At 39.1% G+C, this 144179-nt stretch overlaps 4 protein-coding genes across 5 annotated transcripts in view; 1 reads left to right on the top strand and 3 right to left on the bottom strand.

Annotated features, from left to right (window-relative positions):
• Nucleotides 1-7114: 7114 nt before the first annotated feature.
• Nucleotides 7115-8341, top strand: lrrc10b (leucine rich repeat containing 10B; the record flags this gene model as incomplete). The annotated part of the gene is made up of 1 exon (XM_079249699.1): nt 7115-8341. The coding sequence occupies one exon, from the start codon at nt 7115-7117 to the stop codon at nt 8339-8341; it is 1227 nt and encodes a 408-aa protein (XP_079105825.1).
• A 32384-nt stretch (nt 8342-40725) lies between these two features.
• Nucleotides 40726-124304, bottom strand: syt7a (synaptotagmin VIIa; the record flags this gene model as incomplete). Of its 2 annotated transcripts, none has more annotated exons than XM_079254342.1 (12): nt 40726-40965; nt 43034-43233; nt 43879-43993; nt 44323-44492; nt 46071-46338; nt 49732-49834; nt 59597-59740; nt 66933-67100; nt 70295-70429; nt 71801-71880; nt 85035-85138; nt 124271-124304. In XM_079254342.1, 12 exons carry the CDS (start codon nt 124302-124304, stop codon nt 40861-40863), a joined length of 1626 nt encoding a protein of 541 aa, XP_079110468.1. In that variant the 3' UTR covers nt 40726-40860. The 2 variants fall into 2 exon arrangements, with proteins under 2 accessions (XP_079110468.1, XP_079110467.1); XM_079254341.1 differs by lacking the exon at nt 66933-67100 and adding an exon at nt 64299-64709.
• Nucleotides 124305-130913: 6609 nt separating this feature from the next.
• Nucleotides 130914-140746, bottom strand: slc25a22a (solute carrier family 25 member 22a). The gene is made up of 11 exons (XM_079260784.1): nt 140650-140746; nt 134139-134333; nt 133909-134034; nt 133745-133800; nt 133460-133550; nt 132845-132899; nt 132107-132167; nt 131723-131867; nt 131478-131632; nt 131313-131388; nt 130914-131146 (listed from the first exon to the last, which is right to left on the bottom strand). Exons 2-11 carry the CDS (start codon nt 134156-134158, stop codon nt 130993-130995), a joined length of 939 nt encoding a protein of 312 aa, XP_079116910.1. The 5' UTR covers nt 134159-134333; nt 140650-140746; the 3' UTR covers nt 130914-130992.
• A 1590-nt stretch (nt 140747-142336) lies between these two features.
• The window catches only part of pidd1 (p53-induced death domain protein 1), a gene marked incomplete at both ends in the record, with an annotated part of 9776 nt that continues 7933 nt past the window's right edge, over nt 142337-144179 (bottom strand). Inside the window, 4 exon segments of the mRNA XM_079257375.1 lie at nt 142337-142377; nt 142380-142600; nt 143672-143868; nt 144123-144179. The exon segment at nt 144123-144179 is cut by the window's right edge and continues 51 nt beyond it. Of these exon segments, the coding sequence (XP_079113501.1) occupies nt 142337-142377; nt 142380-142600; nt 143672-143868; nt 144123-144179 (516 nt within the window).

Here is a 144179-nt window from a genome sequence, read left to right as displayed (position 1 = left end):
ATAAGATAAAATGTAGACTGGTGTTTTGTATATTACCATCATGTTTACTGTTTAAAAGGGTAAATTGACCTTGCTGAAGTGATGGTTGACATCTGACATAAGCAGCTGACTAGCATCCACATTGTCTTATCAAGCAGAGGACTGATAAAAGCTTTTCTACAAATACAGTATGTTACATAAGGGTACTTCTGGGACGTGACCTTATTTTTGAGATATCTTTGAGATTTCTACTTTTCAGACAATCAGGAATGAGATTAATAAAACCTGCATTAGTGGAAAAAATAAATAAATACTATTTAGATTACCTTCAGATCTAGTTTATTGTCAGACTTCACATGGGTTTCACATTTATTCAGGATGTGAACAATAAGGAGATAAAAATTTTAGCACTGAAGTATAGGGGTGCAGGAAGTAGGAAATACAGTATACAGGTAAAGAAGCAACATGATACAAGTTTGTTTAAGGAAGTTCTTTTGTTGTTGTATGTATTAAGATGCACCATAAACAGTTTATAATGATCCAGTTTTATTTGCAGAACAGGCTAAACCCCCTGTATTGTCCACAGGAGAATATGGGGTTACACTTTGGTGTGAGATGATGGATCAGCTTGCGTCTGCAAGATGAAATCCAGAGTAAATTTTTCAAACAAGTATTTAGAGAGAGTTTGTGCATGATAGGTCAAGATGACTGCTTATCTCAACAATGGCCTCTGATTGTCACTGTGTCAGGAGTTGCAGCTGATTGTCTTTCTTATGTACTGTCTTGTGCCATGGTAACCAAGGCTATCTCTATCTACTTGTCATCATGTCAGCAGATGCTCTCAATTAAAGTCTATCCTTGATATACACACAAAAAATATAATTTCTACTGTAGCCATTTTTATGATGAGCAACATGACAAAAACATGTCATACTCCTCAATTAACTCTTACTGCTTACAGGACATTTATAGACGCCCGTCCTGATGGTATGGGATGAGTTCTGTATTATGGGTCACACTTGTGGTAGTCAATCTATGTGAAAAATCTGGTCAAAAGTCACATTTTCCTTAATTACTTCACTTATAATTTTAGACATTTATAGTAAGATTATCAATTATTACATGACAAAATAACTGCAGTTAGTGTTGCCCCTCTGACCTGGCAGTGGTCAAGAGAGGTGTAGCAGTAACTTCTGTTAAAAATAACAGACAGAAGACCGGAGCTTGTGGTCAACCAATGACAGGATTTATCCTGCTCTTAACAAAATCCATGAGAGTTTCTGTTAAACATAAGGAAATATTCTCATTGATCCTCTCTTTGAGACTTTATACAATAGAAAAGTGCATAACCAGAATTAGGTTATGCAATAAAATACTTTAGACATTTACAGAGTAAATGTCTAAAGTATTTAAAGTAAAGTAAAGTATTTAAAGTATTTATCCAAAGCAAATTATACATTTAGTGTATATGTTAACATAACTTATCAATTGTGTCCCTGTTGGGTTACCATCGTTGTTAGTTTAACACCGCTAATTTAATATAGCACCGCATGGCAGATAAACGCGTGTTCTCAATAGTTCTGACTGCTTTCTTACTACATTACACACTTCCATTCCATCAGAGCTTATATATCTGCTTTCTCAGCACTTCTTTAAGGTTTTTTTTTTTTTTTTTACTTGTGATCAACAAACTCGCAATTGACAAGTATAACCAACCTGTTAAAAAATAACAGACAGAAGACAGGAGTTTGCGGTCAGCCAGCGACAGCCAGGATTTATTCTGCTAGGGCTGTCTCTTGTGGGTTTTGACTACCTCCCATTAACTGTGTAAAAAAGATTAAATACAGCGAATTTCGAGATTAAATTACTTTTAAACGGGCGAGTTAGAAAAAAAAAATTCACTCCCTCCACAGTTGTCATGAAGGTAAACCTGACCTATTAAACCGAAAATGGATTTTTGAACCAGGCTGTAAACATGCTTATTTCTGCTGAGACGTTGGCCTTTTGGGGATTTGCTCTGTTTTGCAGCAAGTCCCTAGCAGATGAGAGGGGGGGGGACACAACTTTAGTTTTACAACAAAACAACTTGAGTTTTCTCAACTTGTCAACACAATATGGGAATTATAAAATAAGAAACATATTATGAGGGTCTATTTTTTCTAATGTCTCCTGACATTTTCCACTCAAACCCAGGGATCATCAGGTTAACATGCCTGATCGTAACTGGTCACATGATACAGGTGTGGATAACAGTAGAATGGAAAGGGAACCATACCCAGTGAGCCCTGAACTGGGTGGCTTTGCAATGAGTTTACACTAGGATTCCAATGACGATATGATGGTTGTCCCAATGTGTCATAGGTGAACATCTCTCTGGGTCTGACAATTCGCTGGGATTTTCTGCCAGCATCTATATCCTCTGCATTTGTGCTTTCTTTTGTTCCAACAATTTCCTGTCCCACATCCTCGCTCTCATCCACCATTTATTGATCAACATCCATTGTTTCATCTTCATATACTATGTCCTTAGCCCGTGGTCCGTTCTCCTTATCCAGTGGGCCTGTTTCTCCTCTGACTGGAAGGCGGAATTCATGGGCAGCAGGAATAAGCCTGTGTTGGAGTTGAGAGTCATGGACTGTTTGGTGTGTATGTTGCGGCCTGACCAGTCTATAGATGGGAATCTGTTGAAAAGTGTACTCTTCATCAGAGCTGTCTGTATTTGAGTCACCAGTGTCACTGGTGGGTTGTTTCTGTCCATCTGACCTTTTGATCCTTGTCCTTTTTTGCACATGGAGTGTATCTTCCAGTGGCAGCTCATTCACTGGAAAGAGCAGGTTCTTGTGAAGAACCTGCAGAGTTTTTAGGCCTTTTTCAGGCTGTGCTTTGTAAACTGGGCCATTGTCCACTCTTTCGACTACTCTGTGCACTAGCTGCTCCCAATAAGACCATAATTTACCAGGCCCCCTACACTAGCAGTAAAGTTAGTTGTTATATTCTTTGACATTTAGCAAATAAAAGATGGCAAGAATAAATATAAATAACATAAACATTTTTATCTATCATGGCAAATAAGAAGATGCAAAAAATAATATATATTTATGATAATTAATTAATAATTAATCACATGCTGTTCAGTCTGTTCTTTGGCTATATGATGTTCTGTTGCAGTTTTCCTGTCCACCAGCAGATGCTGCAGTTGACTTTTTCCAGTCAAGTACCTAACTTGTCCTCATTAACCCAAGGACACGCAACAGATAGGTTAATAGTTAGTTGTGTTTTTGCATCCTGTTAATAAACAGTGCCAGTGGTACTGTGTGGCCTGAAATTCTTAAACATATTCAAAATATGATGTTTCAATTCAGCTATTACGAAAGAAAAATTAAGATCACTGGAAACATTGTTGTGTGTTTTTACCTTCTTCTGCCATATGTGTCCCATAGACTTCCATCTGCTTCATCTGGAGTCAACACATTAACCTCAACAGTCACATTCATTCACTCCCCACAGTTTTTCTCTGTTCTTTTCCTGCTTACAGCTCATTGTGTCATTTCAGGGTCATTTGAATGAGTTGCCGAATTTGCAAATCAGCGCTTTGGTCCTAAGCATATCACACACGATTAGCCTCAAGCAGCTCGTCTCCCTGTTTGTTTGTTTCTTCTGCCATGGCACATCAGGATGACAGAAGTGCTGCACATCTGACCCCGGAGCTTCGGTAATCTTTTTGTTAGAATCACATCCAACAAAACCTGTCTTACAGTAAAATATTTGATTAATTAAGGAAACAACTTACATACAGATGCACTTAATTAACTTTGGTGCAAATCATCCAAAGTTTCGCAATGCAGAAGCAAAAGATTTTGCTGATGCCTGACAGTTTCAAGATTGTACACTCAAAACATAGAAATATGTCCTTGGTCATAATCAGCTGATGGATATTAATAATCTTTCCTTATTTTATCTGACAGTTATCATATAATATAAATACACAGCGTAAGAGCCGTCTATCCAATTAGCAGAAAAAAATACTATTAATACAATCTTTGACTTGTTTTATGATTATTGTTTTGACTTTTGCATTATGTATATACTATTTGTCTTCTGCCCATTTAAATACTTATTAATTTATTATTAATCTGAGTGATACTGTCACTTTGGTGCCGTCAATATCCTGTCAATATCCCCATGTGGGACTGAAAAAAGAATTTGATTGGATTGTCTTTTCTTGTCTTGTCCTATCTTGATGTTTTTTATCGATGTTCTTGTAGTTTCTTATTGTCTCTGGTTAATCTTAACAGCTCGAGACTTTCCATTAGCCAAGAGTACAGATAGACCTATCAAAGAATTATGGTGAGGTTGATGTTTTTGAATAACCACTTGAGGTCTGGCATTGGTTAAAACTTTATTTTGGTTATTCTTGTGTCTGAGTAGGAAGTGACCTTGAAGCTTGCTGCTGGTGCAGCTTTTTAATTGCTCTATAAAATTCTGCTCAAACTAACTTCTGTTATGCGTGACGCAGAGCAGCTCTGAACTACCAGCTTCACACATTACACCAATAATAAAAGAAAGAAATCTAGATTTTGACTTGAGTAAGAAGGATTTTTAATATTTCTAGATATACCATCTGATTTTCACGCAAGACCAAAGGCATGCAGGCATGCTATTAATGATAGAATGTTTTTACTTCTTTATTTATCAAGGAAACTACCTATTTTTACCTAAATATGAGGAACATTTACTTCCATCACAACAGCAACTTTAGCTATATATTTCTAATAGTTGATCAAATGTCAGGAGGTTAAAGGTGGAGTGTGTAAGATTTTCAATATTTAAAAAAAAATCAACTAAAAAAATAACTACAATAATAATTAGTTTTTTAAAACATGTACTTTCCAGCCTGTCTATATTTGATGTTTTGTTAAATTACAAGTTTAATTAATGACAAAGACCCTTCTTAGATGTTTGCCTACCAGTAAAAAAAAAAAGAAGCTTTTTGTCATTTGTCATTAATTAAACTTGTAATTTAATAACGCATCAAATATGGACACACTTGATGTGCTTCCTTTGGGTCATCCAATAATATTTTAATTGGATTATAATCAGGACTTTAATGTGACAATTTCAAAATAACAATGTTTGTTAATTCTCTGGAAGAATAATTTGTGTTGAGAGCTCACAGAAAACCCATTTTTCCTTTATGATACTCATGTAATTTGGAATTCACTTTTCGATCAATGGCTGCAAGTTATCCAGGCCCAGATGGAGCAATACTCAAACCATGATGTTATAACAATCCAAAGATTACATAAACTTGCATCCCAGCATAAATTGTTTATGTTGGAATGCAGCTTTTCCCATCTCCTAACAAACTCCTAATATCACATCTGCCAGGAAAATGTTCTACTTCCAGATAAACTGGAAGGTAGTGCCCTTCTCAATGCAGTTCTGTTGTTCTGTGTTTGCCTAGTGGTGGAAAGATGAAACCATGAGCCAAGCTAAGGCGAAAGTAAAGTCACTTACAAGCCATCCTGGCTGTTTACATAATTGTTTGCTTACATAAGCTGATGCTTGTTTTTTTTTTAACCATTTCCAGACTGATGTTCATGAACAACTCAACTTTAATGGCTGTTAAAACTTGATAAATATCTTTTGCTGTAGTGTTTTACTTTGCAATTCCAGACAATTCCACAACATTATGAGCAGGTGCTCCCAATTCTTTATATAGTAATCTGGCTTCAGATGTTGAAAAGAATAAGAAAAAGAAAAGAAATTTACATGGATTGGATATCAGTTCATTTCTACTCGTTCACCACAAATAAAGAGATGGTAACCAGAGATATACAAACATATGGATGTTTTTGTGACCACAAAAAAAATAAATAAACAAAGAAAATTTGTCAAACATGACAACAAGTTTTTAAAATATTTTAAAGTCTGTATTATATAGATATTTGAAATAGTCTCTTTATTATTTTACAAATTGCAATCAAAATGCATGTTTATAATGTATGTTTATAATTGTAATAGAAAATTTAAAAAAAGGCGCACCGCAAAACAAATAAAATAATCTCAAGTCACCGTACGCGATAAAATAAATAGACTATAACCTACTTTTTTATTTGTTGACGTTATTGTGGAACAACAAACACACTCTCTCTCTCTCTCTCTCTCTCTCTCTCTCTCTCTCACACACACACACACACACACACACACACACACACACACACAGACACAGACACACACACACACACACACACACACACACACACACACACACACACACACTGATCATGCGAAGTGGATGCCCCCTGTTCCAGTTTTAGAGAGAGGGAGGTATCAGTTGACTGCAAACCTTCAAGCTGATGGAGAGGAGGACAACATCAGGAGGGGAGTCATTCAGTCAGCGCTGCAGTCTTCCAGCATGCAATTTCTTTCTCGTGTGGAATATAACTCCGGGAGGCCTCTAATGGGGAGCAGCTGCATTAACTGGAGGATGGACTTCTATTGACTGCTCCCTCCATCTCTCTCTCTCTCTCTTTTTTTTTACTTGCTGCTGGCCAGGCCATTGAGTACACAGTTTATCTAAGTTACCGAGTTTATCCACCGACAGCCGCAAGGGAGTAAGAGGGACAGAAATAAAATGACTGTTTAGTGTCCTAGAGTGTTTTTATTCCCTTTTTCTGACAGACAGGCTTGAGGACGTCAGCAGGTGACTCCGAAGCTGACAGTCTCTGAAAAGCCTTGAGGAAGTCAGAGAGGAGAGGGTAAGAGTTCAGTAACAGCTCAAAATTAATCTCTACTTTATTGACTTCAACCACCGGCAGCACTATTACAATTACTATTACTATTACTACTACTACTACTATTATTATTACTACTACTATTATTACTACTACTCCACAGCTTGTTATTCTCATGAAAGGGTGAATGAAGGGAGGAAGAGAGACACTTGACAAACTAATGTGAAATGGCTACTGGATTGTAAACTGGCGTGGGAATATGATCCCGTTTGCTGCCTGTTGGTTCAACCACAAAGCAACAGTAGCTTGCAGGCTGAGGGTTAACTTGTCGCAGACACTGCCTCATCAAATGACTCTGTTCTGAATCACATTGGAGTCAGGGGGCTTTTTGTCATAACATGGGCAACTCCTCCAGGAAGGGAGAGGGGGAAGAGGAGGAAGATGGTGCAAAGGATGGCGAAGAAGAGGAAATCCCAACAAAGGAAGAAGAAATGGAAGAGGAAGTAGAGGAGGAACTTCCACTGGGGGTGGAGGAGTTGTTGGAGAGTGGAGATCCTGTGTTGGACTTGAGCTACCGTAAATTTAAGAAGTTACCTTTGCGTGTTTGTGGCCTGATGCATCTGGAGAAGCTTTATGTTTGTGGGAACAGCTTGCGTACTCTGCCAGACAGGATCACCCAGCTGCAGGGTTTGCGGTTACTCGCCCTCGACTTCAACAAGATAGAAGATGTTCCCTTGACGGTTTGCCAGCTCACTAACCTCACCCGCCTCTACGTAGGCAGCAATCGGTTGATGTGCTTCCCACCCGAACTGAGGAATCTGCAGAATTTGAGATGTCTGTGGATGGAGAGCAACTTCTTCCAAAGCTTTCCACGGGAGCTCTACGATTTACCCCACCTCAAGTCCCTGCAGATGGGGGACAACCGACTAAAAACGTTACCTCATGACCTCTGGCGCATGGAGGCTCTGAGGGGATTATGGTTGTACAGCAACCGCTTTGAAACTTTCCCTAAAGTTCTGCTGCGAATGGAAGCCTTAGAGATCTTAGACATGGACCGTAATAAAATAACAGCGTTCCCCAGCCTGAAGCGTCTTAAAGCCCTGCGCCTTTTCTCCTATGACCACAACCCAGTCAAGGAACCTCCAAAAGTGGGTGAGGATGTCCTTGTGGTCGGGGAAGGGGCTGCAGAGTTCTTGGAGGTGCGTGAAGCTCGCAAAGAGAGACGACGAAAGGCCGCTGAGGAAGAAGCGGAGGAGCAAGCCATGGCGGAAATGCAGGCAGAGGAGCCGGTGATTCACGGCATCCTGAAGAACAGCAACTCTAACTCAAAGCAGGCAACAAATGAATCTATGGTAACAATTGAGGACACAGATGTTAAAGAGGAAGAGGTTCAAATGAAGGAGGAAGAGGGAGGGTGCGCAGAGCTCCAAGTCACAGAGTATGATGAAGCTGAACTTGAATATGATGAGGAGATGATTGAATATGAAAAGGAGGAGTTGATCTGTGAGGGAGAGGGCTTTGAGTATGAAGGAGAGGAGCTGGAATATGACAGGGCTCACATGGACTATGAGTATGATGATGGGGAGCAGCTGGGAGACACAGGGGGACAAGATGATGGGGCATGAAAAACTCCCCTCAAACATCAAGATGGTCCCAAATCCAGGAGATAAAGTTTTGACTGAAGCTGACACGGAGGGAATATGGCACTTTCCTAGCTCTGCTGCTAGTTTATAATCTGCTGTAAACTAAGAAAATAAATGATCTGGGCATTATATCTGAATAACTTAACTGTGACATCTCGCTAAGCTGCACATGATTTAGAGGTTTAGAGGTGTGTGTTTGTATATAGTGTGTATGACTGTGTTACAGCTGGTTCCTATTGCAAGATTTTTCCATTATTAAACATTCAGCTGAGTGAATCTAGTGTGAGTCTGTTTTTGAGAGAACATTAAGTGAGCATGAAGCCACTGTTCATTTCACAGACACAGTTGTATTTTCATGCATTATGATCGGCTTCTGCTTGTCAGCACGACTCACCTTGGCTTATTGCTTTTCTTATAAAGCAAGACTGCTTGTGAATGTGAATGGGTGTATCGCACTTAGAAGTACAAAATATTTATGAAATGCTAAACACAAACCCCTGAAACCCATGCCAGAGTTGCGTAAGCACTCTACTGAGTGCCAGTGCCAAGAAAGCGTGTGACATGCAGAATTATTGGAGGGATAAGTAGCAGAGATCTCTCACCATAAAAGGTAAGTACAAAGTGAGAGGGAGTTTTTTAGTTGCAGCTAGACAGACAACAGAAAAAAATCAAACTTTTTAAAAAAAATTTTTTTATATCTACACCTTTCTTTTCTACATGAACATGAAGCAGACCCAGTCTTTGTCTCCTCTCATCTCTGCAGTCATTATTTATGTGGGGGTCATGTGTAATCCAATCCCCATCTCTTCATGTATCTTCTTTCCACATCTTATTGAAGAGTGAAATATTTATCTCAGTGCTAGAATATTAATGCCTGTACTATTGTGTCAGTGTCTCAACTCCTGTCTGCACTGATGAAATGCACCACAGGCACACAAATCAAATTTCACTTAAAAGAACAAAACAAGACAAAAAAAAAAAGCCAAAACATTTATTTATAAACCTGCAAAGCTTCTGTTAAGTATCTGAAAGGTGTTGTCTTTGCAGTTTATAGTCAAAATGACAAAATATTCTGTCCATGTTTAAGTTTAATAAATTCATTATTATGTTAAAGTTGATGTGTTGGTATTCTGGATCACATTAAACTAAATGGTCATACTAAAAACATTACATACTTCAGTTGTAATCTTAACCAAGCTTTGCTCTGGTTTTCCTTCTTTTTTATTTTTATTTTTTTATTATTTTTTTTTACTGGTATGCGCTTACTCAGTTGAAAAAATAAACAAGATTTGTTTTTAAAAAATTAAATAAAAAAACTAAAATGAAATTGAAATTGAAATTAAAATTAAAAAAACAAATTGAAATTAATAGGATCTGCCAGAAAAAATATTTATTTAATGTTATTTAGCATTAATCCGATTCTAAATCTGATCTGATCTGTTTTTTCAATCAGCTGTCAATAAAATTCTTGTTTTTTTAATCAATTTTTTCCAAGCAAATAAAACATCAGAAGAGCAGAGAATTAAGGACGTATTCAAAACACTTGACATGCTTAATTAAAAAATGAAAATGGTTGAAAATCATTTATTATAAATACAGTCAATTTGTGGGGAAAAAAGCTGGAGAGATGATATTTTTCCAGAAAAATGCAAAGTTGAATACCATCAAAATAATTTCAAGCCTTTTTAAAGACAACCAGAAAAATCTTTCAGCTTTTTTTATTTTTAGGAAATCTTTACATCATTGTCGAATATACATCTTAAAATCTTATAAACTCCTCATACTGTGTTGCAAAAAAGTACTAGTCCCTTTCTTGATTTCTTGCTATTTTGAAAATTTGTCAGACTGTCAGATCTTTACAAAATTTTAAAATTAGACAAACATAACCTGAGCAAGAACAAAATACAATTTTTAAATGGTGAATTTATTTATTAAAGGCAAAAAGCTCTCAAAGCCAAATTGCAGGCCCCCTGAACCTAACTGGTTGTGCCACAAACAGCAGCAACCTCAACCATTCGTTTGTGAATGACAAACGTTTGGTTTGATATAACGTATGACAAAATGTAAATGTTTAATATTACATAGCACTTTTCTAATTGCATTTGCAATGCAGTATTTGTGCGACTGTTAGTCTGTTTATTGTAAGGGTAGGCTTCTGCTATTTAATCCTACTGCTTAAAGTAATGTATGAAATTTGTGTTTGTCCAGATGTACTAAGAAAAGATTGCAGTCACAAGAGACACCTGTAGAAGCTATTCGAGGCCTCCACCTCACTGTCTTTACAAGAGGCTTGAAGTGAAGACTGGATGTTAGTTTAACCAAATATTACAGCAGCAATATTACTTCTTATAATGCATTCATGTTACAATAAATAAATACTATTTGGATCTGTCGCAAGTAGATCTAAATGAACACCCCTGAATGCACAGCATGAATGTTATAAGGGTGATTGCTTACAGACAGACTGTATTATTACACTTTTGCCCGATTTTTTTTTTACCCAGGACTTTTGTACTAAACTTGAAAGTGTTATTTTGTTTTATAATTATTGTAGCCGTTTAGAGTGCTGATTACGCTGTTTTGCATTGTTTCAGGATTTGCACCTGTGCCATTTCTTGCCCGGGACTTTTGTTCTAAATTTTGTGTAATTTAGAGTGTTTCAGTGTGACTTTGATTTGTTTGTTAATTAAGAGACAAGACTTTGTACATTAGTTATAAAATTTGTGTGACTGAGGTATGAAGCTTTAGGTTTGGTAAGCATTTTGACGTGTGGGGTGGGGGGCAAAACTCTTTTGCCTAGGACACCTGCTGGGCCAGAGCCAGCCCTGTTTGTGATGGCTGGCAATGAGTCCTTCACATTGCTGTGAAGGAATTTTGGCCCACTTTTCTCCACAAAATTCTTATAAGTGTTTTAACTCTTTTCTAGCACAAACTGCCCATTTAAAGTCACACTACAGCATTTTAATTGAAATCAAATTTTGACTTTTATTTGGCCACACCAAACTTTGTTTTTTGAAGCCATTCAGAGGAGGATTTGCTGGTGTACTTCAGGTAGTTTGCTTGTTGCATAACCTAAGTTCGCTTGAGCTTGAAGTCATGAACTGATAGCATCAATCACAGCAAGTCTCCCAGGTCCTGAAGCAACAAAACAGCTCCAGACCATCACACTACCACCACCACCGTGTTTTACTGTTGGTATGAAGATCTTGGTTTTTTTTGTTTTTTTTCATCAAATGCTGTTTTATTTTTTACCCCAGATGTAAAAGCAAACACCCTTTTCAAAGAGTTTAACTTCTGTCTTGGCAGTTAAAAAGAATATTTTTTCAAAGGTTTTGGGAATCACCAGGATGTTTCTTGGCAAATGTGAGACAAATCGTTTTGTTCTTTTTGGTCAGTAGTGTTTTCGCCTTGGATATTGGAAGCTATTTTTGCCTAATTCTGTTTCATATTGTTGATTCATGAACACTGATCTCACCTGAAGCAAGTGAGGCCAGCAGTTTTTAAAGATGTTGTTCTGGGGTTTTTTGTGACCTCCTGGATAAGTTGTGCTCTTTATTTTCGAGGCTAAGCACTCCTTGGGAGGTTTGGCACTGTTCTCAGTTTTCTCCATTTGTGGGTGATGTCTCTGATTGTGTTTGCTTGAGTTCTGGAGCCTCAGGAATGGCTTTGAAACCAAATTACTCACTATTTAAAATCTATACTTTGTATTTACTCGGGACCTGTTTGTGTAAAATGAAAATTTGTGTGGTGATTTTAAACATTTAAATGTGACTTCTTTCACTACCCCCCCCCCCCCCCCCCCCCCCCCCCCCACACACACACACACACACACACACACACACACATAGATATCTATACAGCTATGTCCATATATATATATATATATATATATATATATATATATGTATATATTCATTCATTCATTTTCCAAACCGCTTATTCCAATTCAGGGTCGCGGGGAAGCTGGAGCCTATCCCAGCTGGCTTTGGGCGACAGGCAGGGTACACCCTGGACAGCTTGCCAGTCCATCGTAGTATATATATATATATATATATATATATATATATATATATATATATATATATATATATATTTATATATACATACACATACATCAACAATTAATTAACTTGAGAAGGTCTTGTTTTGGAGGCTGACACTGCTTTGTTTATTCTTGTTTATCCTGAAGTCAACAATCATCTCTTTTGTTTTGCTGCTATTTAATATGAGATGATTGTCACCGCACCATTTAACAAAATGACTGACCAGTTCTCTGTACTCTGCTTCTTGTCCATCCCTGATACACCCTACAACTGCAGAGTCATCAGAGTATTTCTGCAGATGACAGGACTCAGAGTTGTACTGGAGGTCTGAGGTGTACAGTGTGAAGAGGAGTGGTGAGAGAACAGTTCCTTGTGGTGCACCAGTGCTGCTGACCTCCATCTCAGACACACAACCTTTCAGTCTCACAAACTGGGGTCTGTTTGTGAGGTAATCATAGATCCATGTGGTTGTGGAGGTATCCACCTGGAATTTATGGAGCTTCTCACATAACAAAGCAGGCTGAATGGTATTAAAAGCACTTGAGAAATCAAAGAACATGACCCTCAGAGTGCTGCCTGAATGGTCCAGATGAGAGTGTTCTCTCTGGAGCAGGTATATGATGGCATCTTCAACCCCAAGTCCATTATCATATGCAAATTATAATGGGTCCTGAAAGGTGTTTACTTGCTTGTTGAGGTGAGCCAGTAAGAGTCTCTCCAGGACTTTCATGATGTGAGATGTCAGGGCAACTGGTCTGTAGTCACTTGGTTCAGTTGGTTGTGTTTTTTTAGGCACTGGAACAAGGCAGGAGGTTTTCCACAGCACTGGGACTCTATTTTGTCTCAGACTGGTGTTGAAAAGGTGCTGGAGAATCGAACATAGTTGTTTTGAGAAGGTCTTGAGAACTCTGGGACTGACACCATCTGGACTTGCAGCCTTGTTCTGGTTCAGTTTCTCAAGTTGCTCTTAACCTGATTGCAGGAGACAAAAATTGTGTATGTATATATATACACATTCGTATGTGTGTGTGTGTGTGTGTGTGTGTGTGTGTGTGTGTGTGTGTGTGTGTGTGTGTGTGACAAAATAAAGCTTCACTGTGTGAGTAGAAAAAACTGGTGGAATTTAAGTCCTCCTAGTGGATCCAGACTCTGCTGCTCATCTCACTGTGGGTGGCAGAACATTTTAACACTCCACAGATGTCCATGCACATCAGTGCCATGTTCAGTCTGAGTGTCCCATTTTGGACATTTGTTTACAGTCCTCTCATTCTCTTTAGGTCAGTGACAATGAGGTGATCAAAGACAAAGCATCATCTTCTTCAGTTCCTCCACACAGGATTGACTAACAGGCAGCTTTTCAGTTCACACAAGGACCTCATGAAGAAAATGAAGCTTTTGATAATAAACAATGAAACAACAAAGCTATAATAATCCTCAGACGTTTTTGCCAGAACAGTGTTTTGATTCTTCTACAAACTGGCATTTTAAACAGTGTTGCAATAACTTTTGTTTGGAGAGTCATGCAAGAGACATTAAAGGACTACAAAAAAAGACAATGTGGAATCAAATTGTTTCTTAGTCAGGCACAAGTCTGTGTCTTGTGCCTGATGGTTCTCATGTATGCACAAGCATGAGTGTACCATACTCATCCATGTTGCAACAACTGCAGTTGTTGCTCATTTTAGCACTGACAATTCCTGCAGGTTCAGCAGAACTCAGCTTTTTCAAATAAAAGCAATGGAAGTGACAAAATAACTAAATTCTCATCAAAGGATACACGTCTGTTTTTGTCCACTACACTTTTTAAATAAATAAATTTAAATAAGTGCATTTACTGAAGATAATACATTAAAATAAAAGTCATGAAAATGATCCAAACTCATTAGAACATCTTCATCTGCCCCCTTTTCCGTCATGAATGACATTGTCAGCTCCCACTGCAATAGAAGGATGAATAAAATAATTGCTGACCCTTTTCCGCCCAGATTAGGGTCTGTTCAACCTTCTGCGCTCAAATGTAGAACAAACAAATGCCTTGTCAAATGTTTGTATGTCCCATGTGTTGTAGTTGTGCTGATGCAGCTCTATTAGCCAGCATCCTCTAGCAAACAAGAACTTTTGATCTCAGTAAGAAACAAGTATAAGAATAATAACCTTTGTAAATAAAAAAAAAACAAAAAACAAAAAAAAACAAAAAAACATGATCCTCTCTTTTGTTTGCTGTCTGTGAAAAGTGAAACATACAAATAGAAAATTTATAATCAAATTAAATGTATAAATAAATATTGATTTAGGTTAGAAAATACATTTAATCAAATATTAGATTGTTCTGTTGAATTCAGTCATGTCATTTTGATCGATCTGTCTCTCTCTCTAGCTCTCTCTCTGTCTCTGTCTAACACAGGTTTGAAAAACTAGCACAATAAAAGCCATGTGAGGACAGTCCATGCATATTTAGTTTTACTTGTAGCAAAAATGGGATTTTTAATGTTTGTTGTAAGTCTTTTCAATAAATATGATGTAAAATATATTATGTAAGAATGATGTTCCAGTTTTTTATTGTGGCATTGTGAACTTCTGCACTGTGACTTATAACATGCAGGCTGAACATTTGTGAATGGTGCGACCTTCTGCACTCTTGCACTCTTCTGCATAACCTTGTGAGCAATAAACTGAAAAAAACAAAACAAAAAAAAAAAACAAAAAAAAAAACTTAACCTGGAAACACAGTTGATTCACTGAATTAACTAAAAAAAAAAACAAATTAATATTGTGATTGTTGTTTCAAAATAGCCTAACTAAATCTCACTGGGGATTAAAGCTAAAGAATAACAATGAGTTGGGAAACTACTTTTTAAAAAATATACAGCGAAGTGGCCTCAAAATACCTCACCTATCAAGCCGTTTTACTTTATAACTGCATTTCTCCATAGTGCACTGTTCTCTTTTTATATTAGCTAACTAATTTTAGCTATTAGTTAGCTAAAATTTTTCATGCAATTTGATACAACAATTTTAGGAAATCTATGTAGCTGTGATCATTTGTGTTTTTTTTTTTTTTTTCTATTCTGTGATTACTTCTACTTTTCCTTTTTGGTTTTGCTAAAAGGGCATGTTAATCATCTACTTTGATATAAATGATTAATTCAATATACCTATTTAAAAATTAGTTTAATATCAAGTAAAAAAGAATTAGTTATACTTCAGTCACATTAGTGCCTATAAGTGTTTATTTTAATAAAACATGAACTGTTAAGTAATTCTGGTCCAACTATAGACTGCAATTGGGTTTTGAGATATTCTGGCGCCCCCATGTGGCAGCAGGACAGAACTGATCGCTTTTGCTCACATTGACAGCTTATTGAGAACACAGATATTTAACTTTTCCAGCTAATTTAATGTACAAAAAAGTTAGTCTTAGAGCTGTTGTACTTGACAGATTATTCTAATAGTGGCATTTATTTTTAGACAGAAAACTGTAAGAAACTGACCTTTATACACAGTGATGCAATAACAAGGAGTTTTATTTCTGTGAAAAGGAGCCTTGCAGGTGACACCAAAGTTTGGGGAAGCCCAATCTAAATCTCAAACCTGTGGAATCAAAATTCATTTTGTGAGTCAGATACCTGATGGTTGTCATGTATGCAAAATAATTTTGTACCTACCTGTCCTTGTGGTGACGATGGTAGCTGCTGCTGTTCTTAACATCAATGATTCTTCCAGGGTGAGCACAGGTCAGGTTTCTCATATTACCACATTGACGGAACCTGGAAATATAAAGTCCTTGTCAGTGGACACTTTTCTGTTTAATGTATGCTGTACCCAGTTGTTGAAATATGTACATAAATATAAAAATTATGTGGTAAAAAAAGAAAATAAAAAATTGTGTTTAGTTTTTATATATATATATATATATATATATATATATATATATATATATATATATATATATATATATATATATATATATATATATATATATATATATATATATATTCATATAAGCTATAGACTGCAATGTGGTCCAAATTTAGTGTTAAATGATAATTTAATTTTTATATTTATGTACATATTTCAACAACTGGGTAACATCTTACTTACTTAGATGTAAGTAAGCTCTTATAATTTAGCTTAGTTTTATTTTATTTATTCTATTTATGTGTGTCTCTTTCACTACAGAAAGGATCTGAATACTTTTTCCACAAGCACTGAAAGTACCAGCCATACTTACGTGGTTTGATAATGTGTTATGAAATGTGAAGACTCGAAAGGTGTTTTAGGGAAAATTTGGTTGCTTGGAACATTTCGAAGAAACCCTGTGGGCTCCTAAAAGCACAGTGAGGCAACAGTAAAGAGTGTAAATTACAGCCACCCACAGAGGTGGGTGTATATCTAAAGGAGAAAAAAATGTGAAAAGTAATAGTGTGACCTTTCTTCCAATGGTCTTCACAACTGGTGTGTCGCTTTTAGGCTGGGGTGATGGCAGGAGGGAGCTCTGCGAAATTATTGAGAATGATGTCTCTTTTTGTATTTTACTCACAAGAAATGAATAAATAAATATAAATAAAAACAAAGGATTGATGAGGTGAGTAATTACTAACTGGCCAATTTAATGCAGCCTTGGCACCTCGTGTGTATCCTGATTCTTGACTTGGTCGGCTGCGCTGACTAGGTATTGCCTCAGTACCCTTAAACACAGAAGAATAAACAACATTCTTATACCTATTGGTACATCAATTCTATAATATGAATGGATGTAAAACCAGTGTGGCTCAACCTGCTGAAGAGGTGGAGGAACAAAATCAATCCTCATCACAGAGCGATGAATCTGACGAGGTTCTACCTAAATGTCAGACACAAGTTTAAAAGGTCACAACATATTTAATAAAAACACATAAGAACAAAAAATATACTGTGTGGTTATAGCTTTTAAAACAACAGATAAACAACAGAAAAATATCTGGCATTTACTTACAATTTTTTATTTTATTTTCTCTTTTTCTTTTTGGAGTAATTTTAGTAAAAGTGAAAGTTTTTGGGGTTTGTAGACTCATTTAATTGGAGATCCAGTTATATCTGCTTTTAATTAACATTGTTACTAAACGGCCAAAAATTCACCACAAACTGGGGTTTTGGAGGTCTAAACTTTAAATTGGACATTGACACTTGCACAACAAAAATGCTCCCTTTGACATGGATGACACATGTAGCCTCTTTTACAGGATTTGTACCAACCAGATGCCGAAGAAAAACTTTTGCTTTAAGGAGACAGCAGCTAAAACAGAGCATTTCAGACAGAAGCTGAATTTAACAATGAGCAAACATGAGCTTTTGCACCTTCTATTATGTCAACCTCTTGTGAAAGACACTTAGAATTAAATGATGTGTCTGCATGTTAATAACAACTTAAATGATTTAGTTTCAAATGGGAAATATCAAACATAGAAATACAAACAAACAACTTCCTAAGATGCAACTTGAGTAAACAATACTCACTGTGCTGCTGTTTTTCTCCGTGAAGGTATATAACTGCAGATCTGTTCCCTCAGTAAAACCTGTGTTTGACTTTGGACCCACCACCTGGTTCGGAAGAACTGCAGCCCAAACAATTGTGTGAGATCATTTTAATGCAATGGCCATCTTGCATTATTTTACTGATGTAGTTTTTTTTAATTATAGAGCTTGTCATTTTTTGCAATGTTAGTAATAAATGCTTCAACTAAACTTTACCTGTTGCTGTGAGAGGATGGGACACAAACACCCTCTGGTATTCAGTCTACAGAAACATTAATAAAGACAGTTTCTAGAGGTCACGCAACATTGACAAGGGTTTCCTCATCCACCGTCAAACCTTGAAGTACCTTTTTCTCCACAGGCGGTGCTTTTGAAAGACTCCTGAGCTGATGGAAGCCATTGTCTGTGGGGTTGTTGGTCAGGTTTGGTAAAGATTCCGAATGGCTGTGAAGCTGGAAGCTGAAGTTTAGATTGAGACAAGAAATAGTCAGAATATTAAGAAGTATAGAAGTTTGAGGTAACTCTTCAGAAGAACATTCACATATACGTGTATAGACAGATAGATAGATAGATAGATAGATAGATAGATCAAAATCATTTGGTCCCTTCCAAGTCCTAACTTATTATTATTAGACTTATTTATTCATAAAACACATCACATTTTGATCTGGTAAAATCCAAATTGTATCCATTTCCTGATACATAAACTTTAAAATCCAAACAAGGTTATTGACAGGAGTAAAGGAAATGTATGAGAAATTCTTAGTAGATGCTGCCCCCATGACCCTGCATTGGAACAAGATGGATAGATGATAATAAATTAACAAAATTAAAGATACACATATTACAACGGTTACCACAGATACATAAATTTGAATGTTACCTATAAAGAAGATATCCAGACTTTTTTTTGTAACAAGCACAGCTTACCTGTAACTCTTTTGCACCATTTGATTAATTTTGATTTGATTCATACAGTGGATTTGCATTTATGCATTTAAATATGACAAGAGATAGCATTCAGCAGGTTACTAAAACAGCCTTCTTTCATTTACATAATATAGCCAAAATTAGGGACATTCTGTCTCAGAGTGATACAGAAAAACTGGTTCATGCTTTTGTTACTTCAAGACTAGATTACTGTAACTCTCTATTACTGGGCTGTCCTAAATATGCCCTGAAAAGCCTTCAGCTGATCCAGAATTCTGCTGCCAGAGTCCTGACCAGAACCCGCATGAGAGATCATATTTCTCCAGTTTTAGCCTCTCTTCATTGGCTGCCTGTTGAATCTAGAATAGCATTTAAAATCCTTCTCCTTACATATAAAGCCCTCCACAACCAGGCACCACTATATATCAAAGACCTCATTGTTCCTTATATACCAAGCAGAGTACTTCGTTCGCAGACTGCAGGCTTACTTGTGGTTCCTAGAGTCTCAAAGAGCCGAGCAGGAGGCAGAGCCTTTGGTTATCAGGCCCCTCTCTTATGGAATAAGCTCCCAGTTAGTGTTAGGGAAGCAGACACCCCCCCACCTTTAAGACTAGGCTGAAGACTTATCTTTTTGATAAGTCCTATAACTAGGGATGGTTAGCATCTCTTAGTTATGCTTCTATAGGTTTAGACTGCTGAGGGACATTTCCTGATACACTGAGCTTCTTTCTCTCTCTCTCTTTCTCTCTCTCTTTTATCCCCCCCAATAACAGTGTTGCATCATTAACATGTATGTCTCCTGTCTCAGCAGGTCTCCCTGGCTGGGAGTAGCAGTTCCTGTTATCTGTTGTCTTTCTGTCCTCTTCCCCCCACACAGCAGAGGCAGATGGCTGCCTGTCCTTGAGCCGGGTTCTGCCGGAGGTTTCCTTCCTGTTAAAAGGGAGTTTTTTCCTTCCCACTGTTGCCAGTGTGCTTGCTCAGGATGGGAGATTGAGTTGGACCCTCCAACTCAATCTGTTGGTTTCCTTATATAGGCTGTTATGAATTGGCTTTCATTATGTTTTCTTCGCTGTAAAGCATCTTGAGATGGCATTGCCGTGATTTGAAGCGATATAAATAAAGATGAATTGAATTGACTACAAACAACATTGGACCTACGTGATGCTTCCTGTCTGTACCCGATATGAATCATTACCATGTGAGTATTTATGTGGTTATTCTTAGCAGTTAAGATGAGGGAGAGGATTAGTTAATTGTCACACAACTGATACACACCTATCTTAGCTGGAAAACATGCACTAGACGTCAGCCTGACACTTACCCAAACTGAGGGTTGTCAATGAGGTCTGAACTGGGCTCAGCTGGTCTTTGGTTTGATGTAAAGCCTGCCCCATTGGGCTGTCCAGTCATCCTGTCTGGGACTATAGGGTCAGAAACCAAATATAAAAATCTAAATCTGACTTCAAACAATGTTATAAAAACTGTTTCCTCTGAAGCTCCTGAAAGTCTGTCACCTTGAGAATAATAATTTAATTTTTTCTTCATTAATCCCAACTGGGTAATTAGACTGCATTTTACCCATCTCTTGTAGGTTTACTAGAAAGCAGTTTGCTGTCATATTTTTGTGGCCAGGGAGCAGTAGGGGGTTTAAGTGTCTGGTTCCCACAGGGGTTCACCTGCTAACTTGTTGACCTACCTGTATTTCCACCATTAGACTCCCTGTAAGACTCATTGTAGCTTTTGTTGCTGCTCAGCTGCTCCTTTCTGCCTGTCGCTCCAACAGCCAGCATGACAATCTTCCCCTGCTCAGCCATCTGGGACTGCTGTAATGGAAACCTTCTTTGACAACAGTGATGGATAGGAAAGATCCTGCAGGCATGTGGGTACTGCCCTAATCACAAATAAAACACGAAAACATGGTGTTACTTGTTTGTTTTCAGGTGTGGCGGTGAAACAAACTGAAAACTTGCTTAACAACTGATAGCAGTCAGTAGGAAAGCATTCAATAAATCCTCTCCATCAGATGCAGTGGGAGTGAGGAGAATAACATCCTTATTTGAAATATTTGCTCTGAATATAAATGACCTCATTCCACAAAGGAGAAAAGCTTAACTTTCTCCCAGGCCATACCTGCAGGTTGTTTGTTCACTTCTGTGTTGTGCTGGTTGTGTAAGTAAACAGATCTCTGTTGCTAGGATATTCAACAGAAGGGCAGAGCATTTCTGCTGAAGAGTGAAGTGCTGCTACTCACGAGTTTAATGTTATCTAACAAGGGAATATTGTTAGCGTTCTGCTTTTGTTTCCTGCATTTTGATCAACATCAAGCTGCTTTTCTGGTGTATTGTAATAAAACAAAACACTGTTGACTGCAGCCTTTTATTGAACAAGCCCTTCAAGCTTATGACAGAAATTCAAATGTAAACTACAAAATGGATTTTAAACTAGATGATATTAGAATTGGTTTCCATGGGTAAAAATCAAACACAGACACAAACAAATACTGGAAATAATTAGAGCATAGATGGAGTTATTAATTACCTATACCTACATAGATAAAATATGACCTGCGGGACTTTGGGAGGGAGGCAGTCTTAACCAAATTATAAGACTTCATGGGGGATTAAAGGATTAAAGATTAAAGAATCATCCTGATGAGTAATTGCGATGGTTTAAATAAGCAGTTTTAGAGTGCAAGTTTGAGTTGCAGAAAATCTACCATGAAAAGACTTCACTTCAAGATTAAACCATTTCAGTACTTAATACAGATTCATAATAATTTCCTGCTCAAGTTCGGACAGTATTTCCACAAGTGCAGCATGCTTTTGCTCAGAGGGGTTTTGTTGGGAGCATTCAGCATATTGCCTGATCATATTAGATCAGCTGAAAGCTGAGTGATTCAGTCATTCATCAGCACCTTCACCTTTATATTTAAACTCCTCTGCAAACATGTTAAATAGATTGACACACTCAGGTCACAGTGACTCTGGTGGAAAATGTATTTTGTAATACTCTTTGTGTGTGACTTTTAGTCCTCAACAAATTACTGTACATTAGAATGCATTAACCATTCTCTATGTATGTTTTCTGTTCTACATTATGTTTATAAGCTCACTGTTTGACCAAACGTTTGCACACTTGGACATGCATTTCAAACTTGTACATTTTCCCCAGTTTTGAAATATATATGAAAATATCAGTTTCTTACATTGTTTTGGGGACATTGAGGCTCACTTATTTACAGTGTTACTTAAGTTCATTTCTCTTTGCAGGGTCTGTTTATTCAGCTCTCTTCGGTCTTGCCTCAGCATTTCAATCCGCTTAAACTCTTCTTTATAACTGTCATTGAGACACATTGTTTCTTTTTTTTTTCTTTTTAGTCATGTAGTTTCAGCAAAGATTCAGAGATCAGGGAGAAGTTCTCAGATTTCACTCTGTATTACTTTAGTATACAGAAAACGTCATGTTCACACTGCAAGGTGCACAAGTCCATCCACTTTGCTTTGCTATTTTATTATTTTCACATTATGTGACCAGACATTTCAAGTTTTGTCTCATCTGTCCAAATTCATATCATTCACTGTTCGGCTCTTCAGTGTGTTTAATTTCATTTCATTTTTTCAAATGGTATTTGATTTTTTAATTAATCTTAGATTGATCTAAGAATGTAAATTGTTTAGTCTAATTGTTCAGTTTGTAATATTAAGAAAATGTGATTTTATTTAAAAAAAAACAAACAAAAACAAAAACAAGAAAAAACTTGATTGTTCTTTTAAATGTTAATTTCTGCCCTTTTACTCACAGATTGTAAGATTACCAATAATACCAGCTTTGACAGCTCTTCCATGTGACCACTGGATGGCATTGTGATGCCACCATAGTTTTGACTTCAGTTGAAGGTTATATAATAATGATGGATGGCTTGAAATTTGCATGACATCTTGATAAAAAATGTCCATCCAAAACAAGAGTCATCATCCTCTGCTGTTTGCAGCTGAAAAATTCCAAACGCGTACACATGCACATATATATCAACAAGAGTGCCTCAATTTAATGCATAAGAAATAAAGCACATCCAGTGTGTTTGGGACTGGTGAAAATACACCAGAGTTGCTTTTCCATAAAAATCCATACAGGAATGTTTTACTAATTATTATTTAACGGGACTGTTGAATTAAAAAGTGCGAATGTCACATACTTTGTACTTCTGATCCTGATGCTCTTGCAACACCTCTGCTACCATTTATTCACTGTTTTATAGTTTGTGGTATGCAGAGTGAGCCATTGTACAATCTATAACTGGATTTTTTTTTTCTATGACAAGCTTCTCACGGTCACACTACTTCCACACCTCTCTTTCAATTCTCACCTCCCATTTCTTCTCATGTCATCTAATTTCCTTAGACTCACGCTGCTTCTTCACCTCTGCTACATCACTTCCTGTTTCTTTCCTTTCTTCCATCTGCCCAACACTGGCAGGCGGTAGAGTCTTTAACGTGCTCCTGCAGCTTGTCTTGCCATCATACAGCCTTTCTTCTTTGACATGTTGTCATTTCAAGCTCTGAACTGTTCATCTTCTCTTTAAAATAACTACACGGAAACGCCTGCATCATTGAAACTGACAGTCTCATTTCCTGTTTCTTTTCTCTTAAACACAATGTGCACATTATTGACAAATCTAATTATAAATTCACAGGGATCCACACAGCAGGACTAGACTAGATGCCTATTTTCATTCCAGTCAAAGATTACTCAAGATGACGTAACTTATTAAAACAACTTCAGTGTGACGATCAGAATGGGAAACTGATGGGAGCACCTGCCATCCTCTGTATTAAATGAAAACCTGGAAGATTCTCAGCTCACCTCTGACTGTTCATCCTGTTCTCCATCTGCAAAATGCACACATAATATAACTACTTGGTAGCAAGAATTAGTTATGATGAAGGTTTGCAAGGAAATAATGTCAGCAGAGAACAAAAAAATCCCGCACTTTCCGAAGCCGTTAGCTGGGGCAACAAAAGACAAAAACAAGAAAAAAGGCGGATGCAGTGGTTCTAAAAATAGATGGAGGTGATGCAAGCAAGGGTCTCCCGTCGAGATGATGCACTTGGCTTGCCTGCAGCCGTCTGTTGTAGTTTAGGGAGGGACAAAACCTGGGCCCTGTCTGCAGGGGCTCGACTGTGTCTGCTCCCCAGCTTTACTGCTGATAGTCTGTTGCTCTGGGAGGCAACTCTTGAGGGTTTCTCTGTCAGATCAATAACCTGTTTCTTTGTCTGCCATAAAATAGCATGGAATTAATGTTTAAGGACATAAAGAGAGAGCTCAGTCACCCAGACCCTCCTTTGTGTGTTGGGCCTCAGAGGCGCTCTCCCTGCATCACTAACTCAATGCTCACTGCTCTTATCTCCTTCCTGCCTCCTTTTTGACTTCTGTACTTAATAGGCAAATCTGGCATACACGGTTTTGAGTAAATTGCGCTGTCATCTTTTTCCATTTTGAGCTCCACTTTGCTTTGGTGCATGTATGGAGGGTGAACGGGAGGGTTTACACAGAAAATGAGATATTTTGAGTCAAAGCTACGGTATTTCTTGACATTTATGTGACAGCCTCTTCGCTGTAACATAATGAGAAACAGATTAAATTAAAGAAACTGTTTTTTTTTTTACTATTCTGTTGATGCTGATGAAAACCTGTGAATGGAAATGGATTAACATTTGGTAAGTGGAACTTGACAAACACAACTGTTGCTCTGAAGGGCAAAATATCCAAAGTGAAGCAAACTGCACAGCTAAGGCCTGTAGTTAGTTAATGAGATAGTATGCAATCATCCTTAGATTAAGAAGAAATGTTCCTCCAGACCATCATATGTAGTTCTGGGATTCATCTTTTTTTAGGCTGACTAATTTATTACTCAGAGCTGAAATTTTACACTTTACATTTTTAATTGCTCCCAAAGGCCAAATCTATGCAAATTATTGTTTCTCTGAGAATATGATGTTAAACAAGGATATACTTTATTAGTATTATGGTTGCAGTAATTATGGTTTAATTGCACAATAAATTTGGAAAGTGTGAAAGGATGGGCTCAGTAGTTTTGTGAAAACTTGTCATTTTAATGTAAGACTGCTTCCTTTTTTTTGGCACTAAGGGTTACATTTATTTGATTTCAAGAATTTGAAAATTTCCCTGCTGTACCTGATGTGATTCATAACCAATTATCTTTCTGCAACGGAGGCATTGCAGTGAGAGAATGGTTGTTTAGCACAGTGACTCTTAGTCACCCACCACAGGGGGACATGGCAGTATGACAGAGGTGGTGAAAGGCATTGTGAAATTAAAGGACCTTTTGACAATTTGGGCTCTTGGAAACGTTCTGATCTAAACTCCAGAACACTTGGTGGCAGTAATGCACTAATTAGTTTTTGCCAACAGTCAAAAAACCTCAAGAAGAAGAAATGTGGCCTTTCAGGGTTTCCTGAGCCGCACCAAACTGTCCTGTACAAGAACGGGCTGGTGGAAATGGGACGTAAGGTACTGCTCAGAATCTTAGTGGGGTAGAAAAAACAAACCAGGCTTTCATTGTGCGTCACAAAGAGGAAAGACACAAAGAGACAGAGAGAGAAATAGAAAAAAAGGTTGATATTTTGTCCTTGGTTTTACAGAAAACATGGTTTCTCATTACATCCTCTCACATCATTTAGCTACTTTAGTTTGACCATGCTGTTGTTTTTAATTTGAAACTTTTAAGATGAAAGATGAAAACATGCATGGTTACCACCAGTAGAAAATGCAGCTCTGTGAACTAGCAGAGATTATGAATGACATTAAACTGGGCCATTTCAGCCATGTAGTTGAGAAGCTGAATGAGTTAAATGCTTCGAGTCTTGTATGGGTTCCAGTTTTTTTCAACCCAAGACCATGAGCACACACACCTGGTATAATTACCATCCGACCTGCAGTTATCACCCAGCCAAATCTGAACTCGACCCATTGATATCTTACCCACAACCTGAACTGTCACCAGTTCAGGTTGTGGGTTATATTTAATATAACCAGTTCAGGTTATATTAAATATGCACTCAGCATATTTAATCTGTATTTTATACAGAGCAATTTATCTCTCTGAAAAGTTGCTACTCAATGACATTATTTTGACCTGATATTGCTTTGCAAGAACAGAACATCCACAAATTATTGTTAAAGCAGCGTTCTTCATTCCTGAATCGCAAACCCTGCTGCAAAAAAAGGAAACCACTGCACCTGATTAAAAAACAGTTATTTGATACCTACACTTAATGAAAAAATATCATTCTAATACGTTATCTGCCCATACCCGTAAAATTTTGATGATATTTTTTTCCTTTTTTCTGAAAAAAAGAAGCAACTTTTCTATAGACCACCTGATGTAATTGCAGGTTTATGGTTATCTTTTTAATTAATCTTGTGTAATTCATCATCTTGTCTTACTGACATTTTGTCTCCAGATGGTTCACAAGCTAGCATTTGTGTAGTGAATAAATCAGATTGTTCCGACTCAGGTTGCATATGGTTGTTTTAACAGTTACAATACACACACACACACACACACACACACACACACACACACACACACACACACACACACACACGCCCACACACACGCACATATAGATTAAAGTTACAACTAGCACGTCAACAATGATGTGTGGAGGCAAATCTGAAGAATTTTGCTAGTAAAAGGGATAGCTTTCATCGATTTTCAAGTTAATTTCCTAACATGAAACAAATATTACATCACAGCAACATGTGATAAACACCATAAGTGTTTATGAAAGGAAAAGATGCTGTCACTTGCTTCATTGGAACCACTGAAAAATCTCTAAAATGAAGAAAAAATGTGTAAAAATATTTACTGATTTTGTAGACGTCCATATACTTTGTGTAAGGGAGAGAGAACACTCAATGTGGGCTTGACATAGATTACCACAGCACATTTTATTCAAAGCCAAAATAGGTCTCCCCCATAGTGGCTCTTTAAGTAGAGCTATTGAACATTTGAATGAGTCAAAATCCTCTTCTGATGACCCTTAATATGTGCACAACAATGGTAAGCAGTTTATGTCTGTATGGTTACTTCAGCCTGCATCAAACTGGTGGCATTTTTAAAGTTAAACTGACATTTAACTAGTACAGATTTCAGCTTTAGGCATCTGCCATGATTAATTATACAAAAAGAAAAGAAGTAAGTATAATATGGCTGATCAAATAACCGCACAATAAAAAAGAAACGAAAGACCTGCCTTTTTAGCTTGGCTTACAACTGAACTTTACTTAATTTTATTTATTTATAAATTTTATTTGTTTTATTTGTCTGTTTTATTTGTCTGTTTTCAGCTTTTTATTTACCATGTTATGTATCTTTCTTTTACTTATGTACTTTTTCTTATATGTTTATTTTGATTGTTCTTATTTGTTATTGTTTTTAGATTTATTTTGAACTTGTTTTTTACTTTTTACCTCCATTGTTTACCTCATGACATTCCTTCCCATCAGAAGCTATGCCCAGTCAGTTTGCAGGCTTGTTGTTATGGAGATATCGAACCAAGATGGTTACTATCTTGCACTACAGCCTGACTGTGGTGTGGACCCTGATCTGATAATAATAAAAAGAAGAAGAAAAAGAAAAAGATCAACGAGTCTTTGGACACAGGCCTTGTAAAAAAGATTCTTTAATATGGAACAAAATCAGAGCTCAGCTCCAAGACTCCATCCACCCAACACACTTTGTAACACTGATGAGTGGAGGAGAACAAGAAAATCAACCAGTAAGATCACAGTCTGCTCGGCCAAAAAACAGGAGAGGCTTAAAAAAAACATGGAACGCAAAACCAAAGTGCTACTGGGCAAAACCCTGAGATGCCCTCGATCCCTTCCATCCTGATAGTGCAGCCACAGAAACATGCCAATGTGCTCCATTCCAGGGCTCTCCCACCTTTTCCTCTACCTCACTCTTCTCCCCCTCCAGCAGCACCTTAAACCAGGCACTGATCTCTCAGAGATAGGTGAGGTCAGAGTGGAGGTGGGTTTGAAGGAGCAGAAAGTCATGCATGGGGGTCTTTGGGGTGAGTATGCTGCCAGTTGGTTTTTGGGTCACAGAAGGACTTGACGAAGATGTCTTGGTTATTTTCATGGCTCCAGTAGAAACATCTATGGTACAGTCCTTCTTTAGTTTCAGTGAGGTCTAATTATTTTAATTAAGTGTTGTTTGCAAGTTCGGATGGAATGTTTGAAGTTTCTGAGGAAATGAGACAAGGACAGGAGGGAGAGGACTTCTGCTGGGGCTGCCCAGTAAGAACCCTTTACTATACTACTACAGTGACATTACCAGAAGCACTACACAGATATGTACAGAGCAACCAAGCAACACGTTGGAATACTAAGTAATAAATGTGGTGCAGGAGAGGGAGGGCACTCTTAGTCCACTACAAATGCACATATCACTACTTTTTTTGTATTGTTGGTCCAATATTTAAGGCTCTTGTTTCTCTTGCTTTTGCTACACACGGGCTGCAGAGAAGCTGCCACATCATTGGTTTGAGTCTCATGTCTGTGCTTGACTTTTGAATATAGTTGCTTTGTGATCATGTGTGCTGAGGCTGACAGTTCTCTTTCAAACCCTGCTCAGTATCTCACAATGGAAAACGCCATCTGGTATGGCCAATCAAGTAGGCTCCATTACCACCAAGTCTGCCAAAATAGACCAATCACATGCCTGAAATGGGGGCACCAACCCCCTCTTTGTAAGTGCCTGTAACCCTGTGCCTGACATTCTTGACTAATTCTTCATGAAGATCACTTGAGCTCCTCAGGTTTTCTGATTCTCGATTATCCACTTAACTGTTTGCCAACATAGTTGTCAAGGTAGTCTCTCAGAAAGCAGACATTCTTATTTTAGGATATACTCTCATTTTGTCAAGAATAATAGTGATACATGAGTGATTATTTTGATTTTATGGTGATACTACTTTTATATTCTATCCGGGAACAAGGTTAGCTTGTGTGTGGTTTTCAGACTGTTAGTATTAAATCTTGGAGCTGTGCTAACTTAATGGTTACCACAAGTTCTTCTCAGGTAAAACCAAGGTAAAGGATTTTGTGTCCAGACTTCGCATGTCTGCTTGTGAGTTGACTATCTCAGACCCCGCCCTCTTTGCATCAAATGCAAGGGTGTGAAGCACGTTTAGGCATTGTTGGTGTAACCAAGCTTGTTCTAACTCTGCTGTGCTATGTCGCTCTATTTCTTGCAACATCACCTGTGGGTGTTGGTGGCTTCAAAAGCTGACCCCTAACCTTCTCTTCTGTTCGGCCAGTTCCTCAATTCTTTGGAGCATGCTAGCTACAAATTGGAGGATGTCAATATAGACATCCTTAGTTATGATAATGGTTATGAGAATGGATAAGCCATCTTTCGTCCTGCCCTTGCATAACAGCCAAGTAGCTGCACCAGTGATCCTGCTCACCCTTTTACTGCCATCTGTTAGGTGAACATACACAAAGTGTATAAGTAGATGGCAGCCCAGCTGGCAACTGAATGGCCCACGTCACAGAATGACAGTGGAGAAGAGGGAGATTTGTATGTAGAAAAAGAAATAGCCTTTGTGCCATGCTACAGCTCCAACAGCTTCCCTTTTGTACCAGTATGAAGGAGATGAAGGGCCTTCATTAAGGGCTACTCTGGCCTGGAAATTGCTAACAGCAAAACACTGGGTCTTCATAACCCACTAGGGATGGATCAGTAAGTGGCTTATCACCTCCAACCCAACCATTGTTCCACTCCAGCTCCAGTGGTACTAACTCTCCCAGGTAATGTGGAATGCTTTACTGCCTCCATGCACCAGAAGGTTTACAAGTCAACTCCTCAGTCCATTAACAGTCTAGATGTGGTCTCTCTTTTGCCAGCTTATCAGGCAGAGCCATTTCAAGACATTGGCCACCTTTTAAATAAAGGTACCCCAATTCCAGCTTTTGGGGAGGAGACCTGTGTTGTCACAGACCTGTGTTGTCACAGGTGCAATGCCACTGCCAAGATAGGTATTCTGTGAGGGCTTTACACATTCACATGGAAAGGTTAAGGGATTTAGGTAGGGTAACCACTACTTCTTGTCCTTGAGTCCCTGTCATCGGCAATTTGGGATTCATATGAAACCCCGGGGTTGCAACTTCCTGAGCACTTGTGTGTGCTTTCCATAAGGGGTACTTTTGTCTCATGGGACCGGTTTAAAGGGGTTTCTGTAAAAGACATCTGCAACAATCTGCAACAACATCTGCCAGCTGGGTGTCTCCACACACTTTTATCAGGTCATGACTGCATCATCTCTGGTGGACCAGAGATGATGAGTATGGGCCCTTGCTTGATACCAGCCTTTGGGGTGGGCATGTGATATCAACTCACTTATGAGTTTAGTGTGTCAGGTACGGGGCTGCAGGCACTTATGAGGGGAGGGTGGTTGCCCCTGTGCCAGTCATGTGATTGTTCTGCTTTTGACAAACATGGTAGTAATGGAGATTCTGTGACTGGTCATGACAGATGGCGCTTCCCATAGCAAGAAAGCTCACTCAATTGTAAGAGACCTAGGCTGACAATGGCAACCTAACAATATCCTTCTCCTTTGAGTTTGTATGAAGAGGTGGTCTGACCTGGGATGACTTGCATGGATCCTCTTTTTTTGTGCTAAATCATTCTCTGGTCCACAGAGCTCTGTAGGAAAACAAGGTGCTCTTTAGTTATGTGAAGGGTGATGGATGGGAGATGTTAATGGACAAAGAATCCTAGATAGATGAGGGGAATGGATTACTGAGAAATTAGACTCTGGCGTGTGCATTACCATCTGAATGGAAGAGTAAATGAACAATCGAGCAGAGGAAGTGGAAATCTATACTTAGTGGGGGATTAAAACTAAGTGTTGTAATGAAGAAACTGAGTGGACACAAGGAGACATGCATACGGAGAGAAGGACAGCATCTGCCAGCTTCAGCAAACAAAGTCATCCAGCAACTTAACATACATGCACACTGCGTCACATAACAATCTACATCAGAGAGTGGAGGGAGGAGGGAGGCACTGCACAGAGAGCACTATTACTACCATGGACAGACACACACCTAACATACACACAAACTACTGAACAGGGTCCCAGTCTGCGTTCCACTGCACTCTCCTGGCTGCCAGAACCTTGCTGTGTCTTGTTGAGAAAAAAACAAACAAAAAAACCAGCAAATAAATTAAACGAACAGACGAAAAGAACACACACTTTGGATCCCACTGGCTATAATAAAAAAATAAACCAGAAACAAAACTTAGAATATAAAAAGAGCCAGTGGCACCAGGTTTTACAGAAAGCATTTTCTCAGTAACTGGCTTTTGAACAGCTCTACGCTTTTTCTTTTAGTCTACCAAGTATATACTATTAACCTTACCAGGCAGCTAAAATCTATACAGTACTGTCATTTTTCATATATTTATAGATATTTATACACTATACAAAGTTGGCAAAAATACATAAATAAATACAATAAATTAGATTGTACACATCACAATTGTGTGTTTTAAGATAGAGCACTCTTTGTTGAAGAGGTGGGCCATGGCAAGTTGAGACAGGAGGTGAAGAAACAGGAGTGTTACCCTTGACATCCCTCAATGCAAAAAATCACTCAGTTTTGTAACATTTCATATTATGGCATTAGATCATTTAAATGTATTGCTTATTACCTCCCTGATTAAAAATGTCCACATCACGTCAGGAGTTAGAGGCTGCTCTGTCTGTATCTGTCACATTTACAACCAGAGAATAGTCTGGATTTGTGGAAAGTTGTCACGCTTCATTTTTGATGTACCAGTGGACATTTTGACTCCTCACTGGACTCCCTGTGAGGATTGGCATTACAGACAAAGGGAGAAATGTATGCATTGTCCCTTCTGCAGTTGGCTGCTGGCATTATGTGCTAAACCATGTCAATGTAAGAAATGGGTGTAAAAGTCCTAAAAGATGCAGAAAGACATTAAAAATAGAAACTAAGGACACAGGCATTATGACACCTGTGGTGAAAGTAACTGGACTTCAGCCTTGTGAGATTTATTTCTCATTTTTGGATGAAACTATTGATTGAATATATGTCTGTCAAGATGGTATGTTTTGGACATCTTGAAAAATTATTATATTTTCTAATTTCTTTGAATGACGACGAAATGAATTTCTATTAGGTTTGTCATGGGGCAGTTTATAGTTCAGCTCTCGCACTAATCCCAGACTTCCCAAACTGGAGTTTGAGGGCTCTTACAAATATCTAAAAAAAGACACAATAATTATGTGGTAGGTTAGAGTCAGTCAGTTTTGCATGATAAGAGGGTGAATCACAAGGATGCAAATAGTCTTTTTGAGGTCAGATTGATGGGTTGTTTCTTTCTAATTGAAACAAACTCCCTCCTCCATACTTCCACACGTATGGCCCCCAGCACAGCAATAATGACTCCAAATTCAATGAGGAAGGCATCATCAGTGTCAGTACAGGGCCAATCCCGTCTAATACAATGGCATTACAGTAAATCCCCAAGCCTATAAGCAGACAGGGTGAGATGTGATGCCAAGTGACTGGGGCAGAGTGACTGCACAGCCCTCTCTCACACTGTAACCAGTAGCACTCTGTTTATGGGGCTTCTAATAACAATGCATTTATGTTAAAAAAAAAAAAAAAGATACAGCTTTTCAATTTCCTGGAGGTGTGGAAAGGGTGTGGCAGTGTTGCTACAGTGAACCTGGGATGTGTTGGGTATCACTCCTTCCCTTTTTCTTGCCCTGACCACACAACACCTCCAACAAAAATACAGCAGACATCAAAAGCCCTTATTCAAGAAGGGCAGGTATAATCAGCTTCAGCATCATCAACATCACCACTGTTATTCATGAATATCATTGTTTTCTTCATCATTTCAAGTGACAAATGAAAACTCAGCGTACAACAAATGTTAATTTTTCACCAACAATATTTACATAACGTTTTCAAAAACAGAAGGATTTTTCTTCTTACGGTTTGATAAAGAAATCAAAACAACACAAGAACACCAAGCACACACATACACACACTGACCAACAGTCAAATGTGAACAGAAAGAAAAATATATTATTACTCATTATTGTTTTCATATGCATTTAGTCTCTATTCAAACAAAGCTTACTTAAACCCTGATTGGGAGAAGTCACACTGGTTTTCACCAGATGCTTAAAACAACTGAAAGGTTGAGTTGGAGGAGGCAAGGTCTGTCTGCACAGGTGGAGAAGAGAGTATGCACACATACAAAAATCGCTGGACAAAGACAGAGGTGACCCCGATGACCTACTCAGGCATAAAAACATGATTTATCTTAAAGCATATACAGTACTGCTGCCTCTCCAGGATGAGATTACTACAGTCTGATATTAGTCCATGCAGACCATAAGTTCTACAAAATGTACAACACCCCTAACATAATATTGCAAAGACCTCAACAAAACAGGGACAAAATTCCAATACAGAAAGTCATTGATGCTTAAGAAAGCCATATCCATCAAAGAAAAAACTAGAATAAAAGAATAAGGAATGGATGAAGAGTGTATGACAAGGACAAACAATATCATCAGGCTCACAAGAATATCTTGCTAATCCCTTGGCAAACAGTTGGAACCCCTTCAGCCAACAGAGCTGCAAGTTATTTCTAAAGCAAACAGAAAGAAAGGCTAGTGGTGACAATGATGAATTTTGCACAACCAGGAAACAGCAACTCATAGAAGATAGACGTTAAGGGGTGGATCTCATATATGACTACATAAAACTGAATCTTAAGTTAACTTAAACCTCAGCTTTGCATAAATGAATTAAAAGTAGCTGATAAATAAAAAAAAGCTATCACCAAAGTTTTCATTTTAATCTGGAGGAAACATCAATGTATGTCATGAGGGCATTGCCTTTGTGTTCAACCAAAAGCAGGTGAGTTTTTGCAAGCTGGACCACCTCAATGAACAACAACGCCATTTAGTCAGCCACAAACACCTACAGCAGTGATTAAAATGGAAAATAGAGTTGTATTATCAAGAAATTAAAGTTTGATGTGCTTTAACTCTGCAGTAAAGTTGTGGGCAGTCTTGTCTGTCATCTCAAATTAAACTTTTGTAACCAAATACTAATTGTCAGTATCTGCTCACTGACTCTGCTAGCGCCTAAATGAAGTGATGACAGAGCACTGGGGCTGAACACAAGGAGACCCAGCACATTAAGTGGAGCTGATCTGAAAATAGTTTGACTGGGAGCATCTGCAAAGCTGCCCTGTTATATTCATGAGCTCTGGCTTGCTGAAGGTCATGGCTGACTTTGTTTGTGCCAAGAAAACACAATACATTTAGAGGTGTGAGACAGGTGACAGTGTAATAAAAGTGGGATTTGGAAATTGCTTTCTCCTTTACACTGTTTGGCTCTAAGCTCCCCATCCATTTTAATGTTGTGGCTCCTTGACTGCTGGCAATTAGAACATAATGTTTAGGACTTCTGGCTATTATATGGCATGTGCAATCCTGTAATGATTAATTCATCACTGGGATACATTAGGTTTTCTAAAGTAAAAATGCTGTGAAATTACAAGGACTATAACAAACCTAACAAAGCAGTATGTATCAGTGTTTTTAGAAGTGATGGCTAACTTTATGGTCAAAGAATGACTTTTAGTAATATCTATTTATCTATCTTTGGCTTTAAAGAGATCAATTTGCCAAATAAATTTATGTTTTCACATTTGATGCTTTTAAAACAATACTACATAAATTCCAAGCTTTAAAACATTGTGCTTCTGACTAATTTTTATAGCACGCTGACATAGATGTAAATTCATAACATTCATTTCATGTCTCACTATTAGAATGCTCAGGATTGATATCATCAAAAGCTCTCATTGCACTCTCCCAGTCATGATTGGCTGGAGGCATGTCTGTCAGTGCGAGGGAGGGTTATTAAAACATGCTCACTTCTTCCTGGGCAATGGGTATACTATCGTCATTGCTTCTCAGAAAGGCAGGGAACTGAAGTACACTAAGTCAACTGGGACAAGAATTTAAGCAAGAACGCAGGGTTTGGGAGCAAGTTTATCCTGTCTTCCCCTGCATGCTAGATGTATTGGAAGTACATGGATCAATGTGGCAAGTGAAGATTGCTGCTAAACACACCTTGATGGCAGAAAAAGCTCTTCCTCAGTCTACCAGATCCTGAAGGAAAGTAGGAATCACAGGGCACCATTTTCAAAGATTGATTATTTCATACCAAGACCTTGCTGAAGGTGCTCTTGCACACATGATTGTCTCAATGACACTCTGAAGAAGTCCAGCAGTGTAAGATTTCTCTCCAAGCCTGAGAAAAACTGATTTTTGTGTGCTGATAGAGGCTAGGGCTCCTACCATAGCAACTGTTATCTCTGCTAACCAGTGTTTTGATTTCCAGTAGGGTGCAATGAGAATCATCAACAGTACCTCTGCTCACATCCTGGATAGCTTTGGTGAAATGAACACTATGAAACATATATGGAAGAACATGGGGCCACCAATGTGCAAGCGTATCCATTTCAAAAGGAGAATTCTGATCATGCAGAAAGAAGAACAGGGGACAGTGAGCATTTTTTTCTAGATCCAAAAAGGGCTACAGACTGTTGACCAATAATATTGCCAAACCCATTGGCCACATCTGGGTATAATTTCAACTCTGCATACGGAGATCACTCCTGAAAAGCAGGTCTACATTCTGGTTCAAAGCCTCTGGTACATGAGTGCCCTCAAGGACAGAAAATTGCTGTTTGAGGGTCGAGAACATGAGCCACGGAGGTGCTGTCCACCCTGATGGCTCCAGCCTGAGAGTGAGGCATCTGTCATGATCACTTTTCTACTCTGCACTCTCCCCATGGGCATGAGTCCTGAAGTCTACCCCTTTCCAGGGAAGTAAAGCAGCTGTGCAGACTGCAATCTGCATGCAGTGCATGGGCTCAGCGTCTGAGAGACTATGTAGAACACCACCAGCACTGATCATCAGGCCAAAGAACCTTCATCAAAGTTTGGGCAAGACTTGCAAAACAGCGCTGAGCAGTTTTTCAGAGCTTTTACCTTTACTCTGGCCTGAATTGAATCCAATGACTGACCAATGAAGAAACATTCCAAGACTGTAAGAAAACTCTTCTCCATTTTTATTCTATTGCCCAAATCCACCCAATAATCACTTTGTGTGATTTGCCACCACCTGGCAAGAGGATGCTTCATCAACCATTCGTCTGAGTGTACACATCTAGCTCCCTCTCTTTGTGCTGTGTTGCAAAAAACATTGTTTACACACATGCTTAGGGACTTTTTGTCTTCCCCAGGGCTGTTTATGTAGGCAAGAGGTCTCACTCCCTTTTTGCAAATACCAGACCAGTTCCCCTTGTGCTAATGGTTTGCCCAATTTTCAAATGTGAGCTCATCACAATGCCTGAATTCAACAGTTTGCAAAATTTTATTAATTTTGTGGAACAAAAAGCAACACATTTGCACACATCCTCCAGTTCCTGATCCAAAACAGACGAAGGTGACTCTCTATCACTGGCCTGACTGACCTCTGGGGTTTTGCTGCCCGATGAGAGGGTCTGAAAGGCAGGTGATTGTCTTTATCATTATCAGAAATAAGAAGCTCAGCAGAAACTGATGAGCCAGACATCAATGAAGCATCTTGAGAGAGAACTGGTTACAGTGTGAACACACTTCTAAATACTCAAGAGCTGCTTGGGTGTGTATCAGACCAAGACACATCACACACAACAAGTGAGTATTCTAGCTTGAAATTTTATTTCACAGGGGCAGGTTCACATCTGTGGTTTCTTCTCTGCTTCAGTGGTTACTTTGGCGGTATCCATTCTCTTAGCACGGCAGTTTAGCTGCAGTGCTAGAGACATGGTCGATGACAACTACCACGGCTAGCAGAGTGGAAGTATTTTTACTCGGGTTCCACTAGCAATCACTTGTAGGGGTTGATGTTAGCCCTGGGTAAATGTTTTGCTATCAAGAGAATTTGTAATTGTCATTTTGCTACCAAGAGTATTGCTGCTCGAGTCAACTAACTGAGCTCGTATCTGTGGGCAGTTCAGCTAAGTCTTGAGGAGAACAGTTGGGTTAAGAAGTGACAAGAGGTCTTTTAATAACACGTCTGTGAAGTGTATCACACTGCAGCAACTCCAGCATATTAAAACACTGGATGGTTTGGGCCTGTTACCATAACCGATTCGGCAAAGAAACCTAAGAAGACATTTATCAGATGAAGGAAAGAAAAGAAGGAGGAAAAGTGACAGAGCAAGGAAATAATGCAAAAGCCAATTTTTGACTGCCTTTTGCTAGCTGGAGAGAGCTCAGGGAAGAGACAGGATGCCCAGAAGAGGACATTTTACAAGGATTTTTAAAAGGGATTTTTATTTTTGTAGTTCTTCTAAATCTTTCTTAAAGTTGTGATTATTTTTAGCATTTCATAACTCCAGTTAACCCTGTAGTCTCCCATTTCCCAAATAGTTTAGTAGAGAATATGCTATGTCTTTGGATTTCAGCTTTGGAGGTCATCTGTATTCAAAATAACTCTTTACGAAAAGTTTTAAAAGCACAGCCCTCAAGTCTTCTAGCCTCCAGTCTACCTTCCAGGACCACTGGTATCACACTCTGCAAGAAATACCCATATTCCCAAGTCTACAGGGATGCTGATAATAAAGCTTTATAAACCCCTGTAGTATAACAGTTTTTCACTCATGGAGCAATGTGGAAATCTGGTGAAAGACAAAAGCCAAGGAGCGAGTGCTGACTCATTGGCTGTACATGGTGTTTTCACAGGTTCAGCAGCGATTACGTATAGATTGTTTACCATCTTTGACTGACAAACCAGGTTGTTTGCGCTGATGCCTTATTGCCATTAAGTTATACTTGTCACCTCAGGGCCTTTCTGTGTCCAAAGACATGGATTTGAGTAAGTTAGTGACTGCATGGATGACAGATAAAACTCCAATACTTGAATTAATTTTAGCAAGTTTTACCTGTGCACATAGAGAAACCTGCAGGTTCAAGAAAGCACCACCTAATGGGAGCATAATGTGCTGTGACATTGCAAGCAGTGACTGTCAAAACAGTGGGCCCTGTTCAATGGCTGGCCAATTGTTCTGAAGGGTGCTGGACTGGATCAGTGCATCACAGCAGCCAGCAACAAGGCTCACATGAAACACAGTTGCCAGAACACACAGCACGCGATGGGCCGCCCAAACCAGCTTCTGGAGACACTTTGTAAAGAGCAGCCTGGTACAGATGAAACCACAACTGCATCACATCTTTAAATGAACTTAATCATGAGTGAAAACAAGCACCAGAAGAACTGCAAATGCTGCATAAACTGAACTAATCTGGTCTCAACCAGAACTCAGCAGAACACAGACCTGACTATCTCCTAGGTTGTCTAATACAAAAGATCTTTGAAACATGAATGGTCATTTAGAAATAAACCCTGATCAGATGATATAAAATGAAATATTTATTAGCAGACATAATTGTGCCCCATAGTATTTAATACAATGATAATAAAGTCAGTGAAAGTAGAGGATATGCAGAACGGATGTCTGTGTAAGCTGCTCTAAATGACAGACTTCTTCAGTGCTCTGGGTTTATGACTGCTTTATTTACAGAAATATCACACTGAGTTGAATGTCTTTGACAAGCCAGACTGTCACTATTACAGTACACTCTGTGGTGCTTTCAAGCACTCAGGATAGAGATAATATCTAATCTGCTTCTACAGTATCTCACACTGAGAGATCAGGCCATCATCTAATATCACACCCATTCATAGTTCCTGTGAACTGCAACAAAAACTCCAAGAACATCTTTGTGATCTTTACTGCAAGTGTTGAAGCCAAATGAAGGTTGATCCTACTGTTCTCAGATATTGTATGCTAAATAGTACAATGTGAGGCCTGTTGCTTAGAGCTCTACTGGGCTTGTTGTTGATCGACACATTGTGCTGTAGCACTGTCATACTGGCTGGCCTCCATGTGACAAGTAGACAAGTCTGGTATCTCCATCCTGGGCTGACATTTTAAACACTTGCAGTCTGCCACCAGGAGTCTGGGAGCTGCCATACAAATACACACAATTATAAATACAAAAAAGAATATGACAAGCTGAGGAGGATGAGAGCCCTACATCCTCTGCGTCCTCTAGCTCATCTCCAAACCCTGAAATAACAGAGCAGACATCACCCCTCTCCAACTGCTGCCCACCCTTTCAGATTCTCCTCCCTTGATTTTCACCACAGCTATCATCATCATCATAATCATCATCATTATTATTGTTATTACATTTTCAAAAAGTGCAAAATGGACTTCCCCATGCCGTCATTCGGAAGGCAGGGCAGTAGAGGATGGGGAAACAATGGCAGTAAGAAGAGCAAGAAGATCGCAAGAAGAGAAAGAGAAAAGAGAAGAAGATTTCTGCAGAGTTTGAATTGTGCTGCTGCTGTGAACAAACACACACCAACAGGCACACATTAGCGCAACGCACCATACAGCCAAACCCAGTAGAGATCGATGCCCACCAGTACAAAGCAAGAGCAAAGGGCAGCACAAAGAATTTATAGCATCAATAAACATAAAGAAGTATGTGCACAAATCCAAATGCATTTGCACAAACACCAAAAATTTAGCTTTTTTTCTCATTTTAACATCGGAAGAAGATTTAAATTTGTTTCCTCGTTTGGTGGTGCTGTGAAAAGTGACATCATAGTATCTCGGGGTGGAAGGATTTGTTTGCATTTAACTTTGTTTTGAACTTCTTCTTTTTTCTCTCTCTGTATCAGGTCTTGGTTTGTCTGGAAAAATCAGGAGCGATCCATGTCACAAGTTCATGTCTCCGCTTTCCCAGTTCCAGTTTTTCTTTTTCTCTGTTAATTTTTTTTTTTTTCTTCAAATCTCTATTTTTGTTGGAGCTACAGCACAGCACCCACAGCACACAGATGAGGAGAAGGGCCCCAGAAAAAAAGGGGGTTGGGTAGGGGAGGAAGTAATTCTCTAACATTGTGCCAGAAGAAGAGAAAGAGTTAATAAGAAAAATAAGAGAAAGGAAGAAAAATAGAAAGGAGGAGGAAGAAATAACAGCAGTATCAACAATTCCATCTTGACTTCAGCTGGTTTCATTGCAAACCGAGTATTGATTGCTTTCAACAACTTCAGCTGAACATTAAACCACATTTGAGTCAGAAGGAGGAAGGACTGAGAAAGAGGAGAAAACATAACACACTTGAGACACATGACAAGGACCAGAGGACAAATGAAGAGACAGAGAAGGTGGGAAATTGGAGACAGGCTACGATAACATACTATTTTCTAGTAAGTTGTAGAGGGGAAGTTCTGCCAATACAATCCTAATATATCTATATGCATATGTACATATAGTACATACTATATAATATTGTTTACCTGGAGTATTCATACAATAGGATTAAATAAGATAAGATCATTACTGAAGATTTTCTGTGATCCCAAGGGACTGGCACCTTGAATGGGTCGGGCTGCAGTGCAGTTTAGAACTAAGGGATCGACAAAAACAAACAAAAGAAAAAAACTGATTATCAGACCTCCATACAGGCAAAGTGCATAAGATCAGACAGACATACAGACAGTTAGAAACAGGGGGACCATTGGCAAAGTGGTGAGACAGAAACTGAGACACAACTGCACGAAAAAAGGGAACAGAGGGAGAGAAGAGAGGGAGAGGAAATTGAGATTTTGAAATAAAAGAGAAAAAGAGAAAAAGCCTTTAAAGGTTTAAGAGAGCAGATGGCTAATTGTACCCGTGTTTCGCAGCCTGGCAGCAAGTCAGTCTTGTGCATAAGGACAGGAGCGGGAGCAAGGAAGAAAGGATTGGGCGGGGGCAGGAGAAGGGAAGGGGCCATGGAGGAAGCTGGGTGGTGCAATCAGGCCTTGAGAGCGTGCCACTGGGCGACATTAGTACGCGGCCGAGCGAGCATGTCTTTCCAGTGCTTCACCTCTGCTGGTCCACTCTTCCATGATAGGTAGATCTGAAAGCGGAAAGAAAAGATAAATAATAAGAAACACTTCCTGAATTAACTGTAAATGTTGCAGTCTTCATCTCACTGTGAAGGTAACATCTTTTCACAGGTATTATTTAGCTGTATGTTGCTTCATGCAAGTTGAGAAGTGGCAAAATGTTGATTGGGTGTTTGGTATCAGCTGCTTTCGAGGGAGCTGTGTCATTACTTGAGAGGAGCAACTGGTTAGAAAGTAATTAAATGAAGCAAAAATGCTGGTCTCAGTGCACTTAATGTTGCTTCATTGATGAAGTATATCTTTATTTGTTTGTTGGTCAATTTAACGAAACCTACAGCTGAAGTTATTCTTTCAAAGTAAAGGTTTATGGCTGCATTTATTTTTCCAACTGAGACTTTCTGTAGAGCTGAATGTTGTGTAAAAGTCAGTTTTCATCTGTTGAAAGATGGAGCATTGATAATTTATAATGAATTATAGAAAGATATATTTAATATCCAGAATAATCCATGGTCAGTTATCATAGAGTCACCTGTCTGGGTGTAATGAAGCTGCAGAAACTCACAATATTGCTAACTGACTTCATACATTTGAAGGAAATATACAAAAAAATCTTTGGTAAAATTTTGAGTCAGCAATTCAATAATGAAAGCCATCAGCCTTTAATGATCAGGAAACTTTCCCAACAGAACAAGAAGCAAATATTTCACAAGTTAAACTCACTTATTAGAAGTGTGAAAGTAAAAAGTGCTCCATTAAGTACCCAGGTTGGGGAAGGGAATAGTGCACAAGGACATTTGTCAAGAAGTCTACAGTTTAAACTAAAAATATACTTAAATCAAATGTTTACATTTATTATTACTTGCATATTTTCCCTTAACTCCATTCAAATTACCAATATAACTTAATAAGCGGCTCTTGACTGAGTATTGTATTTTTTGCAGACATTGTTCCAGTATTGTCAAACAATTTGAAAAACTGAAGTTTTCAGTTTTTTACCAAGCAAAACAAAACATCAGTGTTTTTCCAAGTCCAGCTTTGAAAGTGTCCTTGAGCAAAATACTGAATGTTGTGCTTATCATTTGTGGGTCTCTTTGGAAAAGATTGTATGCTGAATTTAATGGCATCAGTCTTGATATTTAAGTAAGTATTTTAGTATGTGTTTTTTTTTTACCTGATCCTCTCCAGAACTTAGAAGTTAATTTAGCTTTGAAGAGATTTTGCTTGATCAGTTTGATTGCTCACTGAAGATAAAAATGTTTTTTTAATCTTAGGTCCTACAGTCTCTACAGTTGGCATGGTCCCTGCGAATTGCCAAATATGAGGCCTCAATGTTACATGTGGATGTAATAAGGAGCCAGTTTAAAAGAAGTACCAAACTATTCAAACATTTGTTACCACTCATCATTTCTTCATATTGTGCATCCAAACAATAAGACTTTCTTTTTGTTTGGTAAAATTATCTTGAGCAATAGTTTTCTGTGCTTTCTAAAAATCTGTCAAAGTTTGTCGGTGGATATTGCCTGGATTTTCAATCATTTACAGTCCATTACTTGCCCAATTAACATTTGGGGAATGTGTTTTTTTTTTTTTTTTTTTTTGGCTTGTTAAACCACTTAACAGTTGATTACGTTGTTGGTAGTCAAAACTATACCTAAGGGATAGTAAATAAGTAAATTTATCAAAAGATACTTAAAGAAAAAGTATTTACTGTTATGACATATTGCATTTCAATGGTGTTGATTAACATGGGGATTATTTTCATGAAGTCATTTACTGTCAGGTAAATTTACTTCATGTATAACTTTATATATATATATATATATATATATATATATATATATATATATATATATATATATATATATATATATATATATATATATATATATATATATATATAAAAATATTTCAGTTAAATAAAGTGCCATGCTAAACATGCTCAAGTGAAGTACAAGTAATGTTAAAATTACATTTAATGGAAATAATTAGACTGAAATTACATTGCTGCACTTCAAACAGGTGATCAGGATTTTAAGTATACTGTAATTGAGAGCTGCAACATAGATAAGACACCGTTACCTTGCCAATAACATCATTGCGGCTGAGCCTGTCCTTGTCCATGACGGTGATGATGATAGTAGTCTCCCTCAACACATGGGCGGGCACGTCAAAGGGGAAAGACTCATTGAAAACAGGGTTCAGACAGCGCTTCATCACCACTGTCTTCTTCTTCTCTACACGCTTGTCCTTGTGCATAAGCCACACTTTCACGTAGGGATCTGCAATGTGGATTCAGACAGCAGCAGTTTACATGACAGGAACAATGAAGATTCTGCGGGGTGGCGATTTTTGGGGTCATGTTAGCTATTACCCTCTTAATTGTGAAAGTCAGGGAAGGCAACAGGGAGGCAGACACCTCGTTTGAGCTCAAGGTCAACCTATTCCCTGGGCTAGGAAATGTACAAATGAGAAAGTATTTATGGAAATAGGGCCTGGGATTTACACTACCAATTCTGGAGCATTATCATGTTCAGTAATTCTAGAAGGTGCCACTCCTGGTACTGCAAGATGCTGTAATTTGACAAAAGTATAGATGAGAAGAACTTTTCTGTGAGACTGGATCTTTTAAAAGCAAGCAGCCACCAGACTGAGCTGAGGCACATTTGGCTGGGAGTCTCAAGATCCTCATAGATATACATACAGGGAGGTCAACGGAGAGATGCTTGATGTAATGTCACCTTGCTGCTGCAGCTATCTATGGTGGACAGTAACCATTCTCTGCACAGACCAGTCAGTAAATGTTTGTAAACTGAGACATAGCCATATGTGAAACCACAGAGCTTCCAAAGCCATGAAAAGGGCAGCTGAATGGTAAACTCAGGATGGAGAAAGAGAAGACTGAACAAACACAGAGGAGTCGCTACCTGAGGTGCCCCCGATATCCATGGCTTTAAGATTGCGCGCTTTGATGATGTTCACAGTGATGGTGTTGGCGGTGGGATTATAACAGAGAGACACCAGCAGGTCTCCTCGTCTCCCCTGAGAAACACACACGAACACAATGGAGCATGAATCATTCAGCCTAATATCAGATTTCATCAGAGGATATAAAACTTTAGATTACTCACTAGCCTGTTGTGTAATCTTACATCACTGCCCTTTCTGCTCTAACCCCCTGTGCCAAACACAAATGGTCCAGTGACCAGACTTACTAAGGCGAGCATGTTGCTCACCTGAAAATTAAATCAACCTGGCTCCTGTGCTGGAAGCAGACACCAAATCTGTCAATGCTGCTTTATTAAACAGTAATGGAATTAAAAGAGTGGATTCTCATGGTTCTTCCACATGGCCATCATTTTATCTCTTACACTGCCATCACTGCAGGGCTTGAGCTCCTTCCAAAAGGTCTTCATCTGGCCCAGTTCCACCTTATTCAAGGGAATTGACACCTCTCCAATGGGGTCATTCCTGCTGAAGCGGTCATAGTCCAACACCTGGAGGTAGAGAGTGCGCTCTCTCACCTTCTCATAAGGGAAGCCTAAAACAGACACAGGACAGATAACACTTCAGGGGCAAGCATGGCACAGCTTCACAAGGAGTGAAAAAGAGTATTGTTAGTGCTCCTGACAGTACAGAGAGGGCAATGTAATGTGCAACATGCTAACAGGGATGAATTTGGGAAAGGCCAAAGTGCATTTGAAAAGCTGTTGGACCAGTCAGATCTCTGTGAAATGACCCAGAGGGATCATTATACAGTAGTCTTGTCACAGACACTGAGCTCATTCATTTTTCAAGAGCACACACTATTCAGCCTTTAGAAAGGCTTTGAGCCCTTTCAGCATTTTTTGGAAGGATGGGTGGCTTCATTGCAATCTTTGTCACTGTCAGAAAATATTTGCAGTTTACAGCAAGATCATCATTAGTTGACATAAAAAGTCAAGTCTACATATTTTGTGAACTACAGGCTCAATCACTGAAAAAGACCATTTTTGTGAGCAAGCTTTACAATGTGTTTTTAAGGCGAGAAGAAACTCATTGTCAAAGTTATATTAAGCCAACTGATTTTTCAGTTTAATTCGGCAACATGACTAAAAGGACAAAAGAAGCCATAGAAAAAAAAAGAAAACATCTCATCTTAGCTGTGCATTTAAAAGCTTATTCGTTATTTGAATTGAATTGAATTGAATTGAATTGAATTGAATTGAATTGAATTGAATTGAATTGAATTGAATTGAATTCTGTGTAAAGCTACCACACATTTTTCATTTTGTTTTATTTTCCAGTAAATTGATGGAATCCCAAGTATTAAATTAGAATATCAGATTTTTTCATGTTTATAATGATTAAATCTCCTTTAATGTGTTTGTTTATTTTTAACCAAATGATCAAGTAAGTTTGGAGGTGGAAAAAGGTGCCTGTGGTATGTGGTTTAAATATAAAATATCATACCTCAATGGAATAATCTGTTTTTTGGGTTCAAGGATCTGGTCAGTAAAGACTTTCACGAGGAAAACAATTAAGAATTTCTTGAATATTTGTGCAGTTTCTTTGCAACGTCTAGGTGTTTTAATCTTACAAACATTCCTGCAATGGTGGGTCCAGAATAAAAGTTGCACATTTTAAAAACTAGCACATTTTCTATCTGGTAGTTATATAACAACTGAGAGTGTGACACTTTTCATTTCTATGAAATGAATTAATGAATATCTATGTAGCACTAACACAAACCTCTAATCGCAAGGATTTCATGACCATCAGCAGCTTGTCATTGTGCTGCAGTCATTTAGCAACACACTGCAACCAAAGTTGCTCCACATGGCAAAGGAGTGAAAAATCAAATTTAATTGTAATCATCTTGGCAGCTCTGCCACCACAGGTGTGGGTGTGTTAATGGTTGAGTGTTTGTAGGTTCAATTCGAGGATTAATGGCAGTCGAAGGCAAAATATTTATTATTTTAAAAATGCCATTTTCAAATTGTCTGAATTATGCTGCTTTTTGAGGGTTTGGTCCCTCATAAATACATTTTTAAAATGACATTTTCTGCATGACATTATGTAATGAAGTAAAAGCATTTCAACATGTAACAATGTTTGGATGATTAGAGACTAGACAGACCCTCAAAAAGGAAGGTTTCATTCCAGTGTGGGTTGAGGTTCTTCCTCTTGACCTTGGTCTCCAGTTTGTGCTTTTTGTCAGGCAGCAGGTAGATTTTGACAAAGGGGTCCGAAGTGCCAGAGAAGTCCTTGGCTGGGAGGTCCTGGCCTTTGAGAACTTTGACGGTGAGGGTTGTGTTCTGGAAGCTGTAGCCTATGCTGAACTGGATCCGGCCCAGCTTTTCACTGATAGGTCCTTCACCATCATCGTCCTCTGAACCTGGAGACAGCTGCAGGGCCATAAATGTAGACAAATTCATATAAATACTCACATATTCAGCAGTGGAAGCTACTCGCATGAAAACTTCTTTCCAAGGGTACACATTTGGTGTATCACAAGAACATGCACACAAACCTACAGAGAAAAGCTGCAACGGGATGAAATTTTCAAGCTGCCTTTCTGTTACGGCACACTCGAGCAGCTGCTCAGTGGCAGAGATTGGTCTGATGTTAAGAAGACTGAGAGAGTTTAATTTCCTAACTAATATCCTTAAGAGGCAGGAGGTGCTCAGATGGAAGATAGCGAGCTTTAGACCCCCAGATTCTTTCTCACAGCCACTCTGACTGCTTTATCATTGTAGTGCACTAAAAGGCCTCTATCTGATAGAAGCAGCGGACACAGAGAGTGGAAGAGACAGCAAGAGACAAACAGAAAAAAGAGGAGAGAGAGCATTGCATGAGAGGCATTGAGAGAACAGCCAGGGAACCGCAGCCAAAGGTTGGCATTCTGGTCATACAGCTGTCTTGACAGTCACTCCTTTTCTCTCTGTGGCTCCACCTTTTCTCCTTGTCCTTTAAGTATTTCTCCCCCTCTAACAAAGCATTAAATTAGAACAAAGAATGCAGGACTTTGTGTTAAGACAACCAACCAGCTCTTCAATTAACCACTTTGTGTAAAAGTCACAGCTGACATTTTGAAAAAGACCAACCTGAAAAGCGTTTTGTATAGAAACACTTGCTCTAAGAATTACCTGAGGTAGTTGATTTTTCTTCTTTGTGCCAGAGTAACAATTTCAAAATGACAAATACTCAGTCAGCACTCATCAATATGGGTTTTAGAACTATCAGTCAGAGCAAGTGTGAAGAAAAGAAATATTCCAGCTCTAATTTATCAGTGAGTCACCTTGGATGATTTGTCTCACTTGATTGCCACAGTGGGAACCGCCTGTGTGTTATTTTTTTCTCCATTATGTCTCCCTTGTTACAATTTCCAACTTTAGATCAATTTGTTATTTGTTCTGAAAATGACTTTGCGACACAAGTCCTGCACGGTGACTCAGAATTACCATACTGCATGGAAAAAGCATGTAAACACATAAATATTGATTGTAAAACTTTCAGATCTCTTGTTTTTAATGTCAGACACTGAATTCTGTCATGGAAATTGAAGCACACTTGTCTGAGGATTAAAGTCAGACTGAAAACCCAGAACTTTTTCCTATAATGTGCTTGTTCAGGCCAGACCCTTAAATGGAGCGTCTCCAACCAGGCAAAGGCTTGACAAGAAGGAAAGTCTAACAGTAAGAGGTTTTTGTTTCCTGAGACCCAGCCTTGGTTACCATGGTCTCAAACAGTATATGAGTAAACAAAGCCACCAGTAGCTATAGCACCTAATACATTATCCAACAGAGGTCTCAAAGTCAACAAACAGTGGTCATGACCTTGACCTGAACTGTCCCTGATTGCACAGTTATGCTTATTTTACTGAATAAATCTGGCTGACAAAGAGCACAGCTCAAAGGCCTCTGATTGTTTTAGTAAAAGTCTTGGAATATTTAGAGGCCGGTATCTGCTAAACTAGTTAGGTTATTCCACGTCAAATAATGTAATTATTGTGAGAAACAAAACTTCGTCTTTGTATTACTTGCATTTTGATAAAATACCCTGAAGGATGACACTAAGATTATCCAGACCTCACTGGTTATGTACTGGCTATATCTACACTGATACACACAGCATTAAGTACACTGTTGGTGAAGACTGCTCAGTGCAGTGGGGAAGCAAAAAACGTTTAAGAAAGAACTCAAGAACTAGACTGTCTAAAACAGGGAGCTAAAACTTTGGCCCTTGAATGCCACTGTCGTGCAGGTGTTAGATCATCATGCTTCAACACATCTGACTCACATAACTGTGTCATTGTGCAGAATTTGACAACCATGTCATGTGATTTGAATCAGGTGTGTTGGAGCAGTGAACCTTCTAAAACTTGCAAAACAGAGGCCCTCAAGGACCGAAGTTTGTGATCCCTAGTCTTAAGTGTTAATCATAGACTGTATATAAAGAGATGGACGGAGCCTCTCTGACATCACCCATAGGTTTCTGAAGAGCTGAATTGAAGCTCGCTGGGCGGTTCCTACCATCACCATCTTGGCAGCGTCATGCGTGTCGTCTTGCCCAGAAAATACAAATATGGGCAAAGAGGTGGAGCTGAGAGGGGAGCCGTGAGCATCATGGCGGATGATAGACATCGAGCGAACTCCGAGCTTTCTGCGGCTAAGTGATAACCGAGCTAACCCAGAGATAACAGGAGGTAACCAGCTAATGTAGGTAAGCGGGCTAAAGCTAAGTTACCTTGTTAACCAGCTAAAAACCACAGTTGTTCTACGTTCTTCTGACTTGAAGCCGGAGATTGATACCTGTCAATCAGAAGGACACGCCCCTAAATATGCCGAACTTTGAGATTAAATTACTTTAGAACAGGTGAGTTAGAAAAAAATTCTCTCCCCCCACAGTTGTCATGAAGGTAAACCTGACCTATATACCGAAAATGGATTTTTGAACCAGGCTGTAAACGTTTATTTCTGCTGTGAAGTTGACCTTTTTAACATGGGAGTCTATGGGGATTTCCTCTGTTTTGCAGCCAGCCCCTAGTGGATGAGTGGGGGAACTGCAGTTTTATGCACTTCTGCATAGGCTTCACTTTTAACCGCTGGAGGTTGCCGCTTGTTGTTAATGCAGCTTCACAATTTTACAGATACAAATCTGATGGGTTACAATGGCTCGTGCAGAAAAGAGGCCCAGTTTACAACTAGTCAGGCACATGCAATGCTTGCATACACATAGACCTCATCAAGAATTCCTTAATATTTATTTTACATTTTACACTGATGATGGTAAAAGACTAAAGAGTATTTATTTTTTTTGTTTGAAACTGACAGAGTTTGGCAAAAGTTGGTCAGCTCCCATCGATCATTGTTTAGAAAGACTCCATCTTTAACGAATGCTTCTCTTATAGCACTGTTTCGCAATTCTGGTCATCACCCACCCACCCTGCATATTTTAAAGCCAAGCCTACTTCAACATATGTAAATGAAACAAAGGGTTTGTTAACAGGCTGCAAAGAACTTGATGAGGAAGTTTAATAATCTGATTTAGGTGCTTTGGAGAAGGAACATGTCTAAAACATTCAGTGCAGGGGGGCCTGAGGACCAGAATTGAGAAAGACTGTTTTACTGTACCTTCAAAGTGACCTTAGTTTTGAAATCTATAAACATTCAGCGCCGTCTCTCACTTCGTCCCAACGTTTTTTGAGCAAACTGCTGGGATCAGATTCTAGATATGAATCACTGATCACCTAAGTCAGCCGACTGAAAATAAATGAGAAATGGATCAGGTATTCTTACCATCACCATGTCTCCAGTGAGAGAGTTTGCCAGGTCAGTTACAGAGGAGTGGCCGTCGGCATCCGGAGGCTGGCCCTTGGGGCTGTTAGCTGGCTTGTTGCCCCTGAAAGCAAAAACTCAGGTTGACAAAGAGAAACAGTGAAGATGTTTGCTGAGAGGCTAACTCGTCTATAGATGGACAGAATATCTGAGTACACAGGAAGTCCACCTGCTGTTGAAAACTAGCTATCAGAAATTATCATTTCGGTCCAAGTTTACTTTGGATAGATCTCACTTCAAAGCTGAATGTGCTTTCTGTGGCTATCTTGACAGAAGCCAAAAAAAAATCTGCCAGATTCCACAGATAAATGATGGGCACTAGAACTGAAGACAATTGATGCAGAGAAGTGTGTCTGATGAAAACTGAAGTCTGAGATGACTACAGATACATCCAGTGTGGCAAATGTCCACGTCTCTAACAAAAAGTTAGTTCCACCAAAAAACAAAAAAACAAACAACAAAAAAAACAAAACACAAACATTTTTAGTAGGAACACACAAAAAAAGCTACTAAACTTAAATAGATTAAAACCAGTTTGTTATCCCCGATCTCTGAGGGTCTCTGATCAACATTTATTCCTCTGAAGATGAGACACACAGGTATAATGACATATATAGCAACATGACGTTACCATAACAACAGTGGACAGACATGTACAGCATCATGTAAAGGACAGATGTGAGTTTAAATTTCTCTCAGTTGCACCAAAAACACAAATGATAAATAGAACAATAAAGGAGAGAGCAGAGATCTCTTGTGGCGCAGCTGGCACTAAGGTACAAATGTTAATAGAAGTTAAGTTTAGTTCCTGTGCACGAGGATGGTCAAAAAAACATGTGGGATAAGCACTCTGGGAGAAAAATCCCTATGTTCATACATCAAAAACAAGAATCACAAAGTGTACATAAAAGAAAAACAGCAAAAGTGGAGAAGGAAATTATAGGAGAAAAATATTACAAGATTAAAGAAAGCATGACAAAAGACAGACTAAGAAAGAGTTCAATGCAAAAGTCCTGGATAATGTAACGTGACACACTGGACATACAGCATTCCATATAGATGACTGGTCAAGGCACATGGAGAGGCTGGACAATAAATACTATTAGGCAATAAACAAACAAGAAAAACAAGGACAGAAACACAGATAAAGAGAAAAATAAGCAGATGCAAAGAGGATGCAGTAGTTGCAAACACACACTTGACATAACTCATGAGGACTGTAGATAGATAGAACACTCAGAACAGGAATGTGAGAAATACACAAGCAAGCTGAAAACTATTTTTCTGTATTAGAAGATATAGCAAATATTAACAGCATGAACAGTATGCAGTACAAAAACCAAAACCAAAGAGAGAGCGACATCATTACAAACACCAGCACATTAGATAGAAAAACATAGCTGCAAGAAAAGATAGGGAATGAGGGAAGGAAAGCCTGGAAACATAAGAGAGGCTTAGTTTGGTCAGTCTGATAAGTATCAAAGAATAAGAGACAAAAATAAAGAGCTACACATACACACACATCTCTAACAGGAGACAAAGGAGCAAACATGCTAAAAGGAGAAAGAGAGCACAAAAAAGAAAAAGACAATAAATACAATTGATCATCAGAATAAAGAGCAAGAACCATCCTTCTTTAAGAGGAAAGGTCAAAATAATGATAGATGAGATACAATATGAAAGAAAGATAAAGTAATACACCATTCAAAACTATAATATCACTGAAAACAAAGGACAAATAGTAAGAACATAGGAAAAGCACATTTAGAGTGTTACTAAACAGGCTGTTGTTAGAAATCCAGTAACTACAGGCAATAAAATAACCCGATTTTCCAACCATTTCGCAACACTCTAAAAGTGTAGACTGGGGACACAGGGGCCAAAGCACAAACTGGCATTGGCTACATGTGCATATATAATATATGCAAGTAGTTGTCACTCAGAGAGTGAAGGCAATGCCTTGAACGGGCAATAAACAAGGAGCCCAAAGATAGTCTGTCTGTCTGGCCAGCATTGTCTGCCGAGCTTTTCACTGAGAGATAAGTTTTTGTTGGCCGCGCTGAACTGCAAATTTGGATGAGAATTGATGCTGAATGCAATAATGTGTGCATTTTTGCAAAAGACAAGGACAAAACTAGGGGAAAATATACTGACAAATAGACAGACAGAAAAAGCAAGCAAACGAGACAAGCACAAAATCACTTCCACCAGGAAAGGAACCGGAGTGAGACGGGGGGGAAGGAGGGATGTTAACCATCTCAAGAAGGGAAGGGACTGTCATCAATTTGTGTTAGTTATTTTAGTTACCAAGCAAGATAACCACATTTTCATAGGGCCTGTTTCTTTGCTTCAACAGATTCTAAACTGCAGGCAATGAGTTTGAGAGGAGGGGAAATGGCTGGGTTAGGATATGAGGAAAGACGCTACAGCAAGGCGAGACTCATCTGGATTAAAGTAAAGCATGGCACCTCCCTCCTCCTCCACCTCCCAAGTATCGATGGGGGAGTTAATGTCTTCAATTATTCATTCGCCTTCATGCTTCATTCAGGGATTCAGTGCATTCTCAGGTAAGAGCTAGTGCAGCCAGGGGAACGGCCTCTCTACTAGCCTTGCTCTACAGCACCTGAGGTGGTCCTTTGCTCCCTGCCTCCAGGCTATTTGAACAAAACGGGCTGCAGCTCTTTTGGAGGAAATGAGTTTCCATTTCCAGATCACACATGATATGAATTGAATAAGATTACTTCCAGTTAATTTAATTTATTTTAAAAGCTTTATTAATTGTGGCAGATGGTAGAGTTACAACTGCTAGGTTTTGGTGCCAATGCTTTTTCTGTCCAACCTGGCTGATATCGTTGATATGATTCTGTAAAGCCTGCAGTTGTCTACAGTATCCAGTGGGAGGCAGAGTGGACTCAGATCAGATTCTCCCACAGCTAAGACACAGAAAGTGGGCTGTTGGCATAGCAACGACTCTTGAAACACAGACCATACATATGGGGTTTTGGGGTTTGTGTGACAAGAGGCTGTTGGGAGTGGGCGCAAGGGAAGGGTGTGTTCAAAGGGGGGTGCAACAAACAGGCAAACACACTGAGAACAAAGAAGATAAGGTATAGGATATATGACAGGTACGGGTGAGAGCCTCGCAGACACACACATTCACATGAACGGACATATGGAGGCAGGCGGGCCACTTTGGGTTTCACCGTCCTGTGATACTATCCTGTTTTGTTACCTGACCGAGGGCCAGCAGCTCGAGGAGAGGGGGAATGGGGGAAAGACACTCCACTTCTAGGCTGGAGAGAGACGCGAGAAAGAGAGCCCAACCCAGCCCCTCTTTTTTTTTTTTTTCAAACATTCAGACTCCCCACCCTTCTGCAAACATGTCACACTCAAATAAACATGCTCGCCCAACACCATGAAGTGATGTATTTCAATGTCTGTGTTCAATTACACAGCCGCCCACTATATCTATCATCCTTTGGACGTGCAGAGCACTTCCTCGGAACGTAGTGAACACCACAGCAGGTCGTTGCTTAGATAACTCATCATCCACATGAAACAAATCAACATTCACACAGGAGTCAGACCATCACTGTTGCCTCACTTCTCAGGCTGCAATCAAAAAATTGGCTGTGAAATAAAACTTGGGGGGCTCCCACTCTCAACTAATTATTTCCTGCATGTTGGCAATATAAATAAGTGCTAAATATTCTCATTTATAAAAATCCCATTTCCCGAGTGAGATGCTAAATACTGCAGTCTGTGTACATGCTTTTTTCAACAGAAAACTATGACAATTTCAATGGCCTAAAAGTACCGTTTTATGCCTTCATAACATACAACCTCCTTCGGCTTTCACTTTTAAGAACACCCAAAAAAAGTACCAAGCATACAGTCAAAATGGCAAACATGATTTCTGTAGATACCAAAGATGAGCGTAGCGGTCGACCATAAATAAAACAGTTTATCTTTCTACTTCCTTTAATGACCTTCCAATACTCTTTGCAATTTAGCATTTACACCTCATAGCTCAGTTACGCTAACAAACCTGTAATTCCAGGCAATATCAGCAGTGTTAAGTCATCAAAATATTTTCTTAAAGGCCCATTGTAACTCCAAACACAAGACTAGCAAATGCTTGGAATCCTGATTCATTTCTGTGATTGCCCCTGAGGTGGAAGCTGCTGCGTATATGCCACCTGTTCTGACGCAGGACACAGAAGACCCAGTTTAATGTCTCTAATAGCCCATCTCCCCGTCAGCCATCCATCTATCTGGATGTACGAGACAAGCATGCATACTAGTATGTACCTGCTATTGAAAGTGCTGCCTTCAGCTCTAATGCATGAATGTGAAGAGTACAATGAGTACTCTCTCCTGGTACTCTCGCTGAAGGAAGATGGATTTGCACTTTGAATTTTTTCCCATTCTTCACTGACCTGTAGATTATATCTGGATGTATGAATACTCCTTTCTATTCCTTCAGAGTCCTATTTTTCTCTGCATTAATTCTATCTACTCTCCTACTTTCTTTGCATGTAAGTAAATGCATCTCAACATTCACCCTGTGATAAGGGGATAAGTGCAATGGCTGCAGGGAGCCAAAGCCTCGGGGACAGACTTAGGCAGAGCCCCTGAAGACTCTGGTGATTAGCTGGGCCTATAAAGCCCCATGTCAGACTACCACAGCGAAGCTTAATCACTTTACATGTCCATGTAAGAACACCCATATAGATTGTATCATCTTGAAGCACAATAACAGCATTTCCTTAGTCTTGTGTCAACAAAAACAAGGCTACAGAGCACTGGCGTCAACTGATGGTATGGTTGTTCAAAGGCAGTAAAAACAACAACAAATAAAAAAAACAAAAAAAAAACAACAACCTTTCAAATAAAAACAACCAAACAAATGTTGAACAATCTGAAGAGAAATGTAACATTTCACCAAGAAGCACATAACCTATTTTAAAAAAAAGCACAAAACATAAAAACCACAAAATATGAAACCAAACCAAAACAAACAAAAAAAAAACAACGTTTTATAAAGCATAGGGCTGAACCTTTAACCTTTATAGCATTTTACAAAACAAAGCAAAGAAGAAAATATTTTCTAGGGGAAAAAGACAGAAAAGAAAAACATCTTATAAAACACATTTCACAAAACACCTAAATGAAATTGGGTTTTGTGAAAGCCTGAGTTTTGCTACATTGTTGTGATTTCTAAAATGTTGTTATGTTTTGTAGCCAGGGCTCTGTAAAATGTGACCTTGGGATGACCGATAGTGATGAGAGCTTGAACGCACCATCCTCCACCAACCACATAAAGATTCAACTCCTCCCTCTGAGAATAATGCAACAAGGGAACAAACACAGTCGTGAACTTAAATAAACATACACTTATATTGATTTAGCTTTAAGCGGTGATAACTACCATCTATTGTGTTTGTTCTTCATGTCAACAAAAGCAATATAATAAGCTCATAAATAATGAAGTGATATTATATGGCCCACATGGCAATTACCAGATAGAGAAGCTTACTAAGTGCATCGTCTCTTTGAGGCACAGAAATATACAACTATGTCTAATAATATCTGTGAGGGGGAAAAAAAATTCCACTGGCTTACACAAAATGATGTAACATGCATGCATGAATAATTGAAAGACCACAGGCAAGTGGATTGAATGTTAATGCTGCACAAGGATATATATCCCACCTCCTCCATCCTGAACCTCTGTCCTCATTGGACTGTGAACTTGCAGCTTAGGAAAAGATCTAGATTGAAAGCTCTCAGGGACTGTGGCTTCTCTTTACAGCAACGAGCATTTGAAGAGAACCTACAGTGTATGTTCACTGAGTCACAACTGAATTGTATGAGTGAAGACCAATGAGGCATGAACAAGCCACTCTGGCATGCTAATTAAGCCTTTTAAGAACCACAACCAATGGATGCCTGGTGCATAAACATCTCATTGTACAACCTTTCCTCCTTGTCTTTCAACCTTGGTCTGCAAGTCTTTATCTACCATCAACTATGTTGTGGTTCAGATTGTTTGTCCACCCCTGTCGCACTTCACGCAGCCATCACACCGCCAAGGTCAGTGAATAATGAATATCACACACTACAACACCTTCTCCTGGCCAGTGGGGAACGTAGTGTATTTATTTGGATAGCCTTCAACTATGACCAAGCAACTGCAAAGCATTAACACTCTGCACTTTTTTGTTTGTTTTTATCTTAAGTATTTCATATACATTTTACTGTGACTAAGATTTCAATATCAGTGCAAATAGTACTGCTGCTTCTCGTAGTGGACTAACTCAGTATTTAACTTAAAACAATTTAAGTCTAAACTCATCAAACCTACATTCAAGTTTGATGTGTTTTATTGTTACAAATATCAAACTGAAATGACATGTACTGTTTTATTATGAGCCTGGCCAGTAAAATCAAAGCATTGTTTCACTGTTTTATTGTGCTTTTTGAAATGTCATCGTGTTTTATGCTCATTGTTTTTAAAACAGTGTGGGGTTTTTTTTTATATTAAAAATATGTTGTTGTTATTATTTGTTGTTTTTTTCATGAGTTCTGCAATGTGTATTGATTTGTTTGTTTGATTTGGCAGCATGTTACATGACATGTTGATTTCATTAAGTACAGAAAGAAAAAATCTTTTAGATAATATCACCTCAACTACTCCAAATGTGGGAGTAATATTTCAGTCTCACCTTAATTTTGATTATGGTTATGTTGTATTGCATATTGATTTTTAATCAAAAGGTTGTGTGTGCTATTTGTTTATTCTCACCTTGACTGCTCCAGTTCATTGTATTCAGCTATTAGTCGGGACTCCCTCCTTTGCCTCCAGTTAATTGAAATTGCAGCAGTAAACCTAATTGTTACAACAAAAAGGTATGAGCATGTCACCCTTCACTGCCTTCCTTTTAGATTTCTTATTGAGTCAAAACCTTACTGCCCACCTTAAAAGCCTAATATGGCCCCATGCAAACAGCCGGTATAGACAGTGAATAGACTGATATCATTTTTTCATATTTTTTATTGTTGTTGATGTCTCGAGTTGGCATACTGTGTAAAGCTGCCTTTAAAATAATCAAGTTTATAATTATTATCATTGTTGCTGTTGTTGTTTTGTTTGCTTATTTATATATTTAGCTAGTTTGTGGTTGTTTTTTCAATTTTGCTGTGATTTGTATGTTAGGGCAGGCACAACTTGTTTGAGTTTACTAATAACATACTATCAATAATGGAAGTCACTGGAGAAACCTTAAATAATGCGTCACAACTGTATCTCCTGTGACAAGAGTAAAATACAAGTAGTGACATTTGTATTTTTATAAATATAGGCTACTTAGCTACTACTGGCTGTTTGACTTATGTAGGGCAGCGCATATTAGTTGTGCACAAAGCAGCTCTTTGCTATTCATCAGGAGCACGGAGGATTCGCTTTGATGTCGGCACTGATGCTTTTAACATATGAAACTCCATATTAACTAATCACATTAACTTCACAGGCTTTGTGTTTGGCTTTGCTAGTGACATGTTGTTCAAACTAAGAATAAATTTATGAGGTGTAAGATGTGTAATCCTGGGAAAATGAGTGATGAAACCAAGCATGTCTGAATGCACAAGCTGCGGTGATATGGCTGTACACATGTTGCGGAGGGCCAGAGACGAATGGAAAAGCAGTTTTGTCTTCTACTTGAGAGCTTTGTTTAGAATGGACAATATGCTAAATCATATTTAGACATCTGTGAAGTCAACACTGACGCTACAGGGAGCAATAAACACCCAGCAAGTGTATAGCTACGTATCTAAGAAACAACTTATAACATTTCTGTCAGCTTTTAAATAAAGCAGCCAATTATTCATCATGCAATATTCAAACTGAATTGGAAAAAAAAGAAGAAGTGGCTCAAATGGAATTAGTTTACGTCTCAGGGAAAGACAGACAGGTCAATACACTCAAAGCTTTTATAAGAGTCAAATCTTTACTAGTCTTCTATTGTGCACAGACTGTAAGCTGCCAGCAGTTCTGTAGTAAAAGAAAGAAATGAAATGAACTGCAGGTTAATCCTTAAAATACCACGACGCACTCAGCCACTGTTAATCGCAGGTGGATCCTGTAGGCCACTTGCTGGTTTCCACTTGCTGTTTAGTCTATTAACAGATTTCACAACCCATTTACTGAGGTTTCTAGGTGAACACAAAAAAGCTGGAAAGACCAGATGTAGTGTGCACTGCAAATTACACAGAAAAATCGCTTTCCTTTGCGGCTTTGTGGGTTTCACTGTAATCCTGAACAATGGAGATAGTTTTGATGTTCACAAAATCATTTGTGTGTTTGTGACTCGATGCAGAACATTGGTTAAAGAACGCTTGGGGACAAGACTCTAAGTTTAAAAAACAAAATCACACAATAAATATTTATTTCATAATTTACTTTTTATGTTTGCTCAAGGAGGATAATTTGGTCATGAGTGGAGATTCAGTCTGCAGCTGTGCATGTGGATAAGAAAACCGGTGATATGTACTGTGGTGGAGACCTACTTTGAAATTGTGTGTCAGAGTGTTGAAACACTTGTAAACAAGAAATTATCAGTGATACCAGTACGTCAGAATTTGTCTACCCTCCTCTGTCTTAAGGTTTGACATTTAAGGCATCTTCAAACTGCCTCCTGTTTTTCACAGAATCAAGGCGAGGTCAAAACTGCCTAATTGAGCTGCAGGGAAAATCGAGTGTGTCGCATGTGCCCGAGGCGGGTGAAAACAGAGGATTTTGCTGTGGTCTTACACGCTGTTTCAAATAATCTAACTACCAGTCGTTGCTATGTAGCTTGAGCTGTTTGCCTCACCAGACACATCCACTGAACTCATTTATTAAAACTGGTCCAATTCCTCAAACGACTGCAAACCCAATTATTTTAGGGGATGGGAAGATGCGAGCAAGGCTGGTGCATCTTCATAGATTAGAGGAAATATTTTTTACTTCTAGTTTGTAAGTTGGCTGACAAGGAAAGGGTTTATTTTTAGCTGCATGTTTATGTAAGTGACTAACATGTTGTGGAATAATGAGGAGGCTCTCTGGGCCCCTCTGCAGAGCTACAGAGATGAGACTCTCAGAGCAGCAGAGAGTGATTGAAGGAAGCTAATGAGTATGAGGGAAAGAAGAACACAGAAGCAGAAAGAACCAAGTTGATAAAAGCAAGAAAATGCAAAAGAAATATGACAATTACCAGTAGGAGGTCTTAGAAATGCAGAAGTGAAAAGACAAAAGAAAAATTAGAGAATAAAATGAAGAGAGAAAATGTCATTATGATAGGAGAGATAATTACCATGGTCATAAAAAAAAAAAAAAATGCTATGGAAACAGTTTTATTTGTCTGACTGAAATTTTGCCACTAAGAGTGAAATAAATGGCTGAAGTGCCACCGAGCATCTCACTACTGATTTATGAGCTCATTACTGCTTTTCAGTAAACTATCCAACTCTTTTATCTTTTATCTCTTCTACTCATCACAACATTACACAAGTGTTTTTCCAACATTTAGGTTTCATAGTCAGCTCTCATTTTTATTCCTGTAACAGAGTGGTGAGCTGCTATTTCAGGTGCAGGTCTTTGGCACAATACACTTAAGTGCAGTGACTCACTGAAAACACTGCCAACCAAAACTACTCTTGTCCACACAGATTCTGAAATCATCCCTTATTTGTCTTTAATACCTTCCCATCCTATCACTTCTACCCTGTTTTTTTTCTCTCTCTCTCTCTGACATACACACACAAACACACACGTGCATTCTCATACAATATCTGGTACCTCTTCTCAGGAGGGGGCTCCTGATTGGCTGGTGGTGCTGCCTGCGCTGTTTCCTGCAGGTCAGGGATATTGGCAAAGTCATCTTGCTCTGCCACACCAATGGCCAAAGCCAGGACCACCAGCTTCCCTTCACTGGTTCCCCATAAAAAAAAAAAAAAACAATAGATAGAAAACAGAGGTAGAGAGAGAGGCGAGAGGAGATCGCAGATGCAAGGGATAGAGAAATCGAGCATGAAGAAAGTGTGGTGCGGGGGGGGGAGAGAAGGAGAGGTCATTTTAGGTGGCAGAGAGGACAGAAGGCTGACAGGCGGCGGAACAATAAGAGACCAAATGACAGTAAACAGAAGCAGCAGTACCAGAGAAAACAGTCAGAAAAAGACACAAAACATCCCATCAATAAGCACTCCGTCCAGGGAAGGTTATTAAGAAGGCACCTTAAAGTGAAAGGCCAGATTAATAATGATATAATCATTTTAACGAAGTGTGCTGACAACAGGTACAGTCTGTTTTCACATTCTACAGACAACAGGGTGATTAATTAATGATTCGTAATGGATATGATATTCAGCAGCTTGCGAATCAGCCTCCACATGTGTATACGGTGTCTATGCATCCACACCAACAAAACACACAACCCACACACAGAGTAATTTATCTAGTTATTTTACCTGCCTTCTGCTTTCCCTCCAGATTCACCCTTCCCACTGAACATGCAAGGCGTCTTTCTCCAGAGTTAAGATTTAATTAAGCCTCATTAAGCAGATCTGGACTAATTGTTTCTATTTGAGCAATGGAGTATCTGGAGGTGTACGTGTATGTCACAGCTTTCTGGGTCACTGCTCTCTCACTCTTCTCATTTCATCTTCGCCATTCTGCTAGAGTTGTCCAAATCCCCCTTTCCCCCCTCATCCGTATCCCCTTACACTTAATTCTCTGCTTCCTCATCACTGCCTCCTTCCTGCCTTTCTGTCATCTACTCTCACAGTTCTATAGCTTAAGCCCCTGCCTGTGTTACAATATCTCTGCTAAGAAAATGTGGTGCTGCCAAGCTTTGGAGAGATATTACCCCAAACTTTGCTATTTCATCTCTTTTATACGCTACTGAATACTTTGCGGCACGTTAAAATCTTTTTAATAATCTTGCTGTTATACATCAGCACCAGTGGCTCCCAAATCTTATGTCTAGTAACCCCGTTCTGTGGAGATTAAAAGACGTCACTGACACCACCTGTCAAAAATGAGGTCATTTTACGATTGGTGTTACTTATACTTGGTAGTTTAGCTGAAGTCATTGCGATGTGTTGTAATCTTTGCCCATATTTTCATGTAATATTTTGTTCCTACCATAATCTTTGCTGTTTTAGCTTTTTATATTAATCAAACCAGATTTTTAGAAACCAGTAATGGTTTTAAGTTTAGACATCACATCTACATAAAAATTGTTTAAAGGGTGTAAATATAAAGGCAGTCTGTTTACAAGGGTTCATGTGTGACAGGACAATAAACTCAAAAGCTGTTTCGAGTACAGGTATTGCATATTGTGTCATTATCGCCTCAACCATGACGCAGGTAAATATTTAATGGTGATTCAAAGTGTAGCATTTGCTTTTGGAAGTTGGTGCTGTGACCCTGGATGGTCAAAAGAGCTTTCAGTAATGAAACAGGCAATTTCTAGCCTGAACAAACTAAATAAATCAAAAGGACAACACAAACCTTTGGGTTCGTTCAGGGAATTAAAGAATGTGGTGATTAGCTCAGAAACATAAAAAGGCCTGGATGCCCAACAGTGGTGGATAATTGCAGACTCTTTCCATAGTTAAGAAAAAACCCTTCATAGAATCCAATCAAGAGAAGATAGTTCTCCAGAAAGCAGACATATCATCATCCATGACTCTCATGAATAGAAAGCACCACGAGTGTAATTACAGTTCCCCCATCAGGTGCCAACCATTTACAAGACTGAAAGTGTAAAAAAGCAAAACTGGACTTTGCCCTGTTGGGTGGCTTGTTGCAGCACAGATGGATAATGATCCAAAACTTAAAACAAAATTCAGACCAGACAAGTAAAGAAATTATATGTTCTGCAACTGCAACATTTCTAGATTTTTACCCAACTGAGCAGCTTTTTCATCTAATGAAGATTAAACTTAAACATTCATTCATTTATTCATGCATTTTACTGCATTAAACATTACAGTTCAACGCAGTAAAATGCTGCAAAACACATTCCTCATCCATGTCCCTGATTTTACAACTTTAAGTATTCACTGGCTAAGAAGATAGCTAAAATATACATTTATTTCATTAAAAAAAAATTATTCCATGTATAGATATGTTAATTTGTTCAACTACATTCAAGTCAACAAAAAAGAGGGTTTTCATACTTAAGACCTGTAAATGCTAAAAACTGCTGTCATTTTAATTGACTTCTAATGTTTAAATGCCTAACTTAAACATGTTTTGGGAAATAACTGTTTTAATAAGTGATCCAATTAAATATGGCTCTTATATGTTTATTCTAAGTCTACTGGCGCTGTTATCCAACTACCTACTTTTTAAATAAACATTTACACTTAAGATAATTGCTAAACCACTTCACTTAATGCACCTAACGTGAAGGAAGTAGAGGCCAGAGAGGGAAGAGACAAAAAGATGCCAAGATAAACTATTGATTATAAGCCAAAAAAGCAATGAGTACCCTCTCCCAAGAAATCCATTTGATCATACCTCCTGATTGGCTAGATTTCTGTGTCAATGACATCAACATAGTCATTGAGCAATGATTCACCGAGACAGGGAATCTGGCCAAGATCGAAATTAACAATCTTGAACAATGGGTCAAGTCTATTACTGGACCTCTCTGTCATCAATCATATGAGGTGTTGATGTAAGATGAGGAAATACACCAACAATGACCTCTAAGTCACATTTACAATGATGAGCACTGCTGCTGACAATCATGAGCGATATTGTCAGTGACCTTGAGGCTTGCATGGTGTGGTACATGGCAGATGCTCAGTTAGCCACTGGCATTAGTTCAGCTGTGATGCCCAGAGAAGCTTTAAGAGACATAAAAAAGAGAAACAAATGGTGAAAAGCTACAGTAAAACTGATTCAGTGCACATTGAGCACATGCTGCACCTAGACAGTGTCCTTGCTCATCCATCCCTTCATCAGCCTCTGTCTCCCTTATCTGCCCTCCCCACCTCCTCCGGGCACTGAGTAGCAATATGTTGCAGAAGTAATGGTGCTGGTGACATAAGATCAATGTGTCAGGGTTAACACAAATCTACACAAAGCTGCTTAACCCCTGTTCTTATACTGATGCACAGTGACGTGGTCAGGGTGTGTGAAGTACACACGGTCACACATACATCACCAAGCTGACAACACAGGCACCAGACAATGATTTATTGGCAAAAAAGTTTCAGTTAAACCTGAAAAAGGTGCCTTTTTAGCTGCACTTACACATGAAATATGGATAAAAATGCAGAATATGCTTCCAAAGTGGGATATTTAGCAGTCATTGGAAGAGACGACTGAAAGATAACGCTGTGTAATTGCATATGATAGTATGAATATAAATCTATTGTGATGTTGCATGACACCTTCTCAGGAACATCACGAAGTAGAACCAGTAGCTCTGTTCTTAAAAGACGACTGCAGGAGACAGGCTGAATGCCATGAAAACAGATGTTACTGTTTAGCAGAGCGTACAGCGTATCCATTTAACAATTCTACCACAGAATGGGATGGAAGCAGCCCACAATATGTCGCACCTCCTTGCCATTTTTCATGCACACGACTTTCTAAAAATAGAACCAATGTTTATTTAACAGACTGCTCAATAAGAAGGTTTGTGCTTTATTACAGCTCTTCTGAGACACAGCACCATGCACTGAGATCAGGAAATGTGGAAAGCAGTCATTAATAAAGCCGCACTAAAATATTTAGCTTCAGTTAGGATTTCCAGCCTCTTCAATAAAATCCAATCAACATTGATAATTAATTTCAGGATTTGATTTGATGTCTTAATAAAGGCATTTATCCACCTCCAAAACAAGCACATTGCTCAGAGCTTGAGAACAACAGCATATTTACTTTCATAACTCTATGCTTATTAACATTTATAATAGCTTTTTCTTTTTTTTTTTACCTAAGCCCATTTATTGCCTCCTTATTTGCATTTAGATTTATCATCCTATATTATTATCAGCAATAATATGGAAAGGGTGGGTTTTGTAACTGTACACTGCACATCTACTTGCCTTATTACACAGGAAGATTTACATGAAATTGTATCAAAATGCAAAAATTAAAGTCAGTTGCAGACAATTTCTCAAACATGTGAACATTTCCTTATGCATACACACAAGCATGCTGTACACATAATATCCTTCCCTGGATGTCAGAGGCAAACTTTTATAAAACACCTGAAGAAAGAGGAACAGTGGGGTTTTTTCATCTATTTGTTTTCTTTTCTTTGAATACATTTAAAAGCAGGTAAATTAGTACAGGAACACATTCATTTAAAAGTATTTAGTTCTTAAAGCACTACACACTGAGGACATACTTCACACATACTTAAAAATAACTGTAGCATGAATAATACAGTAAAACAGGCAGATACAGTCCTAAATCTGTACCATTAAAAAGGATTAGATATGAATCAAGACTTATTGAGACTCACAGGAAGGACTTGACATCCAGGCCGCGATTCTTGATCTGGTCCATCATGTAATCCCAGCTGCCAGGATTTGCACGCAAGCGCCCTCCTACTCCACCTCCCCTATAGCGAGACGCACCTGCTGGGCTGCCCCTTGCACCTCTGGGACCGCCTCGTGTACCTGCACCCTCACCCTCACCTCTGCTGCCACCTCCCTCTCCTCTCCCAGCACCCCCGCCTCCCCCAGGCTGTCCAGGTGCAGTGTGTAATTGTCCCAAACTCTGGGATGTGGCAGGGGGGTGGCAGAGACCAGGGCCTGGAGGGTGGATAAGAGGCTGCTGAAGACTCTGCTGGCGTAACAGCGTCCGAGGTCGGGCTGGCCCAGAGGGGATGTGCTCCAGAGTGGAGGCATAGGATAAGACTGGATCACCGAAGCTGGGAGGGCAGAGGAGGAGGGAAGAAAGAGAGCGTATAGAAGGCCATGGCCGGCAGAGAATTGGATTATGAGAAGGAGAAAAGGAGTCAGAGGTAGAAGAAGAAGAAGAAGGAGGGATGGAAGAGGAAGTGGTGAGTCGGTCAGAGGTTGTGAGGTCAGGGGATGAGGTGAAGAAGAGAGGTAAGGAATCATCAGAAATCAGACAAGGTGGAACAGGGCAGTAGGAAGGCGCAGAAGAAGTCAGGTTGGAATCAGGATGCAAACAGGTAAGTTCATCCAAACAGGAAGTCGAAGATTTTGGGATAGGAGAAGAAGAAGAAGAAAGGAGGACGGTGGTATTTGAAGACAAAGTAGTGGAGCCAGAAGGTGGAGAGTTGGCAGGTGGAGACAGGAGGAGGAGGAGAGAGAAAGAGAGCAACGTAAGGCAGCAGCAGTAACAGCAGTAGCAGAAATAGCAGTACAAGGTGCAGCCTGAGTGATGATCGCTGTGTGCTGTGCTCTGCTCTGTGGGCTGCGTCGAGCAGCAGTGTGTAGACTGGGAGCTGCTCTTGTGCGTCTGCGTCAGACGTGATTGGCTCTTGCGTGTATGCGCAGTTTGAGCGTGCTGTTTGCATGCAGGTATGTTTCGTAGTGGCAGCGGTCGGATGTTGACTGTCCGTACAGGCGTGGAGCGGTTCCGTGCCACGTGACCGCGTCCAGGCGTGTTGGTCGTGGTTTTGCAGCTTCCAGGCCTGCCTGATAAAGGCTTTCTGGTCTGATGAGAGATCCCCATTTCCTCTAATCGCCAGTCAACATTTCCATCTCTGATACTCTCTCTTCCTTTCTAACTATTTTTCGTCTTTTAAATACATGCTGAAGCTCTAGAGACATTCCCAACAGCCAACCAAGTTTTACAGACTCCCTCCCTCTGTCAGCCTCCCATTTTCCACTCCTCCCCTTCATAAATGCTGTTTAATTGGCTAATTGCCTTTCCTAAAACATCATAGTCGCATGAAGGTATGTCACAGATCTTACAGTGCTATTCACTGATTTTTAAGTGCTTACATATACAGTTTCTGTGTTTTTAAGTTTACCTCTCATCATCTCTTTTTCTGTTTTCTTCTACTCACTAAATATATCTTCCTCTCTTAGATCTCTGTGTAACCCAGACAACCAGAATTAGGTCATGAGATAGCTACTCACATCAGTTAGGTGCAGTTTACTCCACTTTGCATTACCTCATTTTATACAATTTGCATGAAGCTTTTAGGGAGATCCATCACAAAAAAAAAAAGATGAACAACAATAAAAGGTGTTGCAAAACTAAACCAGTTTGTAGGGAAAACAGAAAAAAACTGATTTTTGCATGGCGACAGAAAGATGGAGAGAATGATGGGAACGATAGAAGCACAGGGTGATGATGGAGGAGAGACAGAAAATGGGGTGCGAGACACAAACACAAGAGACACAGACACTTATAGCAGCCCGAAAATAGAATCCAATTATAGACAGGGGGCAAAAAGAAAGATGAGAGGAGGAGAGAAGGAGGGAGTGAGGTAGTGAAGAGTGTAAATGTGTTGTGGAGGAAGATATCGCAGGCATAAAGTGACGATGGAAGGTGATGAAAATCACAAAAATCCAGTTTGTAACTGCCTCATTTACAGCATGCTGAATATAGACCCAATATCACATCAGACGTCATGGCTGAGGCATACATCCATACAATTTTTTCATTTTGGTCTATGTATGTATATATGTTGAACTTGAAGCATTTTATACTTCAGTGGATGAATGTGAGACTATTTTCATTGCATTTTTTTAACTTTACATGCAGCTAAAGCACTCTCTTGTATCAATCCGTTATAGTCCACCAGCTTCATACAGGAAACTGCACAGTACAGCTGGGTTACCTGCGCCAACTGAAGGTTTGGGTCAGTGTGATACAGCTTGTGTAACTATTCTTATCTTTTGCTGATGAGAGCTCACATTTCCCCAGTGCTGACACCTTGATTGGTAGCCACACAGTCACTTTCTCACCTAACCTGCACTCCCCTCCCTGCTAAACTTGACTTCTTTCTACGTGTTTCTACTTAGAATGGATTCATTCATGTAATCACGGCAGCTGCTAAGGGAAAAACTTGAAAGAATGACATTTGCATAACAGTAAAGCATCTGTTTTGCTGCAGAATAACTAGAATGTGACCGAAATGTTTGCTTTTCTCGATCTTCGGTTCTGAACTCACTTGCTGGGTCTCAATCCTCCGGACTGCATGTGGCCCTGGACCGTCTGCCACCTCCCGGCCTTCACTCCCTCTGTCACCATGCTCTTCACGCTGTCACTGCGATAAGGACCCCCCCCAGCATCCCCATGCCCAGTTGCTGCCCCCTTCTGACCCCCTGACACTGCCCCACTAAGGAAAAGAGACAGGGTGCAGAGATCCCACAGCAGACAGACGGCACAGAAAGAGGAGAATAATGACAGGCAGAGGAGAAAAAGACCAAAGAGTGTGAGAAAGACACACACAAACACACACACGCAGGAAAATAGATTGAGCAACCACATGGCTAAGGAGGTGAGACAGATCAGTAGAGTGTGTGAAGGGGCAGGCCTAGTTTTCCAGGCCAAATGAAAGGCAGGTGGAAGAAAAAGGTCTGGACTTCAGTGTGGAGGAAGAGTGAGATGGGGAGAGGAGGGCAGATAGAAGCAGTAGGAGAGCAATTTAGAGAGAGCCTGTGGAGGGTGGAAAACCAGCAACAAGTTCCTCCTTTGGGCCTTGAGGACTAATACTTCAGTGGCAACAGTGTGCAGATGGTAATCATTTACTTATTTTTTTGTCTTCCATTAATATATTTTCCTTCTGTGACGTGCAAAGTAAAGGACCTGCCTCATGAGGAACTCATCAACTTATATTCGATGTTATGATCAGTTTGTTTTTCCATTACTGTAAAAACTACTTTGACTTTGATCTGTACAATCAGACTTTTGAAATATAAGCTTATCATTTAGACACTTCTAGGAATAAATGATCATAATTCATTAGGAAGAACTTACATAAATGCATTACGTTAGAAAGGAGAAATGATCATAAGGGCAAACTAATCATACTGGCTTCCAGAAGAGGTGCAAGGTACCGAAATTAATCAGTATTCGCATTAAAAGCAGCTGTCAGCTCAGATTTCATCTCAAAAACTGGTGCAGTGACGATCAAAATTAAAGAACATTAGTGCCCTCTGGTGACATGACTTCATTTCATTAATATGCATGGCTCCTCTGTTCCTGGACACACAACAAGAGGCACTCTAGTTTTGCCTCATAGTGATAATGTGTGCAGTCATAGGGAGCTAAACTTCCATTAAGGTCACCTTTAACATTTAACTTTGACCAAGTGGCATGATGCTGCATGTGGATACATCATCAATCACAACAGCATGGATGACGCTGCCAGAGTGATGGTCAATGCAGGACACATGAGCCTCATTTACTGAGCCGAACACAAGGTGAATGTGTTTACTCTTTATCACAGCTCGAAACCCATAAATATATAGGGTCGTTAATCTTTAAGAATGTTCATAGTACTATTGAGAGCTTCAGGTTTGAGTTGTGTTTGGTAGCTGAGCTTCGCTAAGAATGCACGTAATTTTCAAGAGATGTAGTCACAAATGTATCAAACTGATTAAATGTGATTACACAGTTTTAAAAAATTGTCACTACAACCATTTTTCTGACCTGTGTGAAGAAAGTGCTCAAATAGAACCTCAAACCCAAACTATCCTCTAACGCGGAGATGGACTAAATGAGGCCCAGTGTCATTACAGAGACTAAAAGCTGCTGATCTCAAGAGGATCTCAAAAAGGAAATGATTTCCCAGCTGTCTGTTGGCTTAAGCTACATATTATTGGTTGGAGTCAGGAGGTTGTCACTGCCTCTCCTTGTGTGAATTGACATCATCACAATGTAGTCAAGTTTTAATTGAAAGTCTGTATTTTTACTGGCTCACAAATAAGTGAGAATGTAGATGCAGATAATGCAGACATTGCAATTTTTGCAACTGTTGAGGTCCACCTATTTTTTCTTTTCATGTAAAGTCAGAACCTGCTGAAAAACAAATTTATGAGCAAAAAATGACAACCTTGAGGGCTTAATAAAAAACAAACCTCTCAGCACAGAAACACAAAAGCTCTAAAGCTGGTGTCTTGAGATCAGCAACCATCATCCTAAGGCAGAGTCACCATCCACTGCGTTTATAAGCACACTGCTGCCTCCTCTCTCCAGGCAATCTGACACACATTCATCATCAGGTCTAGTAAAGATGACCAGTTATTAGACTCTTTATCAGAAAGCTGCCTGGTAGCCGGATGTCTACGCTTATAGTCCTCTCAGTGCCCAGAGGAAAATAGGTATGACCTTGCTAGTGTTTTTATTGGATTCAAGTACCAGCCGAGGGGGGAAGAAGATTTTCATTGTAAAAAAAAAAAAAAAAAAAAAAAAAAAAAGAAAATGAAAAAGAAAAGGAAAACACTGTTATCTTGTCTCCCAAAATGATAGACAAAAGATGCAGTTCAAGTGGATCAATGTTAGTGCAGTACACATTAGACATTATATTAATGGGAATTGGAAAGAAGCCACAGATGGATGTAAACTGCAGGTGAGCACTGGCACCACACTGCAACCTGGTGCAACGGTCAACCCTCCACAATGAAAGCAACAACAACAATTGGCAGATTTTAGTTCACACAAGCAAAGACCGAGTCGGCAGAAAGATGATTAAAAAAAAAAAGAAAAAAAGAAAAAAAAAGGTTGGTTAAAGTATGCACATCACTTTTGGAGAGCAAAAGCTATGAGGGTTGTCCGTCTCCATGGTCACTCCATGGGAGAAAGGTGAGAGGTTAGAAGTCAGGAGTTAGTGCGGAGCGGCAGGGCTGTAGGGAGTGAGGGGGCATCTAAACATGTGCTTCATTTAAAGGTGACACAATATGAGGAGAAGCAGCAGAAACTTGCCGAAGGGGGATTACGTAGCTGTGCTGCTTTGTCACTGCAGTAATAGTCAAATGACTTTTCGAGGATTCTGTCTGTGTGCATGTGTGGCATTTCCTTTGCTCACATTTCTCAACCAAATTATGACTAATCATTAGTAATCATTTGTGCCCTCAAGTATGCCAACACTGAAAGGGTTATTGTTGTTGTTGTAGTTACTATTGACGGTAGAAATGACATTATACAACAAAAACGGGTCTGCAAATGTGCAGTTTGTTAGATTGCAAAGCTGTGACATTTATGAAATGGGTTTTTTGCTAAATGCCTGTGGCTAAATATCCCCAATTACCCATGAGAGGATTCTGTCTTAAGGAACAGAAACATAATCAAGATTATTAAAACAACTAACATCCACATCCAATGTGTCTATTTGAAGAGTGGCTAGTGTGGTGACTACAAAAAAGGAAAAAGGGATGTGTGAAGAGTGAAGCTGGAAACAGGGATGGCAAGAAAATGAAAGGAGGAAGATGGGGAATAGAAGGAAAAGGGAGACTGGCACTGGCACTGCCCCTGCCTCGTTACAGCCCTGCTCAGTGGGAAGTCTCTTACCAGACTTGGACCAAGACTCACTTGAGCGTGAGGCGAGGATCTCCATATGGGGCATAGGGAGAAATGTTTAGTACGAACTCCTTGGGCGGATAGGAGCTCCACCTCTGCTGCACTGTGCTGCTGTCATTGTTATTCCAAAAGTCTCTGTCTAGATCACTGTGGCCAAAGAGAGAGAAAGGTCAGAGCAACACATCTACGAGCAACCTTGGCACTAACCAAGTATTCGCAACAGGTGCTCCTCCTTGTGGAGACAATGCCGGGATTGGCTTGAGGATGAGGATTGTTCTTGCAGCTGCATCAAAGGAGGATTTGAAATAAAACAGGCCACGATCTAAGTCAGTGTTTCTACCTGAAGTAGAGAGTTCAGCGTAGTGGTTGGATTTAAAAATAAAAACGGGGCAGCCTGGAGGGAAAAAGAGCAATCACAGGAGCTTTTCAGAAAGCAATGCACACTAGCAAAGACAAAGAGAAAGATAGACTGCAAAATAAAAAGATCATAATTGAATTAAGATATGCAGCATATGATTATATTTCTGTTCACCAAGAATGACACAAATCAAGAGACATATTTAACATTAAGAAGTCTGCCCACCCCCCATCATTGGTGTGAGCAGTGCGAAAGCATGAACATGAGACACAAGGCAGTGAGATAAAAAGTCAAAGTACTGAAGGAAAACGGGTGAGAAAAATCACTAATGTCATAGAAGTCAGACAGAAGTGGTAAGAGCTGTTGCACAGGGACAGAGCAGGAGAAAAAGGCAATGCACAACAAGAAAGAGGTTGAAAGCTGAAATGACCAACAGAGCACACCAATGCTGCTGGAGCCAGAGAGAAAGAGAATGCAAAAAGTAAGATACTGAAGAACCCAAGTCGAAATACATTTACAAGAAGAAGCCTCTTCTTAGTACTTAAAATTGTCTTTACAAAAAAGAAAGAAAAAGAAAAGCACAGTGAAAAAATAGCTGCAGCAAAATCAAGCTATAGAGGAGAAGTTGGGATGAGCAGGTTATAAGAGGTATTTCAGAGAATACAGGGGCACACATAGCAGTAAATATCTGACATTTTCTGGAACTGACCTATAGCCTTGTTTTACCAAGAAGACAAAATGCCTTAATCTGATTCTGGGCCCTGTAAAAAAAACATCCTAAACATTCATAAGTCAAGCATTTGACAATAAGTGTTTAAGTGTCTCTCATTTTCCTTGAACCTGCACAATTTACTGCAATGCAGAGCTGTGGCATTTAAAAGATCTTACAAGGTACAAGATAAATGCAGGAAAAGCTTTCTCCAGCCAAGAGCTTCACAGTTAGGATGATGCAGATTTAATCTAGACTGATTAAATCATTAACCTTTCTTTTTATTGTCTCCCCAAACATGCTCTTGCAGAGATTGTGCTCTTCAAGATAAAACAATGGGAGCTCATTTTCTGTATTGTTTGTGCGGTGTACATCGAGGGACTCGAAGCCGAACCAAATGGAGTTCATTATCACCAAGCTATTCTACCCCAACCAGTAACCAGGCACTTACTTGATGGCTTTCTTCTCCCCTCGCCCACGTGCAGAGTCTGGAGTGTCTGCTGTTTCCACTCCCTGCTTATTCCTCTTCCCCTTGAGCCAAGAAGAGGGAGGGGATGACAGAGGAAGCACAGAAACAAAAGGTTAGCTTAGATTTGTCCTTTGAAGTTGTGTTTTTGCTGCACTAATTTAAAGTGTAAATGCCTCTACTATTATATCAGGAACACCGTGCCATCAGTCCTCATGGCACCCTGATTACACTAATCAAAGTCAAATCAAATCTGCTGTGAAGAGCCATTTCTGACTATGATTATCATTTGCACCACCCTGAAATTTACATGGCAATTGCCTCTTTAAGGTAATCCGCTGGGTGTTGGAGAGAAGCCTCTGGAAAGTCCAGTGCAGGCTTGATTTTAAATAGCTAGAGCATGACCTGCAGTAACCATAGAAATAATGGCAATGGTAAGGTCTGCTCTGTGCTTTCTTCTAGAAAAGCTCATTACAGTTAGAGGTGTTTCACATGTGTGACACTGCAGATAATCTCTATTGACACTTTTCTACAAGAGGAACATGCTGGGGATCAGTCTAAAGCTGTCCTTCCACACAAATACCATGAATGCAACACTGAAAGTGATGCTTGGATACACATCGAGGATAGGGGAGGATTCGTCATTCCAGAAAACAGCAGCAGAAAAACTCTCTTACACACCTTAACTCAAACAGCACAGCTTGGCTAGGCTCGGATTTTAAATTGGTCAGAGGTCAATAAACTGTGGTAAGCTTGTTTGCTGGTGGCAAGGCATGAATCTCCAGCTTTGGAGGGTTCAGGTTCTGTTATGGAGGAGTACATGTGTGTTCCCAGGCTCTTAAACGTCACCAGTTTCATACTCTGTCTATAACTAAACAAAATGGCCATTAACACTAAACACAAGTGTGAAGCTTTAATTCTAACCTAACCAAAACCATCTCATAAGTTCCAGCAAACTGGGAGGGGTAATGCTGATAGTCGTATAGTAGTTACTTTAAAGAACATGTCTTGAACTGACAAAGATGGAGACCAGAGAATGATTTTACAAGACCATGGCAAAACTTTTCTTTGGTGACATCCTATAGTTTTCTTAAAGGAAAAAAGGGCCTTTCTGGTATTTATTGACACATTAATTTGTTTATTGACCTGTTTTCATATTTCTGTATTTATTTTGCTCTGTGATGGACTGGTAACCTGTCCAGGGTGCACCCTTCCTCTCGCCTATGATTGCTGGGGTAGACTCAAGCTTCTCCATGACCCTCAATTGGACTTAATGGTTAATAAAAAGAATTAATTAATTAATTAATTAATTAATTAATTAATTTTTATTTTGGCAGATTCAGTCCTCCATATAAATCAACCTGACATGCATGCTCAAAATGTAAACTCCACACAGAAAGGCCAACACTGAGATTTAAACCATGAAACCTTTTTGCTACGATGCAGTTCTAACTACCATATAAACACACAGTTCGCAGTTTGAATATGTAAACACAAATCGAAGCATCCAAGCACTAAATATGCAGAGACATACAGAGACAATCAGACAGAGATTATGTATGAGGCTCATACTGACTCCAGGCCACATGATCAATACTCTGCATCATATGGAAATTCAAGCTGTGCCACAGGCCACACATACTGTATGCAGTATTGAGTTTTAGAGACCCATGTGCAGGCTGATATAAACTATAAAACCATGGGCATTGTGACTTTGGATGCTGTTGGAACTGTAGCAAAGCCAGAGTTGACAAAAGCACTGCTGAGAAAAAATGATAAAGCCTACAATGACACCACCGATGTTGTTCATTACTCACAAAGACACAATGCTGCTCATCTCTTGTATAATCAGCACTAATCTGAAATAAAAAGGTCAACAAATGAATAAACATTGGCAGGATGACCAGTAAAACAGTGTTTAGAAGGGGTGTTTCAAATTTAACCAACAACTTCCAGATTTATATTCACTTTAAAAACATGTTGGAAGAACATGTTAGGGGACCATTTTGATCCATTATTATCTGGAAATTAGCATTTTTTTTTAGTTATTACTGCTGCTTGACAGGCAAACTGAATAAATACAGGTTGTAAATGCTTTCTTTTTTGGGTACACAAATCTTGTATGCATGTTTTACACTAATATCACTGGAGCCACAAAACAGAGCAAGCCCACAAGGTAGACGCTTATAACTGCCTATTAGACAACCACAACAAATATTCTTGCATGACAATTTCTATATTACTATGAAGCCAAGAAAAACTATCAAAGGAAGATCTTGTGTCATTCAACAAAACTGTAAAATTTTCAGGAAGATGGGATGGGAAGATTTTCAGTTCTTTAAGTGGGTTGGTATGCACCGGTACGCAGTACCGGCACTTTTAAATTCTATCCCTTTGCATAGCGGGGCTGTTTTTTTACAGTGTATACTGCATACTGGGACATTTACCGGCTTTCCTCAGCAATCAGTGGCCTACACCTTCCTACGACTTCATATTACAGCTTATACTTGTTGATTTTAATAAAAAGTTGCCTCGAAATAAATGTATTGATAAGCACGGTTTAGACGCACAACACTTGCTGTAGCCTGCAACGTCACGCCGCACGTCACGTTGTTCACTTGCTTCTGTGTTTACATTGAAGTGGGCGTGCTTTAAATGAGAGTAAAGGCGGAGAAAAAAATTTTTTGCGGCTGTAATGTTAGCCTGGCTCAAAAAGGGCTTGAGGACACGAACTGGAGAAGAGTTGAGTGATGACAATAGTGCTACTTTAGTCATTTACTACACCAGACAATGAAGGTCAGATGCTGCAAACTAAGTGTATGGCTGGTCAGTATTTTGAGTTTTTGAAGATTGTTTCTAGATTAAAGAGATGATAATATTGCTAAGGGCATGGACCAGGCCTAATGCTGGGAAAAACATATTTCACAGAGGAAAAGTGTAGTAGTCTAGTAATTCACTGTTAAATTAGTCTGGTAATAAGCTAAATAAGTCTAGGGTTGGGGATATAGGTAGGTAGGGGGGTGAGGGGATAGGGATGTGTGCGGATGAGTAGATGTGTGTGTGTGTGTGTGTGTGTGTGTGTGTGTGTGTGGAGGGGTATGTTGGTGGGTGGGTTGTATGTAATGGGGTGTGCCTGTGTTGGAGGAGTGAGGGTGTGTGTGTGTGTGTGTGTGTGTGTATGGGGGGGTGGGGGCTTAGGGTTGGGGGGGTTGTATATGCGGAATGGGATGTGTGAGTGAGGGTGAAGTTTGGAGGGGGGGCTGTGGGTGGTGGAGGGGTGTTTGGTGGGCATGTGTGATTGGGTAGAAGTAGAGGGATGGGGTGGCGGGGTGTGAGCGTGTGTGGGGGCGGGGTGGGTTGGGGTTTGTGTGACTTGGTATGGGTGAGTGAGTAGAGGTGGGGTGGTGTTGTGTATGTGATGGGAGATGTGTGTGGATTGCGGAGAGGTGTGTGGATGGGGGTTGAGAGGGGAGTGCGTGTTGGGGGAGGGAGGGTATGCATGTATATGTGTGTGTGGCTTGGTGGTGGGGGGGTGGTGTCTTGTACCCGGGGAGCGCAGCTGGTGCACTGGGGTGCGACCTGGCTGCCGCTAGGTGGCGGTCTGGGGATCCTGGTCCTCCATCGGTGTGGGCTGTGCCCTCTGCCTGTGGGGGCGGGGGGCTGCTCTCGGGCTCTTGGGGCCCTGGGGCCTGCGCTCTGTCTGCCCTGGGTGGCCGGTGCCTGGGGGGATCGGCCCTTGGCGGCCTGGGCCTGCTGGGGCCTGTTCCCCCTGACTGCGGGGGACTCTGGTTGGGGACCTCCTTCGCCACCTCCTGGCGGATGCATGGCTGGCTCCGGAGTGGGGTGGTTGGGGTCTGTGCCTGGGGGTGACTGTCGGTTACCTGGGTCTCTGGGTTCTCCTGGATGTATATATGTGTATATATATATATATATATATATATATATATATATATATATATATATATATATATATATATATATATATATATATATATATATATATATATATATATATATATAAAATGTATGTGCGAGTGTAAATACATATATATGTAGGTGGGTATGCATGTGCACATGTATGCATTGATCTCTTTCTTTTTTATGTTCTCTTTTCTGTTCTCTTTCTGCCCCTTTCCTGTCCTTTCCGGTCAGGTCCAGCAGCATAAACTCTGTAATACAAACTATTATCCAAAGCAAATAGAAAAATAAAATAAGAATCAAGAAATACAAGGGGATCATTACATCTATAAAAGTTCCCCTTGGCAAAATAAATTTGCTCAGCAGAACACAGCATCCAGAACATCAGTCTGCTGCTTAAATGCTGGACAAGACAAAAAAAAAAAAAAAAAAAGAAAAAAAAAAAAGTCATCCAATACATTTCCACTCACTGAAAAATAAATAAATATGTGGTATAATTTAACATAATGTAATTATGAAACTTTGTCTTTGCCTTTGCGATAAATAGGAAAAGAAAACGATACAGCTATATTTTACAGAAGATTTACGAAGTATAATTATGATTATATATTATTTTACAACTATTTTGTAAAGTATATTAAAATAAATCATACAAAATTTTAAATATCACAAATTAACAACAAAAAAGTATCATTGCATATTTGTGCAGTATTTGTGTGTATATAAAAAATGTTACATTGTTTTTAATATTAATTTGTGCATGAAAGGGTTAATAAACTTTTATTTTATGTATTTACTTTTCAGTGTTATTTTTAATGTCTATGCAATGAGGCTTAAAGTTCATAAAAGTGTCTTCATGTCACCTTGAATTTGACAAATGTGGATTTGATTTAGAACTTGCTGTGTTTGTTTTTTTGTTTTTTTTGCCATTTCTGTGCAATAAAATTATTAATCTACAGATCAATTTATAGTTCTACATATAAGTACCACCCATGTTTTTGTCCCATATTTGCATGACAAACTGACAGCAAGTCATTAAGGGAGTACCAGCACTTATTTTATTCCAACTAAAGCACTGGAAGACTCAAAGGATGTGTGAGAGTCCAGCACAGATTGAGGAGTAAGAGCTGAAAATGTAAATGAAATTGAAAAATAAAAGAAAGAAGCTACCAGAAGGAGAGGGAAAAAAGACAGTGAAGAGCAGCTTGTGAAACAATGGGATGGGAGGAAGGGACAGGTGCAAATGGTGAAGTGTGTGAAACAATGACTGACAGACAGTCCCAATTGGATTTGATATGAAAACAGGAGGGAGTCACATACTCTGCACTGAGACACACATCTTCCTTTCCATGCATCCACATGGCTTCAAAAACACCTCCTTTACACAATCGCTCCAGCTCATTCACAAGAAGGGATAACTCTGCTTCCATCTTCAAGGGAGGTGTGGAGGCAGCAAAAATCCACAGTGATTAATATGACAAAGCTCGGCAGCTCTATCAACATGACACAGGAGACAATGAAGAAAACCATGTCAATACCCCAAATGTGGGTTAAAAAAAAAAGCTCTGAAAGCACACAATCCAACCCTCCGGCTTTTGTTGCACTAGAGTGGATTTTTCGGTGATCACAGGATTTGGTGGTGTCTGGCATTGAGTCATTAATTCATAATAGCTCCAGCTCGTATGAAGAAGAAACTATGAAATACATTTCTGACTTTTAAACAGCAGAGGAGCATATTAATTTTTTTTTTATAACCCGGTACCATAGATTAGTCTGTCTATCACAACAAATATCATATTACTACCAAATACCATCCTGATTCATGGTTTTTTAATCCAAATTTGTCAACAGAGATATCATTTTTATCATAATAATATAAACTGATTAAATACAGAGAGATATTGTTGCTCAGGTAGAAGAGCAGTCGTCTGCCAACCAGAAAGGTCAGTAGATCAATTCCAGTTTTCCCCCCGACTACATGCATAAGTGTCCTTAGGCAAAACACTAAACCCAATTGGGTATGAGTGTGTATGAATGGGTGAATGTGCGATTTAAAAGTGCTTTACACTGGAAAAGCACGATGTAATTACAACACAATTTACATTTACGCATCATTTCTCCTGCTTAAACAATTGTAGAGTCTGTCTACAATGAAGACACTGTAGTGTTGAAAGATCGGTCGGTTACACTGTGAAAAATTAATAATGATTGTTTTTCTATTTGCTGGCAGATTGAGAGGCGTCAGATTTACTGTTATTAAAAGATATGTAGAAATCTCTGCTTTTGTCCCCGCTGGAACCTCTCAGCCATCTTTATCACATACAATTTAGCAAACATCATCCAACCAGCCAGAGTCACTATTTGATATAATGTCTATGTCAAGACACATCAGCAAACTTGGGAGTGACAGCAAGTTTTCTTCCTGGATTTCTAGGCTACCATTTTTGGGTGCAGTCTTCATTTTTGTGGAGCAAACCAGGCCAGCACTTCAATTGATTCTGCAAATAAAACTTGATTCCAGTCAAGTCTCATTCAGGTGTATTTTATTTGGAAATACAGTATTACAGTAATCCTTCCACAGGAGATTGTCTGAGAAAGTCCCAAAATAACCAGCTTAATTTTGAAGTGGCAAAGCCCTGTAGTTGCTGTAATAATCATGACAAGAGCAGAGGAGGAAGTTATGTTGTTGTACTTGAACAAAAAATTGGACCTAAAACTGTTGGTAATACATCCCCCTTCTAGCAAATAGTCAATTTTTCTAACGCAATTATACAATTGTTCCTTTAACATTTCCCTTATTATCTTGAATGTTCTTGTCTTCCTTCTTTTGGTTTAAAAGTAAAAAAAACTAAGATTATTACTCTATTTTACAACATATTGTTCAGATTCCCTGCTCCAAGCAAAATCCTTAGCATCTGATTTATTATTTTACAGTTTGCTTTTCCCCTCAGCTGGATGGCACATTTGTTTTTTAACTCCAGAAGAATTATAAGATAAGAAATTATAGGCAGAACCTTTTGGATCCCCTCAAGGCTGCGTTGATTGAGTTTGATTGACAGCTCTGTCTGCTCGAGATGCGTTGAAGAAGCTGGTACTCTACTTCAGAGCACATGTTTTAGAGAGGTATCGGTTTTCTATATTTTTAACTGTAGAAAAATCATAAACCCAGACAAGTTACTTGACTCAAAGTGCCCTTATTATAGGGAAGAAACTTTCAATCAAAGACTGGAGAGCTACCACTACACCAGCACTGCTTTTGTGGCACATTCCTCTCAGTCAGCTGGCTGTCTCAGAATAATTATCATATAGACTACTTGAAACCATCACTTTAAACCAGTGCAATAACTATCATATATGCCAAGTATTTAATGGTAATGTCAGCTCATAAAATTAGCAGTAAACTATCTCATAAAATAAGAACAGAAGGTTCTCTCAGTCAGACTGCTAATAAACAAGCTATGCTGAAATCGTTTACATACTGCGGTTGTCACTGTTATCATTTACACTATAAAAGAGAAAAAATACACCCACACAGACACATATATAGACATACACACACACACACATTGTGGAAACTATGTACTTTAAATATTTTAAATATTATATTAATTTGTACTGATCCAGATGTGTTCATATGCTGATAGAGTCATTTGTTCAAACTTGACGATGTTTGAATAAGAAAGCAAAAACAGGGGCAACTGAGGATCCACAAGCAGAAATCCAGATTTTTTATTGTCTGCTCTGCAACTGCAGATAAGTGAGAAAAGATGCTGTGTTGGACTGCCCAGGGTGATGCTGAGAGTTTTCTTGGAGAAACCCGACATGAGAGGAGACAGAGTTAAAAGTACTATTCTCTCTGTCTCCGTTGGCAGTGCACTGCCTTCCAACATCCAGCTGTGTTTGTTTGCTGTGAATTAGCAGGCAACAAGAGTCTACATGCTCACTCAATATTACCCACATCCCACAATAATTAGAGAGGAGTGCACTATTAAAATAGTTGTCTGCTACTAAATCAGCAACAGTCCTGTTTTTTTGTATGTAAAGAAACTTTTTTATATACCTGTGTTCCTCTGTAGTAATTTATAGAGTATAGTCACAGCGCACGATATAGCAGTGCTAAGAAGACAGCCAACACTCATTTTGATGTTCCCCATGTAGACTGCAGATCCACATTATGTGCTGGTATTATGATTCCCGCAATGCCAGGGAAATTTCTGCTTTAAAGTTGTATCATCGTTCTTGTTTCTCCTCTCATGGACATAATTGCCATCATCACTATGCTTTTAATGCAAGCACAATATTGGAAAGAAAAACCAACAAAGATGGAGTCCGGCTTTATCTGTAGTCAGGCGTGATCTCTACTCTACTCACAACTATGACATGGATCAAACAGCACAATGTTCACAGGCAGCAGGTTTGTGAGTGCCAAACAGCCACTGCTGCTCAAACAGATGTTAGCTGCACCTCCTCGCATATCTGAAAATCTCTCCCACCACCCACAACACAAGCCCCTGCTGACAACCATCAGCCTCACTACACAGGAGCTCAATAATCTTATTATGGCAGCTTAAACTAATAATTGTATCTTTGTTTTGTTGTCTCTCTTTACAAATTGGCTTTTGCCCATTACAATCACAGAGAAAGTCAAATGGAATCAGCTGATTTAAAGAAATAAAAAGGTTTACATTTTCCTGACCTACATGTTTAAAAAAAATATAATGCTGATGAATCTGTGAACAGAAACAAACTGGCAGCAGAAAGAAGCATAATGCACCGTACATCCAGAGGGCTTAAATAACAGGCCGCTAAGCAGGAATGAGGCTTCAGGATGACTGCACATAAGGACTTTTAAAATTAAACTCACTGTACTGGTTGCCAAAGCTAAAATACCAAGCAACACTCACCCAAAATGTCTTGTCTATTAACCTATGAATCATAACCACAACTGGCATGGGCCCACTCGCAACTGACACGTGAGGCTTCAGGCAAACATTTGTTCTTATGAAAGCTGACACTGTCACCAAGTACACTCAGAAATATAAAAAATAAAAAGCTTTCGACATGGTCTGGCCTGTGGTGGCTTTAAATAAAATGAGCATTATAAACTAACCACTTCTTACCTAGTGACAATGCTTTATGCTGGAAATATCAGTGTACATGTCTTTACCACTACTAGATATAGTAGCCATCTATAATGCAGAGTATTACTTTAAAGCAATCATGTTTATGCAAATTATACTGTATATACACTGTAATCATGTGCTCTGGGAATAAAGAGCTGCCAAGGAGAATAACACACAAAGTAAAAAGAGCTCAAGCAAAGTAAGGTAGAGAAAGAGTTTTATTAACCCTGTTTTTCTTTAGAAGAAGAGATTGTGTTTCTGTCAAGCCTTAATGGTTGTTAGTCATACACAGAAAACAAACATTTTAATGATCATAAGATAAATGGCAGGAAAAAAAGCATTTTTAATAAGATTAATAGTATTTGTGCTTTGTCAAAAACTAGCATGTCATCAATAACACATTTCTCATCATTGATGTGGCTGCCATTCATCTCAGTCACACTTAATTATTTTGTACATTAAGCAGCTGTGTTTAATGCAGTTTCACACCAGTGGGCAGCTGACATTTTTCCCAAAGTAAGTGGTCTGAAGACTACAAAGCCGTTAATTAACATCTTAATTCCACCCACACACTAACACACACCCTGAGGTAACTGGAATACGATGCATTGACGTGAAAAACCATTATAGAAGAAAGTTTTTAGTGTGGTTGCCGAATGCCAATGCAGGATCACAAGGCCAAATGTTTTTCACCTTATCTCGACCTTCTGCAGCTTTGTGTCTGCTTTACTGCACTTTCACAGAATAAAAATATGATACATGTACAGCAAATGCTCAGGAGAGGACCTCAGAGACTTTCCATGATGCTGGCAGCAGAACTATCTCCATCCACAGCAGGGAACTGGGAGTCATTCACTGCTCCATTTATTTTCAAGTGAAATATCAAATATGATGTGATGTTCAAACAATAGCACACTTGTGTTCTGCCACTGTCCCATTTCAGCATGGACCATTACCTCCCATGTATGTTGGAATGACATCAATGGGAAATCTAGGTACAGTCACCTTACTCTGCAAATGATATTATGTAGTGAGGCATGTGGCGTGTAGAGCCTGCCATCTTGGTTACTTAGCTGTATGAAGGTGATCTCGAAGAGGAGTTTGAGGTAGCATTAAACTTGAAATAAATGACCGCTGTTCCTGTATTGTAGAAGCACCAGATGAGTCAGAAATCAATTAAGTTTAAAGGCATGCAAATCTAAAAAGAATCAGTCAAGTGAAGAGGCACTCAGGCTTGCAGCTCGGTATGTAAAGAGTGGTTGCCCCCCTTTAATCAATCACATTTCATACCACATAATCACAATGACATGCGCTCTGTCAGAGGTCAGTCTCTTTGATCTGCGCTGTGTTCCTTCTCAATGAGATAACTGTACCAATGCTGCATCAGCACAGTTTACTCATGTTGTAGTTTGTTCACTGATACAACTGTGCCTATTATAGAGACTTGTGAGTACTAAAGTTGCTTTTCATTGGTCACTGCTTGTTAATCATGTTATTTCTACATATCTTGGTCAGTTATGTTTTTAAAAATTAATATTTGATATCATTTTGTACTACAGTCACTACTGGATAATATCAACAGCAACATGTGCTAATTATACATTATTAATGAAATGTGGGGGGGGGGGGGGGGGGGGGGGGTAACAATGGTGTGGTGATGACACTCGGTTGATACTACTGATACAGATGACCCTGGTTAATAGTTTCTGACTTTTTTTTTTCTTCCAAGGTTTTATTTCAACAATGTTCTTTCATTTACAGTATTTACATCTTCACATTTCATGTCTGAAAAGGAGTAGGCAGAAGTTTAAACATATATAACCCTACCCTATTTCTACTAAACGTTGTAATGCTCCAACTCTTTCACGCTATTTAAATTTCCCACTTCACAATAAAAATGGAAAGATTTCCACAAAATATTTCTGGCTTTACATACTGTCACATCAGCATCACCATCCCTTGTTAAGCTGGTGTTCTTCAAGCTTATATTTAATTAATATTTGGTTTTTGTACCTTCTCTTTAACTGGTATATTATTTTACTTTCCTTTAATTATTCAGTTAAACTGTTCCATAATTTTACCCCTGACACCGAAGAAACACATACACTATTTTTAAATTCTAAATGTAAAGAAATACAGAAGTTTGGATGACAATAAACTAATAATGTACTTAGCAAGCAGAAATGCTTTGCTTATTTTGTGTGATTTGTTTATATTTTATTTGGTGCACTGTCCATTTAAAAAGTGTCACAAGGTCGGCAAGTTCCCATAGCAACAGTGGCGCTTGCTGATTAAAAAAACTGCAAAGTCACAGAGAGACTTAAAGTTAGCCCTCCATCTTTAATTAAAAGTTTATGGAAAATAGACCTAATATTTTGTGATTTGTGCTGGATTGTGCTGAAAGAAATTTAGTTTGTGCTGCTTTAGTTTTTGAGATATTAAAACATTCTTTATATGGTAAATCTGAGGGCATGCAGCTCCCCCTGCCCCATTGTGGTCCTCATCAACTGAAAATGGTCATGTTAGTTTGTCATATCACATCATACTTGAAAGGTTCCAGTTGCTTCCCATCCACACCAGAGCATATTTCAACGTCTTGGTTCTCCCTTAAAAGGCTCAGAATGGTCAAGTAACAGCATGTGTGAAAAACATCTACATCTGTGTGTCCCTAGCAGGGCATGTGACCAAACCTGCTGGTTGTGCCACGTACAAGGCTGAAAACTAAAGACGACAGAACTCCATAGGACTCTGGAACTCTCCCCTTTACTTAATGTCTGCAGACTCTGTGGAGCTTTCTTAAAGCTACTAAAAACACTTCTTTCTAAAACTGCTTTTACCTTAAGATTTTGTTGCACAACTAAACCTAGGCTGTACGGTGTTGTGGCAGTACTGTCGCCTCACAGAACATTCTCAGTTTTAATATTTTTTTCGTTCTTTCTATGTGGAGTTGCATGTTCTCCCCGCCCCTGTGTAGGTTCTCTACAGCTGCTTCAATGTCCTCCCACAGTGAAAATATGCAGTCAGTTCATTCTAAATTGGTCCTATTAGTGAGTGAGCATGCATGGTTGTTGTTTTTCCCTCCATGTTGACCTTTAATGTACTTGTCCAGGTTATATCCCGCCTCTCACCCGATAGTTGACATCAGTTCAATTTAATTTAAAATCTTTACTTTGCTAAAACTAAGCAAAACAGTTTTGATTTAATAATGTGAAATATGTTGTTGTTTTCCAGTATCCTCCTCAATATATCATATTTCTTTCTTTAATTTATACGCAGTTGTTGTAAATAGTTAATAAATAAATACAATAACATCAGAAATTAGGGCAGAGAATAATGTTGATCAGCATTATACTTGCTGTTCTTTTGAGGAAATGAGAGATTGCCCTAAAAAATATTGCAATCAGAGCAACTTTTTTCTTTTTTAGTACAATGCTGAATTACAGTACACTACATTTATGTTACATGTGTATTTCAGTGCAGGTGTCTTTGTATATCTACAATGCAAAATTTAGATGGAAAGTTAGCACTTAATTACAACTTCTTGCAATAGGTCCCCTCCCAAAGACACTTTGTTTTCCAAAGTTTTCATTTAACAAAGATGTAACAGTGAAGTTCTTTCTGACAGCCCTATCAGTGAACCTCTCACGCTCTTCTGAATGTATTTTAAGGTGATTTACAAGCTTAATGTTGGCAATTTTACTGCTCAAGTGTAAATAATTGGGAATTAAGTAGGTAAAATTAAACTCATCCAGCAACAGACATTGAAAAAATGGTTCCATGCTGATTTATTCATAATAACAGCTTAGTGCAGTAATTTATGATAATGCATTAATTAAAAAAAAAAAAAGTGTGTGAATCTGCAGAACAAGGACTTTTACTTTATCTTCTTGGTTAATTTGGCTGCTTTTTTTTCAATATTTCAGAAATAATAATCTTAACTGCTGAACCTGAAAAGTCACTGTTTTTTAATGGCTGTAATAGTGCGTTCACTGATGCAAAAAAGTCAGTCTCAGATTAATAATGTATTTCCTTCCGTACTGCTTAGCGATGATATGTTTTGGGTTCAGAAAGACAGTACTTGATTGTCACAACCATTTTGTAATAAATTCACAACGTTTATAAAAGCTCTCTGATGAGTAAAGAATGTCGCATGCGTGTGTGCATGTGTGTAAACTCACCAGCTTGCGTTGACACCATCCACAGACGCCACAAAGAGCCACAAGCCAAACAGCACACACTGTCACTGCGAGGGAGACCAGGAACACACTGAGGGACACTGAGCCTGAACACACACAAATACACACAGACAATGAGAGGCAGAAATAAGTGATGTCTTTTCCATACATGGATATATTTTCTAGCGTGTATAGAATATAAAAATGGGATGAACTGATTGTCTGCCACTGTAAATATTGTTAACGCGAGGGTGACCCTAAAATAAAGCCAGGCCTTCTCTTTGCAAATTTAATTGAATCACCAAGCCAGGCTGCCTCTTTTTACATTCTGCAATATGAAGCTGAGAAGTACAATCTCATTGCTACCCTCTTTGTGTCAGAGCATTTCAATACCTTTCCAGTAAGGACCTCAGCCAGGCATCACTCAGCTGTGCACATGTCACTGTCATGGTGTCACAACTTGTTAAGTGACAGGCTGAAAGTGAAGGCTGGGGGGAGGTAGGCTTGGCTGGGCTGACAATAGAAGAGAGCTCATGATTAATGGGTATCTGTATATGCCCAGTGAGAGGGGTGGCTCTGGAAGAGTCATAAAAAAAAACTTCCACTGCAGCACCCATGTGTCTCCGAGAGGACTCACACATCAACACTATTTTAGATTCCTCGTTCACATTCACATTGCTTCACTCTGGAAAACCAGCATTCACAGCCTCGTTGAGCTTTGATGTTTGCGCAGTAGGAAGATGCTAATGTATTCAAATTTGTGATTTCCTTCTAACAATTGTGATTCCAAAATATACAGTGATAAGTGATTGTCAGAATATATTTCCAGACCGCTCTGTGACAAACAGCTGTGGCTTCCTAGACTTGTCCTCTCCCCAATGGCTGTCTCATCTCCTTCCTTTGCATGTCACAACTGGCCTTTTCATGTCATTTTTCCATCATATCTTTGACTTTTTCTCCTCCTCATCATGCCCTCTGGGAACAGTGCAGCTCAGAAAGAAGTACTAGTGTCAGTAAAATTGTCTCATATGGAGAAATCATAGCTTTCCCTCCCCGTTAACGTTTTATAGGAAGCCCAAGTCCACCTCAAAAACCAAAGGGCATACAGGAAAAGCAAAGACCACTGACTAAAAACTTAATGAGGGGTACAACCCTACTCCCAATGAAGTTGGAATGTGTGTAAAATGTAAATCAAAACAGAATTCAGTGATTTGCAAATCCTCTCTAACCTATAGTCAACTGAGTACACTACAAAGACAAGATATTTCATGTTCAAACTGAACACGAATTATCTTAATAACAAACTGTGAAAGTTGAGGAATACTAAAAAAAAAAAAAACTTGATTGGAACATTCCACAAGTAAATGGAAACAGGTGGGTTTCATGATTGGGAATAAAATCATTGAGTATATATTTATTTATTTAGTCCATCCATCCATGTTCTGCCACTTATCTGGAGTCAGGTCACAGGAGCAACAGCATAAACAGGGAAGTCCAGAAACTCCTGCATTCATTTCTTTCTTTCAGTCACTACCCACAACCTGTGACTATAGGTGAGGATAGGAACATAGATCGACTGGTAAATTGAGAGCTTCATCTTCTAGCTCTGGCCCTTCTTCACCATGACAGAATAGCAAAGAGTCCACATTACTCCTGCAAGCGCACATATCCACCTGTCAAGGTCATGCTCCAGCCTTCCCTCACTCGTGAACAAGACCTCTAGATACTTAAACTCCTCCATTTGGGGCAGGAATTCATTCTTGACTAGGAGAGGACACTGTACCCTTTTTTGGCTGAGGACCACGTTCTTGGATTTGGAGATGCTGATCCTCATCCCAGCCAGTTCACACATGGCTTTTAATTGTTTGAGTGAGAGCTGGAGATCATGACTAGATGAAGCTAAAAGAACCACATCATCTGCAAAGAGCAGATACCCAATCCTGAGGTCACCAAACCGGATCCCCTCAACACTTCGGCTTCATCAAGAAATTCTGTCCATAAAAGTAATGAACAGAGTTGGTGATAAAGGGCAGCCTTGGCAGAGTCCAACCCTTACTGGAAACAAATGCAATTTATTGCCAGCAATGCAAATCAAGTTCTCACATTGATCAAACAGGGACTTGACAGCCTGGAGGTCGGGTACCCCAACAGGAGTTACCATGAACACTGTAGAACAACTCCATAAATGCCAATGACCTTTGATATTTCAGGCAGCACTGCATTGAAACCAACTCTTTGTGTAAAGGACATTACTTCAGAAAATCACTGTCAGTTAAAACAGTTTGTCGCTAGATCTGCAAGTGCAAGTCAAAACTCTACCATGCCTGTCTGACGAGTACACAATCCAAATTGTTTTTGGAAATTATGGATGTCATGCTGGGCCAAAGGGAAGAAGGACAATCAGGATTTTTGTCAGTTCAAAAGCCATTATTTGTGATGGTATGGTGTGTGTTAGTGCCAACAGCAGGGGTAATTTACACTTTTGTGAAGGCACCGTTAATGTTGAATACATACAGATTTTGGATAACTTCAACAAGACAATGGCAAGCCACATTTTGCATGTGTTACAACATAATGGTTTTGTAGTACTAGACAGGTCTGCCTGCAGTCTACACCTGTCTGCCATTGAAAATGTGTGGTTCATTATGAAGAGCAAAATCTGACAACGGAGACGCTGGATTGTTGAGGTACTGACGTATATCAAGCAAGAATGAGAAAGAATTTTATTTAAAAAGCTTAAGTGATGACTTCCCTCAGTTCCCCAACACTTACTGAGTGTTGTTAAAAGGAAAGGTTATGTAATACATGCCTGTTGCAGGTTTTTTTTTTTAAAGCATTGCAGAAAAAAAATTATAAATGAGTGAATGTTTGAACTTAAATATGTTGTCTTTTTAGTGGGTTCAATTAATTTTAATTTCAATTAATTAATCTTTGTCATCTATTTTTGTTTAGGATTTACACACATCCAAACTTCACTGAATATGTAAAAGGAAAAAAAGTCTATAACTATCCAGCACAAAAGTTGAAATGACGTATATACTATACATTGTAGTCTCGTATTCTGTGTAACTGGTAGTAAATGTGTTCCAGCCCCTTTAAGACCAGATGGCAATTTGATGACACTTACTGGTGCCCTATCAAGTTAAACGTAAACAAATTTCTGTTCTTACTCACAATTTCAAATCAAAATAATTCTTACTCTATATTTTTAAGATGTTAACTGCATTTAATTTCCTCATTATTTTTCCTTTTCTAAATTTAAATACGAGTGTATCTATGGTTTCATGCCAACAGTTTTCCTCCTCTCTGTTGTGTGTGAATGTGTGCATGCATTTGTGTGTTTAGTGCATTTGTGTAGTCCTTGCAGAAAAATGAAGTGTGAAACTACAGCACTAAACCTGGCTGTTTTCATTTAACTCACTCAGAAGCAGCACATGCAGCCAAAAAAGATAATTTTAAAAAATGGAAAAAAAAAATAGATAGTTAAAAATAGCTTTACAAGGACCTTTTAGAGGTATGGTTCATGTATTTTAGATCTGAATGAAGGTACTAGAAAACAAAAATATGCTTACAAGGAAGCATACAGGTACATCTCAGAAAATTAGAATATTATGAAAAGGTTCAATGTTTTTAGTCACCCATTTTAGAATGTGAAACCAATATATTATATAGATTCATTTCACATAGAGTGAAATAATTCAGACATTTATTTCTTGACATTTTGATGATTGTGGCTTATAGATAACAAAAACCCAAAATGCAGTGTCTCAGAAAATCAGAGTTTTACATAAGATCAATGAAAAAGTAGGATATTTTCAACATAAATGTCAGGCTTCTAAAAAAGTATATTCATTTCCAAGTAGTCAATACTTGGTTGGACCTCCTTTTGCATCAATGACTGTGTCAATGCGGCGTGGCAATGGAAGTGATCAGCATGTGGCACTGCTCAGGTGTTATGGAAGCCCAGGTTGCTTTGATAGCAGCCTTCAGGTCATCTACATAGTTGGGTCTGGTGACTCTCATCTTCCTCTTGATAAAACCTCATAGATTCTCTATGGGGTTCAGATCAGGTGAGTTTGTTGGCCAATCAAGCACAGTAACACCATGGTCACTGAAGCAGCTTTTGGTACTTTTGGCAGTGTAGGCAGGTGCCAAGTCCTACTGGGGAAAAAAAAAATCTGCATCTACACAAAGCTTGTCAGCAGAAGGAAGCATGAAGTGCTCTAAAATTTCCTGGTAGATGCTGTGTTGACTGTGTACTTCAAAAAACACAGTGGAGCAACACCAGCAGATGACATGGCTCCCAAATCATCACTGACTGTGGAAACTTCACTCTGGACTTCCAGCAACATGGATTCTGTGCCTCTCTACTCTTCCTCCAGACTCTGGGACCTGGATTTCCAAATGAAATACAAAACTTGCTTTCATCTGAGAAACAGTCCAGTCCTTTTTCCCCTTAGCCCAGGTGAGATGCTTCTGTCATTGTCTCTGGTTCAGGAGTGGCTTGACATGAGGAATGTGAGATTTGTAGCCCATGTCTAGGATTAGTCTGTGCGTAGTGGCTCTTGATGCGCTGAGTCCAGCTTCAGTCCACTCCTTGTGAAGCTCCCCAAATTGAATGGATGTTGCGTGACAATACTCTCCAGGCTGCAGTTCTTTTTTTTCCCACTTAAGTCTTTATTATTTTTTTTAGAAATAAAATATAAACATATACAGAAGGCAAACCAGTGCCCCTTCGATGCATAGATTTACATTGTGTAAAATAACACAACATTAAAAGAAGAACAAACACACAAAGTGAGAGCAACAAAAAAAAAAAAAAAGGAAACGACAGCAACCAGTATTCGAATATACAGGTATATACGAAGAATCGCAATAAATCGAATCGGCACCCATACATTTTTCTTCCTTTTTTCTTCCCTTCTCCTTCTTTTCCTCTTTTTTTTCCCTTTTTCCTTCTCCCTTTTCCTTCCCTTTCTTTTCTTCCCCTTTTTTCTTTCCTTCCTTCCTTCCCCTTTTTCTCCCTTTTTCTTCTTTTCTCTTTTTCCTTTTTTCCCTTCTCCTTCCCTTCTTTTCCCCTTTTTTTCTTCCCTTTCTCCTTTTTTTTTCTTCCTTTTGTCCTTCCCCTTCTCTTCCTTTCTCTTTTCTTTTTCTCCTTCTCTTTCTCTCCCCCTCTTTTTTTCTTTTTAAAGTGTGTTCTTTGAAATTTTGTAGGCAATCCATTTGTCCCATTTTTCATGAAATTCACCCTCTTTAAGTCTCAAGACATAAGTCATTTTCTCCATGGTGAAAATCTCCTGAACGACCTCCATCCACTGAGTATGGCTGGGCGGTTCAGGTTTTAGCCATCGCCGTGTTATTGCTTTTCTTGCGGCTGTCAATAATATTTTTACTAAATACTGGTCATCCTTATTTACAACATCAGAAAGATAGCCAAGATACAATGTAATGAATGTCAAAGGAATGGGGTATTTTAACATCTCGCACAAGGTTACGTGAACAGATGTCCAAAACAATTTAATCTGTGAACAATCCCAGAAGATATGAGTATGATTAGCACCTATAGTGCCACACTGCCTCCAACACATTTGCTGACAGGATAATTGTTTACTTTTAATAGATGGCGTAATAAAGAACCGAATAAAGTTTTTCCAATTAAACTCTCTCCATTTTAAAGAATTTGTAGAAGACTGAGATAGCTCACAGATTTTATGCCATACCTCATCAGAAATTGTAGTAAGTGATTCCTTCTCCCATTTTTCCTTGATATACAGAGTTGTACGTTTTTGACAGGACATTAAGCTCAAATAAAGCTTAGATATAATTTTACGTGTTTTTTGTTGGTACGCATCGCATATTGTCTCTAAAACTACATGAGATACACTTCCTTTTACTTTAATTTCTTTGTTATAATATTCTCTTAGTTGTAAATATCGAAATAAATCCTGATTATCGAGACCAAATTTGTCCTTCAAATATTGAAAACTCCTCATCTCACCATTATTAATCAAAATGCAAAACGCTGTAACACCCTTATAGTGCCAATACCTGAAGGTTGAGTCATACATTCCTGGTTTAAAATCCTTGTCGTATGCTATCCATTTAAATATTTTTCTTTCCTTTTTCAATTTTAATTGTCTTAGCACACTAAACCAAATTTCTAAGGTGAATTGTGTAATTGGACTTAGTATATCTTTCAAATTAATTGGTATAAAATCTTCACCTATAATTGTTTGGATGTTATGTCCCGGAATGCATGCCTCAATCTCTTTCCATTTTGCTAGATAGCCAGGATCGCACCAGCAGCACAAATACCTCAGTTGTGCTGCATAAAAGTACATTTTCAGGTTAGGGAGATTCATGCCCCCTCTATCCTTTGGCAACTGTAGTGTTGCGTACTTAACCCTGGCCCTCTTACCATCCCAAATAAATTTTGATATCAACTTATCCCATTCTGTAAATTGTTTAGGTGGTATGTTTATCGGGAGGGATAGGAACAAGTAAAGAAGCCTGGGGAGAATGCTCATTTTCACCACGTTTATTCTATTGCTTAAGTCGAGTGGATAGGTGGACCATCTTTGAATATCCGTTCTAATACTTTGATCAATTGGTTTGTAGTTAAAGTCATATAAAAGTAGTGGATCTTTAGATAGGTATACACCTAGATATTTAATTTTGTTGGCGTTCCACTTTATATTATATTTAAGAATGATGTCATTTGAGGGTGAGTGGTTGAAAATTAATATTTGGGTTTTAGATATATTCAGCTTGTATCCTGCATGGGTGTTATACATTTCTAGAAGGTTCATTAGTTTAGGTAAAGATGTGTTGATATCCTCAAGATATAACAACACGTCGTCTGCGAATAGTCCAATCTTTTGTTCTCTATGGTTAATTATAATGCCCTTTAAATCATCTTTCTGTCGTATTGCCTGAGCCAGCGGTTCGATGTATAAGGCAAAGAGGGTGGGACTTAGTCCACATCCTTGTCTACATCCTCTACTGAGTTTGAATATTTCTGTAAGTGACCCATTAATTTTTATTCTAGCAGTGGGCTCAGTATAAATTGCTTTTATACACTGAATAGACTGAGTTGTAAGGCCAAATTTTTCTAATGTTTGATATAAAAAATCCCAATTTACTCGATCGAAGGCCTTTTCTGCATCAAGGCTAATCAAGGCTGTTTTAAGTTTTTTGTTAGTTATAGTGTGAATGATTTGTAAACTTCTTCTAATGTTATCTTGCGTTTGCCTGCCAACTATGAAGCCAGTCTGGTCTTCGTCGACGATGTCTGAAATAAATGTTTCAAATCTTTTAGAGATAATGGATGTGTATAATTTGTAATCCACATTTAATATTGATATTGGCCTATAATTGCCACAATTTTCTCTATCTTTATTTTCTTTGGGGATTAGGGAGATAATTGCTTCCTTCCATGATGGAGGGGTTTTGCCTTCCTTATGAATATAGTTTAAAGCCCTAAGAAGAGATGGCTTAAGTTCTTCCTTGAAAGTCCTATACCACTCACCAGGGAAACCATCACTGCCAGGGGCTTTTATTTGCCTTCAGACTACTTATTGCTTTGTCCAGTTCTTCTGGTGTTATTTCAGCTAATATTCTGTTGTTTTGTGTTTCTCCTATGCATGGAAGGTCTAATTCGTCTAAAAATGTTTTGATGGAGTCTTTATCAGGAGCGCCTTCTAGTGAATATAAGTTGCTATAATACTGATAAAAGGTTTTTTCTATTTCTCTTGGTTCTGTCTGTAATTTTTGCGCCGTAGGATCCCTAATTTTAACAATTGTTGAGTCTGCTTGTTGTTTACGTAATTTTCGAGCAAGTAACTTTGTTGACTTTGGGCCAAGTTCATAATATGCCTGCTTTGTATATCTGGCTTTTTTTTCTACTTCATCGTCCAAATATTTTTCAAGTTGCGATTTTAAATCTTGGATTTCTTTTTGAGTTTCTTGGTCCTTTTTTAATTTGAATTTATTTTCTTTATCTTTTAAATCTTGAATCAATTTTTTATATGCTTCTATTTTTATTTTCTTAAGGTGCGTTGCCTTAGCTATCAATTTTCCCCTTAAGACTGCTTTCATTGAGTCCCATAATATTGATGGATCCACTTCTCCATTATCATTGTCTATTACAAATGTGTTAATTTCCTGCTTAACATAGCCAACAACTGATTGGTTATTCAATAGGCCTACGTTTAGCCTCCATGGGGTACTTTTGGGATCATTCTCCAAACTGATGTGTAAATAAATTGCATTATGGTCCGAAACATCTGCGACCCCAATCCTACATTCTTTAACCCTATAGTAATCTTCCTGTCTCATTAAAAAGTAGTCTATTCTTGAATGTGCCAGATGTGGCACTGAGTAATATGTATAGTCTCTCTCAGTAAGGTGAAGCCGCCTCCACACATCCACCATGCCCACTTCTTCCAAAGTTATGTTTAGTAGTTTCGTAATATTTTTTTTGCTCCTGTTTTTACTTGTAGTGTCTAATTTCAAATTTAACACTGCATTCCAGTCCACTCCACAAATACAGATCCCTTCTGCTTCAACTGTTACATTGTTAAATAATGCTTTGTAAAATCCTCCATCACTTTCAGGTGGCGCATATATATTAACTAGTGTCATCAGATGGTTTTCAACTTTACCCTTCAATATAAAAAATCGACCCTCTTTATCCTTTACTTCTTTAACAACCTCAAATTTTTTTTTTTTTTTTATAAGAGTATTGCTACCCCCCTTTGTGAATAAGAACTATAGAAGACATTGTAACCAAATTTGGCAAGTTTTTCATGTTCCTGAGGCTCCATGTGTGTTTCTTGAAGCATCACAACATGTACATTGTCTTTTCTTATCTTCTTCATCACTCTTGCCCTTTTAACCGGATTACCCAGTCCGTTGACATTCAATGACATTATTCTAAGTATTTGACTCTGCATAAAAAAAATGAAATAAACTAAGTTGGTTGCTTATCTTACAAATAAAGTAACTCTCAACTTTTAACACAAACATTGCAATTGAGAACGGTAATAGAACTAAACTTTGAGTAGTAATACAACAAAAAAACAATTGAGGGGACTCCCAAGCTGGGGCATTATAAATCCCCTCATTTTCATCCTCAACAGGTAAGGGGAAAGGCCTCCCTTTCCGAGAGGGCCCCCTCCCAGAATCAGTGAATAACCCTATCAGAGCTTTTCCACCAATTCCACCTTGGCGTCTTAGCTTACCCAAGTCAGGTTATATGAATCATGTATTAGAACAGCAGAACTAAAGTATGAATCAGTACCTTAATGCAGTTAAACATAGTGTCTTTGGAGCATAGTTTGTACCTATGTTTTCCCACGTCCGTGTCCATATACTCGCTGTCTCAGATTAAGTAGTGGTCTTCCACTGGAACTCAAATAGGCGCTCCCGAGCCCGCATGGCTGTCTCCTTCCCCCGGCGCCGGTGCACGCGTTGCCATGGCGAGGTCTGCTCCAGTCTTCTGGTCGCTGAAGGTCCGGAGGTCGTGACTGCTTCCTCTTCAGGGTGGTTGACAGGTAAAAAACCTCTCTGGCGCAGTTCTCTTTCGACGTCCTCCGCGCTGTTGTACATTTGAGGGCCGCTTTCCCAGTGGATGCACATTCGGGTATATGGCGTCTGGAATCGAATACCATTCTCTTTCAAAACACTTTTGACCTTCTTGTATGCTTTCCGCAGCTGGATCACATCTGATGCATAATCATGGTCGAATGACAAAGTCCTGTCCCCAAGCTGAATTTTCTTTTTCCATGCATTCCTGAGAATCGATTCCTTTACTCTGTACTGAAGAAAGTTAACAACGATTGATCTGGGGGGGGGGGGGGGGGGCATTGAGGGGCCCTTTGGGCCCAAGTGAGCGGTGGGCACGCTGTATTTGAGCATCTATCCCCTCCTCGATCAGATTTTCGCTCGCCAGAAGTTTCTCCACAAACGCAATCATAGAAGAGCCCTCCATGTCCTCTTGTACCCCATAAATCCTGAGGTTGTTACGCCGTCCTCTTGATTCCAAGTCATTTACTTTGTCAATCAATGCCCTCTGCTCTTTCAATGTGTCTTGGAGGGCTTCATTAGCCGCTGCGGACCAGCTTTCCAGCTCTTCAATGCGTGCGGGGGCCTCCTCGAGTTTTTTGTCGTGCTCTTGGAGAGTTAGCGTTGTAGTAGCAAACTGCTGGTTTATCTGTTGCCTGAATTCCGTCAACTCCCCTTTCATTTCTCGTTTGACGTCTTCCTTGAACGACGTCAAATCGGCGTTCAGCTGAGTTCGGAGACAAGTAATCTGGTCGCTTATGTCTTTCAAACTTAGCTCTGAAGCCGACTCGGTGCCATGCTCGCTTTTGTTAGCATGGTTAGCATCTCTCGAGTTTTCATCGCCTTCCACAAGTCCAGCTTTTCCCATCTTTTCTGTCATAGCTTTGCTCCTTGTTTTTGTACCCCCGCTCATATTCTGAGTCTTTTGTCGAAAACTTTGAATTATTTAGCTGAATTCTAGGGGCATTTAGCAACCTGACTTTGGGAGCACTCGCTTCACGCGTCCATCTTGCTCCGTGGCATCGCGAGAGTCCCCCAGGCTGCAGTTCTGCCTTTTGCTGGTGCACCTTTTCCTTCCACTCAACTTGCCATTAATATGCTTGGATACAGCACTCTGTGAACAACCAGCTTCTTGAGAAAGGACTTTTTATGGCTTTCCCTCCTTGTGGAGGGTCAATGATGGTCTTCTTGACATCTGTCAGCAGTCTTCCCCATGATTGTGTAGCCATCTGACCCAGGCTGATAGACCATTTAAAGGTTTTGGAAACCTTTGCAGGTATTTTGAGTTAATTAGTTGATTAGGGTATGACACCATGACTTTCTAAGATTGAAGTTTTAATTTTTGGAGACACTGCATTTTGGGTTGTCGTTATCTATAAGCCACAATTATCAAAATTTCAAGGATTGAATAGTTTAAATGTTTCACTCTATGTGTAATGAATCTATAAAATATATAGGTTTCACATTCTGAAATGAATACAAAAATATTGAACTTTTTGCTAATTTTCCTAGATGTACCTGTATTAAATACTTCACACTACCTGTGTCTATCTCCTGAAAACAGCCAATGACCCAGACTCAAAAAGACTTGATTCAACTCTCTTGCTTTGATTGTAAAGATTTAATCAGCTTATAGACATTACAAGTGTCCTCCATTATTTATCTGTCTTTATCTGCAGTCAGATATGCTGCTAATAGTAAGGCCAAAGCAGGAGATAGCCAGTGAAACACAGCTATATCCTGAAAGATTAATATCTCTTTTCATAGAACTATTGAAGTAGTAACTACACTATTTGTATATTTAGACATAGTCCAATGAAATCATGTTCATTAGGAATCATGATATTAAAAGGGGAAGCAATGAATCTTAACATGGAGAGCTGTACTTCTCCCAGGCTAGAAGCATCTGGTGGCAGCAGTGTGGCTGAGTGATGGATGTTTGGATATGTGTCAAACAGGTGAAAGCCAGCAGCTAATGGAGGGTCCTATGTCCCGTGTTCTCTCTGAAGGTCATAAGATGAGGGTGGCAGGTGGGTGGAGAAGGCTACATGGTTTATGAGCTATATAAGTCATAAGGGCCAAGGGAGAAAGAGAGCTTCCAACTAAAATGTTGCATCTAAAGAGACCATTTAATGGACACCTGGTCTCTGATTCCCATTTCATGGAAGATACCTCTCTTTATACCAGGAGCTGTAGTATGTAGGCTGTACTAAGGAATAGAGGGAAGGCAATACACTGTGTTAAGGTATAAGGGAGATATGCAAATCTTCTACAGCTGCAGTGAAAAAGTGACATCATTATAGTAAAAGAAACCTACAAAATATGCAGCTTTGAGAGGGTTTGGAAAATTAAATGTATCCTTTCCATTGCACAAAAGGTTTTAGCATGAAATATGCCAGCAAGTGAGGCATTAGTTAGGTGAGAGGTTAAATACATGTCTACATACTGAATATGTTAGCAGAGAGTCCATAGTAAAACATGTAATGAACTCAAGCAAGTATTGATAAAAAATTCCTTCAATGGAGGGTGGCAAATCAATTCCAAAACAGCACCGCTCTGCAAAACTGACAAGCGAGGCAAACAAGCCATTGAACCATTTGATCAAAGGCCTTTAGAAGTCAGAGCACTCTTGAACTTGAAAGTCACTTGTTTGTTTTAGATTTCAGTGGCTATCTCTTTTATATGCACATAAAAGAGAAAATAAATGGCGCTATATATTGGGGTGAGTAGAGCCAATGATGTTGTAAATGAGCTTGTAATAAATCCTTCTTACTAAAGAGGACAACAAAGACCACATCAGGCAAGAGGTTAAATGTGGATGCTTAACAAGTAAGGCGGAGACTGTCTTTAGCATGGACTGCATCTTAGCATTGGGTGTACCATGCATTGCTGGGGTTAGACAGAGTGATGCTGCATTTGAAGGTGGTATGGTTCACAAGCGGTGAGCTAAGGCAGACAGAAAGGGGTCCAGTCCTCAGGGGTTGAAGATGTTGCTAATTGGACAGACAGAACTAGAGCATTGTCCAGTCAGCAAAACTGCCAGACCGCATCTCCATGCTCCAGCTGAGGTGAAGAGGACGGTCTCAGAAGCTTTTGGTGCAAAGCTTACAGCCTAATTGCAAGTCCAAAGTGGCCACTTCTTGCATTTGAGCCTGAATTTTGGTGCATTTGTAGCTTCTGATCTATTGGGTGATAGACGTCACAAAGATGTCTCTACAGTCTATTGCTTCTGAGGCAGAAACTGTGTGTCAGCAAAATGTTATTTACCTACTGTTATACTGAGCATTGCAAATTTTGTATGTCTACCCTGTGATTGAAGAGTAAACAGCAGATTATTGCTTCTGTTTTGCAGTTGTCTCAGGACAAATAACTGTGCGGTTACAAGCAGCACATACATATAAAGGAGAAACAACAAAAGATTTCTGTTTTTCTCAGTAGAAAAAAAACTATTTATGAGTGGGAATCCTAAAATTTGATTTAAAAAACTAAATTATTATTTAAAGTAAAGGAAGCATTTGTCACCACAAACCTATGATACTTAGCAGAGTAAATGTGCTGTGATTGTTGTGGGATGCTCAGATAATTACCTGATGTTGTGCTGTGTTTTATTCACATTTCAGGGTAGTAAAACAAAAAAGTCCAGCAGCCCTTTACTATTGCTTCTGACAGATTGTTCATAATGGGATTAACACCGGATAATTAATAGTTCTCTACTGCCTTCAATACAGCAAAGAAAACCATTTGTTTTATGGAATAAGAAGCGGCTATTTTTATATGTATATGTAAAAAAAAGCATAAATAATATGGCTGCAACTAAAGATTATTTAAATAGTCGACTACTGTAAATAATTCTTTTGATTAGTCGATTAGTCACGATTATTTCTGTCACGCCCACCACCTGTGCTTCCAGTTGATGCAGCACTTTTTACAGGCTCCAGTATGTTTTACCTCACTCTCTTCATTTGCATCACATGAATGTCACCCTGATTCCCAGTCAGTCACAACACAATATCCTTTAGTGAGTTAAAAGAATGCCCCCTGAACGAGTTGAATATTAAATTTAAGCTTGACAGCTTACTACTAATTTATTTTGAAACATTCAAACTTAGCTATAGTGTCATATCCAGGCTATACAGAATTTGCCTCAAAAGGAAAACAAAATAATTAAAATATTTTAACATCTTAATAATTGCATTGAAATTATTATTTACATCTTGAAAAAGCGTAATTTGTAAGGAAAACAAGGGCCAGAATCCTTTAAAAAAAATTTCTGAATCCAAAAGGTGATCCGAATCACCACCAAAATTTAATCACTTCTTCCTTTTCACATTTCCAACAACTCCTGAAAATTTCTATCCATAACTTTTTGAGATATCTTGAACACAAACAAACAGATAAACGCCAGTAAAATCATAACCACTTTGGCAGAGGTAATAACACCACATCACTACTCAGTAATGCTAACTTTGCCATCCGTAATGCCGGAAACCATGACTCCATGGTGCTTTCATTTCAGATGCTCATGCATGACTGTTGTGCTGCCGTGGTACACCAACTCTGCGTGGCAGACTACACATTTCACCTGTTTGACACTTTGTTTAGTGTGAAATATCCCTAAACTTTGGAAATAGGTTGTGCTGCCATCAGTTTGTTCGTTGTTTAAACAAAGATGTTGCACATTGATAATACTGCCCAAACCACTTCCTGTGGTGCTTTACATAATTTGCTTGGTGTTTGGACTTCTTATACTGTCTGAAAAGCCGTGGTTAGTAAATGGCGCAGTGTTTTATTAGCAAAGCCGTTACAGGTGTTTATAATACGATGCGTCGACAATGAAATTTTGCGTCAATGAATTTTCACTGTCGACGTTGTTGACTTAGTCGATAAATCGCAGCATTAATAATTAATAACTTGGCTCTGGGATTATTATCCAAATCCATTGTTTTAAAGGTTATTTTTAAAAGTGGCTATCAAAAGAATGAATTTCCTATTTGGGCATTCCCTGACAAGGGTCAATCAGGCATCTGTCTTTCATTCTGTCTTTTCTGTGATGTCTCTCTGGACAGTAAATGTTAACTCTTCTTTTACCTCTTACCCTTCCCCGCTATTTTCCTTCTTTTCCTAGCCTCTTCCAATAATGTCTTCTTGCATTTCTTGGATGAAAGCGTCATTGTGCACTTCAAATGGCTAATATTGTTTTGCTGGCATGTGGCACAGTGCCATAAACCAAAAAGCAGTTATCATGTAATGCACCAACCTGGAAAAATATGTTTTAAAGTACAGTTTCTCTGAACAATAATGTTGCCAAAAAAACAACATGATCAATGTTCATTGATGTATGTCAGTGTGTATTAAAATGTGCGAGAAGCATAGACCTTTAAAGGTAAAAACTTCAGGTGTATTGAAAATGAAGTCAAATCAAAATCCTAACAATCTGTTTTTTGCTAATCTGTGTACATTATGAGGTGATGAATGGTAGATATTTTTTCCTTTCTATCAATCTTTTAAAAAAACAAAGAAAAAAAAAACTACATATACACGTTAGAAATACAATTGCACAATGGTCACTAGAACTCTATGTGCAACAAATCACGGGGATGTGTGGCAAATCAGCGAAATTTGGACAGGTGGCCAGCACCTGTGGTGACAGTGAAACAGAGTGTCTCTTGCATACCCTGTAGGCCACAGAGAGCTTTGCTGGTTTTCTGGCCTCAATATGCTCCCGGTGGCTCAGCTGCACCACTGCTGTGCAGTCAGAGAGGCAGTTTCACGGCAAAAATATGAGTACTGCCACCCACAACTGTCTCAGATGAGGGATAAGATCCATCTCTACCCAGTGACAAGCGAGCTACAGTTTGACTGGCAAGACATCACGTGGCACATGGATGGTGTCACCTCTTATGGCACCATCTGTTGTGTGTCAGTTTAAAAGACAAGGCAAATGCAGAACACAGACATCAGCAGTGTAAGCCAAAATAGAGTCTTAATAATTAAAACTGATTAAAGATCTAAAAACATACAGGTAGGCAAACAAAAATTTCAATGAACAGGCTGAGAGAGAATACAAATACAACAAAAAGGCTAAAAGATTTAATTAGGGACAAAAGGGGAATGTTAGAAGGTATGATATAAAGAAAAGCGGTACTGCACAGAGAAACTGAGAGAAGCCAAATGAGTTATACATGAGCAGATGAATGGGTGACACAGCTGAAGCAAACAAGTGAAGAACAGACTGACAGAAATATGAAGCTAGGAGGCAACACTGCAGCTAATGGGAGAAATAAACATGATGTCAATCACTCACTTTTTCCAGCTTGGTCTTTTTGACATCGATGTTGATTTAAAAATATACAAAAATCTCTGTTTAAATAAAGATACACTAGTTTCCATCAGTTCATCCAGTTTTAGTTTACAACCTCTGATTGCTTGATTGGTTGATTGATTGATTGATATATGAAAGGGAAAATAAAATTTTTAAAAACTTGTCTTCCTTTCATATTGATCGAGGTATCATGTTGGTAGTGTCTATTTTCCCTGTCTTATGAAAGTATGTGTGGTCTGCTCTGTCATCATCTATCAGTGTCTCTGCCATAGCTTTTTTCTTCACCTCTCTCTCAGAAATGCTGAATTACAAAGCTAGATTGAAACATATTTCAAAGCCACATCCGATCATTACATTTACACAATACACTCATTTGCTTTCCAGCAGGTTAGCTTGTGTTTGTAATTGTCCCTGCCTCGACATGCAGCAAACCTTCATGATGGATTGCAGTCATATATCACCCAACATCTGCAGAAACTACTTTAACAAAGGTTATTTCAACCACCTGCTTTGGCTTAATCTCAGAGTTAGTATTTGACATTGTAGTTGATCAGTTAATTATCTATCTTCACAGAATGAATAATAAATCATTGTACCACCTTCTCATCAATTGTACCTCTTGACACTGTGTTCCTCAGGCCAAGAGTATATCCTCTTCAGACTTCAACATATTTTCCAAGCACTTTGCCCACCTTGCACCTCCTCTCTGTCACATTGGGACAAATGGCCGTTATATATTACAGACACCTGATCAAGCTGAATGAGCTTCTTGTGACCTGCAAGCTTCGGGGTCTTATGGCTGCTTCACAGTTACAAACGAGCTATTATTCACAAGTCCCCACTGGTGGCCTCGACATTATTGATTAAAGTCCCCATTGTGGCTGTTGATACTCTGGAGGTGTACTAGTACTCATTCTAGTAATGGGTTTGTGAGCTGTAAACTAAATCTACCATATTCCTGGTTCACTGACATTATTTTGCCTGGTACGTACTCTACTTTATTTGTTTCAAGCAAGGTTAGGGCTCACAGTTAACAGTATTTTATTGTCTTAAAGCACTCTTCCAAACATTTTGGTATATGTTCACTATTATCTAAGGTGACCTTTAGTTATCATTAGTGTTCATATATTTTTGACACAGTCCATTTTTCATGATAAAGGTCTAAACGGTCAGGTATCAACAATGATATAAAATCATGATTCATGCAGAAGAGATGGAAACCTTTGATTTTATCGTATGCATACAGTACCAGTCAAAACATTGGACATACCTATTCTACAATCAGAAATAACTTCCTGGTACAATGTGTTTCCCTCATTTGGCAACTTGGCAAAATCATTTAACACAGGAGTGAATACTGGTTGAACAATTTTTTGTTACATTCAAGTGCCAGAAGTTTGCAGAAGTGACTGGTATATACATGGGCTTTAGATCATTCAACATAAAAGCCAATCATTTAACAGAACAACAGTAAACTTTTTTTTAAAAAAGTTTTGTATGTTTATGATGGAATCAAAATAAGATGCAAATTCATTTGTCTCCTGTGTAAACTGAAAAACTTTACTAAATTAATAAAGAAAAGCATAACCATATGCATTCAAAACTGATGAGAGAAGCTGTGCTTATTGAATCCAAACTCTATTCTACAATCAGAAATAACTTCCTTTTAAGGAAGTTTAAATTCATTAAAACTCAATTTCATGATATTGTGTATAAAACAGACAGAAAGAACAACAAAACAGTCCTGTTTATATTTCATTTCGAAGTGCTTTATGTTTGAAACTTGTTATTTAAATTTTTCCATGCGGTCACCTCACAAATACAGCACCAGTAAAACGTTTGGAAACACCTCCCTTAGATTTCACATTAGTTTTGATGAAAAAAACTGTATCCAAACCTTTGATTGATACTGCAGGTACAGAAAAACATCCTCTTATAGTTCACCATTTTGAAGTAAAAAACTTAAATTAAATTTTCCCTCCTTCTGACTAAACGTGCTCTGAAAACTTCCTGACAATTGATTGCTTCTAGCTTTAAACATGATTTGCGCTGTTTAATATTCTATTTGATCTTTCCAAACACTTCTGCTCACTTGTCTCAACCAAATAAAGATCAATTTTTACTTTTTGACAGTTTCTGGTGTCTTTGTGTTTGTTTGTTTGTTAGTTTATTTCTGTTAAGGTTTTTGAATAAGATATAGCTGTATTTACCCTAATAATCCAGTGATGAAACCAGACTTTTGTAATATCAGATTTTTAATCTATAATTATGCTCACCATCACAATCCATGTAAATTGTACAATTAGAATATTAATATGTAATCATTTATATTCATATTGTCAAATTCACCTATAACATTGTGTTCATGGGTTGTTTTTTTCTTGAAAAAGTAATTCCCACCAAACATGATGACATGATGCGGGGGGAGAGATGAGTGACAATATCAACTGTAACATCCCTTTGCTATTTAACAATTAATTATTAAAATAATTAATTTTCTGCAAACACTTAACATTCAGTTGTTGGTGTGAGAATATGTTGTTGTTATGCTTGTACAGTCACGTGTACAGTACATCACTTTAATATATGCCTAATGTCCAAAGCATGACAGACATATCTCGCCTGATTCTTCCTGTTCATATGTCTTGTGCTTTATTTTCATTAAGGCCCAAAATGGATACATTTATATGTGCCAAGGATTAATTCTGGCTCATCTGACTTCCAACACCTACTCAGTGCTAACTGTCTATTACTTTCTTATCTCATGTGTTCTGCTGCGAATTCTAATTTATTAAATATCCTCCTTTACCATCTGTGTTGAAAGTTGCTTTCTAGATGCAGCCTTCCAAAAAATGTGTAAAAGCACACATGCTCAAAGCTGCACAAAACCACATACTTTTCCACTTGACACAGCTTAAGCACAGTGATGTGAGTGGGATCCTATGCACTTTCAGGACGTGAAGAAACAAAGAAAGTGTAGGAAAAACAGTGCAGGAAAAAAAACAGAGTGGGAGTGAGGGAAGAGGGACTCAACTGTAATGCTATTGAGATGCAATTTGTGAAGCTTGTGCATATGCATACAGGCCTACAGTCCCCATCTGCCTACATCATCAGCTCACTGCTGGTGACATCAACCAAGACAAAGAGGTCTCGGATGCACCAGATGTATCTTGTGGGTGGTATTATGAAATCTAATCTAAGTCAAAGTCAATTGTTTTTGCCTGAGGCTACATAGTTGCATGCATTCATTGTATTTGTGTATGTGTATATGTGCATTGATATGCACACTTCTGTACTTTTATATCTATGTTTAAATTCTGATCCGTCTTGTCACATGAAAAATATTACCCTTAATATTCCCTGTCATTCATAAATGGGAAAATAATTATTGAGGGTGTAATTAAAGTATTGGCAGGACAGTGCAGCTTTAATTGAATGACAGCTAAATGACAGTGAAGCAGCCCAGTCTCAGCATATCTGTTATGGATGAAATCTCAATAGACCTAACCAAACTACACATTGAGCTTAGCTTGAGGCTCTTTACAAGATTATTCACAAACAGAAAAAACACATCTACTGAGCAAAGTTCATAAAAAAAAAAAATGCAAGACAGACTCCATTTATTATAACTGAATGCATTTTGATTCATGACTACCTTTGGCTTTCTTCATTCAATTAAAGGCTGCTTATAAAAAACATTTTATTACCTGTCTGGGCAGAGCAGGCAGTAAAAACTCTGCAAAGCAGAGCTTCTAGCTAGAGGTTAAAATATTGACTCGGCCATTGCCCAGCCAAAGTTGTCTCCCTATAGACTCCATAAAAGGCTCTAAAAGATAGACCTTAAACGACCTGATGCCATCTGCCTGTGTCTCTGTGTCTACATGTCTGTCTTTGTATGTCCTTGTCTTTCATTCTCGTTCTGTGGAGTCAAATCCTTACAATGACTAACTTCCGCTGGTGTGACGCATGAACACTCTGCCCCACAACCTTCTCACAACTGGTGTCAGGAGTCCCTGATAAGGGGGTGATGAACAAGTGTGCGAAAGCTTAGTGAGGAAAATCAGAAGGTTACTTTAAAAGAAATGATGGCTTCAGAGTCGGTGTGTGCAACAGGCTGCCAAACTATAATTCAGACACTCATAAGAGGACAGGAGGTGAGGGCGTGGTAACTCCATGACATGGTGCATTGTATTTGTTCAGTGACTGCTGCTCCCATCAAATGGAGCAGAGAATCACCTCCCCCCACAGGTGACCTTTCCCATCAGTGTGCTGTGCATTATAGGTAAAGCTCCACTATGTTCCTATCTTCTTTAGTGCCGTGGACTGAGCAGAGGCCCCAGGGACAACACTGTATTGGCGCAGAGTCAAGAGAAGATTTAAATACCCCTCTGCTTTTAGACACCAGCTGGAGTGACGCCACAGAAAATAACCCTCATTAGCATCAGGCAAAGTCAAAGTGAGGGAAAATTAAACTAATGAAATAGAGTACCAGTCAAAAGTTTGGACACAAAAAAGTGTGTCCAGACTTTTGACTAGTACTGCATACCCTACCACATATGTGGTTCAATGTAGCCTGTCCACGTTTTTAGGCATTTAAGTCCTTATAAACGCAAGCCTGCATGCCCATTAGAAAATGAAAAGGCAGGTGTTTTACCTCAAGACTAAATTTTAGTTTTTGCAGACAGCAACCTCTATATAAGCCCAATATACTCTCCATACGCACGGACTTATTTTACAGAGGCTTCCAGTACTTCTGTCTGTTGCTAGACAGCTCATTGATGTGTTTTCGAGTATGACTGTCAACAGTTTACAGCTGGGTAGTAACCAGCAAACAGAAACTTATTAAAGATGCCATTGCAGCTGCTTGCCTGCAGCAGGATACAGTTGGGAGCTCGTGGGAAATATGGTTTTCCACAGCTACTGGTCCTTATGGCCTTTACTTCTGCAGGGAGCAGTGTGTAATTTTCCTTCCACATTAACTCCATTACACAGCACCTGAGGATATTTAACCTAGCTTCACATTGTAATAGCATGTCTTAATTCTTCCTCACAAGCACTTTAATAGTGACTGCTAAAGAGATACAAGCTTGACACTCACACATAAGGGCTGTTGCTGCAATCAATATCGCCTCTGTGTTATGGTTAGAGTGGCCATGATACCTGCAGTACTGCACCACGCATGTCACAGTTAGTCATGCCAACTAACACAGAAGAGTTTCTCATCTCAGTAGCAGGGCAGCAGAGAATTAATGGCAGGCTTTGATGCTGTTAAACACAGTGATACACATGCAGGGCTCTCATAGCTACTTGACATTATCACCATAACATCGTGACAGGGATGTCATTTGGCAAAGTATTGCTGGCATAGCTGAGGGGGAAAATAATAGAGGAAGAGTGAGTTCTGGCTGGAGAGGAATTAAGAGTGAAAAAATACTAGAAATTACATGCACGGACATGGCTTTTCTGGCAGAGTAACAATGAACAACACAGTATTTCTGCCTAAAATATATAATTAAATGAGAAAAGCAGTGGCGTTTGGTTTTTCCATCACTTTCTCAATTTACTTGACACCCTCATGAGGGCACACAATACTGACCTGGCCACATGCAAAATAACTTGTCACAAACAATCTCACTGGCACTGCAACTATTACTCATTGTAATTGGAATGAAAAAATAAGCCTCTGATCTAACATGATCCACGGTTGATTAATTAATTCACTTCAAGGAGCTATAATTCCCGTCATGTGTAATGGCCCAGATGGAATAGGCAGAGAACAAGTGGTGCTGTTCAAGCAGCCTCTCAGTCCCGCGTCTTCATCAGGTCTGTTAGATTACTGAAAGGACAAACAGGGCAGCTCTGTGATTTATATGCAAACTGACCTTTAAGCTAGTCGAAGGGCTCTTGAGAACACTTTCGCAAATGGTCTCAAAACAGAGATTCCTGTTAAATCAGATTTGATTGTATTGAACAGAGGTCTTTCTACATCTACCTTCTTGGCTCTTCAAAGCACTTCACTTGAGAAATAACTTCAGTTCTCTCTTTGTGAATGAGTTCAGTTCTTAGAAGAAATCAAGAGAACATTTTTGTCCTAAGGAAGGCAATGGTGTCCTATTGTTTTGATTCAGCTTGAAATCACGTGGACGCTCATAGTTTAAGGCTTTACTTATAGGGCTTTACTAACTTTAGCTCAAGCGTCTCCAGGCATAAGTACTGCCTAGCAGCCCTGCTAACAGTACAACTGCATTCGACTGTACTTGAATTGACTTTTCTTTGAGGATATTTTCAAGCTGTTACTTAATATGCTGCATTCATTTTTTTTTTTTTTTTTTTTTAATATACTTTCCCATTACATCTAACTGAAAAATGTGCCCAAACTTGAGAATAGTGCTTATTGTATTGTGTAGCTTCTGTAGTCGGTGACCAACTCTGGGAACCAAAGTGGTGCATATTTTCTCACCTCTGGTCATAGAACAAAACAAAAAGTAGAAAGAAAAAGAAATTGAAGTCAAGTACAAGTCAGTTATCTTATTTAATAGACTGCAATGTGGATGCACTGCAGTCTGAGCTGCAATGCATCTATATATGATGCCAAGCATATCTTAACCAACATGATATCATGTCATAACTGTAATTCCTAAAACCGAAATCCCATTAAGTTGTTCCAGTGTTTGTCAAGGAAAAAAGTACTTTATATCAAAGACCATGGTACATAAACATTTTTTCCCCAAGCATGTCACTGACTTTTCCATTATGCTGGAAAAGTCATATAAATATTGAATCAAGCTTTGTGACATTTTGAGAGTATGCTTACCACTTATATTTGAAAATCAGTGGATATTCATGAGTTAATGGAGTGCTTTTACATACCTACCTTGTTATCTAATGGTAATTTGTAAAGTGGTTAGCATTATACATTTTCAACACCAAGTGATGCACAAATGAAGCATAAGGGGAGTATGTATGTGTGGGTTTGTGTCTATGCCTATTAGTGTCATAGTTGGGTGATGCTCAGCTATGCTCAGCCTGTGGATGCAGGGTGATTCACAAGGATGTTCTGGAGAATTCCTGACTTACTATTATAGAAAGAAAGGAATTTGAGAGAAGAAAAAAATGGGAGAAAGGAACAGGATGAGGAATGGCTAGGAACACGCAATGCAAAGATTAGTGCCTCCCCTCTGGAGTCTTGTACCCTTGTCTGCAACAACCAGCGCCACTTCCAGAGTCTTTCTGCGTGATATATGGTTGAGCAGGGGAGTGCTCATAAGCAGATGACGTAATAAAATGTAAAGATTGAGGGGGCATAGGGGTTCAGAGTGGCATCCCTCTGTGCATCTGGGCTGGGTGATTGTCCAAACCTTTGCTCAAAGAGCATCACCCCAAATAGGATTAGATGAGAGCAAGTAAAAGAAAAAAAAGAAAAAAATCAAGCACAGCGGACTGCCAGCATGCCCTACCTCCAGGCGGTGCTAGTTGGGGGCTGGCAGATTGGGGGCTGTTGAGGGGGAGGGGTGCTAGAGACCATGCGTAAGGCTGGCCGTAGATATGCAGCTTGGCTGGAGGAAGACAGTGTGTGAGCATGGGCATGCAGGCTTACAGATTCTCAGAGCTTTTTATTAGCCTGTTTTCCCCTGCAAAACCAGAAAATAACGAGGTAAAGCATATTTAGTTCTCCCTAATTTCCTCCCTAAAACCAAGGTGAAACAAGGAGGGACGCCTGTTGTTATAATGGCAAATGGACTGTATGTCTATAGCACTATTTTAGTCATATGCTGACCATGTACTGTATGTTGTCAAGAGGTGGTTGCATTAATACTTCCAATTGGTTCAGTGTTTTACCAAGGTAGTCAGAGAATCGACCACCATCTTTTCAGTTGGCAGAAATCTGCTCTTCCTCGTCCTGCTACAACCAACACAGCTTTATTATTCATATTATTCCCATATGATACCGATGCATAAAGAACACGCCAAGATCAAGCTGGAAATTAAACTTGCCAGAGCTGTATTGCCTCTTGCAAACATTTGATATTGTGTAAGAAACTGCAACAGCTGCTGAGCAAAGAAATTTGTGCTCCCCCACAGAGACAATAAATACTGTTCACTGTCTGTGCTATTTGCCCTAAACAACAAACCTTTGCTAGGTGTGCAGAGTTGAAGTAGTTGCTCCTGCATGCAGTCAGGGAGAGTTGTTTTCACACCACAATGAATATGCAGTCACATGCATCACTGGCCACCGCTTCAAAGCTGTTTGGGCAATTTGATCACAGCCGCTCCTCAAAGCTGTTTGTGTGCAGGAACACCTGCATGAAAAGCTGCTCAGTGATCATGAGAGATGCATGTAAAGATATAAGAATTACACAGCACTCACTCTGGGTAAACTCCTATTAGGGATGAACACTGAGGGAGAAAATCTTGGCATCTTGTGGATGTGCTTTGGCAAAGTATATCTGAGCTTAAAAGTGGTTATCTTTGGATCAAATTTCAGTTTTAGCACTTTCTAACATTTATGTGTCGTGCTAAATATTCTGCATCTATGTGTGAATGAAGCAGAGCAGTGCATCTGTAGGCAAACAGTCAACTTAGCTCCATCCTAACTCAAGTGGAATGAATCATCCAACAAGTGGAACAAAAACTATGTCTGATATTGCATCTTATCCAAACCCTTGCCTTAAATCACTGAAACAGCATGTCAAAATGGGTGCATGTACTGGATTTCTGTTATCCATCAGTGCGCACAGTAATAACCTCAGGTCAGTACTACAGGCTCAAGAAAATCTACTTCCAACCAGACCTAGTTTTACCCAAAAACAATGGCTTCTTTTATGAAGATTTGTTCCTTTCTTGTGATGTTTCCCATACAATCTAAACAAAATATCATTCTATAATAATTAAAGTTTGGCTACATTTTGTGGAGTGTTTATTTAGAAATTCACTGAAATCTTGGTTTCATTTCTACTTTAAATTGAGAGTGAACTTAAATTCAGTCTCTTTGTTCACTCCCCTTTCCCACCCTCCTTCAATTCATTTTTCCTTTTGGTCCACTGTTCCACCAAAAAATAAAAACAGAAGACTCCAAATACCTGCTTGGGATCTTGGTGGATAGTAAACTAACGGGGTATTTTATGGTCCACGTCCAGACTGTCAAATCTGTCTGGAGCACATTACACAAAGTGCTGCTGCAAACGGTGGGTAATAAACAGTGGGAAACAGAGCACAGCAGGCTGCATTTAGAAAGAAAGGAGGAAAATGGAACAGCCAAAAGGAGATGCATTTTCACAGAAATTCCTGAAGCAATTCCAAGTTCATACTAAAAAAAAAAAACTCCCCTCCTCTCCCAACCATCAGCTGCTCCTCTGTCATTATAACCACTCCTTTCCTGCAGGTACAGTGATGCTTATCAGGAGTTTATGTTATGCAAATACCAGCAAATGCAAACCAGCTTAAATATTTAAACACAGTTAGTCTTTTATATTTGATTTACATTTCAGTAGACAGGACGGAATGCAGACTTATATTTGAACTAAATCTTGCGTGTTTGTAAACTGTCAATGTATACTCAAACCAGAGGCTATCATTTTTTAAATTGGGCACCAATATTTAAATCAGCCTCAGGGGAGGCCAGAAATACCACAGATGAGTCAAATGTGTCACTGTGTTTACACTGTAGGTGCTACAGATCTGTGTGTAGGTTCTACTGTAAAGCCTTTGACAATTCATGCTTTGTGACTCTTTATTTATATATACCTCATGTCAATAAACCCTGTGTGAACATTCCTTAATGAGGTTTGTCAGGCACTCCAAAAAGGAGGAAGATGGTCAGAATAAGCTGGGAGCCACATGCCTGTCAACCCACAGCCATGTCTGATGTGCAGTCATTGCATGTTTTCCACAGAGTCAGAGCCGAGTCAGAGGGGGATCTCACACAGCAGCAATCATCAAATATTAACTGGAATTTTTAAGTGATGCTACTTCTAAAACAATCCTTATAATAAACACCTTTCCTATCCTGTTTTAGTCATTTCCAGATGTACTCATACACATATTTTTATATGTTACAGGCTTATGGCTTGTTTCTTCTGGTTTGTCCTTACCACCTCTCTCTGTTGCTCTATTATTAGATGTTGTTTTTAAGGGGACAGTAGATACAGGGACTGGGAAAGAACACGTTGACCCAAGAAAATATGGTGTAAGATCCTGACTATTATGACCCACATGCATTTTCACTTTTTGATGATGTCTAATTCACCAAGTAAACATCTAAATTATCTTATTTATTGTGTCACTGTCATAACAATTCCCTGTTTTTTTTATCATGGGGGAACCATTGATCTTGTACTGGAAAGTAGCTCACGAGTACCACGATCAATGAGGAATTGGCATCCCAGGCAGAAAAATAAATGATACCATGACAATTTTTATATACAGATTTTAGGCATTCGGGCCTTTTGTTTTGATTATGTAATCACCATGCTTATGTCGGCGGTGATGAGCTGAACTAAATTACAATGTATTTAGGAATCTCTGTTTGACCTGCGTATTTGTTTTTCCGGAGTGCGCAGCAGGATCTTGCCCACACCCACATATCCTGAGCACGTGGAAAACACACCATGGGAATGGAAAGTCAAGATTTCTTTGTTTACTTGTGCAAATGTGTGTCTGAGGGCATTTGAGCATGTGCCAACTCTGTAGACAAATAGACTCTGAGAGTGAGGGACCAAATATTGAAATATCGCCCAATGTCAAGACTACTGGAGTGTATAATTCTTCATTTTTTATGACTCATTAAGGGTATCAGTGGCCCCTCCCAAGCCTGAGAGTCATAATCAGTGAAAAGGGTCTTGGGGCGGTTGGCATTAATCAATGAATGTTGTGCAACAGAAATGTGATCCGAGGTTGTAAAATTGTGCTGCTGTTAGCATGTGAGTTAAGAGAGAGATATTTCTGCAGTGTGTCATGTGTGTGCCAGTGTCACAAAAAGGCACATTTCAGCTTTGAAACCCAGACCAATCAGAAATGTAATACTTGGGCGAGTTAGCCCAATCTGGTGTGTCTCAGCTCCACTGAGTCTGGGGCTGAGCTCTTTCAGCTCACTCCCATGCATGCACAATTGCTTGCAACCAATTCATTGTGCTCTTCCAGCTGCACAAATGCACGCTACTGCCAAGCCAAACACAGGACGATAAGCTTGTGACCACAAAAAAGTTGGATGACTGGTGGGAGCATCAAGAGAGGCTGGAAAAACAGGTAATCCAGATCATTTTCAGTGATAGAAAAGGGAGAAAGGAGGAACTAAAAATGGCATTCTACCAACTATTGACGTTATTATTTCTTTGTGTTTATTGTCGATGTTTGAAAATATTCAACTGCTTGCACATGCAGATAGACACTTACAACCTCCATTCCAGAAAAGCTGAGATACTAAAACACAATGCAGTTTATGTAAATCTCATGAAACCACAATTATAGTATATTAGATGTTTAAGAATTTGCCATTTTACCACATCATAGAAAACATTAACTTATTTGAAATTTGATGTCAGCAACACAGGGTGTTGTTTACCATTGTGTGACATCCTCTCCTTTTAACTACTCTTTGTAAACTTTTAGGAAGTGAGAAGAATAGTTGTTGGGAGTTTTATGAGAAGAATCTTGTCCCATTCTTGTCTGATGCAGGATCCTATAGCTGCTCATTAGTGCTGCACATTAGTTGCCAAACGTTTTCTTTCACATGTGTCAAACGTTTTCTCATGATGAAAGGGTGGGGCTGTAAAGAGGCCAGTTACACACTTGGGTTCTTCTCCTGTGAAACCATGTTGTTGTCATGGATGGATCTAAAACCATCTTGCTGAAATGTGACATTCCCTAATGGAGACATTGTATGGATGGGAGCATCCTCTATATTTCCTCTCAAACCTAAAAACATTGCCTTTTAGAGATGTGTTAGTTGCCCACACAATTAACACCGATGAAACCCAGTGCCATCAAAGATGCAGGCTTTTGGACCATCCACTCTCTTTAGTTCATAGGACACAACATCCATGGTTTCAAAAAAGAAATGAGATTTTCTCTTCATCGGACTACAGAACTCTTTTCCACTTTGGCAGACATCATAAGCTTTGACCCAGAGAGGATGCCAGCATTTCTGGATGGTGTTGACATATAACTTTTCCTTTGCGTGATAGAGCTTTAAGAAGCACTTCCAAAAATCACTGTCACTGACAGTGATTTTTGGAGGTGCTTCCAAACACAGTGATTTGCCTTTGAAAATCATGTCTGTTTTTAATGCTGTGCTGCTTGACAGCCTGAAAATCACAAAAAAATGCAGCTTTCACCTTTGGCCTTGTCCTTGTATACACAGAGATTACTTCTGATTCTCTGAATGTTTTGATGATGTTATACAATGCAGATGATGGGACCTTCAAAGTCTTCAAATTTTAGATAAAGCAACATTTTAATAAAAAATTGCTCCACAATTTTTTGATGCAGTTTGCTGCAGATAAATGAAACTCAGCCCATCTGAGAGGCTTTGCCTCTCAGAAATGTTCCTCTTATACCTAGTCATGTTACTGACCTGTTGCCAATTAACCTAATTAGTCATAAAATTCTCATCCAGTTTTTTCTGATTTGTGCCTGTTCCTTTTTCAGCTTTTTGCCGTCCTCGTCCTAAATTTTAAGAGATGTGTTGGTGCCATAAAATCCTAAATAGGCTAATAGTTTACACAAAATGGCAAAAGATCTCACTTTGAGCCTCTGATATTTTTGTATGTTATATTGGGAATAAAATGAAGGGTTTTTGAGATATCAAAACCACTGAATTTTGGGAGTTTTTTTTACATCTAAAAAACAGTGTCCCAACTTTTTTTGGAATTGAGGTTGTACATATTCATATTTTCTCATTTCAAGATGAGGCATATAAATCCGTATTTGGATACAAAAATATGTAACAGTGCATTTCTTTTGTCTGTGTCAGGTTTTGCCATGTCAACTGTCCTTCCAAGTAAGCCCCATTACTTTCTGTTGTCTGCTTTTACTTCTCATCCTTCTCTCCCCCAGGTTCCTCCATCCCTTTCTCAGCAAGGACTCTAAAATGGCAAGAATATGGAAAGCAACAGAGAGCACATTACAGTGATCCATTGGGATAAAATTCTCTGAGCACTTCCTTTAAGCTACACTGCCACGTTTTCCGTCAGAAGCACATTATAAAACAACGAAACTTGCTAGAGTTACTGCAGAGAAAGAGAAATGGACCAAAGTGAGACTTTCTTGCTCAGAAGAGACAAATGACAACAAATAACTTGCAGTAAACTCTGCTAGATGCTAACATGGCTTTTTCTGTCCTTTGGACAGAAATACTCAGGAATCCATGCATGTGGCATACTGCCTCATCAAGTAACATAACACCTCCGAGCAGTAGTTTTCCTGTTATAATATATTTTGCATCATCCTTTGCAGATTTTTTTTCTTTGAAAACAAAAACGTGAGTGAAAGAATAATGATGTTGTACAAATATTCCCTCAATTCTCTTCTGTTCAGATTCTACATGAATAGAACAGTGTAGCCACTATTCCCCTACTTCGCCAATTGGATTAAGGAGAACAGAAAATGTATCAATGGAGTGTTGACTCTATAATCCCCCCCCCCCCCCCCCCCCCCCCTCCCATTCCTCTTTTCTTTGCTCAAAAAGTGAATTCATGATGATATATATATATATATAGTTAAACAGAGTCACCGCCACTGGTTTTGATAAAATTAAATTAGTTTTCATCAACAGTTACGGGCAGATTTTCATCATAAGCACTATTTAAATATTTCTACTTCCATGTGTCATTGTTAATGAATTTACTGATTGCTTATTTGATAGTTAGCTTGATATCATTACTGTGGTTCCACTACAAATGTGTAAAAATAGCCCATTCAGAGGCATATATAATGATTCTATTTACGACCCACCCCAGTCCTGCAGAACAATGGCTCTCTCCCTCATCATCTGCATTATGTGGGTTTCTCTAACCAATCATGATCCAGCCACAAGCTGCTAATGGAAGAGAGTAAGGCAAGGGCACGTACAGTGCTAGCTGCCATCTCTGGCACTTTAACCTCACACAGTCAGAAGCTACCCCCTTGGCTCGAGCACAGGCGCTACCATCCAGGAAGACTGATCAGTCATTAATAATGGTTACAGTTATGGAATAGTGATGGAACTGAAGCCATGGAGAGGGGATACCTATTTAGTTAGAGAACTCTAACCAGGGAAAATATCCCTAGCCATGCTGACAAAGGGTTTAGAAAAGGAGGAGAAATGATGGAGAAATGCTCAGGCAGCCAAACCACAGAGATGGCACTCATGCAGCTCAATCTGTCAGTCTGACTACCTTGCCAGATACAGGGCGCCTCACACAAAATCACAGCAATTTTATGCTAAATACCAAGAGACGGTGTGGCCGCACACACAAAAAGATATTAATGCTCTATAGCAACCAGCGCACACACTAAAATTGTGGAACATGCTGTACTGAATCAGACAACACATTATGCTCCTTCATAAACACTCATTTCTGGAGAAAAATAAAGACAGGTTTCTGTTTATACTACGGCTGTGTCCTGAACAGAACCAGCTGAGTGGCAAAGAGTCCCAGAAGTGACTGGAAAAGGCCAACATATAGCGTGATGCATATAATGGAAAACAGTAGTTTCTACACTTTATGCTTGGATTGAATTGACAAGATGTGAGCATTGCAGGTGGCAGGAGCCAGATTTAGAACAGGGCAAGGCTAGATTTTCCTTATTGTTTTCTTAATATGAGAGGCAACTGTCTATGTTTGTGTTTGCATGTTTACTTCATCAAATAAGTAATATTTACTCGTTTTGTCTCTCATATGCAGCATGCAGGAATTGTTCCATGTAGATCAGAATTAAAAAGAAATTGTGTTTTATCTTGTGATGTTAACATATATATCATTAAGCATGAGACAGCTTTGAGTGACAGCAAGTTTTTTTTCCTGGAAAACATGTGTGGTGTTGTTATGGAGTTAATTACAATCCAATCCGTGCTATTAATTTCTTGAATCAAAAATATTCAAAAGGAGCTGAGAGGTAACCTCAAGCCTCAAAAAAAGGCAATTCCAAAAGACCTATCTGTGGCTTAACTTTAGTTTACTGACTTTAGATACTTTTTGTTTAAAGGATAACTTTGAAGGTGAATTGTTCCAATTTGGGACTTCAGTGGCATGTCATAACCATGTCATCTCTGTGTTCCGGTCTGTATTTATCAGCTGCCCAGTGAATAAATGTAAAACTTAAAAATCATTTCTCTCAAACTGCAGACAAGCTCTGCAGGGTCTATTGAGGATGAGTAAAATGACAATCTATAGCTTGAACCTAATTTTTTCAGAAGCCATTCATATAAAATCTGTGTAAAATCATGGTGTGAAAAGATTAATTATCCATTGGAATGGTAATGATGTCTGTCAACAGGATCATTTCCAGAAAATTCCCTGGAAATCTTCAACTAAATGTGATTGTGTGACCACTGGAGGTTTAACGGGAGGATTAGTGGTGACTGCATTTTAGGCTGTCAGACTGGAAAAAGGAAAATTTTCTAAAAAGTTCAATTCAGCTACAGAACATGAACACATTGCTGTTGAGTTTCTGTAAAACAGTAAGAGCTGGGAGTGACCACAAGGGCCGCATGCAGGGTAAACTCTTGGCTTCCAGCAAACATAGTGATCATATGCCATCATGACTCCACACAGAACTGCTGTGGAGAAATATGTCACAGGCACACAAGCCACCTCAGATCTTTCACATCAGCTTAATGGCGCTCCAAACCGCTATGGCAACTGCTCATAAGCATAATCTCTCCTGGGTGTGAGATGCAAACAGACCTAATGTGTTTAAAGAGACAGCAGTGATGATAGATAGATGATAGAATATACAAACGAAGAATGTTCTCAGCAAACCGCAGCTGAGCTTTCAAAACACTTGATCCTCTGATGGCAGGCGCCAGGTTATCCATTATGTAACGGTCCCCCTTTCTCCATCACTATCCAAGACGAACAAGTTGTCCTGTGTGCTTGTGTTCAGGACAGAAGAGGGTAGTAGGATGCAACTGCGCAGCTACGGTGTTTTATTTTCCAAACACACACACTTCACAAAATGCATGATGGAGCCTGCAACGAGGCGGTGGAGGTCACTGAGTGGTGAAAAGGAGAAAAGAACGGAGGGAAAAACAGAAAAAGACTCAGAAGAACAGACATGTAAGCACTCGCTTGACATAAGCAGATAGCCATAAACAGATCAAAGGTTCCACCACCGCCTCAATATTTCAGTCCAACATTTTAAAAGTTAGACCTTAAACTGCTTCTGTCGTAAAACCAGGATCGAAGGGAATATTAAGCAAGTGTTGCAAAGTCACATTATGAGCTCTTTTCATCTCTGACTTTCTTTATCTTGCCTCTTATGCTGCCTCCTTCATCCCCCCCCCCACCATCCCAGACTAAACCAATCCGCTGTTACCAACCCATCATTCTTTACTACATACGCCTTCCATCCTCAGTTTTCCCTTTTACACACTCACACAGACATATTCACACAGGGCCTCCTCTCCTCTGAGTGACCTTGACTCTCTAGCACTCCAGGGCTTGTTCATTGCTTCTCCTCTCCTTCTGTCTCACTTGCTCTTTCCATCTTTTCCTGTTCGCCTCCACACTATTGTCTGACTCTCTGGCTTTCGCCTCCTATCACTCCTTTCCTGGCCGGCTGATGTTAACCGCCGCGGTCCATTCTCTCCTTCTCCCCGAGACACAGAGGAGAAAGGGACAGAGGATGGCAGAGAAAGAAGAAATGAAAGACCTCCCCCTCCTCTGCAATCTAGTCAGCTGAGAGAGTCTACTATAAAAATAACTCCAGCACTAAGAAAACGTATCAACAAGTCAGCTCTCTGGATCTTAGCATCACTCTGATTGTATGCATATTTTCCATTAGATAAACAAAACTTTGCTCATAAAGGATTTTTCATAGATGGTCAACTCTAACACTTCATCCCGGTGGAATCTGCAGGCAGTCTATACATATCTGCTAAAGACAGGAAGGGTTATGTCTCTTGCATTGGATTTAATATTCCTTTACATTATGACTAATTCAACATTACATAAGTGTCAGATTCTCAAAAGGTTGCAGGTTTATAAATAAAGAAAAAGAAATTATATTCTTTAGAAATGCCATATAATTTCTCTGCAGTGCAATTTGCACAATTCAAAGTCTGATTATTCTTTGCTCTAATCAGCTGACGTGGCTTCCTGTTGCAGCGGGGAGGATGAAGAGCACTCTCCGAGGAACAGTGAAACAGCAGGTCCAAATCCACGTTTCGTTGCAGGTGTTCCTACAAAGCATCTAATTGCATTGCAGTCTGTTCCTCTGACTCCAGTGTTCCTTGAGATTTTCCCAATGGCTCAGCTCACAACACCCATCTGTACCATTAAAGGAAGCTGTTAACCATTTAACTCTCCATTCAAAGTTAAACAAACTTGGGCTGAAATGACAGACTGATCCATTAAATGTCAAATCAACCGATTAAGCGCCCTTTCTAAGTGCTTTATTCCTCAACCAGCTTGTGTACCTTTTATTTCTAAAGGTCTCCATTGTGATTGTGTTCACCAATCTGATACACACAGACTGAGTATTCTGAATCTAATCTCGGCGTTGCATCTGATATCAATACAACCGTCTGACAGGACAACAGCGTGACTTGTGTCTGCTTTATGTTTTTGAACAATTTGAGGCAAGGAAATTCAGCTCTATGAATTAATATCGCAGTTTAAAGTTTGATCAAAGAAATAGAGACTTGTTGAGCGCAGCTGCTAAGCCAGATACCCTTTTCTCTGGGCATCCAGCTCTTTTTCAATTCATCTTTTTTTTACTAAGAGGCGTGGACATTACAAGACTACCACATCATAACTCCAAATAATTTCCCATTTCACATTAGTAAAACAGCCATGAAGTTGAGGGACATCATCAATTTCTACAGGGCAATAATAACAAAGAGGTTAGGGACTCGCAGTCTTCTGCTGACACGTATGCTTCATACCACATTAAAGACACCCCACAAATCTCCTCCATTTTGCATTTCATTTCCTGAACAGTTAAAAATCCTTTGATGCATACCAACAATTTGCAGACGCCATCAAACCAAACACTGTTAAGTCCTGGAGCTGTACAAAGGCCAGGGACAAGGTACTGCAGTAAATCACAATGATAAAAATCCTCCAATCACTGTGAGGACTACGATTCTAAGCATATTACTCAATGTTTAATTGTCACTTTTATCAGTGCCTAAATCAAAGTAGTGGGAACACCAACATTATTTTATTCATATTCTGTAAATAATCCAACCCGACTGTTGCTGAAATGTGTCTGATTTGTGCTGTTCCTGTATTTAAAATGACCCCATCTGTTTGCTGCATTACATCTTTACGCTGAAGTTTTATCAATGAGGAAACCAAAATACAATAAAAAATAAATAAAATCCACCTGAGGAGTTCCTAAGTGCAGGTTATGAATGCCAAGTCTAAGTCATTTAGATTGCTTGCCTTGGCCAGAGGTTTGGACTCCAGCCCAAAACCAAGGCCAACATCAACTTAAATCAATACTGAAGCTGACGGCATTACTATAAATCATATTCAAGTTGTAGATTGTGGACGGGTTTGTCAGACTGAGTGCTGGACCACATATCAAATAAATTCAAGGCAATTTGTCTTTGTTGTACCAACTCTATCTCCATACGTAGCTCTGCAAAACAGAGGAAGATAACAAAATGTCAGCTTATGGAGTGAAAGCAAACAAGTGGCGATCCTCAGTGATGTCTTCATGAGGTTCACATCTAAACTGGACTTAGTTTTATTCTGTATTACACCAAACTTCACTCTGCCATAAAATAGAGGTGGCAAAGATAATGAAAACACTTCTCCAACTTAGGGTTCTTGCTGTCAAATCTACAGATCAGGGCAATGCAGGGCAAAGCCAGATCCCCTTCTGGGCTTGGAACAACCAAACATAACCTGTATTTGAACCCAACTCCCTCTGTACAATCACTCTGTAAAGGCATCTGTACTTGTCCTGCAAATGCACACAGTGAGTTCCTTAAAAAGCCATCAATAGTCAAAGCTTGATGGCACTTCATTTACAGCTCAATGTCATCTTGAAAAGGTAAGAACTGCCCAGTGTTTTAGCTGGAAATAAACCTCCATTGCTGAAGTCCTTGCAGTAGAAGTGTAGCACAGACTATTCACAAATAGGGGCAGTTTTCTGGTTATGCATGGGTGATGAAGCTGCCTGCGCTCTAACTATCACACTCACTGGTGTTTGTTAAGATGGAAAAACAGAGACTATCACGTAAGAAGCTACATACAAACCCAGTGCAGTGTATTCCACAGTTACCGAAGAAATTCTGGTGAATAAAGAACTGAAAAAAGAAATGTTGTTGAGTTAGTATAATTGTTGTTAATGAAGATACAAGAAGTCTTAGGCTAAAAATGAACCATATTTCAAAAAGTGGGTTTAGGAATTGACTTTGGATGCAAACATAAAAAGATTAATTGGACAAAAAAAAAACCCACTTGCAATGAATAATTGATGTAAATTTACAGCTGGGGGGCCACAGCAGCAGTCTGACCATCATTAGAAGCCTAAATAATTGTTAAATGTTTTCTTCAGGGTATCAATAACAAATATTTAGCCATGAGACTGTGGAGACAATAACAGAGAATCACACAATCCCAATTATCCACTCCTTTCCACTTACTATAATTCACTTTCTTTCCGTTAGTATCAGCAGGAGTGCACGTTCGGTGCCGTGTCAGATGTCTATTTGACAGGAGCACTGCGCTTGTGTGGATGCCAGCCTCACATATGATCAGCATGTTTGTCCTCGCCTGCCTTTATCCTATGAAGCCATAATCGATATGTCCCTGGTAGACCTTTCTCCCTCTCCCTGCCACTCCACCTTGAGACGCAGTGTGAATTTTAAGGCTACAGCATTGCAGTGAGGAAACACCCACTCGTGTGAATCAAGTGAAAGTGTCAATCAAATACTGGGTTTAGTTTGCAGCTTATTTGTTCTTTAGGTCTGATGTTATAAGGGTGTTATGTTCCCTGGGGACTCTCTGGGTTAAAGGTTTAATATTCTAGAGGTTGCATATAAATTGCCTCACACTTTAATGCAGAAACTACCTCATCATCTAGTTTACTTTATATGGGATTATAGTTCACTAAAGATGAAGTGGAACTTGTATTTGTGACCATAAGCTAACTAACAAAATATCTACAAAGGTGAAGAACCAAGAGAGAAGCAAAGTCATTTTCTCATAATGGGTTTCAGACAGCATGAACCCTTTTCATGATTCAGTGCAGTGGAGGAAGGCCCACCTTTTATAAATCACATGAGGTTAGATGCATCAACATGCAATTTATCGTAGTTAAAACTACTTTTTTCTCTCTGATATCTCAGAGTGGGAACTTTTCTAGTATTTAGCATCATCATCATGCATGTAGTTGGTCACTTCCATGTTGACTGATCCAGACAAAGTAACCATATGGTTATTGGCGCAGAAGTCGGTGGTGTTTGGTTAAACACACCATTACAAAAATGTTGAAAATATTTATAAAATCGCCATCATAAAAACAAAGATTTTCACTGTGAGCCAATGCAGCCGAAGCACAAACTAATTTAGCCCATAAAAAAAAATCTGTGATGGTAAGGTGTCCTTCAAAAGACTCACAATTCCTCTTAACCTTCAGCAACCATCCAAGAGCTATAAAAGCAGCTGATGACTTTTATTAGAAATACTTCTTTTTTCTTTGAAAACAAATAAGTTTCCCATTTTACTGTCATTTGAAAGTAAGTTTTACATGCGACTGCATGAGTTTGAAACAAGATATAATAAAACAAAATATGCAAAAATACAATGACAATACTTGAGAGAGTGAAAAAAGCATCTGCAAGCTAGCTTCAACTGATAATTCACTGGATAATGTCAATTATTTGCCAGAAGAATTAATATGGTATTTAAAAGGGTGACTACTCACACAAACATTACTGTACAATTATTCATCCTAACTCAAGGCTAAACTAATTATTTTTAGTGTTAGCTGCAACTGCAGCCTTGGCCACTGCATACAATTATAGCATTAGTTTCCTTGTTTCTGCACTGGGTGATACGTTGCTTTTAAATCGGACATGATTTCTTTGTTGAGCAGGAAATCATGTAGGAAAGCTCTAATCTTTTACAAGTTTTTCTTTGTATTGTTTTTTTAACATGATGAGTAGAGCTCAGTTCAAGGTCACTAATAAACTGTATAAATAAATAGCAGTTATAGCGATCATTATAAAACCCAGTCATTTGTGGAATGCATAGTAAACTTGTCGATCAAAAGAGAGCCAAAGCTTCTTTTTTTTTTCGTCTAACTTACTCCAGGGAACAAATGTTTATACAGTGACTGTTATGGTTTATTAAAGAAGCTTTTATAAATGCAAATGAGAGCTTAAACTCATCAGAAGAATTTGACTGAACTAATATATCAAGTATAAAGTGTGATTTTCTAATATACTTCTATACAATACAATAAAACTGTCTGACAATATAATCAAACCCATCTAACTTATATGTTATTAAGTTTTCCAATAAATATAATCAAATCGTGAGAAAAATGGTATAATAGCTGCATCTTCAAGCAGGTGAATTCAAGCTGTTAAATGAAATGCATGTTGATTTGACTGAGTGGTGGTGCAAATTCTAACAAGCGAAACAATGAAAAACAACATTTAAAATTTGAACCTGGCAAACTGTAATGACTACAGTGTAATGTAATGACCAATCCTTGCTTACCCTTTGTTAAAATCAACATAAAACACTAATTTCTGCATGAAAATAAAACATTATGATTTGGTAAAAAGATAAAAATGCTTTTTATTTAAAACAATGCATCCACAGCCTTATTGTAGTTACTGACATTTTGATTAGTTAGGGCAATTTAATGACTTTTTCAGTAATTAGTTGATTACAGTAGCATTCAGTCTGTAATTTAATTACATATCTCCATTCTATTTACGCTGTAACTCAACACTAATGTCTAGGAGTTGGATTCAGGAACATTTTTTGGAGGTCAGGGGGTCTTTGGCATATTGAATAACTGGTCAACATTAAAGTGTAGATTTTTCTTCCTAATATCCTTTAATTATCAGTCACTGGGGATTTTTATTTTTTTGTTTTCTTTATTTTCTTGTTGTGTTGTTGTTTTTGTTTTTACTCTACCTAAGCTTGGTTTGGGCTTTTTTTTTTCAGATAAATGACAGGGATACTATGTTCAAGCAGCCACCAGGGTCATCTTCATCATCATCTGCTGCTGCAGCTCACACACATCTCCGTACAGTACCATGTAGTGGTCCGTGTAAGATCACGTTATCTCTCATCACAGGGAAATGAACAAAAACGGCTCCTCCCACTCTGCCTTTTTCGCTCCTTTAACACCACCCTCGCCTCCTCCTCCTCCTCCTCTTCCCCTCCCATCCTCTCCTCCACCGGTCCTCGGTAGCAGCAGGTGTTATTCTGGTAAGAACCTGAAGATTTTAGGTGGTATTTAGCATTACCTATCAGCCTGAGGAGGAGAGTTATCCATGCTTCATGGTAACAGCAGGGGCACGCGAGTCGAGTGCGTTTCTGAGCACCCGAGGAGAGAGGGGGGAATCACGCCTCAAAAACACGTGGGAGAGATTACTCAAATATTCCTCCTTTGTACCCTCTTTCCCCCTCTCGCTGCTGCTGCACGGTTATCTCTCCTTAAGCAATAAGCTGCAGCCTGTTATGTAGGAATTTTCGAAGGACGTCGGACGCTGTGGAGCGACCATGAATTATAACCTATTTACACTGAGGTTTCATCGCAGCTTAAGGCTTTGACCTTGTGTTATGCTGCCCTTAAGTAGCAAATGTCCACAACATTAAAATCCCAAATGCAACCAGTGCACATTTACAAACCCCTGCATATGACAGTGTCTGTCTACAACAGGTTTATAACTGATTGCCCACGGTTAATAGAAGCAGGATCGGGGTACAGATAAGCATCCTCCTAGGAGGCAATTAACTGCACCGATATTACATAATGACAGCCCACACTTTCCACCAACATTCCTGGCTCATGTCAGAGGATAGAGGCTTTAAAACATGCATTATGGGAGGATGTGTGACAGAACATCCCACCTTTTTCGTGTCAGGCAGTCACCTCCGAGAGAAACAGCAATGAAACACCTTGAAAGTGTCGGGATGCTCTCCGCAAAGAGTGGCAATCCTTGACAAGATCTTACCTTTGCTATTGTCCTCTTCCCTGTTCAGATACATGGCTGTTAGTTCTCTCCGAGGTAAATACGATGGCGTTGCCTCAGTTTTCTCTGTTGGTACTCCTCTGGTGTGTGTTGTGAACTCCGCTGATGTGGTTTGTAGTAGTAGCTGTTTATTGTTTTGTTGCTCCTCAGCAGCCTCTCCTCTCCTCCTAGTGGATAGGTAGGCTAACCAATTTGAGAGTCTCACTGTACTCCCTCCCTCTCTGCTCCTCTTCCTCTCTCCCAGCCTCCTTCTCTGGCTCGCGAACAGCCACCGTGCTGAGGCTCAGAGGACAAAATGGGGAGAGTGACTTTTGCAGCTGTGTAAAGTCTCCACTGCTTGTTTGTTCTGCTGCCACACATAATTCTTGAATCCGTTTGTGCACCTATTGATCATGTCATAATTATACCTTTGCCTGTAATGGGGGACACAGTCACAGCCTGCTGATGGGATTCAGACTTGAATCAATGGCACTGGCTGAAATATTTATAGTTGTGAACATACTGGTCTTTAAATGAGGAAACTTTAAAGACAAATATAGCTAAGGGTATTTTAAAATAAATAGCTTTCTCTTACAAAACGCTTGTGTGATTTTTAGTTTTTATTTCTTGTTTAAATTTTTCTTATTGCCCTTGTTTATGCAGAACATATGGAAAACTTTGCTATTACTACACAACAGGAACACTTACCAAAATTTTCATCTATGATGTTCAGTGTAAATGAGGAGATTTTTTTTTTTAAGTGACTTGTCCATAAATCGTCACATTGGGTGCATAATTGGCAATGGATTTTTTTAATGACACAAATAATGATTGGGTAATTAAACTGAAGCAGGATTTAAAAAGACTGAAACAATGCTGCTTTCCTTGCTATGGTATCAAATGTGCATTGATAAGACAACACTCTGATATCTGGGTGTCATATTTTAATTGTTCGTTTTGTAAAACCTGTGAATATTCTGTTTCACCGCCTGCACACACTGATAAAACACAAGATGAGTAAAAATCTATAATCTTGTGTTTGACGTCCACCTGAATCATATCCATGATTCCATTTAATAGTTTTGCACTGTAATGTTTAAGTTTACAGACCACATTGTTTAGCACAGGTCAGAGATTAAGAGCTCTCAATGAGTAACTGGGTGCATCTTCATGTACTTTTTTGATGCAAGGTGAGGTGGCTGCCATGCAAATACTCCCAAAATTACCTGCAGTAATGAGATGTAGATTTTGTTCGCTCAGTATTCAGGCTGTCTTACATCACACACATATGGCAGTCCTGAGTGAAGAAGGACCAATTTGCCTCTGACCTTGACACAGTCCTAGTAAAAGCCTGTTAGAAAGCAATTTAAAACAATTGCTTCAATTATTTTTCTCCGTGTTCTCTGGGCAAATTTCCAATTTGTGATGGAACTTCTTCCTGCCAGAAGCTAGCAGACGGAGACACAGAGCATTACAGAACAAATGGGATAAGCATGACAGCTCTTAAAACTACAGCATTAAGCCTGCATCAATACATTTACCACTTGGTCATTGTTAAAATAGATGTTGTATAATCAATCTATGATCCTAAGCTCAACCAGTTCTTTCTCGGTTCATTTTTTGCCAATGTCTCTTACTATAGTTTATTGTATTTCAGGCCATAAATATGCATGTTTTCCTCAGCCTGCAAAGCAGAAGTCTAATATCCCATTCAATAATGTAGCTCAGTGATATTACAGATTAGAAATTCAATAGGATATGAGTAGAGCAGCACTGTAGATGCAAATGCTTTGAGCATTTGCAACACTAACAATTTGCTTGCGTTTTGTCAATAAAGCTCGGAAGGTCATTTACTCCGAGCATCCTGTAGCGATTTCCATTTGATCATATTTTGTTTTGCACCACGCTCTCTGCTGTTTGTTCACTACTGAACATATTTTGCTATTTGTTGGGAGAATTCTCTGCAGACCAATTTGATCACACTCGATCCCCAGTTCCCCCTTCTCCACCTCCTGCTCCAAGCAACATTGTGCCTGTCACTGATGCATCTGTCTCCACTGGTATCTATAAATACCCCCTTCTCTCCCCTTAAAAAACCTGATTCCCATTGATTTAGTGACCTAAATACACATCACTATCATCCCCTCCCTTCTTCCAGCTCCTTCGCTTGATGGTCCTTTGCTGTCTCCACCTCTTGCTTCCTGTCTTTCCTCCATCATTCAGCTCAACTTAACTACCTCTTCCTCCACCTTCTCCCCTCCTCTTCTTGCTAGGGAGCAGGAAAAGGCTAATAATAGTTCACGGTGGAAGCTTAAGTCATGACACATGAAAAGGATTTGAGAGTGTGCAGGAACAGTAGCTGCTGCTCATTTCTACATTTCAAAGTCTTGTCGAGGTAAACTGAGCCTTCAGTTAATCTCTTGTGTGTGTAAACACTGGAGTAGATAGTCTGATGAAAGGAGTCTCTCAAAAAAGGCACAAAATCCAATATGAAATCTGACTCTGGCAGAAATAAGATCCGGAGAGAAAGCCTGCAGGATGCGCGTAGTTGTTTGTGCAGGGTTACATGAAGGTGTTATGATGTAATTATACTGCAGGGTTCTGCAAAACAATACCTGGAAACTAATGCCATAAACTGAATAAATAAAATAGAGAAGGATTAATAATGAATGAACCCTTCATAACAGGAGTTGTGCTGTAACATGCGGGAGTTAAAAATACCAAACATCAAGTGAAAAACATGTTTTCTTCATGTTATCATGCAAGTTCTAAATATTTAAACATTATTTATTCATCCAGTGAAACCCCAAAGATCACAGGTAGCAGACATGCATGCCTGTGTGCTCTCTCACAGCAGCAAGAGAAATCAGCTTGCATGAAGGATCAGCACTTGTGATTTACTGCCGAACTACCCAAAAATGAACATACACCTGTAGTAGTGTGTGTTTCTGCTGACTTTCCACTCCCATCTCTGGGGACTGCAGATGCACTACAGCCCAACACTGACACCTGGTGGCACCACAAGGTCTTCGGCTGCTTAGTTTTCACAGCACTGTTACATACAAACCCGCGCTGTCAGGCCTTTTGTTTGTTGTCAGAAAATGACTGCACCTTTGTAAAAGAAACAGTGACGAGCGTGTAAAAAATGAGCGCAGACAACATCAGGTGGTTTAAGGACAGTCACTTTATTGAACAGTAAATTGTGGCAAGGAACACAATCTTTTTTTTTTTTTTTTTTTCTCAATCGCATTGCAAATAATGTCCAGGACAGCTGTGTCTTTCAACACACGTATTCATTAACACCCTACATGTCATAGAGAGACTTTGCAGATAGACAGCAGGGTGGGTGGGTCCTTCTTTCAAAGTGCTGTATTGCACAATTCCTCTTGGAGGAAGAGAACAGGGATGTGATGTGAGCTTGAGATGAGCCCAAGAGGCCTCCAAGCTTCCCAGTTGCATTAGTCATACACTGTGAAATGTTGTGATTACTTGGTTGTGTTCAGTGTTAACAGATTTAGCTCTACTATGTGTCTCTGTGTGGCTTATTGCATATCAGTGCGCTGGTTCATGAATTTTTTTCTGTGAACATGTAAAGCACAAATCTTCAGATTAAAATGTAATAAAATCTTTACTATAATTATAATACATCTCATAATATCTAAGTTACATTCTTATATTTGATTCGTATAGAATATGGAGGCAATATACATTTTGTGGCTATCTGCTGATGGGTAAAGGTGGACGCCATCACTGAGTCTCTGATGACCTGTTGTCTCAGCCCTAAGCTTTTACAGTCATAGATAAATGTTTTTACTAACACTAAAAAGCATATTTCAATCAAGATTCACTTATATAAATCACAATAATTCATGTTCATACATCAGCATTTAAAGTTTTCCAAAAGTATTCAGAGGGCCATGGGGTTTATTATGCCTAATAATCCTTTGTGCTTTCTTTGATTGTATACACTTTCAAACATTTTGGTGTTTTGGAAGTTCCTCTGTGTTGCTCTGCACCCCGGCGGTGGATGCTGGCAGAGGATTGAGACAAATACACAAAGGAAGAGAGCAGGGGGCTCAACAATCAAAGAGAAAAATACCGCAGAGTCACTCTTAACAAGTGCACATACACTACAGCACTACACTGTCAGACACACACGCACATACATAACCAAATGCACAAGATCGGTGAAAATTCACAGCTGAGCAAAAACAAAAGAAATCACACAATATTTGTTTGAACATTCAATCAATAACAGATAAAAAAAAAAAGGAACAATCTGAAGCAATGAAGGAGGGACGAGAGGTGAAAAAATCATAATAATCTCAACAAGACAAAATCAGGCATTTTGATCACAACAGCTATACATTTACAAAATCAAGTTGGAATGTCAAAGTGACCAAATAACAAGACTTTAACAGCAATTTATGAAGCCAAGCTCACAAAACAGGTGTTTTGTTTTTTTTTTTGTTGTTGTTTTTTGTTTAGCCATTTTCCTGTACCTCAACCTGTCATCTGCCATCAATGCCAGCTGATGCCTAGCATCAGTCATAACTCAATCACTTGGAACTACATTTCTGTGAGCATTAAGACTCTTCATTTGGTCCTGGGATGTAGCAGTAGGAAACTGGTTCACCCACAGATTTATCCAACAGCTCAGGAGAAATGGCACCTCCAAAAAAAAACACCTAAGAAAACCTATACTAGTGTTCCCCTTGGCAGACAGTTAGAAAAATTTCATTAAGATGTTGCATTTAGGTTGAAATGATTCTTGTTGCATTTCTGTTCCTTCATGTGATACATCCACATAATTATAACAAAAAAATCACAACAATGTGGATTGATGAGGGGAGGTGGAGAGGTAGGTGTGCAAATAAGCCATCATTTACAAAACAATAAATCCAAAAAACAAAGTTGATATCATCTGCATATGTACAATATAGTTAAGGTGGACAATTTGACACAAAAAACAACACATACAAATATATAGTGCTATACTGCTTCTAGAAAGAATATTGATAAATAAAGCTCACTCCCACAAATGATATTACACTAAAAAGTTGCACTGTGCATCCACAGTTGCAACAGAACAATTGAAGAGCTGCTTGACCAGCGGGAGCAAGGAAGGAATGTGATTGGATAATCCACATCAAAGTCACCTTGATCTCCGACAAGATAAACCAATGGCAGGGCTTCAGTGTTGCTGTGATGCACAAACAAGATACGACAGGGCTGTTTTTCCTGACAGCTTAAAGCAAACAAAACCTCTAAAGCAAACAAGGAGAGATGTTTGGTCAAAATGGTAAAACACTGAGAAAACAGTGGTTTGATTTTTTTTTTTTTTTTGATAAAGAAAGCTTTTTCATAAGCTCTTTGGGTCCTGCCACTGAATTCAAGTTTGCAAAACGCATTAAAATTGAGTGTGAACTCAGCTGTAAACAAAAGTAATCATATGTCTGAGTCTAAGGGGGGGATAGTCTGCTCCAAATGGAGGACTATGATCAGGAGTTCCACAATACCTTCTGAAACTCAAGATGTCTGACAATTTGTTAGCTTAGGAGATATTAATTTGGTTTTTAGATTAATATTATCTTCAACTTATCCATGCTTACAATAAATGCCCCCAAATCCACAATAAATAGCAAATGCAAAAAACCGCACTTTAGATTTCAGTCCAATCAGTGATGTAGCAGCAGGCAGCATCCATCTCTCACAATGCAAAAAAAAAAATGCAGCGACTTCATTGATTGGGATGTATTTTGACTCATCTAAGGTTTTAAAAAGCTAAAGATGCGTAAAAGTTTTTTGTTGTTGTTGTTTGTTGTTTTGTGTGTGTTTTGGTGTGATTGTGCTTCCAGGTCAAACAATGGGAAAATATTGTTTGCAGCAATCCATAATGTTCATACAGTAAAACTGTAGCTTCAGTCTGGTGTGTAACCAGAAAACAGAAGCCTCTTTCATGAAGGCAAAACAGCCTAACCATTGTGGTAGCACTAAATATCGGGTGGAACCTGATCCACTGGAAAAGCCAGGGCAATCAAAGTTGGATCAGAGCTGAATAGCTGAGTTCATTACAACCAATTACTGTACAGGAAGAGAAGTGGCTTCACAGGAAAGATCATAGGGATTGTGCGGGTATCACATCAACACATTAACTGGGCTCATACAGTGAATTCTTCTGTGGTACTCCGCAGTTTAGCTTTAAATACATCAAGTCTGGGAAAGGATTCCACCAGATGTAAATTTCTCAAGTATGTAAGTGAAGAATGTGCTTTTGTTCTGTTTTTTTTTGTTTTGTTTTTTTTTGTTTTGTGAAGTCAAATGGGCTTCTGGGGGCTTATTATGGCTAAAAATTTGGTATAAAAATTTGCGTCTACTTTGCAAATTTATCATGTTATATTTAAAAAAAAAATAAAATAAAACAAAATAAAATATTGCTGGAATATTCCTTTAAAACGCTGAACTGATATGTGTGACTTAATTTCCAGAGAGCTAGCTGAAATTGCCAACTGGAATGTAATGTGTCACTACAGGCAGCTTGGCAAACAAAGGCTCCCTCTTGAACTCTTAACATTCAACACGACTAACAGAAAACAATATGACTGGTTATGCACTGACCCCCCTGAAAATAAAAACAAAAAACAACACTGTGTCAGGATAAGATGAATCCTTGTGTAGTTGAAGTAATGCATCATGGGTGGGGAAGGCAGAAAAAAATGTGCTCCTTAGTTGTCTTTTTTAGGCAAGAGGCTGAGGACAAATTCACCCACACCAAAGAAGTAGACCATCTGTGCAATGCCAAACAGAGGTGCAATGACCAGGGCTCGACAGTAGGCCCCCTTCAGGAAGGCCGATGGACCTTCATTGCGCATGATTTTCCTAGAGAGCAAAAAAAAAACACAAAAAAAACCCACATCATTACATAAACTGAAACTTACAACTAGTATTAGTTACATGCCAGTGGACATGATGATGATGATTGCAATGACTACACAGCACAAGCAGCCTCACACACGCTGTAGCTGTGAAGACATAATGAGGTCACCTGATACAGTCAGTCACCCCGCTGTACGTGTCTTCTGTGCTCCCTCGGTTCAGTGACTGCAGCCTGGTCTTTATAACTGCAAAGCAGTGAACTCAGGTTAGGACAAAAAGCATGGAGCATCAATGTAAACATTGCTGAAAACGTCCCCACGGAAGCTCTGCTCACCATCAACAGGGTTGACAGCAACAGCGGCTGTGCTTCCTGCTACACAGCCTGATATAAACGACACGTAGAAGGGAGCTGGGCCCTCTGCGCCTTTTTTGCCCAGGTCATTCAGGTTAGCGAAAAGGGGGAAGTAGATGATGGAGAAAGGAACATCCCTACATAAAAAACATTCATAAAGACAATAACAGTAAGCTATATAAATCCTTTGTGGGCAAAATTATCACCTTTATGTCAATCAAATATACCTGAGCAATGTGGCACCAAGACCTTTATAAAGCCCAGCGATGCCTTTTTCCCTCAGTAACTCTCTGGTTAACTGCATAGCCGTCGGGGACTTTGTCTCCACCGTACCTGCTGCCACCGTCTCTGGCATTAGCTTCCTCTGAGCAGCTAAAGCCCACAAAAAGCCCAACATCAATAATTATAGGAACATCCTGAATGTACGGTCATCACTCTATGCAGAGGACATATGTAAGTGGGCATTTTAAAATAATAAGGATGAGAAAGATTTGAGGATAAAAGTTGTTTTCCCTGACACAGCCACACGGAGTCACTCTTTCTCCAGTTTATCACCAATGCTTCAAGTCTGTGTAAAAACTGGCAGCTGTATGTTTTTAATGTCTTCTTACCAATCCTCCCAGCATCCTGGAGCTGGATTTTCAACATCTCCATAGGAGTTGTTACAATAACCTGCAACCAAAGCAAAATGAGGCGTCAAATGATGTGACCACATGCGTATCCTGTGAACTTTGAATACACTATGTTTGATAAATCTGAGTTCAATACCGATTCACTCTGAGTATGATAAGAAAAGTGTGTGTCCCATGTAAATCTTCAGGGAAGCATTAGCTCGATGTCAAGTCTTGTTTCTCTTTGTAGTCATACAATAGTACTAGTTAACTGGATTAAACGTGAGATGGCCATGTTCTCAGCTGCAAACGTAATCCAAGGTCTGCTACACTTAATCTAATCACATTCCTCAGGCTTGAAGCCTTTGCCCTCATTGACAACAGGCATTTCCCTCTGACTCACTCACTTAGCACACATGGCCAGCCACTCTCACAACGTCTTATCTGATCACTCACGCATAGATGCTGCTGCATCCCCTGCTAACAGGACATTACAGTGATTGGAAATCATTCATTAAAATAGAACATTACAGGTCACGCTCTGATCACAGATAGCACAATCAACACACTGCGAGCATGTTTTTCTAACTAGCGAGGCTTGTTTAAGTGCAGTGGTGGCTAATTCTAGCTGCAGGAGCAAACAAATGAGGCTCAGCCATGCGTACGTGATCTGCAGAAGTTGAGAGTTCCAGATGGAGAACAAGGGGATGCAATTAAAGCAGCGCTTCTTCCACTTACCTGGCATGTACCTGCCCCGCAACCAGCCAGCATCTCTTTGACCAGAGTGAGTTTTCTAAAGGAAATAAAAAAGAGAGAGAGAGAGAGAGAGAGAAAATGAGACAACCAAATAAGAGCATTTTATTTCCACAGTTCTTGAAAAATGATGCTTCGTCTTCCATAACATGTCAGACACAATAGCTGGATTAATAATTCACAAGAAAAGCAGCAGAGTCAAAACAAGTCAATCATTCATCAGCTGGCATGTTTGTTACCATAGTGATTGAGTTAGATGACCCTGTAAGGTTCAGGTTTATCTGCGCATGCAGTTCCGGGGGTGGACAATAGGAGCTTGCTTGCAGCAGCACCAGATGACGGTTGCTAACGCTTGTCATTGACAGGACCGCCACTGGCATGCATGCAAGTAACTGTATGTGTAACTAACGCAGTTCAAAAATCAGCCTGAAATGCTCTGTGCCTCTGAGGAGATGATGGAAAGGTGATGGGTTAACTGGAGCCATGATGAGAATGCAGACAGCTAATGTGTGAAGTTATATGCACATTAGTAAACATGCCAGTAATTCACAGTGAAAATGAGGGGAGTGGGAGTGTGCTGTCACCGCTTTCATATCTCACCCATCCTTGGAGAGGTGATGCCTGAAGAAATCATTAGCAGCCAATTTGATGGCCTTCTCGGGTGTGACTAGTGTTAAGTTCACAGCAGCTCCTGAGTGGTTGAAGGTACATGAAGAAGAAAGGTAAAGTACAAGGAAGACAATCAGATCATTTAGTTTCACAGTGAAGCTGGCTGGAATGATTCTACGTCACCAAACAGCAGAGATGCTCTCAGTGTGTTACACCAGACCTGCACCCCAGTTAGAGCAACAAATAAACACAAGTAAGGACAAGTCTTCAACTTACCTCTGTACATCCCAAAATACCCTTCTGACCGGATGGTCTTAATAAGGCAATCTGACCTAAAATGCAAAAACAACATGTGGTATTTTAGTCAAATGGCTGCCTGAAAAGCTCGGCGGTACCTCTGAACAACTTAGCACCACAGCAAAGCTTGTGGGAGTTCATACATGCTGGTGTAAAGGCGTGATCCATTTTGCTGGTTTTGTAGGCGAGTCTTGGCCAGGTCAATGGGAAACACACAGGTCACTCCAATTAGGCCAGCGATCCCCCCATTGATCAATTTGGCAGGCAAACTGAATGAAGGGAAATGTCCAAGATAAAAATAAGAAATGTGGAAAGTCATTAGAGTAAAAAAACAAACAGCTGTTCCAAACATTGTATTCACATTCAACCTCACCTGATCTGCTTGTCAGCCATTTATCTCAAGCCCGAGCTGTACAATTCAATAGGTCTGGTAGCAGATCCTTCTGGTGCTCGTCGTTTCTTTTCGATGCAAGTTACAGAAGTGCTCTGCTGTCCAAACTCTGCTGGATTAGGTTGCTGTGTTCTCTTTGTCCACTTGTTTCTTGGTAGTTTTTTGTCAATTGTAATTCTGTAAAACAGCAAAGAAGGGCCGGCTCAGTTTTTACACTTTGAATGAGACTCAGGGAGAAATATCCCGGCAGAGAAAAACGTGAGCACAATTCAAATAACAATGAAGCAATGTTGTGTCTATGAACATTTCAGTGGAAACATTCTGCTGGACTTTCTCCTGAGTTGTTCTGATTAGATCATTAATCACGTCTTATAACCATTTTAATCAAAGCCAGAAATGCTCAAAATGAAATAAACCCTCTACAAAATCAGCTAAAAGCAATTTTGTTTGTTTTAAAAAAGGACAGATGAAATGATTTTGTGAAAAATAGTTTCTCATTTTCCAGTGAAAGATCTGTGGCTCTGCCTGCGCTGAACCGTTATCACCTCAGTGTAACCAGCAGTCTGTCGAGCAGTTGCTGACATATCCACACAGCCAGGCAGGATTCAATATGAACTCTTTTAACTCACATTTCAGCAAGGATTGTCTTCTGTTTTTGTTTTTTTTTTCCTCTCCAAACAGAGCTCTTACAGAACAGTGACCTTAAAATGATGCATTTGTTTGAAGAAATTAGAGAATAACGAGGGGAGGGCTGACAGATCAAATATAAATGAGTAAAAATTAATCACATCAGTTTTTGCACTGTGCAAATGACAAAACTATATAAAAAAAAAAAAGGAAAAATATGGGACCACTTTCAGACAAAGAGGCTACAAGCCTGGTGCTGGTAACCCCAGAAAAAGTTATTTGTGGGGATTTGTGGGAACAAACAATGCAGCTTTGCACCAACACATTCCCCTGATGGTGATCACAGAAGCCTTTCCTCACTAAAATCCACAAGCTATCCTTCTGGGAGATCACTAAAAGGCAAATCAGTCTTCCTGACCACGAGAAGCAAAACCTTCTAATGGGATGATAAAATAATTTGGCTATAACTCTAAAATTATACCTAAGACGGACATAGAGCACCTAAGTAATACCGTACAGTCCAACTCAGACATAGTCACATCATGGTGTAGTAACACTGCAGATGAACTTACATCGCATCCAAGCTTTCACAGTGTTTGCAGGAAGTACTGTGGTCAAAACAAGTAATGCTTTGTGTTCATTTGTGCTGTGGATCAGGCTAAATACAAACCTGAGCTAGCAGGTCCACAGTATTCAGTTTAACCAGCACTCAGAACCCAAACAATACTTAGTTTATGATCATCTAAAACAGAGAAAGTGGAATTTCATACAGTATTTAAGACGTTAAAAGAAGAAAGAAAAAAAAATAGGTGTTTTTGCAAAGTTGAAATTATATTAATCATTAGATTGCCAAACTTATCCTAAAAAGTTATGTGTGTCCCCTCCTTGCCATCCAGGGACCGCACTGGCTTCTCAACAATGAAACTGGCACAACATATACTGTCATACGTTTAAGCAAATCAGCTAGAAGCTTCCTCCAAATAAAGCTGTTGAGGGATTACTTTCTGTTCAGCAAATCTACGACCACCGGAACATCTGCGTGACACGAGTGTCCTTGAACACTCATGCTTAATTCATAACTGCTTTTGTTGTGAAAGTAGGACAATAAAAGTCAGATCTGAAGGAAAAAAGGAAGTATTCACTGAGAAATAGAAGGAACATGTCTGATGAAGCAGAGATGCTCCCCATTTTTTAATAGAGTGTCCTCACTGTGACAAGATGCTTCCAATTTCCCCTTTCGTTCTCTCCACCCCCATCACCCACCAATCACAACCAGCCAGTGTGAATGCAGCCCGCCTCCCCGTCTCTCCTTCATACCAACCCTCCCCCATCCTTTTCCTCAGTCACGAGTCACGACTCTCAGATACAGTTCTTTTCATCTCACATCTTTGCTGACTTGTAGGTTTTGCAGTAAAATACATATGTGTGCCACAGCAGTATCACAAATTCCTCAGATCCTCTTTCTGTGAGGTGCCTCAGCATGAGAGGATGTTTGACTTTCTAGTGACTTCATCAGGACCTGAATGCAGCTGCGGGCTGCTGTGTTTAGTTTGGATGGGGTAGAGGCCTTCACTCGCCGCTCCAGGGGTGGCAAAAGGAGAACATTGTCTTCTTTGAATCCTGGAGCGTCGCAGCCCATCTCAATCGTTGGTCTCCCTCTGTTTTCTTTCCCAGTACTGACACTTAGCCGAGCTCATCATTTTGCTACATGTTCCTTTTCTCATACAGCCTTATTTTTGTTTAATCTGCAATGATTTCTGTTTAAGAAATTAAAACAATGGGCTGCTGAGAAAACGAGACATGCTGTCAGAATGACATCTCCATCCAATGCCACCAACCACTTGTCAACTTCACTCTATACATCTGTGTCTAGGCTTTAGGCCTAGGCTCCAGGCTAAGTCTGTCTGCAGTGTCTTGTCATGACAATTAGACTCTGTATGGAAACAACTCGACCTAGTGTGTAGCGTACACAGTATAACACGTTGCTCATCAGCTAAATCTCCAAGGAATTCTTTGTTCTGTCTCAAAATGTCCAAGAATAACAAGAAGTCAGAAAAAATCCAGTACAACTGGTGCTTCTATTTTTCAGAAGCTATTTATTTTACCAGATTGTATGAAATAAACTGTTAAGTGGGCAACTTTATTCAGGCAACCAAGATAAAAAATTAGGCAAAGATGATCCACTAAATTTATATCACATAGTGTGTTCATAAGTGGCTTAAACCACCTCATTTTCTCATACACACATTTGCACAGCAGTCACATTTTGAGTTTTATATCACAACAGCTGATAAGCACAGATGAGTAAACAATAGGAGATTATGCAACTTTTGCAGAACCTTGAACTTAACTCGAGCCGACCAACTCAAGCAGCTATTGGACACACTTGATTAAAGAGCAAGTTCAGAGTCTAAATGCTGACTGAGACAGATAAGAGTCAATATTTTGACCTTTGCTCAACATTAAAACTTGAACAATAAGGTATAACACCCTTCACTGAATTAATTTTTTAACAGATTCATGGGCCATATTTTAAGCTAAATGCTCCATTTAAACCCACCAAGACAGGCCAGCAGAAACCAAAAGAGAAGAATCTTTTATGAGGAACAATAATGTGAAAGTAATAAAATTAAATTAAATTAATTAAGTTTAATTAAATATAGTCATGTTTATTTTCATATATTCTTGTAGAATGTAGGTCAATTTTTTTTTTTTTTAGATTTGAATTAACTAACTTTTTTTTCTCTGGTTTCATATGTACTCAGTTGAATTTCCCCTTGGGGATGAATAAAGTATCTTTGATTTGATTTGATTAAAAATGCACTAAAATCAGGATCATTTCAAATCAGTAAGCATTTTGGTGATGCAAACTGGGCCAGAACTGAAATAATAATTGAAGAAAAAAAAAACAGTAGCCAGCTGCTATGACTGATTTACCACAAGGTCTCAATGACACAAGAACTGCAAACAGATTTAATTAGGCCAACAGAAAGGGAAAATCTGTTGACAAATCCAGCTGAGTTTATTTCCAACGCAAAACTGGATGCAAATTATATTCCTTTCATTCAAATAAGCCAGGGAAAAATAAAACAATATCCATCACAGCTCCTCTGTTGCTCCTCTGTGCTCAAGTGCTAACAGGGTCTTGTTGACTGAACAGCAGTGAGTTTAGTAGGAGGTAAAAGGAAGTGAGTAACTATGATGACAAAGCACTGTAGCTGTCAGCACTCAAACATGTGACTGCGACAGAGGAAAGCACAACTTAAAACATTCAAATCAAACAGGCCCTCTTCATCAGCTCAGTGCAGTCTGTTGCTACCAGTCCATCTGTCTCACACAAACTGGTTCTATTAACACACTAAGCCATCAACTGGGGGACCTGCACTGGGGACCATTTCAGACACAAGTGTGTCTCTACAGCTCTCTATCATATGTTTAGATGGCTGCACAGAGGGTAAATATAATGTAAAACTCCATCTGCTCAGTTTTGCATCCCAGTTGGAGAATTTATTTCATTACTGCTAGAGAGAATTACTTGTGTCCTACTTTATATAACTTACTTCACTGAGTCAAAGTGTTGATGCTTGTTGCATGATTATTTTTGTGTTTGAATGATCCTAACCACGAACAATGATGCATGTACATTTCTTCCCAATACACACAACTGCCATTTGGAAATAATTGTTTTCTGTAAATATTCTACAGTGTGTTTTTAGACGTGCACAGCCAAGCAGGAAAAAGGGATGAAATATTTGTGGTGTCACAGACAAATCTGATTATCATTTCCTCTTCCCGACATCATCAGGATTATAAAGTTAATACGTACTTATGAAAGCTCACTCCCAACCCCTATTTACAAGCAGAGTGAGATTTGAGAACAGCCGGGCCTTTCTGCTATTGATGACCTACACTGAGTTCATATTGCTGTTATTAAACCTGCACAACAGTGCACTATTGTAATCACCTGATGGAGATCAGATACAACCTACTGAGTCTGCTTTTCATGTGAAAAAGGGGAACTTTTGTACTGTGGAGAGGTGTACAATTTAAGCTCCTCTTCTCACATCACAGGTATCCTGAGTGGCCTGATTTTTTTTAAGTCATCTGGGGCTTTTCTCTCTCATTTTGTTTGTTTTGCTTCCTCCATCTCAGTTTCTTGTGTTATTAAAGATAATAAATGCCACTGTTGGTGCCAAATCTTTAGACAATCACATCAAGTCAGCATTAATGTGAATAACTGCAGTTTGCAATAAAATGAAACAGCCTCAATGTGTAACTTTCACACAGGATCAAATACTCTCACTATCACCACAGCTTCATGTCATTGCAATCCAGGGAACACAAGCCGGTGACATTTGCAAAACCCGTATTTGTGAGTTTGGCGCAATTTAACACATAAAGAGCCCAGCATGACATATGATGCATACAGTTTCTGAGACATTTGGCATCACCGTGTTGTAGAAATCCTACTGAACACAATCTGACTTGACTTCTGACCCTTAATGGATTCCAGAAAGCTCACGATTTTGCTATAAGAATTTTGACATACCACACGGTAATAAATAGCAAATATCCCAAAAAATTCTTACTTTTTTTCTTTTCTTTTGTTAAAGGAACAAATAAACACCTTATATTTAAAAAAATTGGACTTCTCTTACCATTTTTTTTATGGGTCAGGCCTTAAAGGGTGAAAGCAATTCATATGTTGGTGTGTGCAGAGTATACACTTATGTGTATTGCTTTTTTTCCCCCACAATACAAGTAAAACAGTTTTGAAAGCTGTGTTCTTAAAATTCAACCAGCTTCAGTGGAAAGGACAGCATGTCACCCAACACCTAAGAATGGCTCACCTCATCAATTATTTCCCAGCAGCAGGATTGTATTATTATACTGTTTGGATTCATCTCAACCTGTGCCACTCCAGTCATGTTAAAAAAGCATGCATTTCTGCAACATTGTAAGCCCATTACACATCCTCCCTAGCAGATAAATGCCTTCATGTGCACACTTTGAAGGAGTTTGAGACTTCTTAATGGATGCTTAAGACTGCAGAACACTGAATACAATAACAATGTTCTCCAGTGTCTATTGACAACTCATTTTGTTCTCTCATCTTCGATGCTTCAGTTCGATGCTTCAGTTCAAGAGGTGAAATTCCAGATGTTGTACTTGAGTGTGTCGGCCTCATTTTGCTCCACCAATGGGGAACGGGGTGGGCACAGTTTAAATGGGCTTACCCCTCCACTACCAACATCGCAGCACACATAATTACGCCCCTTACTATGGGACGGAAGACGACAGAAGGCGCCCACCAGGTCTCATTTAGACTAACGGAACCGGGTTTGGGTATGGTGATAGCATCCAATACCGTGTGATCCAAAATGTCCATAGAAAACGATAAAAGATTTTGTAACATCCCGTTTTCTGTATTACAGCCACAGATAGCAGCTATGTCTTGTCTCTTTATAACGGTTCTACGGTTTTTATAGCGAAATATGACCAGACACGTCACAGCCTTTAACGGTCGGGTTTCATAACGGTAGAGCCGACCGACAAAAGGCCCGACGGTACCGCTAACTGTACATCTTGAGCCCACCACGGGATAAAACTGCCCGACTTGCCACATGACGGAAAATGATTTGTTTCCTGTCACTCAACGACAAACTGCCATACAACCGCATCCTAGTTTCGTACTGCCGGTTATTTCATGCTTCCCCCTGCATCCATCTTTTAACCATCAATAGGCGGAACGTGCCGCCTTCCTATAAATATTCTCCAGGTGAGATCCACCGGTTTCAAGCCAAAACATGCATTCTGTGGATCTGAATATTAACAATACCGTAACTACATCCCGGCGTGTACATACCACTGTGTCGTTTCCGCTGTCTCCTCTGGCGTGATTGTGGAGAGATATAAACCCGTTACAATCTGGATCTTTGGCTGACAGAGCGGCAGTAGCTAACCTACCGGGTTTACTAGTATTTCAGTCCAGTGGAGGAGGTGGGAGTGAAGGCAAGCAGTCCAGGGAGGGAGGGGGAGCAGCCTGGCTTTACTGGAGACATAAAAAATAGCAAATGATATTTAAAGGGGTCCTCTAGTGGTATGTAGTAGAAATACAGACACGTTCCCCCATCCTCTTTTTTACGTGTAGTAAAGGTGTTGGGTGGGGGGTGGGAGCTGACGTCATCGTGACGATTCATCTCAACGCAATGACCTTGGGCATAAAAATAGGGGGAAAATGACAAGAGTTACTATGTTGGGGTTGAGGGGGGACATGAATCAGCAAAACGTCACCACACTAAAAATGCATATTTGAAAGCAGCTGATATGCAGTATTTTATATCAGTTTTACTCATAAGATACAATAAAACACTGAGAATATATTACAGAGATCCAATACATAGAAAAACAAGTATTTTGTGCTGCAGCTAAACTGATTGCTAAAATGATTACTCAGTAACCAATTGAACAAATAAAAAATAAAAACTACAAAAATAGCCCAATATTACACTTATTTATATTTTTTCTGATCAGTTTAATTGTCCCGCTGTTCTTCCATTAGAGAAATGTTTCAAGGTAGCCATCACAGAGCTATTTTAAAGTCTTACCATTGTTATGCATTTTTTTATATGCGAGTTGCTAGTGGCACCTCTATGTTTTGTACAGCAGGTTTACTCCTTCCAGACAAAAACTGTATGGAGCTATAAGAAGCCTAAGAGCCAGTTCCTGCACTACAGACAGAAAAAGAAGAAATCTAGTACAAACGGGTTCTTCCAATTTAACTGCATTTAAGGTAAAAAAAAAAAAAAAAAAAGAAATCCTTATTCTATGAGAATAATATTACATGAAGGCAGGATAAATCATGTTTTACAATCATTTCAGTTCATTGGTTGCCATATAATAATTAAGGCCACTGAAAAAAATGTCCTGCATGCTGCCTCACATTCTTTAAAATTTGGATGGATTTTGAAATGTCTTCCTGGAAATGATTCCTAAATTAGAGTGGAAAAGGGATTCAAATTTTCTTGTAAAATTTTAGTTGTATTCTCCAAAAAAAGACTAAAGAAGGGGAAAAGCATACTGAAAAAGTGACAATAATAAATAATTAAAAAAAAAAAAAATACTAGAAATAAATTTACAGTGTAACTGAGTTTGGTGAAATATGGTCATTTGCATCCGAATTTACATATTACGGACATGATTCTAAGGACACCAACGTCCCAAATATAATAAATTACACAAGGTCCTTGGAAAACACAATTTCTTAGCAGATAGGGTTTCAGTGAAAATTGTTCAAAATACCAATGTCAAAATTATTTTCTGCTGATGTATCAATTAATTTTAGACCTTTATACTAAAACTATTTCTATAAAATGTAAAAACACTGAGGTACATCAAATGCAGTTAATCCTTTTACCCTGTCCATTAAAAGGCCTCACCAGGTTGGTTACCATAATGTCTCAAAGAAAGGCTTTCATGCACCAGGACAGTTGTTTAGAGAACCAGAGGAGGCATGGACCCAAACGTAAACAAACAGGTTACTCAAGTGTAAATCAGCCATCTGTGCCCAGTGAGCAGTTATCTACTGCTGCGCTTCACCATGAGAGGAGCTCTCTGCTTCCAGGCCAACTCTCCTCAGTGACTCCAAGTACTTTCTTTTTCCTATGTTAACAATGTCCTCGATCTCTTCTGCAAGGTCTCTCCGGCCGCTTTCTATCATAGCGTCCATGAGCCTCGACACTGCTCCAGGTCCTGCATTCTTCTGTCCTCGAGCCCAGTGAAACAACATGTCCAGCACCAAGGAACCTAGGTTGTCCCTGGTGAGCAAAAAATATATAAAAATGTTACATTATATGCCCCCAGCTGCAGTGGCCTATATATCTGCAAAAAAGTCACTTATATAAACATGTTTTGCTAAGTAGATAAGTAGATATCACTTAGTCACCATATAATTTGATCAATTATACAAAGAGAGCTCCTGAACTCCCGCAAGCTGTAATATACTCTTTACTCATATATCTATCAAACATAAATGATCAAAAACAAACATAAACACAATATCAGAATTTTACTCACAATCCTGCACTCATAATGTGTGTATATGATATATATGAGAGAGAGAGATAACTTTTTTTTTTTTTTTTTTTTTTTTTTAGAGGGGAGAGCAGGGGGACTTGTCTCCCACCTCCAGGATGCGTCATGAGAGGTTCTTGGAGTATAGAAGAAGGGGGAGGGCCAGATGAGTAATACTCTGTTAGTAATCTCCTGCAGTGTCCCAGATGGCTCTGTGATGGCTGACAGTGCAGATTAAAACAATCAAAATTCTCCCTCATTTCTCTCGCTTCTCTTCCACTGCGGTTTTTCCTCCAGTTATACACCATCCCACTCTGTCTTCTTCTGGCTGAGGCTCTGTGTTTGTGCACTGATTACATAATTCAGTCATGAAAATGTAAATGCAAATGTAAATTTTGCACATTTAAAATGTTTTATGCACTCATACAAATAAGTCAACCAAAGAAATATGGTTGAAGTGATGTTAAAATTTACACTGCAGTTATTTGTATTAAACTATTACCCACAATATCATGAAATTCTCACCAAAGCTTTTTAATTACATTTCTGCTAAAGATATAAAAAATGTATTGGAAAAACTACTTTTTGCTTTTGTGGTACATCAGCCACAAAACTAAAATTGGCAAGTGAAGCTTCTAACATTAAACATCTATTTCCAGTGCAACGTTCTGTTAGGAATCCTTGCATTCTCATGTGGATGATACTTTAACATGTGCATGCAATATAAACATGGCCTCCATGTCTTGGGAAAAATAAATAGAAAAAAGGGTCACTCTGTAAAATGATTTTGACTCAATATAATCTTTTATTCTTACCTGTATTTATACTGGATGCGGTCCAGCTCTTCATAGCTCAAGCCAAGATTTATGCCTATAACACGCCAGTCCTGTCCGATCTGAAGGGAGATGGACAGCAGGTTGGATTCGGTGAGGTAGCCACTTTCAGGGTCACCCAGGTTTAGAGGAGGACACTGGAACTCCTCCATGACAAAACTGTTGTCTGAGTTTAAAGCCTGCATGAGAAATACACAATCGTTTCCCTTATTGTAATAACATTCATAGATAGCAACAAAATAAATAAAGTGTTTGTATAAAATGTATGGATATAGTATTATTAACAGAAGCAGTAAATGCATTATGGTTCAGAAAAAAAACTATTTTACATTTAAATACAAAATCTTAATATTATACTAAAGGATTGCTGTTATGCTGGATAAGAAAGAAAAACAAATGGAAAATTAAAAACTGAAAAATGACTTCAACTGACAGGAAGTTTTAATGGTAAGGTAGCAAGCCACTGGCTGTCAAGTCCTTTTCTCTTTCT

This window comes from Telmatherina bonti, assembly GCF_933228915.1.
Source record: "Telmatherina bonti genome assembly, chromosome: 2".
NCBI lineage: Eukaryota > Metazoa > Chordata > Actinopteri > Atheriniformes > Telmatherinidae > Telmatherina > Telmatherina bonti.
This window is presented reverse-complemented; position numbering and strand designations above follow the sequence as displayed.

Excerpts from the sequence above, each read along its gene's own strand:
- slc25a22a (XM_079260784.1), bottom strand. The coding sequence starts at position 134,158 with ATGGCTGACAAGCAGATCAG. Across the intron at positions 132,900-133,459 it reads CATCACCTCTCCAAGGATGG|AAAACTCACTCTGGTCAAAG; the intron begins GTGAGATATGAA and ends TATTTCCTTTAG. Across the intron at positions 132,168-132,844 it reads GCGGGGCAGGTACATGCCAG|GTTATTGTAACAACTCCTAT; the intron begins GTAAGTGGAAGA and ends CTTTGGTTGCAG.